Source organism: Hippopotamus amphibius, chromosome 2 (genome assembly GCF_030028045.1).
Source record: "Hippopotamus amphibius kiboko isolate mHipAmp2 chromosome 2, mHipAmp2.hap2, whole genome shotgun sequence".
Classification (NCBI taxonomy): Eukaryota; Metazoa; Chordata; class Mammalia; order Artiodactyla; family Hippopotamidae; genus Hippopotamus; species Hippopotamus amphibius.
Window position 1 is genome coordinate 53,104,562 of NC_080187.1, and position 143,298 is coordinate 53,247,859.

General features: G+C 43.8%; 3 protein-coding genes across 10 annotated transcripts; 2 read left to right on the plus strand and 1 right to left on the minus strand.

The window, feature by feature from the left end:
• The first annotated feature begins 362 nt into the window (after window positions 1-362).
• PINX1 (PIN2 (TERF1) interacting telomerase inhibitor 1) lies at window positions 363-82,518 on the plus strand. Its single transcript, XM_057720029.1, has 7 exons — window positions 363-494; window positions 5,111-5,220; window positions 6,938-7,030; window positions 8,735-8,813; window positions 18,214-18,306; window positions 24,327-24,403; window positions 80,128-82,518. Exons 1-7 carry the CDS (start codon window positions 476-478, stop codon window positions 80,599-80,601), a joined length of 945 nt encoding a protein of 314 aa, XP_057576012.1. The 5' UTR covers window positions 363-475; the 3' UTR covers window positions 80,602-82,518.
• Window positions 82,519-82,655: 137 nt separating this feature from the next.
• LOC130844049 (uncharacterized) lies at window positions 82,656-109,066 on the minus strand. Of its 4 annotated transcripts, XM_057720030.1 has the most exons (4): window positions 108,192-109,066; window positions 105,050-105,229; window positions 103,648-103,713; window positions 82,656-83,538 (listed from the first exon to the last, which is right to left on the minus strand). In XM_057720030.1, the coding sequence occupies exons 1-4, from the start codon at window positions 108,687-108,689 to the stop codon at window positions 83,392-83,394; spliced, it is 891 nt and encodes a 296-aa protein (XP_057576013.1). In that variant the 5' UTR covers window positions 108,690-109,066; the 3' UTR covers window positions 82,656-83,391. The 4 variants fall into 4 exon arrangements, with proteins under 4 accessions (XP_057576013.1, XP_057576014.1, XP_057576015.1 ...); XM_057720031.1 differs by lacking the exon at window positions 103,648-103,713 and having other exon boundaries at window positions 82,660-83,538; XM_057720032.1 differs by lacking the exons at window positions 82,656-83,538; window positions 103,648-103,713 and adding an exon at window positions 103,762-104,251.
• SOX7 (SRY-box transcription factor 7) lies at window positions 107,049-119,206 on the plus strand. 5 transcript variants are annotated; one of them, XR_009051157.1, is made up of 4 exons: window positions 108,177-109,538; window positions 113,067-114,076; window positions 117,588-117,688; window positions 118,898-119,206. XR_009051157.1 is itself a non-coding variant. In XM_057720028.1 (3 exons), exons 2-3 carry the CDS (start codon window positions 109,301-109,303, stop codon window positions 113,993-113,995), a joined length of 1,167 nt encoding a protein of 388 aa, XP_057576011.1. In that variant the 5' UTR covers window positions 107,049-107,072; window positions 108,807-109,300; the 3' UTR covers window positions 113,996-115,807. The 5 variants fall into 5 exon arrangements, 2 of the variants coding, with proteins under 2 accessions (XP_057576011.1, XP_057576010.1); XR_009051155.1 differs by having other exon boundaries at window positions 108,178-109,538; window positions 113,067-114,384; XR_009051156.1 differs by having other exon boundaries at window positions 108,178-109,538; window positions 113,067-114,384; window positions 118,913-119,206.
• The last annotated feature ends 24,092 nt before the right edge of the window (window positions 119,207-143,298 follow it).

A 143,298-nucleotide genomic window follows, 5' to 3' on the forward strand; every position in this document is an offset into this window, starting at 1 on the left:
GCACATTAAAGTTTGAGAAGCCCTGCTCCATGCGGGTCTGCCATGAGACTGAAGATTAAGATGGAATGTCTTACATTGAATCACCTCCTTATTAAAAGTGCAGTATCTATAATTTAAAAATACCAAGATTCTGTAATTTAAAAAAACTCCAAACTTAATAACAGTTCTTTTTAGCGGATTATCCTCATAGACATTTCATAGACACACGAAATGCCGGAGTTGGAACAAACCTTAGAAACTGCTAGTCTACCCAGCATCCACCCAAATGCAGAGTCCCAGGCTGCCCGCGTCCCGCCCACTCGCCGCCGCGCGGTCCAGGAGCGAGTCGCGCCTCACTGACGTCAGCAGCGCGCGCCCTGGCCGCCGCAATTCGCCGGGCGTGCGAGCCTCGCGGTTCTAGCGGCCCCGCGAGTCCGCTGCCGTGTAGCCGCCGTTGCTCAGTTCCCGAGGCCCGCGGCGTCACAGGCTCGGCGACATGTCGATGCTGGCTGAGCGTGAGTGTTGGGTGCTGAGACCCGACCGGGCGCGCGGGTGACGGTTCCGGGTGACGCGGCGGCCGAAACCTGTGGCCGGGGACAGCGGTCGCCGGCGCGCGGTGGGTCGGGGGGGAAGGGGCCGGGTCCCGGGAGCCCGGCTCGGCCCGCCCTGGCTGCCGCGGAGAGTGCCCAGCCCTGCCTTCCCCGAGAGTTAGCTGCGGTCCGCTGGTGAGGGACGGCGCGTGTCCCCTTGCGACGCTTGTCCTCACGCTCAGACCCGAGCTCGCGAGTGGGGGCTTCGAATGAGGGGCAGGGCGCCGGCTGTGGGAACCCGGACCGGCTCTTTCCCTTCCTGGGGCTTCAACTTTCTCTGGTTAAAAAGAGGCGGTTGGGCCAGCAGAATCGCTTCAGGCCGTGAGATCCTGTCCTCGAAGATGTAATTGAATCAAGAAAAAGGAAAACGAAGGGGTTAGAAGCATCAAACACAGGAGGTTAGCGGGAGGCAGGGCTAATGAGTGATTCTAAGTAAGACAGTGGCGGTTTTTGACTTTGGTGGTTGGAGTTACTAGCACTCTTCTGTGGAAGGGCTGTTGGCCGCAGCGCCCCACCCTGCCTCAGTTTGCCTTCGGCGTTGACCACCACTTGGTGAGGTTTGTTGATTCCCTCCTGGAGAGCCTGTTTGACTTCTGAGCGGTACTTGTAGCTAAGGCTGCCAACCGCCAGATGGCAGTCGTGCTGTGGTCCTGAAAAGCCGGCGGGTAACTTTGAAAGTGTCTAGTGAGCGAGGAGCAGAAACAGCTTATCTAACAGACCAGCAGCAACCGCACAGCGATTCCATGAAATAAATGCTGTCGCATCCTCTCATCTAAGGGGGTGGAGGAATGGGAGCACAAAGCGAGATGGGTAAGGCACCATTCAGATTTTACAGGGGGCAGAAACTGAGGGTCAGAGGAAAATAATTCACCCCAAGCTCATTGAGGTAGAGGGTGACAAAATTGATCTAGTTACCCCTGTATCTTTACGTTCTTGTCAATGGGGTCAGCAGATTTCGATTGTTTTTTAAATAGAGACTTACAGAAAGGAGTATGTTTTACAGTGTGACCCCGTGGGCTCTGTTTCTTCATCTGTATAACCAGCGTGGCTAAGATCTCTTCTGGTTTTAATATTATTAGATGTAAGCTTAGTTGAGCATGCACTTGGGAACATTGGCCCTGGCTCTGCTATTCATTTGTTTCTTTCCATGATCAGTTTTTCTGGGGCTGTTAAAAACTTCTTTGATTATGTTCGTTACTAGGTTGGCTTAAAAAATCGGGCTTCCTAGGTGGTTCAGTGGTTGAGAATCTGCCTGCCAATGCAGGGGACACAGATTCTGTCCCTGCTCCAGGAAGATCCCACATGCCGCAGAGCAGCTAAGCCCGTGAGCCACAACTATTGAGCCTGTGCTTTAGAGCCCTTGAGCCACAACTGTTGAGCCCATGTGCTGCAACTACTGAAGCCCACACGCCCAGAGCCTGCGTTCCACAACAAGAGAAACCAAGGCAATGAGGAGCCCGAGCACCACAACGAAGAATAGCCCCCACTCACCGCAACTAAAGAAAGCCTGCGCACAGCAAAAAAAGACCCAACACAGCCAATAAAATAAATAAATAAATTTAATTAAAAAAAAATCAATGAGATGGTGAACGTGAACATAGTTCAAAGTATGAAGTGATGTACATACTTTGTGAAGTGCTGTCTGTGGAATCATCACTTCCACAATCAAATTGCATGATTTCATGAGAATATTTCCTGCTCTCTCCCCACCAGGACTCCAAATTTTCAAATCTTAGACATAATAATATATAGTATTTTGTGTTGTCTTTTAAAATAATTTACTCAGTTAATGTCTATGGCATCCCTTGTTATTAGATACTTGGGTCTGGTGTTCTTATTTTAAAAATGAGAAAATAGAAATATAGAAAAGTCCCAGTCTGCCATTTCACTACCTAGCAGTTATTTTCTCTGATAGTTTATAAAATGGGGATAATTCTGTAGGTACAGTTTTGTAACCTACTTTTCCCCCCAATTAACCTTAGTGAACATTTTCACTTCAATAAGTATGCTAATTTCCTTTGTTTTCCCTTGCCATGTGGACTATTTTTGTTTTCTTTCATCTTCTGCACAGGTGCTTATCCCATTTTAAAAATCTAGTAGTTTTCTTTGTGTTTCTCAAAAACATTTTTTATCCTACATTTCTTTAGTTATCAAATATTTTATTGGTTCTCTCCTATGTAAAGTAAGAAAGCTGGCTTACATAAACAGAAGAATTTCATTTCTCACTCTCACTTCTCAGTCCTTATTTAATTCAGAGTCTTAGACCCATATTTTATCAAGATACTACTTTTTTTCATAGACTCTTTCCTTTTCAAGACCAGTTTTTGACACTTAAAATTATTACATTTTCTAATCAAATGACAACACGATTGTTAATGGATTTTAATGGTCATTGCATTAAGATTTTGTGCTTGAATATCTGAAAGTGTCTTTGGGGAAAGAAAAATAAAAGACAAAACTTCTGCCCCTGGCTCTTGGGACTCATCACACTTTTCAAAGTAAATGGCATAAACCTTACAGTATTAGGTGTGGAGTGATTAAGCCTGGCAGCTGTTGTGTGCAGGGTTGTTTATTAGGGTTACCCTGGCAGTATCGTGTTAGATCTCCGTGTAGGAGGAGTCCCTACCAGAGGATGGTTACCCCGGTCATGGGGTCATGCCGAAGAGTGACTGTGCAGACTCAGGGCACTCTACCCTGAGCTCCTCCCGGCACTTAACATCCTCGTTTGGGAACTCTGCCCACTCCGTTGGTTGAGGCTACCTGCCATTTTCCTGGGGAAGAGGAGCTGACCTCACTGGCTCTCCAGTCTCTTGTGTCAGCATTATAGCCCAGTGTATGCACGTTTGTAACAAACTCTATGCCGTCTTTATTGCAGAGGGTGGGCGCAGTCACTCTCAAAAATGTCTCCTCCATACAAGTCCCAGTCAGAGATCCCTGGCAGACACTACTGTAGAGACATGAACTGTGACACACACCAGGAAGCAGCCTTACAGAGAGAGCCCTGGTTAACAAGGCACATCTCGTATGCTGTTCATTAGCTGAGTATTTACTAAGATAAGTAAAGTGGTACCTTAGTCACATGTAGCATTTTGAGGTCACTTCTTCCTGCAAAGCACTATAAATTTGAGCCTAGCTCGTTTTTCTTTGTAAGTAGTCTTTTTCTGCCTGTGTACTTGTAGAGGTTTACTGATTTTTGCTAGGGTGTGGATAGTTAGGGATCTCTTTGTTGGTTTTACATGCAGTACACTGAGCTTCTCTGACTGGAGGTTGTGTGTTAACTTTTTATTTGTTAGGAGACTGCTCAGGCATGAGCTGCTGTTGACAGTGAGATACTCTGCTTCCATTGGTGCAGTAGGTGAATGATGGTGACCCTTGACCTCCAGATTCCCCACTTGGCCACAGTTTACTTTTGGATTTCATGTGCTTGTTTAATAAACTTTTGGAGTTCTTTCTCTCTACCATAATTTTCCTTAAAACTATAGCAATAAACTTGAGTTTCTAATGGTCAGTTATTTATATGCATTAAAAAAAAAACTTGTAGGGACTCAAAGCAGTTACCTCAATTCAGTTATCTTTTTTTTTTCTCTCCTCTTTTCTTGTCTCCTTTCTTAGCCTTCCCTCCTTTTTTCTTTCTCAATCATTCGTACATTCATTCACGCTTTTCCTGAATGCCTGCTATGGGCAGAGTGTTTTTCACTTCTTGCAGTGAAGCATAAGAGAGAATAAGACATGGATGTCAGCCTTAAGGAGATTATGGTGTAATAGCAAACGTAAGAGATGGATATAAACAGCCATAATACAGAAGAATGCTAATTAGATGTCAAAAAAAGCAGCAGGTAATTTATTGTGTGAGTTCAGAGAAGGAGTCATATGGCTTTAGGGCGTTTCTTTGAGAAGGGATGATTAGTATCTGTAGGGTGAATGGAGGGTGACTCTCCCCAAGATCATGATTTGTATGCTGTGGGTTAAGAATATAAGCTTTGGAGTCAGCAGGACCTTGGTTTGTATAAAGGCTCTGGTTTTTGCTTGGGGCATTAGGCACATTCTTTCTGTAGGCCTCAGATTTTCTTATTTGAAAAGTGGAGATAAGACTATCTCTCCTCATTGGGTTACTGTGAAAATTGAACCTGAGAATATAGGATGGCATTTGGCACTTAATGAGTGTCTGTAATGACTGCTGCTGGTGATGGTGACACTGGTGTCACAGGTGCCTTAGGTTGCTGCCGATCGCTGAATTGGAAGGCCCAGCTGATGGTACATCACGTATTTCAGTTTGTCACATTTGGGTGGAACATTTTTATTTTAATCTTATAAGGTCAATTTGTATGTTCAGAATATACAGTTATTGGGGAAACCAGGATAAATGAGCCAAGCTGATAACTATCCCATTGAATGCTGGATCTGGTATCTGTATCTAATAAGACATAAGGTATGTTGTATTTACCCAAGTATTGTGTGTATGTGTTAGGTATGTGTGTATTTGTGAGGTGTTCTCCAGGTTCGAAAGATGAGTTGCTGATGAGGTACTTTGTGATTTACAGGTCGGCGGAAGCAGAAGTGGGCTGTGGATCCAAGAAACACTGCATGGAGTAATGATGATTCCAAGTTTGGCCAGAGGATGCTAGAGAAGATGGGGTGGTCTAAAGGAAAGGTATCTTGGAGAAGAGCAAAGAAATTGGAGCCATGCAGAGAGATTAAAGATCAGGGGAATACATCTTCCTTAGGAGATCTGGGAGAAATTTATTTTGGATTGATAAGTGATTTTGGAGAAATAACTAAATTGTAATGACCTTGTGATGATAAAGTTAAAATTGAACATAAATGTCAGCTATCTCTGTTTATTGTTTAATGTGCTGTGATTTTCATAGATGGTGCCTTTTAATTAGTTGCATTTGGAATCATACTTAACCATCAGAGTTTTATATTGCTTGGAGTAAGATTTTATTCACCCTTATAGCTAGACTACACATTTTCTCCTTTTCCTCACATTCTATTTATTCCTGACTCAAATAGGACTTCTGCTGATATCTCTACACTTAAATGGTTCTTGTCATGGTCTTTAAAGATCTTTGCCATATCCAGTGGACCCTTTCTTGTTCTCACATTACTGTATCCCTTAGCAGCATTGGATGTAATTGACCACTGCTCCTTGAAATGCCACTGTCTTGGCTCCCACAATATTGCCCTCTCTTGATTTTTCCTTCTGCCTTACCAGCCTCTACTACGTTTGTTGCTGGCTCTTCCTCCTCTAGACCTTTGAGCTTTGGAATTCCTTGGGGTTCGGCCCTGGGCCCTTTTCTGTCCTCTGCTCCAGTGAGCTCATTCATTCCCTACCATGCTTTGAATTATCTAAATTCTGAGAACTGTCACTTTTCTGTATCCAGTTCAGATCCAGGTCTGTCCTCTGAGCTCCGAAGTTATAAATTCATCAGCATGCTTGGCATTTCTACTTGAGTTAGCATCTCAAGTTGATCATTTTTATTATAAAACTATTGATCCCCCCAAATCTTTTTCTTCTCGTTTCCCCTGTTTTTGAAAATGGCACCCTATCAGCTTACTTAAGGCAGAAACCTGGGGAGTCGTGCTTGATTCCTCGACCTCTCTCACTTCCTGAGTCCCCAGTCATCATTCTTCTCTATCCGGGGCCCCATTCTGGACCAGCCACCACCATTTCTTGCCCTGATCAACTCAGTAGCCTCTCAGCTGCCTCCCTGACTCCCTTCTTTTCCTCCTCTGGACCATTTGCCATACAGCAGCCATAATGAGCTTTTAAAATAAATTAGACCATGTCATTCCTTTGCTTAAAAGTTTGGTGGTTTCTCATTGTTTTAAAAAATAATATCCAGACTCTTCCTATAACTTCACTTAAGGTCTGGCCTTTTAAATCATCGTATTTTTTCTCCATCCACTCTGCTGGAGCCACCTTGGGTGCCTTTTAGTACACCAGGTGCTCTGGGACTCCTTACAGATGAGTGTTAATGATGCAGGGACTTGGAGTCTCTTTCCTCAGTGTTATTTTGTAAAATTATTTAATGGAAAGTGCCATAGACTTGTGATGCCTCTGGTGGGCTTCTGTTAGTTTGATAGTGGCACTCTGCTTTTGAGCATCAGAGAAAGGCGTGTTCTCCTTAGTGTGTCCATAATCCTTGAAGTGGGTCTCGGGTTGAAGAATTGGCATTCATTATTGTAAGTGCATCCTTGGTATTACAGACATGTCTTGTAAGAATCCATTAGCTATGCCCTCTTTGAGGGCAAAGATAGTGCCTCCAAGATGTTTAATGATTAATCAAACAGTTAATGAAGGAAGAGAGAGATCATCTCTTTTTGTACCTGATAAAAATGCTAACTCTCTGTGTTAATCTCCACAGGGTTTAGGGGCTCAGGAGCAAGGAGCCACAGATCATATTAAAGTTCAAGTTAAAAATAACCACCTGGGACTAGGAGCTACGATCAATAACGAAGTGAGCAACAGCGTGTCTGCTGGGGGTTTTCCTTGCATAATTGATATTTTTGTCAGTGTAAAAAATTTAACCCAATCAAATTGACTGATCAGTTTTAAGCCATTCAAGCGTGTATCATCCATGTTTTGAGTAAGTAAGGAGCCCGTAACTAAGCTGCTGGGCACCATGTAGTGTGCTGTTGTTTTGCCTCATTGCCCTATAGGATTCTTTACTTATGCATAAGAGAGCCAAAGTAGCTTTATTGCCAAACTTTGCATAAAGTATTCTTTTTAGAGAAATATTCATTTCAGGACAGAGAGGAATTTTCATCTTTACCCGTGTTGTAATATTAGCTTATATTGTTAACATTGGTGGCATTTTGTTTCAGAAATACCGCAAGAAAGTGATATGCTTTTCCTGTCCCGTTGTCTGTTTCTGACTGTTGGTGTGTAGCAGTTGAATTTATTCACATTTCCTCTTAAACACTGACAGTTTGAAAACACGACCCTGTAATTAAAGGTCATGGCTTACCCTGCCTTTCATCTTCAGTATCATTGCTCATTTTAGAAAGGATCTAAGCTGAAAGCTTTGTTCTTACGTTTTTGCAGCCAACAGAATCTGGTAGGAAATCTGGGGAATTACTTTAGATAAACTGGGTTACTTTGCTTAGTTCAGTAGTTCTGAGTAGTGGACTGGAGTAGCTAAAATTGTTTGGGATAACAGCTAAAATCTTAAACCACTGAAGAAGGGTTTTAACATATACACGTTGTGTTGTACATCTAAAACTAATACAATGTTATATGTCAATTATATTTCAGTAAAACTGGAAAGGGGGGGGTGGGGAATGCTGTAACTATTTCTGATGACAAAATCCAAGACCAATACTTCAAAATGTTTGGAATGTCACACACTTACTAGAAGGAATGTTTAGTGATATCTTCTGTATTTTCATCAATTAATAAACACACCTTGGACAATTTTAAAAAAGAGGTGATTTTGAAGGTAGTTTTTGAGAGGTGGGTATACAAATATAGGTAATTTTTTAGGACAAGCATTGCCCAGTAAACCTATTCAATATGCCTTAACCTTAAGCATTCTTTAAAAAGTGCGCATGAGGCAAATTCCTAAAGTGAAACCCTACTTCCCACAGGTATATACTGCTTTGAAGATGTTCAGTCTCTTTTAAAGCCAGATTCTCTTTGTTATGGTGAACTTATTAACTTATAAGTGGGTGCTGATTGATTCAGGGAACTTGGATTCCCTCCTCCTCCCTTCCCCAGTGATGTTTTCTAAAATTGGGGTGGATGCAAGCAAATAGAATTGGGCAAAATATTTTGAGCTCAAACAAGCAAAGAGAGCCCTCAAATCTATCACTGCTTTTTTCCTTTGACCTACATAATTTTCCTTTAGTGAGAAAAAATTTTTTTATTTTGCTTTATTTTAACATTTAGCACACATGTTGCCTGTTGATTATTTGACTATAAGTTAATACGTTATCTACAGTTGAAATCAGGGATTAAGCTTCCAAGATCCTTGTTTTTAGTACTAATGTAGATAAATTACATTTTAAATTTATACTATTTCTTCTTCATTCAAATTTATAAAATAATATTTTGGTGAAACATTTAAAACTTCACATTAGCGACCAGATATCCTTGATTTCAATATATATCTTAGCCTAGGTAATGACAGGCTTGCCTCTAATTGGTTTTTTGGTATTTTCAGGACAACTGGATTGCTCATCAAGATGATTTTAACCAGCTTCTGGCTGAACTGAACACTTGCCATGGGCAGGAAACAGCAGGTAGGGAAACCTTTGCTTTTTATCCATTAGATTTAGAGAAGACATAATCTCAATCTAAGATATTTTCATCAAGTCTTTTTGCTGTAAGCATCCAATAGCTGAAAGTTAATTGATTGCAGCTGTCATGAATAGTCATTTCTGTAGCCATTATCTATTCACAGATAGTCATTTCAGAATAGATATTCTGACTATCACAATAGTCATTATATTTTAGGGGTACTCTCATTGAATTAACCTTAGTCATCAGCAATGCTTTTTGCCCCATTAAGAGTTTGAGAATGACAAGATAAATCTTTTATTCAGTTTATGTTTCTCTGTTGCGATTCTCTTATCTAAGCCTTACAGTGTCTGGGGTCCTGCATTTCAGGCCTTGGCCCTCTCTCATCTTTCATCTGCACTGACTCTCTTACTATACCATCCGGTCTCCTGGGGGGATGTGTGGTGATCACTGCCACACTTCTCTCTACTGCTTTACCCTCTCTCCTGAACCCCCTGCTCAATATCTTCATTCAGGGTGTCATCAACTTCTGGACCCTAACAGGTCCAGACTCCAGTTCTGCACTTTCCCCACCCCCATCCCCACCCCCACCCTGCAAACTGTTTGACCCCCATACCCTACTACCTGTTTTCCCATTTCAATCGATGTCAACGTCATCCTTCCAGTTGTTCCAGCCAAAGAACTGTGTCCACTAGGAAATGTTGTTTGTTCTCTCTGTAAAGTATATTCAGACCCTGACTGCTTCATGTCACCTGCACTGTAGCCAGTGTGGTCTGAGCAGCTGCTGTTTCTTGCGTGGATTATTGTAAGAGCCTCTAAAGCCTTTCGCAGCCATGGCGCTGCTGATGTTTCGGGCTGGACAGTTCTTTGCTGTGAGACATGTCCTGTGCATTTTAGGATGATTAGCAGCACCCCTGACCTCGACCCGCTAGATGCCACTGCACCCCCTCCCCCTAGTTGTGGCAACCAAAAATCTCTCCAGATAGTGCCAGATGCCCCCTGGGCACAGCGCCCTGACAGGGAGCCACTGCTCTACATTGCTCTTCCTCTGTCCACCTGGGGGCTCCTTCAGTGTGTTCTCAGCCTAATAGCCAGAGTGACTCTGCTAAAGTGTTAGGTCTGTTTGCACTGCTCCTGCTCAGGACCATCGTTGGTTCCTCTTTTTCGTTCAGGATAAAAGCCGAAGCCCCTGCAGTGGACTCGCAGCCTTACACCACGTGCACCCTCTCCCTTTCTGACTTGGTCTCCTACCCCTCCCCTTCTTTCCAGTTCCATCCTGACCGCACTGGCTCCTGTGCGGGTTCGTGAATACACCAAGCATGCTCCTGCCTTCGGGTTTTGCACTAGCTCCTCCCTCTCTCTAGAATATTCTTCCCCCAGATAGCGTCTGTGCACCTTCTCAACAAGGTCCACACTCAGTTGCCAATTTAAAACTGCATCCTGTTCCTCAGTTCTGTTTTTAGAAGTCAGTTGAAAATTGGTAAGAAATAGCAACGTAAAGATATTATTTGGAAATATGGAGTAAGAAAAACCCAGAAGAACCAGCTAAGAGTCAGGGTTGGGGGTGGAGGGGTGTTGGGGGAGGAAGTTGCTGGATTTTTTTAACAGCTTTGTTGACCTGCAATTCACATACCATACAGTTCACCCATTTATAGTGTACAATTCAGTGGCTTTTAGTTTATTTAGAGTTGTCACCAGAACCAATTTTAAAACATTTCATCACCCGCAAAAGAAACTCTGTACCCGGTAGCATTCATTCCCCACTTCCCCCATCCACCCTAGGCAACCACTGATTTGCTTTCTGTCTCTAAAGATTTGCCTGTTCTGGATATTTCATGTAGATGGAATCACGCAACCTGTGGTCTTTTGTGACTGGCTTCTTTCACTTAGCATAATGTTTTCAAAGTTCATCCTTGCTGTAGCATGTATCAGTCCTTCATTCCTTTTTATTGCCAAATAATTTTCCACTCTATGGATATTCTACAGTTTATTCATCATTTGATGGACGTGGGGTTGTTTCCACTTTTTGTCTGTTTTGAATACTGAAGCTTTGAACATTAACATACAGGGTTTTGTGTGGACATATATTTTAATTTCTCTTGGGTATATACTTAGAATGGAATTGCTGGGTGATACCAGCAGCGTATGTGGGTTTTAATGTCTCTGCATCTCAGCCAACACTTTCTGTTATCTTCTTTTTGATTATAGTCATGCTAGTGGGTGTGAGTGGTATCTAATTGTGGTTTAGATTTGTGTTTCCATAGTGGCTAATCATGTTGAGCATCTTTTCACATGGTTATTTTCCATTTATGTGTCTTCTTTGGAAGAATATCTGTTCAGGTTTTTTGTCCATTTTTTAATTGTGTTATGTGTCTTTATTGTTGACTTGTAAGAATTTTTAATATAGTCCAAGTACAAGTCTTTTATTTTCTCCAGTTCTATGGGTTGTCTTTTCACTTTCTTGATGGTATCATTTGAAGACTAAGGATACAAGAGAAAGATATGAATACCGAAATAACTGGATCCCCCAATTTTTGCAGTTCCTGAATAGTTGAGAGTAGCAAAGATTCGAGGGATTTATTTGAAAATTTACCTAAATCTCTTTGTTTCCTAAGGTTTTTCTTTCCCATCAGGTATTTATAAGTTTGCATTATTGGTGACTTTAGTTGGCTTCAACATACACAGGTTTGGATACTGAATGTGCTATTGGATTTAATAACAGCTAAAGAAAGTATAGAAAGTAGATTAGAAGAAGATAGTATATGTAATGCAGGTGTGAAAAAGGAAAAGACAAAATATGTAATAGAAGTTTAGATGGAGGATAAAGTGAGAAAATCTAATATCTAATAAAAGTTCAGCAGCACAAGAAGAGAGAATGGAACAGGCAATATTTAAGGAGATAAGGGCTGAAGACTGCCTAGAACTGGTGATGAAGCAAATCCACAGATTCAGAAGACTGAGAGAATCCATGCAGATTACATTAAAAGTCTTCACTTGGAAATGTAATAACAGATGTGACAACATAGCATCATAGTAGAACAGTGCGCACACACACACGCGCGAGAGAGAAGATTCTTAATGCAGCCGGAGACAGTATACTTATTATCTTCAAAGAAGCAACAGTAATAAATGAAAGCAGAGTTCTTAACAATGGGAGCTAAAGACATTGGAGTAATATATTGGGGGAAATATAACTGAGAACCTAGACTTTTATATTCAGCAAATACACCTTTCAAGAATAAATCTTCAGACAAAAAGTTTACCACCAGTAGGCCCCAAATAAAGGAAATTTTCAAGGATGTAAATACTTCAGTCAGAGGGAAAGAATACTTAAAACACTATCTGCAGTATCCCCAAGCTGGCGATAACCCAGATGTCTGCCAGCAGTAGAATGGGAAAGTAGACGGCCATGATTGTAAATGCAAGGAAATGAAGAGTAAAGTACAGTTACACGTGAGAGTATAGGGCAGGGGTCTGCAGACTCTCCGCAAAGGGCCAGGTAGAAATATTTTGCAGACCGACTGTAGTGTCTCTGTCACAACTACTCAACTCAGCTGTTGGAGTGTGACAGCAACAAGAGACGATATATAAACAAATGGATGTAGCCATTTTCCCATAGAACTTTATTTACAAAAGCAGGTGGTGGGCTGCATTTGGCCCATAGACTATAGTTTGCTTCTGGTGTAGAAGAATCTCATTACCTCAGTGTAGACTGAAAGAAGTGGGACACATAACAGGCATTATGATTCCACTTACATAGAACTTCAAATGGCAGGCAAAAGGCTGATATTTAGGTGTCAGACTTGGGGTAAAATTACTTTAAACCCCAAGGAAGTGAGTACTCTATTATGAAAGTCATAATAGTGATGGGGAGGGGGAGGGGTTTGGGATCGAGAAGGGGCTCATGGGGAACTTCTGGGCTGATATTCATGCTCTGTTTCTTGACCTGGTTGGTAAGTTACACAGGTATTGGTGTACATTGTGCTTTATGCACTTTCTATGGCTATTACCCCCTCTGCCTCCAAAATGGTTAAAACCAGAACAAAAAGCAAGGGGAAGGGTGGTTATCCCCAAAATTAGGGTAATGGTTACTGTTAGGACAATGGTTTTCAACGGGGGGTGATTTTGCCGCCCCCCCACCCTCAGGGTATTTCACGATATCTGTGGACATTTTTGGTGATCACAAGTCAGGGATGTGATTGCCATCTAGTGGTACAGGCCAGAGATGTAGCTAAACATCCTACAATGCATAGCACAGCTGTGCCTCTCCTCCTTGCCCCTAACAGATAATTATTCAGCCCAAAAGGCAACAGTTCAGAGGTTGAGAAGCCCTGTTAGAGAAGGAAGGAGCACAACTGTGCCAGATGCTTCTAGATGAGGTAGTGTTCTGTTGTCTAATCCTGGAGGTGATTACAGGGGGTTTGCTGTGTAACTGATTGTACCGACTTCAGGTACTCCTACGTATGATGATATTTGTGACAAAAGATTTCTGAAAATTGCATGGGCTCCTTTCTGGTGGACTTGAGGTAAGACATGGCAAGTGTAATTTATGTCATGTTAAACCTGTAGTGAAGGTTAACTAAAGAGCAGCAGATGCCAGTCATTTGAGTATCAGGAATTAATGTCTACCTTAGTGAATATCTGGTGTTGTATAAATGGCCATCACTTTTCCTAAACAGAGTCAGTGACGTGATTAAGGTGTCAGACTTGAGGTGGCCTTTACCATGACCACAGTCATGAAGGCAGAAACTTTTGAGTCTGGGTTATTTTACTTAGCGGCATCCACAGGTTCGTTCATTCGTTCGTTTATTTATTTATGGCTGCGTTGGGTCTTCATTGTTGCACAGGGCTTTCTCTTGTTGTGACGAGTGGGGGCTACTCTTCATTGTGATGTGGTGGCTTCTCTGTGCTCAGGCTTCAGTAGTTGTGGCGTGTGGGCTCAGTAGTTGTAGCATGAGGGTTCAAGAGCACATGGGCTTCAGTAGTTGTGGCACACAGGCTTAGTAGTTGTGACTTGTGGGCTTAGAGCACAGGTTCAGTAGTTGTGGCGCATGGGCTTAGTTGCTCCCCGGCATGTGGGATCTTCCTGGACTGGGGATTGAACCTGTGTCCCCTGCATTAACAGGCAGATTCTTAACCACTGTGCCACCAGGTAAGTCCCCACAGGTTCATTCTTGAACAGGGAAAATTCTCACCTTGTTTGGTATCATAACTTTCTCGTTTGATGTATACTGAGTTAGAGAATACTTTGTAACTTTTCAGGTGATAGGGAGACCTAGAAAATATCAGCTCTGGAATTCTGTAAAGGAAGGAGCTATGAGGTTCATTTTTAGAGCTATGGAAAAGAGAAAACAAATTTTTGAGCAGTTTGCTTTTGAGATTTGACAGTTAGCTGGAAAGTTACTTTTTTCCAGTTTGATGGTATCGTGATTACTGTTTTCTAACTGAGAAATGCCACTGTAGCAGCCATGAAAACTCTGGTTTGGGGCAGGTCCCTTTGTTCTGATTGCCCAGGTTGAGCACAGTCACTGTAGCAGGGCCTTCCTGATGGATTCCCGAAAGCATGATCAGGGGTGTTGAAAGTGACTCGGGGAAGCCTGTGTTATTGTCAGGAAGGTGGTAAGTGCATAACAGACTTCAGGTGGTGGTGCCTGTCTGTGTGCAGCCCCGTCCACAGGTTCATCTGTGCAGGCTGAGTCTTTCATTCTCTGCATAAGACAGAGAAGTGTGGTAAAACATTAACAGAGGGTTACTAATCTATAGGTTAACTTCCACCTCAAGACCACTAGAGGGTGCTGCATCCCTGCCATAGGACCGTGCTGTTAGCTCTGCCTACTGTCTAGCTCAGTATACTTTAACCAGGCCTTTAAGGGAAAACCTGGCCAGGGAATGGACGTGCAGAGCTGAGATTATTTTTCTGCCAGGTCATCTTTGGTAAATACAGTACCTGCATCCAAATGTATTTTTGGTCATATTACTTGAATTAAAGCTGACAAGTAGATGACACAATAACCTAGTAACAAATTCTTCTGCTATAATAATATTTTTAGTTCCTTAAGATTGCTTACCGTGTTAATATAGTTTGCCTTTCAGTGAAACAGAAATTCCATACTATTTTCTTCATAGAATCTTGCAAAGATTCTAGAAAGCCCTTAATTCCCTTGTGGGATACAAAAATCTCTATATTTAAAATTTCATTTTTAAAAATTATCCTGTCTCAGTTAGTTACTCCCAGACTCAATTCAGCTTTTTGGTGGACTTATATCATGGTTTTAAGAAATGCTTTTTACTTCTGTCAGGTTATTTTGTCCCTTGTGATTTTAGATATTTTTGGAAATAAACTGGGCTGCTGATAACCTGTCATCCACAAAGGTGTGGTTTAGAACAGGATCTCCAATTTTTTTTGTTTTCAGAGCCCCTAAGGGAATTTCGAAAAACAATATACCCTATCGCACAGTTTTAGATCAACATCTATAATGTTTTTAATCACAGCTTTAAATAGTTACAAAGAATATAGTATCTGGCCTATTGGGAAATATTGGCATGTTAAAACAAAAGCATTCCATCAGTCCCAAATGTATCCAGTGGATGTTAAATACCAGAGCAATGTGATACCCATGGTCATCTACATAGAAATGGGAAAATAAGTCCTTTCATATTCAAAAATATTATATTTCCTAGTTTCTTTTCCTCGGAAATATCTCCATTGTATATATCCTATAATATGTTAACGTATCTTTTTGCTTGAAAATTCATTACCCTGTCATATTTCTCAGCTACAAAACAAATACATACAATTTTTTGGTTTGCTTGTAGTAGCCCCACGGCCTAAGTGTAAATAGTTTTCCTTTGGATTAAGTTGTCATTATAAATTAGTAGATTATAATTAACAAAACCAGGAAATATGAATTTTGATAAATAATTATCAGAACAGTAAAACTCTTTTGGAAGTGCTGGGTTCTTGGCTTTGATTAAAGGATGCCTCCCTGATACCAGTGCTGCAGCTTATTCCTTATTGATCCTGGTGAGAGGAGAACTGTGCTCCTCTTGTGTAAAGTGGGAGGAGGACTTGGGGAGAAGCGAAGAAGGAGGTCCAGATTGATGCATCCACACAGAACAGAGCAGCTTTAGGAAAGTATGCATGTGGACAGTCAGGCAGAAACTGTTTCCCTAAGACTTGTCTGGGCTTGGGTTTGCTCTGGGAAGGCTGTGCGCTCAGAAGGTGGCGAAGCTCCCAGGAGGTTCTCACATCCCCTGAAGTGTGATTGCAGCTCCGTGGGGACACAGTGCAGAGGTTAAGGAGGTGTGCTCTCACGCAAATCTGCCTGGGTTCCAGTTCCATCATAGTCACCTCCTCGATGGGCCTATTTTACCTCTCTTGCTTCAGTGTCCTGTGAATTTGGTTTAATAATCATAACAGCTACCTTCCAGGGTGGTCATGAGATGAAATACAGGAATGCATAGAAAGCTTAGCCTGGCGCCTAGTGCTTAATAAGCCCTCAATTGATAAAAGCTACTTCAAGCTGATACTGTGCTTGGTGATTTGTGTTTGGAACATCAAAATTGAGAATGTTATGTGCTATATGAAGATTTTGCCTGCAAAAAGAGCAAAAAAAATTTACTGGTAGGATTCTTTGAAAAAAGTCCCAAGCTGTTCTCGGGAAGTGACCATGGAGGAGAATGTTTCCGGTTGTTGATGTGATTAAGCTGTGCTGGGCATTGTCTGAAGCATCTACCTTTACACTGTTCAGAGCCTTACTATGTAATTTACACTTTGCTTTTGAAATGACTAAGTTCTTGGGAGGGATTACAGTTAGTGTGTTTAATGGGCACGTGCTTATTTTGCTTCAGTATTTATATTTCCTTATGACATAACTTGAGGAAAATTCAGTCCCTTTTCTACCTATGATGTTCTCTTTCTGCTACCTGAACTTGACGAATAAAGATGAGGGAATACAGGCAGCTACTGAGAATCCTGTCATTGACTCTCACTACAGATATCTTGCGTTGATATTTCAGGCAAGTGACTACTTTCTGGCTCACGTTTTCCTCTTTTGTCAAAGGCATAACCACATGAGTTTGTTCCTCAATGATTTGTTTTTGTTGTTGTTGTTGCCCTGAAAGGTGAGCCTCCAGTGAAATGTGTGTTTGAGGTAGTCGCTCAGTGCCAGCTCTGCTCTTTCACACTGTGCCTGATTATCATCTCTGATCTGTTGTTTTTGGGGGGTTTTTTGTAGATTTTTTTTTTTTAATGTGGACCATTTTTAAAGTCTTTATTGAATTTGTTACAATATTGCTTCTGTTTTATGTTTTGGTTTTTTTGGCTGTGAGGCATGTGGGATCTTAGCTCCCCAAGCAGGGATCGAACCCACACCCCCTGCATTGGAAGGTGAAGTCGTAACCACTGGACTGCCAAGGAAGTCCCTCTAATCTGTTTTTTGAAGATCATTAATCTGGTTTACCTTTATTCACTTTTTAAAAGAACTTTTTATTTTGAAACAATTATAGACTCACAGGAAATTGCAAAAACAGTAGTAGAAAGAGCCCTGAATACCATTCACCCAGTTTCTCCAATGGTGACATCTAATATAGCCGTAGCATAATCTCAAAACTAGGAAATTGACACTGGTGTTGACTGTTAACTAGACCACAGACCTTATTTAGTTTTCACCTTGTTTTTTAGCCTTAATTTGAGTGTGTGTGTGTATAATTCTGTGCAGTTTTATCACGTGTATAGATTCATGTAGCCACCACCACAGTCAAGATACAGAATTGCTTCATCACCACAAAAGAGGTGCCTCATACTGCCTTTTTGTATTCACACCCACCTTCCACCCCTCGCAACCTCCAAACCCCACTTTCATCTTTATCCCCTAGAAACCTTTTTTCTGTTCTCCATCTCTGTAGTTTTATCATTTCAAGACTGTTATAGTCTAAGTGAATCATATAGTATGTAGGTTGATCTTTTTCACTTAAGCATAACGCTCTTGAAGTCCATCCAGCTTGTTGCACAGTATCAGTAGCTCCTTCCTCTTTATCGTGGGGTAGTGTTCCAGTATAAGGGAGTACCAGAATTTGCTCAGCCATCAGCCATTGAAGGAATTTTGGGTTATTTCCAGTATTTTGCTATCACAGATAAGTCTATCATGAACATTCATGTGGAGGTTTTTGTGTGAAAACAAGTTTTTATTTCTCTTCCTCCAGGATGTTATAAAACGTCTGGAAATAGCCTTGCCTGATCCATAGTACACAGTTTAAGACTATTTCTAATCATTTGATTAGAGTTCAGTAATAAATGATAGGGCTTGTAAAGATTTTATTTGAATAAGACCACGTCACTGTAAGAGAATGAGAATGGAATGCAGAAAGTTTAATGTAATGCTTTTCATCCTTTTTTTAAAGACTCCTCAGACAATAAGGAAAAGAAATCTTTCAGCCTTGAAGAGAAGTCCAAAATCTCCAAAAACCGTGTTCATTATATGAAATTCACAAAAGGTAAAATTAAGCATTTCTTTATTTCTTTGAAATCTCTGTGTTCACGCTGGGTTTCTTAAGGCATTTCTAGCTCTTCACCAGCATCGCTTGTTTTATGTACTGAAGCTGACTGGATTGACCTAAAGCAGTGCTGATGTTTCAGCTCTTGTTGTGAGTCATCGGAGGTCTTGTTGGGATGCGGGTACAGACTCCTTTGCATTAAGGTGGGCCCCAGATTCAGCTTTAGACTATGTACAAGTCCTTTTGCAAAGCTGAGTGTGGAAGTTAACTTGCTGTTTAGAGGAGAAAAGGGACTTTATGTGGCTAGATCAGAAAATTTTAATTTATCACTCAACATTCTAAGTTACATTTTCCTGTTTTTCAGAGCTTAGTATTGGTGTTGAACAGCCCCTAAAATGTGCCAGTTTAGAGTTATGCTCTGTATTGAGATCTCCACTATGAGAGATCTCACTCCCTTATTGACTCTTCTATTATTCCACACCGTTTCTCTGTTTCATGGAGTGTTAACTTAGCGTTCCATGGTCATTGCAAAGGTGGTGTTAGAAAGCTTGTCTTCCTCCATCACATCCCAGTGCTGTACTTGGTCAGTCGTGGGTGTAGGTGTCCTCTTTAACCACTAGGTGGCAGTCTTGCATAGGAAAGAAACCCTTTAACTTGAATTCCTCAGCTCCCCAGATGTTTTCCCATGGAACAGTATAGCATACTTTCCAGGCACAAAACCTTATTTGTTACATTAATATATGTAAAGTATAAGTATGATGATACTTATGTTATCTAGTCACCATTCGATGGTTCCTGTATGGGAGATTGGATGTGTTTCCACCTCTGTATGCCAGGAAAATCACGTCTTTGCTTTAGTCTTGTCATGGTTGGGAATTCCCTGACTCCTAGAACCCCCTGAATAGCAGTGGGAGCTGGAATTGCCACTACTCTAAACTGTTAATGGTGGTTCTCATTTGGAGCCAGCACCCCAGAAGGTAGACTGGGCTTGGTTTGAGGGAGGGCTCATGGCAGAGCTGAAGGGAGGCGAGAGCTGATTAGCTTCAGGGACATGTGCAGGGAGACTGGGGCTTGCCTTCCCTCTCCCGGCAGGTATGGTTGTCTGGCCTGTCATGTTAGCCCCTCTTCTTTCTGTCAGGATAGAACGTTCTTTGTCGTTCTCCTGTAGGGCTTCTGAGCAGGGGTTCTCTCCACCCCTGACCTGCTGCAGGACAGAAAACAATCCTTGTTGGCCCCTGAGTCCTTTTCAGGAGCGGCTAAATGGTCACTTCATACCCAACCCCTTAAATATCCCTCCTTCTCATTAGACCCTATAGGAAAAAAAAAATAGATACAGCAGGAAGGGTGCTGAGCAAACTAATGAAGTTAAAAGTGCCCTGTGACTTATGGCAGCCTTTTAAGATTTCACTTTTGCAAATAGAATCTTCTCCTTTTCCTTTAGTACCTGCCTCCACACATGATTGCATCTGAAGTGTTTGCCGAAGCCAGGACAAACCTCTTTAGTCTGCTTTAGTATAATGGGTGCCAGGAGTATCTCCTTTCTATTTCTAGTTAAGCCACCCCCTTGCCAGGTGACCCTGTCAGCTGCTCAGTGAGTTGTGCCTTCCTTTTCTCTCTTTTAAAATGAGCTTTGCTTGTTTGTTAGCCTTGTCTGGGGAGAAGGGGGCATTAGTATGCAAGGAAGATAATTCAGGATATATTGTCACAAAGGTAGCAGAGAAGATGGAGTGGGAGAATAGAGGAAATGTAGATTGGGAATAAGTAGAAAAGATAGGAGAAGGAGGCAGAAATCCAGGTAGTGAGGAAAATAATCATTTACCCTCCATCTGAACAATCCGCAGTGAAAGTTTATTTATTTATTTATTTGGCCACACCGCCAAGCATGTGGGATCTTAGCTCCCCGACCAGGGATCGGACCTGTGCCCCTTGCAGGGGAAGCTCGGAGTCTTAACCACTGGACCACCAGGGAAGTCCCCCAAAAGTTTTTTAATTTACTGAAAGAAATCTTTCCTTGTAGAGCAGCTGTTGTCACTGGATGTGAATGATAAACTCTCAGTGTCGTCCTAGGTGGACTGTCTTAGGCCGCAGGAAGCTGGGTTCTGCCTGTGACTGTCTCAGACAAATCACTTAACCTCTTCCCTTCTTTCAGCCACACTTTCCTTTTTTGTGAAATGAAAGATTTTTAAGTCATTGTTGAGTTCTAAGATAGGTTCTGATTTAGAAATGATCAGAAGAGGTGCCCCTCTGTGGGGGTGGGGTTGTGCAGTGTGATGGGTGGTGAGGATTTTAGCGCATGGGTGTGACCACAGCTGCAGGCACTCGCTCACTGATTTGATGTGGACGATGCACACTGTAACTCCATCCATGGTCCAGGAAACCAAAACCTGAGTTGATGGCATTTCATTTAGCTTTGTGTGAAGAGCGAAGAAAAAAACTCACTTCAGAGAGATTACAGTAGCAGATAACATCGTAACGTGTGTTACTGCCTGAACATTGGCTGTAGCATTTTAGTTCTGATGCATAGTTATTCCTTTCTCTAGTCCCACGTTTTTAAATTTGACATAATTTATTACATAATTTCAAAGTGTTGATTTCATCCATATTTGTTTAAAAGCCTCACTTCAACAGTGGTTTCTTTTAATTTGAAAAATGTTTGGTGAGGCCATATCTGCAAAGAAAAAAAGGTAGGGAAAATATCAATTTTTCTGAAGCCATTTTTTGAGACTTTTAGTATTACACAGTGAGCAGTTGTCCAGAAAGCATGGCTTTTTGCTCCCAGTCATGCAGTGTGTGTGTGGAAGGTGTCTACACTGTACTTGTGCAGTTTCATTGTGGTAATTTATTCAGACTTCTTATTCCTGTGGCAATTTGTGATGCTTCACTCCTTAAATAAGGAAACGACACTGACAGTGTGTGTCCCTGTGGTCAGTGCTGGTCTGGACGCGGACTGTAGTGTCCTGGCAAGCCTGGCTCCCCACAGTCGGACTCAAGTGATGGGTGTTCCATTTCCTCCTCTGGCTCTGGCTCTTTTGACATTTAAGTGTGAAGTTGTACCGTTGCAGGCTTTTAAAAAATTCCAGCTGTCTTATTATTGGTTGTGAGGGTCTCGTGTATTTCACCCCCTGCTCTGATTCTTTCAGGTTTCCTGATTTTCTCACATTATTACCCTTTCAGTGAAGTTTCCGTAATCTTATGTCCTAGGTTTATTATCAGTCCTATGTGTTTTCATTAAAAAACAAAATCAAAATATAGCATCGGTTGTTTTATCCTTCTCGATTCAGGAACGCAAATAGATTTTCTAAGCAAGTGAAGCTACCTACATAACGTTTCAGTGTTTTTTTATTTAACAAACATATTTCTCAGACTGGCATTTCCTTACCCTTGCCCCTCTACTCTGAATAGAAAAACTCAGGTTTTTGAGCCCTGGTTATAATATAGTGCTATCATGCAGTTTTCTCCTTAGCGCTTGTTGGGCTCTTTATGACTTTTGCCCTTAAACTAAGAGGCTCCAAATTTCCATGATTCTTAAGTTCTTACGTTTATTTTCTGTAGTTGTATTTGCTTCCCATGTGGACTTCTCAGTGTTGTAAGTGTGTCTGGCTGTAATGGTCATATTCCTCTCTTCTAGTTTGCTACACTGATAGACAGGAACACCTGATAATCCTCATTATTAGAAAAACAGCTAAAATTATCATAAATAAAGTGCTGTTCTCTGAAAGTATCCGATCATCCTTTCATGGACTTTGTTACATCGGCTTGGCTACTGGAACCTTTTTTCCTTGGTTCTTAAAATATTACAGCCAGTTGAAGACTGGTAGGTAAATAAACCAAATCCAGGCAGCTAACATATATTTCCTATTCTGTTCAATTTTTTGGTTGTCATTTTCTCTAAGAGAGAAGTTTATCAACAGTATTTGCTGTGATTTGACCATCATTCACAACTGAGACCAATAACTTTCAAACCCATTTTTAATATGTATATTTTATTCAAAAGTGGCCATAATTTTGTAACATTTATAAACTATTCAACCAACCAAGAGCATTAAGTAATAACTGTTTCAATATCATTTCCATCTTCACAGTTTTATCTACCTTGAAGTTCCTTTCTATTGGTCTCTGACTCTTAATTCTTCTCTGTGTTTTGTTTTCCAGATCAAATCCAGAGCAAGGCCTGTAACAAGCCTGGTTTCTACATTTACTTAAGGGAACTTTGCTAAAGGATAAACATTTCTGATACAAGAACCCATCACTAAAACTTTAGAAACACTTGCACCTTCATTGGTACATTTTCTACCAGCTTGACAGCTTCCCCTCTGATTCATTCTAGATTTGTTTTTCATCTCTGCGTGTTCTGTGGTTTGACATCCTGTTTTAGAATTGTGATCTTGCATGTACCCTCCCTTCCTTAGTCCCTCCAGCATTCTTTTCAGTTCAGTTGTCATTTGCATTTCTTTTAGGGTATCAGTCCCATTTCAGGAGCTTGCTTAGGGATGGGTGGCCGCTACGTATTTTGAACTCAGTACAACTCCTTTTTCTGAACTAGAAACTGCCGCCCTGAACTTGCTCTGCAGTGCAGAATGAGTTATGCTGAGGACAAAGCTTGGAGTAGATCTCACACCTCCTAAGGGTTCTCTACTTCTCCCCACCGTGGCCAGTTTTATTCCTTGCTTTTCTGGTTCATTTTCTGAGTTCCCATCTGGGATAGGCTTCATTTTGCTCTCAAGCAGCTTTCCTTTGGTGGGGCGGGGCGGTCTTCTGTCTGGGTTCTATGTAATAACCAGGTAGAACCAGGAAGCTTCATTTATTCCCAGCTCAGGAAGAGGGGTGAGAGCAGTGCAGAGCCAAGCAGGAGCCTGCCGTCCTGGCAGGAACAGGTTGCACCAACTGGACCCATGAGTCTGGTACTGCAGCCTGGTAAACTGGTTTTGGCACCTGGTTTTGCATTAAATCAAAGGGTGTTTGTTTTTTTTAATTTCATGGAGTCACTGAGCAATATCATATTTGAATGCCCCAGTGATAGTCAGTGAACTGGAACCCTTCTGGGTCACGATGGTACTTTCCCAGGTCAATTATGCTGCAGGAAATGAAGAAGATAAGTGAGTCCGTCACAGTGGAACTCAGGTTTCCAACTGAAAACAAAGATTCCTGTGTCTAATCCAGAGCCTCACTCCCCCAGAGCCTCAAGGCTTTATATGTAGTAGTTATGTTTTAAATACATTTACCATGAAGTTGACAAATGGGAATAGATTTGGTCTGCTGCTCACAGAGTATTATTGGTAGAAGTGGAAATTCCATAGAAGTGAATTGTAAATTAGTTGGTTTGTGTGTTTGAAGTTAAGTTACAGAGTTTAGTGTTCTTAATAAGAATCATGGATCCTTTGGACACCGTTTTTGCCAGAAGCCATTTAATGTCCTATTCTTGTTATGTATCCTTTTATTTAAAAATGATATAGCTATTACATAAAAATTTTTTTTAAAAAGAAAAATCTGAAACCATTTCACCCTCATACAACAATTTTTATTTGCATTTATAAAAAATTTCATTCATTCAATTAATTATTGAGCTTCTATTTGTCAAATACAGTATGTTCTCGTTCTTGTGCACGTGTGGGGTTTTGGAGCTACCCCCAAAACCTCACAGCAGCATTTTTAGCAGCATTTTTTTATTCTGCATTTCATAATCCCAAGTTAAGTAGCTTATGTCTCCTTGAAGTAAAGGGATCTGTTTTATAGGAGGGGAACCCAGAGGCCCAGAAATCCTCCCTGGAAGGCATACCAGTAGTAGAGCTAGCTTTAGAATTCAGTTGTTCTCTGGATCTCCGTGCTCAGGGTTGTTTCTGCCATTAAGAGAAAGTCGAGGGTTCTGGTTCATTTATTTGATTTTTAAGTGATTTTTAAATTTAATTAATTGTATTTATTAATTAAATAGTTGCAGTCTATGAAGGGGAAACGGAAAGTCAGTAGTTTTGAACTCCTCATTTTAGAAAGAACGTATTACTCAAGGCGTCATGCTTTTCTAGGGAAGGATCTCTCATCTCGGAGCAAAACAGATCTGGACTGCATTTTTGGGAAAAGACAGAAGACGGCGACTCCCCAGGTATTAAACCACATACAATTGATATGTTTTGTTTCAACACTGATTTTAAGCTGTGTTTAGAACTACTTATATTTATACTGATAGTACTTTCCAGACAGAATTACCAAAAACCCTTTTAGAGGCTTTGTACAAAGGCTAAATGTGGTCCTCTTAGTAGTGATACTTGACAGATGATACGTATTATAAGGAACCTTAAAAAGAATGTGTTATCTGGTTTTTTTTTTCCCCTCCTGCTGGGAGTACTAGACTAACCTGGGGAAGAATGCCTGTTGCTGATAGATTCAAAGGGGCCAGTCTCTCTCCCGTCTCGCGAGAGAGGGAGGTTGCAGGCAGCGATTTTGTTTGCTTCGCTCAGACTGCATAGCTCTATCTGGAGTGTGGCTGCAGGGAAGACTGTCAGGCACATGCTCAGTCCTGGCTCTTCCACTGAAAAGTATTTTGAGACAGTGTTGGGTTGGCATGGAGAAATCTGGAGGGGATTTAGATGTAGGATTTCCTCCGTTGTACAATATTGTTTGTTTCAAAGCTGGAAGACTAAGAATCGAGTGGCTGAACTGCACCCTGAATGGTGTGGATCCATAATTCATGACCCTAACTATTACATTGGGCTCTGTGGTACAGCGCAGAGTTCCCTGTGCCATTTCCAATTGTAAGAGACAGCCGGGGGTGCAGTTTGGGTATCAAAATATTAGCAATTTTGGAATATGGATTTCTGGAGATAATGAGATAAAAATATTTTAAATTGATCTGATTGATATCTGTGAAAATCTGGAATATATGATTGCCACAACTATCACTCAGTTAAGCTGGTGTGTCATACTCACTTTCCTTTATTGGTTCCTTGTCAAGGCCCTGATGACTATAGAGCAAAAAAGACTTCTTTCCTTTTTTTCTGACATTTCTCCAGACTGTCAGAAATTTTTCCAGGATGGTTAATAATATTTTCAAAGACTTTAGAATTACCAGTTATTGGAAATTTTGTTTGGTGACTTCTGTTGTGGGTTGGGACAAAACTCCTAGTCTTTTAGCACTCTTTTAGCAGCGAGCGCAGAAGAGGCAGGCCTGAGAAAGGAGACCTGGACGCCAGGCCTTGCTGAGGGGCAGTGTCTGCAGCTCTTCTGAGTCATGTCAAGGCAGGCGGGTCATTAGGGATGGGGTGTCCCAACTTCAGGCCATACTGGGTGCTTCATTCACCAGAGGCTGTTGGAAAGAGCCAGGGTCATCAGACAACCCTGCTCCTGGTCACACCTCTGCTCTGCCCCTCTGCGGTTACTGCATGACATGGATTAGGCCCTCTGCCTTGTTCATCAAGGACTTTGCATCTGGCTTATCTCAGTCTTCCTCTCCTTTGAGCATCCTCAGTATCATCAGGGATGCTCTCTCACCTCTGCTCTGCCCTAACAGCTGCCACATGGTCACGCTCTGTGGCCTTGACCTCAGCCCTGAGTCCCTCCGTGGACCCCTGACAATGATCTTTCTGTTCCAGCTCTCCTGGTCTTGCATTCCCACTACACCAGCTTTTCCAAATCCTTGCCTTCTTGGATTACTTGATTCTCCTTGCTGCCAATGTTCATTGCCCCCAACCCCTTGTCCTCTCTCTCCAGCACCCTCTTTGATATTGTACAGTTGAAGAGATCAGGGAAGGAAATATTTATGGGCTACTGGTAGAACTTTAAAAGAATTTATGTGGTAAGCAGAGGAAAGCTTTTCGATATAGGAAATTAGAGGTCTGACCCTTCAGCCGACATCTATTTGAGGGCTTACTGGTATTAGGTGTCATGAGGTTTTTCAGCACTGCGGTATTTGACTTTTGGGCGTCATAGTCATTTATGAACATATTAAAGTCAGCCGTTCCCCTATATTTGAGGAGTTCCAGAAACAGTTCCCTAGTACTAGCCCAGGGAAAATCTATTTTGGTACACTTGGTGTGGAGAAGACCAACCTTGATATAATCCTGTGTTTTGTGCAAGAATTATATCCAGGCAAATCTTAATCTCTTATTCTGCTGATGCGTGTAAGACCCTGCTTGGTGGTGGGGCTGTATTCTGTCAAGGTGCAGCTCCTGCTCTAGAGCAGTGCTTTTCAACACCTGTTACATGTAAGTGGCCTGAGGAGCTTTAAAAAAATGCTCTTGTCAGGGTCCTACCCCAAATCAATGAAATCCAAAGTTTGGGTTAGGGTCTGGGCATCGCTATGTAAAAAAAAGAGAATTTTTTATTTAATTAGAAGAAAAAAAGAAGCCTACCCAGATGATTCAGGTGTTTCTTCTACTGTATAATGAGGAGTAAGGATTGAGAACCACTGGTAGAAGCCCTGACATGTAACTTTGCAGGCAGAGCCTTTTTCTGTAGTGTCAGGAATATTGCCTGGAGCAGGGCTTCTTGGTCCTCATGTGTATACAAATCCTCTGGGAATTCTGTTAAGCTGTGGGTTCTGTTTCACGAGGCTTGGGTGGGGCCTGAGATTCTGCATTTCTGAGGAGCTCCCGGGTGATGCTGCTGCCACTGGTCACACTGTGCTGCACAAACCACACTGAGTGTGTAGGGCCTCTGCAGTATTTTACAGTTGACACATACCTGCATGTGTGTGTGTACTTAAATCTAATCACATTTTTTAGACACCAAATAAAACGCCTTTCTGTAAAGCAGTCACTTTTAAATGTATCTTTTACACACATGGATTTTCACATATTGAGTTTTCTTTTACTGAGGCACACATGTACCTTACCTGTTGCTAAGTAAACTGTTGCTAAGAAACCTTACCGTGTTGCAACAGCCCTTATAGCCGAGGTCAGGAATCTTTTGATCAGATTTGTTTGAAAACACAGCCTCTCTTGGCTCCTGTGTTCAGTTGGAAGGAATATTGCTTTGTTTTACTCCCTTGACCTCCACAACAACACTGGCCTCAAGTTATATTTGGCATGGCCAAGGCCAGCGTGCTGCTGGAGGTCAGATTCTGAAGAGTCTCAGGAACCATGGTGGTATGAACTATTAAAGCGGTAGTGCCTTGCTGGCTGCTCTGGATCAGGTGCTGACACTGATCTTGTCTGCATCTAGGTTTTAGGAACCCCGGTGTTGTCCACATTGGGCTTGGGGAGCATCTTACCTCTCTCATGAAGCCCGGCCCGCTGATTTCTACAACCCCTGGCTGTTATGATAATAGAAATTACAGCTTTATTAAGCATCTGTGTGCAAGACACTGTGCTGGACACATGATATTCTCTGTATAATCCTCATAACAATCCAATGAAGTAGGCATCATTATCAGCCTTTTTAGCAGAGAGGAAGCTGAGGCTCAGAAGACGTTTGTTACCAAGCTCCGAAATGGCACAGATGGGATTTAAATGGTCCCTCTGACTCCAAAGTCATGTTCTTTCCTCTATACCACACTACTGCCAATGTTAAACTTTTTCTGTGTTTAAAAAATATTTATACATTTAAATGATCTAGTTATGATGTAGAAGTTTTATTTGAGATTTTGTTAGAGACATAAGTAGTTAATACTTTATCAGAACTTTGTGGGAAAATGATTCTCATTTTGCTGAAAATAAAGTTTAAGTTTGAAAACTTCACTACTTTGCCTTCAGTCAGAGTTGAACTGTTAAGGGTTCAGAAGCATATCACCAAATGCCTGGGCCAGCTTTGGGAACAATTTACTTTCTCATTGGAACTGTACGCAGGCTGAATTAAGAACAAGCTAGCTTGAGTTCCTGGAGCATAGATGCCATGGAAATGATCTCCCTGAAACATTAGCAGTCCTTGATTAATACCAGTCATGAGGGTTTTTTGCTTTTTGGTTTTTTTTTTTAATTTAATTTTGAAATAATTATAGATTCACAGGAAGTTGAAAAAATAGTACAGAGGGGTTACATCTTATTAACTATCGTACAAGGTGAAAACTAGGAAACTGATGGTGTGATCTGTGTTTCTGTATCACTTGATCACGTTTGTGGGTCATGTAACCACTGTCTGAATGCAGAGACAGAACTGTTCCCTCACCACCACCATCTCCCTCATGCTGCCCCCAGTTGTAGTCACACTCACACAGTTCTTCCCCACAGCAATCACTGCTGGTAATTGAATTGTCTGATCTGAAATGGAATATCACGTATATGGACCATTGGATCTCCCGCAGTCTGATGCCGAATCTGCTTATACTGGTAATGATCAGTACCCAGGTTTTTAAGACCTGATTGTAGCTTCCATGACCTGCTTCTTGCACTTACCCATGCTAGATTTTGTCTTCTATCTCATGAGTCTTTAGAGAACGCCTTGTAGAAATCAGATCATTTGATGTCTCTAAAGTCCAAGGCTATCAGTTAAGTCATTTACTTTAGTAATTTTGGAAGTATATCAAACTGTAAAGTGACGTATAAATACAGGTGTTATAATGTGACAGACTTGCCATCGTACTGTGCCAGTATAGGAGAGCTTGGGCAGTGTCTCAGGGTACACTTATTATGGGGAGGTTGGTAAACTCTTAAATTGCATGCAGAATTTGTGTGTGGGCCTGTGTGCATGTGTGTATGGATATATGAAGTCCAGTGCTTTACAGATTTTCACAGGAGTCCTTGAACCAAAAAGAAGCTTTAAATCCAGGACTATATGCTAAAAAAAAGAAAGAAAGGGAGGGAGGGAGGAAGGAAGGAAGGAAATTCTTCCCAATCCAAAAAAAGAAAAAAAAAATCACTTAAAATGGAAATTTTCTTTGCGAGGTTAGTAGGAGTTGCTTATGATATGTAGAAATAAAAAGAAATTCACATCAAAACAAAACAATAACCCAAACTAAATCCAAGATATCTAGAACATGTATATGAAGTTTAAATTATGCCTTCTGTCCTCTCTCTGACTTTTATACATTTAATGAAGAAATTGATCCGCTGTATTTTTACATGTGGACTTTGTCGTCTGTCACATACACTGGTCAGTGACCTACTTAAAGAGAGAGAACTTGTGCTGTACTTATTTCTGGGTCTCCAGAAATCAGTTCAGTGTGATCAGTTCAGTGCTTGGCACATGGTAGGGATTCAGTGAAATCTCATGGTACTTCTGTTTTTAAAAAATGGACTTAACTGTTACTCACCTTAAAAATCATGGCTTGTATAGCTTCAAGGTTGATAGTTGAAGTATGTTTTTTCCTTTCTAAATGTTTTGATCAGTAAATAACTCTCTCTTCTCTGAGAACATGAAAATTCCATCAATTAATTTCCAATCCAGTGCCAAGCATAATCCACTAGTGTCCATAGTAGATTTTTGAGAAAGGATTATTGAATGAATGTTTGTTTATGCCATTTTATGTTTTTAAAACTCAATCCCGTTTGCCAGAAATTGGTTTTCTGACATTGCATTTCACTCTGGGATAGTTTTTCACAGACTTGACTGTTTTTCATTGCGGTAGAAGTTAAAGTCTTCCTGTCCAGGGACTGCTCTCTAACTTTATCTGCCCATAGTGTTCCCTCAAGCTGCACAGCCCTTCTAAAGGCCAACTGTTTCCCTGCCTGAATCTGGCTCTTCAGAGCTGCTTGCTTAAACAATGAAAGATCATCACAAACTATCAATTGCTCGGAAAACTTTTAATAAACTGTTCTGTGCGGGAGTGGTTGGTTGTACGTTTCTGATTTCCAAGCCCTTCCCTTTCCCCACAATCTTTGTACTATATTCAAGGGAAGACGGTAACTCTGGACTGGAGTACACCTAAATTGGAGATGTATGCACTTTCTATGGAGACAAAGAAATGATCGAATATATTGAATTGAAATTACTAGGGCCCCTTGAGACCTGCAGCAGGTATTTGTGCTGGCTAGTGCCTGCCAGGAGTCTGAACTACGAGAGAGAGACAGAGAGAGAGAGACAGAGAGAGAGAGAGAGAGTGTGTGTGTGTGTGTGTGTGTGTGTGTGTGTGTGTTTTCTCACTTGGTTGAAAGTTGGAGTTAGAGACACTGGAAAATAAATTCCATTAGTTCCTATCTGGTGGAACTTCCTGATTCTTTTTTTTTTTTTTTTTTTTCCTTCTCTCATTTTTTCCCTCCCCTGCCTTCCCAGTTTCCTTCCTCTGTCCAGCTTGTTTCCTGATTCAGCCTTATCACTAGAGAAAATATTCCTAAACCATATCGAGGACTGAGAGTGTGTTACCAGCATTCCTACTTTGTTTCTCCAAACAATGTGCTTCTGGCATAGGCTTTTGGCCAAATAATCGTCAATTTCTTCACCTTTATAACTTGATTGAATTAGAAACCTTGTGAGCATTTCTTATGTTCTCTCAGGATATCCAGCTAGTGATCACTTGCCTTGCACCTCTGATAGCTTTTGCTTTTTGAACCAAAGTATGATTTCTTTATTTTGTCCCTTTCTCATCAATTATCACGAATCGCCTTTCCCATTTTTTGCTGATTGTCAAATCTGAAAACTAACTTCCAAGCAGGCTCTTCTCTTTTGGTTGATTGAATTCATGGGGTATTTTAGACCATTCTTTCTTCTAGTCTGTTAACTACCCTAAGTACCTCATAGGGAAGATCATTGGGAAAAGAAGAGTCCCCCTTTAAAAAAATTTTTTTTTAATTTTTTTACTTGAAACATCTTTGAATTGAATTAGTTCTGAATTTTCATGTTAATAACCTGTATTTTGAATTGGGTTGAGTTTCGTAAATGAATTATTGTATGTGGACTCTTGAATTTGAATCTCCCTGCTTCCTGCAAACCTCTGTAACTCTGCCTCCCCCTCCTCACTCCAGATCTGGCATCACCATTCAAAATTTGGGCCTAGGATTTGCTAATGTAATCTTACAATGAAGAACCTTTTAGTTAGAGATAAATTTAAACTAAGCACACAAACAAGCTAAATAATACATTTAAGGTCTATATTTTTTGCCAGCAATGATGACTTCAGTAATTTTTGTCAGTGTTTTGACCATCGATAACAGAATCAAGGTTCAAAATAATCTCTCTAAGCTGGGAACATTTGGCCAAAACTAAATAGGTTAAATTTTGTGAAGATATGTTAAGTCTCATTTAATCCTTGGAAGGAACTAATCTGGTAGCAGTTGAATGAGAATTAACTTAGAGGCTGGGACATGTAACCTGACCACAAGTTTAACCTAAGCCAGAAATGCAGTATGGCAACTATCCTAAATGCAAGCTTGGGCTGCTTTAGAAGCAGCTAAAAGCAACAAGTGTTTTGGGTGTTTTCTGCGCTGGTGACTGTATTTGAACTGCTCTGTTCAGGCCTGAGTGCCGTATTTTATAAGAATGTGTTCAGAGAGTGGCATTAGGGACAAGGGTATCTGGAAAGCATTTTACGCACAGGGATTAACAGATGAACAGTTAGGAAGTTTTGCCTGGACTACAGAGAGATCCTGACTTTGAACATTTGAGTGAGTTCAGTGGTCATCTAGGAAAAGAACAGATTTGTTTGGCGAACTTCAGAGGAAGAACTAGTACTGATGGATGAAATTAATAGAAAGATTTCTACTCAGAGAAGGGAAGCAGCATGGGCTGGCAGAGCTGACCAGCTGTGTAGGATGTACCTCATGGTTAGTTTCCTGGAGGGATTCTTGTAATAGGTGAGAGTCTGATCTACGTCCATGTGAGCACTTCCAAGTCTCAGGTTCTCTGATTCTGGAGAAAAGAGAACACATGAAGTACTCACATTTGAAATGGTACTTGACTTGACAGTTTACATCCTAGACTACAAAGGAAAGAATATTACTTGATTACTCTTCTTTATTCTCATGTACTTGGGCAATTTTGACTTTATCTACTTGTGTTCTTTATCCAGGAGGTGAATGTAAGAAGTGTTTGATGTGTTCAAATAAGAAATTAAATAATATTAAGGTAAAATAGCAAGTTGTCCTAGTTGTTGTGGGTATCCCTGTTTTATCTGGAAATTTAATGTTCTTATTTTATAAAATAATGTTGAATTATATGTTCTTGTAGTAGATTCTGTTTTCCAAAGATGGCCTCAGTGATACCTCCCATTCCACATACTCTGCTAGATTGACCTTTGCCAGTCTCTCATCAGGAGATGGAGCCCAGTCCCCTCCCCTTCCATGTGGGCAGGCTTGTGACTTGCTTGTAGCAGTGGGGATGCTGTGTGACCTCTGAGGCCTCGTTAGCTAAAATACTTGCTCTTGAAGCCTTCAGGCTTCATGTAAGCAGTCCAGCTGCCCTGAGCCCCCAAACTGTCTGAAAGCCCAGAGCCCAAACTAGCCTACGTGGAGAGACCGTGACATGGAGAGTGAGGCAGGTGCCCCAAGACTACATGAAGAGCAAGAGGTGCCTGACTGCCCCCTGTTATGCCAGCTCTGTTCACTTTTTGACAACAGCCACAGTAGAGACCCTGAGCAGACCCACCCAGCCAGGCTTTTCCTTGAATTGCTGACCCAGAGAAAATAGTGTGTGATATTGAAATGATTGTTCTTGTTTTAAGCCGTTCCTTGGGGGAGGAAGGGGGGTTGTTACCTAGATAACTGAAATGGCTTTCCAAGGACCCTCATTCTATAGTTCAGTGATTATCCATTGATGGTAAACCTGGTAGAACCATCTTAACCAGGAAAAGGAGGAAATGATGCCATCTAATGAAATGTACTCTTTCTCTGGTTACTTCTAAAGGAAGGCTTATTAAGTGGGATATAGTATTGGGAGTAGACACTTTAGAGTTTCATAAACCTGCATTTGATCCCGTGAGTAGTTTGAAGACTGTGATTTGGGGCAAGTTATTTAACCTCTCTGAGTCTCAGCTTCTTCCTTCATGAAATGGGCATAATGTATCTAGCAAGGATGAAATAATAAGCCATGTGAAGCCCTTAGCAAAGTCTGTAGCATATAGTGAGTGCCCAGTGCATCTGAGTTGCTGCTGTTAAGAGCACTATCATCATTGTAGTTAACACACACAAAGTTATGATGGTGAGTAATAACCGCCACTGAAAGTTAGAAATGAGACAATTTTAATCCAGTGTCCATAGTCACATGCCAACTGGTATTGAATATAAATGTACTGACTAAACCCACTCATTGCCAATAAGTCCTCCCTTAAATTTCTCTAGCAGAGAGGCTTTTGTTGTCATTTTGCCATTACAGGCATTATAGAGGGCTTCTTAGCAAATGTTCTGTTTTAATTAATATTTAAACTAGGTAATGACTAAGGAGGTGATCTTCCTTCCAATGTAATGTCCTGCACAATTTGGGGGTGAGGTATAGGCATTTGTTCAGAGTGTAAAGAACTCGTTACTTTTAAAAAATGGAATAAAACTAAAATAGAAGCTTTTTATTGGCATCATTTATTGAGTATGCATGGAGGTGATGGTACTGAAGGTAATAAAATTTTCAAAGTGGATTTGATGCTATCCCTATTCCCAAAAGATTTACTGTGTTTTAGTACCTTTAGAGTCTGTTTGTTTATGTAAAGATAATGGATCCCAAGGACAGAAAGACCCTTAGGATCATCTAGTTTATGCCCTTGTACCAAACAGGACTATTTCTGTCATCATTCTGGCAGTCAGTCTGATTCCATTAACAGAAAGGGAAAACATTTTTAATGTTAATTTCAGAGATTGAGATATAAAAAATGTTCCCATTTAAGGAAGGTGTGGACAGTACAGATTATCTAGAGAGGTCCTAGAAAATTTAACTTTTGGAGACATTTACCAGTAGAATCAAATGCCTAAGAGAATTGAGGGGCCATCCATTTAAGAGGGTGACCATTATCCTACCCTTTCTTCTCACTGAAATTCACCTAAGCAACATAAATAACATCCTTGGAGATATGAAACTAAGACAAAATAGTAAATAGTTTACCAAGAAGAATAAGTTTTGAACCAAGATGATTCTTTGCACCCAGTATGACCTTCATTTCTATTAATATTCTGGAAGCCAGACACAAAAGATATTCTCTTACAAGTTATGTGTAGTTCTGTTTTCTTCTTGTCCATAGAAGGTATAGTTTTTTGGTACTTATTAATGGAAAAGCAGGGATAACTTCAAAGTTATAAAAATTTAACCATTCTGTAATTATTTATTGAGTACTAGTGTGTCCCAGTCAGTACTCTAATTGCTGAGGCTACAGGACAATAGGACTTGGCCCGTTCGCAGAATTCCTGGTCCTCTGCTAGAGGAGATGGTCTTATAAACGTCTTGACCATGATGTAAAAAGTTATCTGTGAGAATCTAATGCGTAGAATCTTTTCTACAGAGTATTTTTCCCAGAGCAGCTTGAGTGGTCTGTTGAAAATGGGATTGAGGTCATGGCACTAGTTTGTTCAGAACCCTCCCCCCGAGTGTCCCTGTCACACTCAGAGTAAAAGGCTAGTCCTCACAGTGGCCTAAAGTCCTGTGGGACTGCACCCCCCACCCGCCCAGCTCTCACATACACTCCCACAGTCACTGCCATACTCATCTTCCGGTCTGCTCTGGTCACTGGCTTCCTCCCTGTTCCTCCAGTACTTCAGGAGTGCTCCTGCCTTAAGTTTCAATACTCAGTGGCTCCTCTGTGTGGCATGCTTGCCCCCTTCCTCCACATATTTGTGCAAACGTCACCTCAGTTGGCCTTCCTCGGTTACCCTATTTATAGCTGAAATCACAAACAATAACAACAGAAAACCCTGACACTGTAGTTCACTTGTACTCTGTCGTCACTTAGTAGACTGGAACCTCCATGAGGGCAGGGATTTTTGTACTCCTTAGTGTCTAGAACCAGTCCCAGCATGTAGTAAGTTCTCACTGAAGTTTCTGTTGAATTGAATTCAGTTGTTGAAGTATGCTTTAATCATCATGGGAACAGACCAGGCGCCATTACTGCTTACTGGAGAAATCAGGAAAAGCTACAGAGAGAACTGATGATTGACCTATACCCAGAGGGCAGGAGTCTCTGAATGGACAAGGCACAGAAAAGAAGATGTAACATAAATAACAACTTTTCCCAGGTCTCAAACTCAAATGCCAGTGGGGTTCAGGCATGTGACTGTAAATGTGTTAAGTAGTCTGACTTTAAAATGGCAGGGAATCAGGGGAGCTGATAGCCTGTCTGAAAGTATCCAGGATTCACAAAATAATAATTATGATGGTGGTGGTGGTGGTAAATCCTCTTCAGGACAAATGAGACATGTTTGTGATCTCATCTGACACAGGCTACTAGTTTGTAATCGTTCACTTACTTGAAAGCAAGAAAGCTGGGCAATTTTATGTGCCCAAGAGTGGAATTGCATAGCAAAGACTATCTGCTTAGACCTGTCTTGTTGAGTGTGCTCAGCAGTGTACTAAGCATGTTTAAGATGTGCTTCCTGTGTCCTGGATATGTGAATACTCACATCTATCCCCTGTAGGAGCTTGTGTTCCTCTGACGTTTGAACTTTGCTTCTCCATGCTCTGGTGCCTGTCAAGGGCATGGAGATGGGTAATAAGCTTAGAGGACTTGTAACACAGTGGGCAAGCTGCCTGACTGCAGTAAGGTCAGTATATAAATAGTGTCTTTGATCAGGTTCCTCACTGGCCTCGAGTAATTCAGAGTGCAGGTGAAGTCATTCCAAGTGAGGAAGAAACATTGCAGAGCTAGGTTTTCTATTGAGCACAGCTTTTGATAAAAGCAAGAAGAGCTAGATATTGACTTTCTGGTGCCTGTTCTATCAGTGGTCTGTTAATCAACAGAGGATAAATTATTGCTCTGCAGAAACAGGAAAGGATCCCCCTTGGCTTGAAGGCGTTTCCACCTTTCTTTTCTTTGTTTTTTTCTCTTTATTGGTAGAGGATCTTTCCTCCAGCCGTTTGCTCCTTGGGGGTTTGGTTAAGGACTGAAGGGAAACTGAAGGGAGCTCTTTTGATTTATCTTCTATCCTTTCCTTTTGGTCACTCCACGGGGCTAAAATAGCCGAGTTGGCTTTAATATGTTGCCATTAGAGACCAAACATTAGCTGGAATAAACCATCATGCCTCACAATGAAAAATGTCCCCTGATTGGCTAATTAATCAGTCAAAGGGGAATGACATGGCTCTCGGCTTGAGGGACTCTGCTGGAGAGAAACAGGCTGTTGATAAATGGTTTTCCAACAAATTCATATATCAAGGAAACTTAGTCATTTTTTAACTGTAGTTTGTGTGACTGCAGTTTTTTCCAACTTTTCCTTTTCTGCTGCTCTTGCTGTTTAGGCTGCGTTTTTTTGTGGTTGTTGATAGAAAGATATAGGGTTTTGAATATGAGAAAATAAATGCTTTCTCCTTACTTGTGTCTGTTAGTCTGATTGGTTTTGATTGTCTAGGTTTACCAGTAGGTGAAAGAATATCAGATAGCTTTTTCCAAAATTATTTATGGATTATAAATTTTCCTGGCTTCCTTCTTCAGATTTTGGTCCACACTGTCTGAATTTGAATACTGGTTCTATCAGTTGCTAGCCGTGAGACACTGGGCAAATTACTTAACCTCTCTGTGCTCTAATTTCCCCCATCTTTAAAACGGGGATTATACAGTATCACCTAATAGGATTGTTGTGAAAATTAAGTGATATCATCTATAAAACATTTGGAACAGCTCCAGCACAGAGTGATTACTCATTAAATATTTACTGTTATTTTTTAATCAAAGTAATACATGCACATAGATTTAAAAAATTAAGCTGCACTAAATATCACGAAAAGCAGCTTTCCTCAGTTGTACCCCCTCGCCTCTTTATCTCCTAAGCCTGCTTCCTACAGCACCTTCATTTTCTAGATGGTATCTTATATGGCATTTATATGGTAATTATCTTACGGTATTTATCTTCATATTTAAAGCACACATCTTGCATTGACTTTCTTGATGTGTTAGTTTCTAATATTATCTGGACTTTTGGTAGGTTAGGATTTAGGCCTTTTACCACTCACAATACTAATGTATTATTACTTATTAGTTATTTTAGTGTTTGGTATTTGTATTTTTATGACTATATAAATACTGTTCCCTGCTAAGCCAAGTAGTGTACCATAACTATGTTTCCTTTTACAATTTTGTGTTGTTTTCTAGGGGGGAGCAAAAGGTGTAACCGTGTAATTTTCCCCATACCCTGTACTAGCCATGTCACATAAAACTTTCTGCAGTATCACAGACGTCTGATACTCTATTGGTTCAGTCTTTTCCCCAAGAGAACACCCTCCTTGGACCCTCTCTGGCCTGGCTGTTGGGTTTGCTCTGCCCCGTCCTAGACGTCCCCCTCCGCCTCACTCCTGTTACCTCCTCTGTCCTGCATCGTGTGTCTGTCTCCTCACCTATTTTCCAGCAACTTTCTGGAAAGGCATGCAGTTCTGAAAATCTCTATCATAATGTCATGGCAGATTGTGTGGGTATAGAATTCTGGACTGAAAATCATTTTCTCTCAGAATTTTGAAGGTATTGTCTGCCGATACCCATTGGTGCTGTTCTTATTTCTATCCATGACACATATCTGGTTTCTCAGTCTTGTCTTCAGGAGTTTTTAGGATCTTCTTATCCTGGGATTTCTAAAATCTTATGGAAATGTGAATTGTTGGGTATTTTTATTCACTGGACACTTGATAGGCCCCTCAGTGTGAAGATTCATGTTCTTCTCTCTGTTCTGGAAAATTACCTTTTATTCATTCTTTGATAATTTTTTTCCCCTTTGTTTTCTCTGGAATCATTAGTTAAGTGGTGAACACTTGGGTTATTCCTCAGATTTTTCTTGTCTTTTATCTCCTGTTTTTCTATATTTTTGTTCTACTTTTGGAGAGATTTTCTTGATTGTATCTTCTAACGTTTCTATTAAAATTTTGTTTTGTTCTCATATTTTTAATTTCCCAGAGCTGTTTTTCATTATCTGATTGTCCCTTTATTTTTAAGTAGCATTTTGTTCTTGTTTCATGGATACAATATATTCCCTTGTCTCTGAATGCATTATGTTATGAGATTTACAGGTCGTTTTCCTGTCTTTTTCCCCTGAGCTCCTTTCTCTTTTGGTTTTGGTTTGTTTCTTTCGTGTTGGAGAGTTTCCCCACAATCTGATGTTCATTTGCTATCTGCTGTGATTGAAGAGTCTGTCAGTGAGCAGCTGTGGGGAGCTCTGTATCATAGGCAGCACTGCTCAGCTGGTGAGTTATGTGGCGGAGTGGTCATGGTGACTTAGCGTTTTCCTTGGGGAGCCCCCAGATGTCAGAATTTTTGCAGGTGTTTTCTTCAGTGGGTTCATTTTCTCTAGAAAGGCACTCTTGCTTGGGGAACACGGGGTGGAGGTCATTGCACACATGTTCTGGCCTCTCTCAGGTGGCCGTCTCACCCTCTAGCTGCAGCCTAGCGGAGCTTCTACGAGGCAGAGTCTCTCCAGTTCAGTCTTACCAAAGATTAAACCTTTTGTCTTCTCACACATTTTTGTTTTAGAGGGAAAAATGTCTATTCCCCATTCTGTAAGCGGATAGGGATATTCAGCTAATAGTTACTAAAGGAAAGAAGGTTAGAAACACTAAGAGCAAATCCTTTCACAGCAAAAGAAAAGTTTGTTTAAAATTTAACAACCCTTTTTCTCATCCTTAAGTTCCAAATTGTAAACTGTTTTATCTCAAAAGACTTGGGCAATTGTAAACTGTTTTATCTCAAAAGACTTGTTTTCAAATCCTGGCCCTAGTGTCATTCCAATTTTAAAACAAAAAACAAAAGCTTACTACTCAGATTTACTTCCTTATATAAAGTGTCTTTAAACAGGCTTGGTCTAGAAATAATTTAAATTTTAAATTATTCCTGCCCTCTCCTGTGGATTTCCTCTTCCTCCTCCTCATGAGTGTCTCCTACTGAAACCTTTACAACATGAGCCTGATGAAACTGAAAAAGCCCCCACTTTGAAGTGAAGGAGGTTGTGTATTTGTCGTTAAGCTTCTTTCCCTCAGCTCTAATATTCGTTCTTCCTGTGAATTTTTGTGCATGTCATTTGCTGAGCGCTGCAGCTGTCTACAGTGTGTCATGGAAACATGCAGTTTGTAATTCAGCCCATAGAAATGTGTGAATGGGTTGCAGAAAGTACTCTGAGTGACCAGAAGTGCATTGTTGTTGCTGTGAGCCTGACATGGAAGCCTTTAGGGCTGATTCCTGTAGCCAGCCAGCTGCATCTTGTGTGTGTTCTCCACGTACACCTTGCAGGAGGCCATGGGTCACATGTCTGCCCCTGGCTCCCATTTTCCTCTCCCACAGAAAGAATGCAAGGTGTTCTGCCGGGAGAGAGGGGCCTTACCTGCTGCAGGTGTGCCTTTCTTAGAATTACAATTGCTCTATTGGGAAAGATGAGTGGAAACTAATAATGATGTTGAAGTGGAAAGTCATGAACTGAATGACAGGAGTATCTCCTCTTTAGTCTTAGATCTCTCAGCAGTTGCCCTTGTGACCCTGAACCAAGCCTTTAACTTCTCTGGTCCTGAGTTTTAGATGGAGGCATCTGTGGGGTCACTCCAGGTGAGAATGACGATGGTGGATGAAACACATTCCTGAGGCTGTAGGGGAAAATGTAAGCAGGAGAAGCATTTTTTTCATCATTGTGTATCTTATTTACTTTGCATAGTTGGATAGTGAACTTGAGTATGATATTTGATTTCTTTCTTTCCTTTGACCTTCAAATCCCATCAGACCATCACCAACTCCTGTTGATTTTGTATGTTTAACATACCTATTGCATTCATCCTGCTTTTCCATGTTTACCAATGTCCTGATCATTATTACCCCGAATTTCTCTCGGAACCAGTCTCCTTGACCCCAGTTTTCCCTTTTTTCAGGATGTCCTATTATCATCTGTCTTCTCAGAATCTCTCTCTTGCAGTGTTACTGTCCTGCTCAGTCATCGCCAACATCCAGCAAACACACACACCCTTGCACCAGTGCCGCAGACCCTCCAGTACCTCGTCCTGCCCTCTGTTCTCAGTGTTAACGCCTGCTGTCCCCATGCTGCAGATATCCCCCAGGTGTGTCACAGCCCGCCCCAGGCAGCCTTTGTCCTCTCACATCTTTGTTTTCCCACATCACTGCCTCCAACTTCCATTGCCCTCACCTGGTCCACTCTGCCTGTCCGAATCCTTCCAGTGCAGCTCAAGTCCTGCTTCCCACCACTGAGGAAGGAAGAAGAGGCACGCTTAGTTGTTCCATTGAGCGAGCACTGGAATTGAAGTCCTGGCTTGTACGCGGCTTCAGCAGATTTTTACTAAATGCCTCTGTGCTAGGCGCTATTCTCGGCTCTAGTGATGAAGCACTTAGCGTAGCAGATGGGAGTCCCTGCCCTCGGAGCCTGCATTGTAGTTACACCCTTCAAGAAAAGGCTCCTCCCTGCGGCTTCTCCCTTCACCCACCTTTGCATTCATTTGAATCTGCTCTCCCTGTGTGCTGCCTTTGAGTACTACCTCTTCATTTTCCTTCTCATAGTTGTCTGTCTTACTCTTCTACCCACTAGACGGCGGTCGTGACTTGTGTCCATTCACAGGCCCTCGCCCAGCGTCTTTAATAGTTGCTCACTAGGAAACTTGCTAACTGTGAGTTAGTTGGTATAATTAAATGGTTAGATAGATTGAACATTTTTAATACTCATGGAAATCCAAGTGTATTGTTTTGATTGAATGTTAATTTTCCTGCTTCTTAATTGACATCAGTGTATATTAGAATTGTTAAGTTTCTGTTTACTGCTTTAAAATTACATTAGCTAAGGAGAAAGGAATGATGTAATGATGTGGCTAAGCCTTGTTAGTTGTTGACAGGATTAGTGGGAGTTCAATTTTGTATATATCTGAAAGTTTTCATAATACACAATTTGTTGAAGGACCTACTAATTATAATATTCTTTAACATTTATTTAACTCTTTTCAAAGAATGGTTTAATTATTTTGTGTGGTAGGTTCACAATGTCATGGTCATTCTTCAAGTGCAGAGTTGTTAGTGTCCAGTTTATTTTTGTCATATAAAGTGTCCTAGTTTGCTCCTCCCTTAAAGCCTCTCAATAAGTCTTCTTGTCATCTATGTTAATATTAATGGAAATCAAGGATGGAAGCCAGCAGAGAGAGGAAATAAAAGTGGATGAAAGGTGCTTGCCACAAGAGAATAGATATTTTGATTCTTTTACAGAAAGTAATTTCCCTGTTCTGTGAGCACTTCTACCTCCCATACCTAGAGGTCTGCCATGTTCCTTGCTTATGGTTCATCATCCTGACTGTGTGGGATGGAGATGAGGTGTAGAAACAGTAGAGTCCTTGTTTCCTCCTGGGTCCACTGTCCTCTGTCTACTCATGCCTGCTTGGGGAATCTAGATCTGGGAGTAGTAAGCAGGAAGGAAGATTTAGGAAGGTAGGGTAACTCAGAGGTTTTTGTCATCATTTGGGTTCTGGCAAACAGATTGCATTCCCAGAAAGGGAGCAAGTTCAAAAAATGGTGGTTTTATCCTGGGACTTAGAGTGGAATGCAAAGCTCTTCCAAGCCTGGAATATCCAAATTTGATTAGTGTTCCACGAGTGAAAGTTGTTTGCAGAGTGAAGTTTACCCTTGTATGTGGAGCTGGAAGTGCTGAGGGAATTGTCTTTGGTGCATGAGGGACTCACTGTGTGAAGTCTCAGAGGTTTGTGTCACCAGCACAGGTGGTCCAGGCATTGTCAACTCCCTGAGCTTATTCCATAAGTTGTTCCATGTGCTCTGGTGAGGGAGTTCCTTGGTTGCACATGTGCTGGGATTTATGACTTCTACATCTTTTACTTCCCTCTCACGTTGGTGGGACAGTGCTATAAGTTGGCTACATTTCACTGGCTCCCTTGCATGGTATGATGTTTTCTTTACTACTTTCTGTCTGTGACCAGCAGAGTCTCTCATGGGGCTATGGTAAAATCCATGGTCAATGATAGAAGTGCTTTTATCTTTTAGGCAGACTTGCTTGGCTAGTAGTTAGGATTCTTGAGACACTGATCACAAGGTCAAAATATCCAGGATCAGGTTGGAATGATAACAGATGTTCTGTTTATTTGAAGGGGCTTGGCTTAGTTCAGTGAGTATTGATTGTTTTAAAAGCCAGAAAACTTAGATGCAAGTCCCAGTTTTGTCACTTAACCCTTAATGTGACTTTGAGCAAGTTGTGGGGTTTTAGAACCGGAAGGGACTGCCTAGTTCCTCCTTTGATTTGAGGTCCGCAGAGGTTGAGCGCAACCACAAGTTGGGTGAGAGGATTCTGTTCTTCATTTCTGGTTGAGGGACCGCACTGCTATCTGGCCACCTCACTGCTCTGTGTTTCTGCTTCCTCATCTGGACAGTATGGATGAAATAGTGTGTGTGAGAAAGCATTTCTGAGACTCATTAAGACGTAAAGTAAATGTAAAGAGTGTCATTACCTTTGAAATGATAAGAAGTAAGTACAAGCAAATAACCTGGATCGTATTCATTTTCTCCTGCTTTCGTGTATGAGAAATTGAGTTTGAGGTGCAGTTTTGTTAAGTGTTCAATAGAAATCCATCCCATTTCTTTTTTTTTAATTAGTTAATTAATTGGCTGCTTTGGGTCTTTGTTGCTGCGTGTGGGTTTCTAGTTGCGGCGAGCAGGGGTCTGCTTGGGCTTCTCATTGCAGTGGCTTCTCTTGTTGCAGAGCATGGGCTCTAGGCATGTGGGCTTCAGTAGTTGCAGCACTTGGGCTCAGTAGTTGTGGCTCTTGGGCTCTAGAGCGCAGGCTCAGTAGTTGTGGCGCACAAGCTTAGTTGCTTCCCAGCATGTGGGATCTTCCCGGACCAGGGGTAGAACCCGTGTCCCCTGCATTGGCAGGTGGATTCCTAACCACTGTGCCAGCAGGGAAGTCCCGCCATCCCATTTCTTTATTTATTCCCACCTTCTCTCTCGGTAGGATGGGGCAGGATTAATCTGTGATATTAGGAAGAATTCACTTAAGTTTTTATGTGTTCTAGCATTCCATTTTTAGTAGCAGTGTAGTAGTACATAAAATGTATTCATCTCTATTTTGCTGAGCTTGTGATAATAAAATGTAGAGCCAAAAAGACCTGCCTGCGCCAAGGATCCAGCAAGGTGGCAACTACCTAAAGTTAGGGTTTGCCGCGCAAGAAGGAGAGTCAGGCACATTTATTGTCCACATGCTTAGTCACGTGGGTCCTGCTGAGCGAGTGCCTTGGAAAGTGCTGTGGGGAGGCAAGGCAAGAAGTGGTGGCCTTTTCTTTTGAGGCTTATGTAACCTGAAGAATTTGTGCTTTATTCTCAACTAGCTTATGAAGATAAACTCGATTGTATTGTTTTAGTTAACCATGACCAAGAGAAACTCAATTTACTCATAACAGCACTTGCAGTAAAAGAACCACAAAATAATTATCATTGACATTGTGTAGAACCCTGCAGTGACATCCAGTTGCATCCGTGTAGTGTAGCAACAGGGTCACCCCTAAATTGGCTGGTGTGTTCATACATTTGCAGTGTCAAAGCAGTCATGAAACCCCAAGGCTCTTACTGAATAACAGACTCTTCCTAGGTAATGTCTCTGTGCCCAGGGTCTTACTTTGTGGAAGTGACACTGTAGATAGAAAAATGTAATTTAAACCAAAACTTAAGAAGAACAAAAATCTTAAAGAAGTAACAAACGGGAAAACGGCGTAGGGTAGTGGGCAGAGTGCAGGCTTGCTGCAGACCTGCGTCTCAGTCTTGACTTGGCCCTGTGAGTTCTCTGACCTTAGACAGGAGTTTTACCAGCTTTCCAGGAGTCAGGTGGTGACAAATAGCCCAGCAAAGTTTATCTAGACTCTAGTTTGGAGCAAGTTCCCTGTTCAGCTTTGTTGGAAGTCACCCTAACTTGGAAAAAAGCCTACTTTTCCCAATAAAATTTCTAAGATCCATGTTCAGATCCATAATCCTTAAACATTGTCCTCTGACCCCCGTCAGCTGACTTCTTGTCTCGTGGCCCCTGGGTGCTTGCTCAGAAGGCAGGCCCCTTCACTCAGATGCATGCAGACACCTTCTTCTGTCCATTGCATCCAAACTGAGAGTGGCAGTGGGTAATGTTAGATAGCTGTGGGCTTCTTGCCCATTAGCCTTTGGCCCAAGTATCTGTGCCTTTCCCTGCATACTTCCTCTGGTTTAGGCCATGCACCTGTGCATTTCAGACCCTATCAGTGATGGACTTTCATAAGCAGATGTGGTGGGAATGAACTAGAATCTTTTATGGAAGCTATAGAACACACAGTAAGGTGAATAGCCGAGCCAGACTGGAGAAAAATGAGACAAGAGCAGACAGGTCCGTTCATCTCCCCAGCAACTCTCAGGCCTTGGGGGCCTGAAGGGGACTGTTCATCCTGTAACATAAAAGCAACAACACCAGAATGCTTCAGGCATGAATACACATTTTGAAGTCTTGTCAGTTTTACTGAGACTATCTTACATTGATAATATATTCAAATACAGTTAATAATATAAAACATAAGTGCAGGTCTATCACACATTTAACTGGGCATACCATTTTCTGTAGTTTTTTTCTTCTGTCCAAATAGTAGACTAGATTCCAAATGCACTGAAATTAAAAAGTGGGCAACAATAGAAAATCTTTCTCTAAATATTGTAGTGTATTCAAATATATTTTAAATATCATGCTGCGCTTATTCTTCTAAGAAAACAAGAAGAATTCTCACCCCTAATTTTTGGTAGAAGTGTGTTTAGGTACAATCTCTCACTTTCTTACAATTCGTATGGTGGTAGGAGCAACTTTTCTTAGAGAGAGAGAGCAGAAAGTGATGTGCAGGCAAAGTGTGTACCTCAGGCATCGTAGATAATCCCTAACCAAATTAACAGGCAAGAAGAGGGGAAGTTCTTTCCCATTAGGGCAAGCTTTTTTCTGGCCACTGGTATTGAAGATTTGGGTGATGATTGCTGTTCTTATATCAAATAATTGCTTCTTGTGCACAATTTGGGAAAAGCAAGTATTTTCTGAAAAGCTGACACTAGGAGGCGCTACGAAGCAGTGATTTATTCACTGCCTCCCATTCTCAGCTCCAGGTCTTAGCAGGCAGAAGAGTCACCTGGTGAGCTTGTTAAAAATGCATATTGTACATTCGCTGGCCCCTGGGTATTTTTAACAGGCCCCTAGATAACTGCAATTTCAGAAACACTGACTAGGTCATTAGACTTGAAAGAATTCACCTTTCTTAATTTAGGGTGGTTTTCCCCCTTTGAGAGAGTTGCAAAAGCAATTGATGAGGATATGGAAGGATTTCAGTTTCCAGTAGCTTGCTGCCAAAGGAATTTTCCTAAATACCGACCAGTACAGCTTTTGAATTGCCTGGTTGACTTTTCATAATCAGGAGTTTTACCTGCAAGCTTGAGTGATACCAAGAAATTGTATTTTTTCTCTTTTTTTTAGTAATTTCCATTTTATGTTTTCTTTTATGTAAACATCAATTGAAAGTATACCTTCATATTGACTTTTCCTTTTTTAACCACGCACTAGTTAAAAACTGGTAAAAAAAAAAAAAAAAAGAATAGTATGTAGCTTCGTTACCCCATTCACCAGTTATGTTTAGGGCATACGAATGTGGGAGGGCATGGGAGTCAACTTTAAATAACTCCGTGGAGCTGACCCTTGTGCTTTTCTCAGAATTTCAGTCGTACACATGCGCACACACTTTAGTGGGCGTTGAAACCTTTACCCAGATCACATGTGCTCTAGGAGAAGTTAAGTTTTCCAAAAGTTTCGCTGACCCATGTGTTCAAAGAAAGCCTACCTATGTCTTAGAGTCATCTCAGAAGCACATCTATTGGCAAGACAAATCCAGAGTGAACTCTGTCTCACCATCTAGCCTTCATTTTTAGTATAGCTTTTACTCATGAGAAATCAAGGTAAATACTTCATATTCTGTCTACTAAAAAATACTTGCTTTGGGTTCTGAATCAAGATGGCAAGTTGGGAGATCCTGAGCTCACCTCCTCCCATGGGCACACCAATACTACAACTACATATAGAACAACTTTCTCTGAGAACAACCTGAAGACTAGCAGAACAGATCTTCTGCAACTAATTACATAAAGAAAAGGCCATATTGAGGTGGGTAGGAGGGACAGAGATGTGGTCTAGTCAGAATCCACCCTCCTCATGTGACAACACAGAGCTGAAGGGATATTATAACTGTGGAGGTTCCCCATGAGGAGCAAGGGCTCTGAGCCCCGCATAGGGCTCCCCAGCCTGGGAAGACGAACCCCCATAACATATGGCTATGAAAATCAGTGGGGATAATGTTCAGGAGAGCTGGAGGGCTGTAGGAAACCGAGACTCTGCTCTTAAAGGGCTCATGTATGATCCACTTACTCTGAATCCCAGTGCAGAGGCAGTAGATTGAAAAGTGCCTGGCTCATTGAAAAGTGCTCATACAAGATTGAGATTCATTGATAATTTTAGCTGTGCTAGAGGGGCAGGGGTCTGGTGGAACTTCCTCCAGGGACAGAAGTGCTAGTGCCTTTTTTTTTTAAAACTCTTCTTCCACCTAGCTGGGCTAGCACTGGTGGGTGCCATTTCTGTCACTCTCCATCAGCCTAAGCCCTGTGTGGGCTTAACACAGTATGCCCTACTCCAGCATTCCCTTGAGGACCCACTCCAGCTAGCCCCTCCAAAGCGGTTGCTGCCCTGCCTCACTTGGCAGGTCACCTCGGCTAGCACTGGCACCCCTCCAACGCAGCTCCCACTCTTCAGGGAAGCCTCGCACACCAGTACACCCACAGCAGTCCGCAGCCAGGCTTCTCAGATAGCCAGGCTGGGGGCCAGCCCCACCGAGCGGTATGCCCATAGCAATTGTGGCCCAGCTGCAGCAGGAGGATGCATGCAGCTCACATGGCATATACCCCTGGAGCACCTAGCTGTAGTGACCAGGAGCATTGTGCCACTGGGCCCCAAAAGACACATACATAAAGCCACTCTTTCAGGACTGGGAGACATGGCCGATATACCCAATACATAGAAAACAGCACAGAGAGTTAGAGAAAATGAGGAGGCTAAACAAAACAACAAGGCAAAACCTCAAAAAGAACTTAACGAAATGGAGATACAAAATTTACCACATAGTTCGGAGTAATAGCCGTAAAGATGCTCTCAGAACTCAGGAGAAGAATGGATGAACTCAGTGAGAACTTCAACAAAGAGATAAAAAATATAAAAAAAAGAATCAATTGGATCTGAAGAATACAATGACTGAAATGACAACACACTAGCAAGAATCAACAGCAGATCAGAGGGTGCAGACGAATGGACCAGCATTCTGGAAGACAGGGTAGTGGGAGTCATCTAATAGGAACAGCAAAAAGAAAAGAGAATTTTACAAACTGAGGATAGTTTAAGGGACAACATCAGGCATACTAACATTTGTATTATAGGAGTCCCAGAAGGAGAAGGAAGGGACAGAAAACCTATATGAAGAGATAATGGTTGAGAACTTTCCTAACCTGGCTAAGGAAATAGACATCCAAGTCCAGGAAGCACAGAGTTCCCAAAATTAGATGAGCTCAGAGAGACCCACACTAAGACACATTGTAATTAAAATGTCAAAAGTTAGAGAGATTCTTATAAGCAGCAAGAGGAAAACAACCAGACATACAAGGGAACCCCCCATAAGACTGTCATCTGATTTTGCAGCAAAAACTTGACAGGCCGGAAGGGACTGGCATGATATATTCAAAGTGCTGAAGGAAAAAAGCTTACAACCAAGAATACTCTACCCAGCAAGGTTATTATTCAGAATTGAAGGGGAAATAAAGTTTCCCAGACAAGCAAAAGCTTAACTTTAGCTTTTAAACTCCTTTAGTTCATCACCACTAAACTGGTCTTGCAAGAAATGTTAAAGGGATTTCTTTAAATGAAAAAGAAAAAGTCATAACTAGAAACAAGAAAATTATGAAAGAAAAAGATCTCACTAATAAAGGCAAACATATAGTACAGGTAGCAGATCAACCACCTGTAAAGCTAGTATGAAGGTTAAAAGACAGCAAAATCATCTATATCTAAAATAAGTGGTTAAGTGATACACAAAATAAAAAGAGGTAAAATATGACATCAGAAACATAAAACATGGGGGAGGGGAGTGAAAATATAGTGCTTTTAGAATGTGCTTGAAATTAAGCAACCATCAATTTAAAATAGACTGCTGTATACATAGATTTTTATATGTGAACATCATGATAATCCCAAATCAAAAACCTATAACACATACACACCCACAAAATAGAGAAAGGAATACAAACATAACACTAAAAATAGTTGTCAAATCACAAGGGAAGAAGAGAAGAAAGGAATAAGAACTACAGAAGCAAACAGAAAACAAGGAACAAAATAGCAATAACTACATACCAATCAGTAACTACTTTAAATGGACTAAATGCTTCACTCAAAAGACATAGGGTGGCTGAATGGATTAAAAAAAAAATAGACCCATATATATGCTGCCTACAACAGACTCACTTTAGATGTAAAGACACACAGGCTGAAAGTGAGGGGATGGAAAAAAGATACTCCATGCAAATGGAATATATCACACAAAATAGATTTTAAAACAAAGACTGTAATGAGAGACAAAAGCATTATATGATGATAAAAGGATCAATCCAACCAGAGGATATAACACTTAAATAGCTACATACACTCAACATAGGGGCAGTTAAATACATAAAGCAAATATTTACAAACAAAGGGAGAAATTGACAACACAGTAAGAGTAGGGACTTTAACACACCACTCACATCAGTGGATAGATCATCCAGACAGGAAATTCATAAGGAAACACTGACCTTAAACAGCACATTAGACCAGATGGACTTTATATATGGGGGGGTGGGGAGAGGGAGGGAGGGAACCGTCCATCTGAAAGCAGCAGAATACGCATTCTTTTCAAGTGTACATGGAATATTCTCCAGGAAAAATCATGTTAGGTCACAAAACAAGTCTCAGTAAATTTAAGAAGATTGAAATAATATCAGGTATCTTTTTTGACCACAGTGGTATGAAACTAGAAACCAGTTACAAGGGGGGGAAACAAATACATGGAGTTTAAGCAACATGCTTCTAAATAACCAGTGCCTCAGTGAAGACATTGAAGAGGAAATTTAAAAATACCTTGAGACAAATAAAAATGGAAACACAACATTCCAAAATCTATGGGATGCAGCAAAAGCAATCCTAACTGGGATGTTTCAAGTGATATAGGGCTACCTTGGGGAACAAGAGAAATCTTGAATGAACAACCTAAACTTGCATTTAAAGGAACTAGAAATAGAAGACAAGCAAAGCCCAGAGTTAGTAGAAGGAAGGACATAATAAAGATCACAGTGAACATAAATGAAATAGAGACTTAAAAAATAATAGAAAAAATCAATGAAACTAAAAAAGTGAATCAGTAATCAGAAGACTCCCAACAGACAAAAGTCTAGGACCAGACAGCCTCACAGGTGAATTCTACCAAACATTTTAAAGAAGAGTTAAAACCTATTCCTCTCAAACTATCCCAAAAAATTGAAGAGGAGGAAACTTTTCCAAGCGCACTCTATGAGGCCAGCATCACCCTGATATCAAAACCAGATAAAGACATTACAAAAAGCATAGTGATGAACATAGATGCAAAAAAATCCTCAACAAAATATTAACAAACATTAATTAAAGGATTCATACACCATGATCAAGTGAGACTTATCCCACAAACGCAAGGATGATTCAGTATCTGCAGGTCAATCAATGTGATACACCACATTAATGCAATGAAGGATAAAATCATATGATCATCTCATTAATGCAGAAAAGTTATTTGATAAAATTCGACATCCATTTATGATAAAACTTCAACAAAGTGGGTATAGAGGGAACATACCTCAACATAAAAAAGGCCATGTATGACATACCCACAGCTAACGTAATACTCGCTGGTGAAAAGCTAAAAGCTTTTCCTCTAAGATCAGGAATAAGACAAGGATGCCCACTATCACTCACTAGTTTTATTCAACATAATACTGGAAGTCCTAACCACAGCAATTAGGCAAGAAAAAGAAACAAAAGGCATCTAGATTGGAAGGGAAGAAGTAAAACTGTCACTATTTGCAGATGACATGATACTATATATAGAACACCCTAATGACTCCACCAAAAACTATTAGAATTAATAAATTCAATAAAGTTGCAGGATACAAAATCAGTGTACAGAAACCTGTTGCATTTTTATACACTAATAATGAACTTTGAAAAAGAGAAATTAAGAAAATAGTCCCATTTATAATTGCACCAATAAGAATAAAATACCTAGGAATAAATTTAACCAAGGAGGTGAAAGACCTATAGTCTAAAAACTATAAAATACTGATGCAAGAAATTGAGACAACACAAATAAATGGAAAGATAACCTGTGCTCATGGATTGGAAAATTGATATTGTTAGAGTGTTCACACCACCCAAAGCATTACATATGTTGAATGCAATCCCTATCAAAATACTAGTGGCATTTTCCACAGAACTGTAACTTAGTAATCAATCCTAAAATTTCTGTGTAACTACAAAAGACCCCGAATGGCTAAAATAATCTTAAGAAAGAAGACCAAAGCTGAAGGTATCATTCTCCCTGATTTCAGCCATACTACAAAACTATAGTACTACAGTAATCAAAACCAGTATGGTACTTGTACAAACATAGACATATGGATCAATGGAACAGAGTAGAGATCCCAGAAACAGACCCATGTTTATATGGTCAACTAATTTATGACAAAGGAGCCAAGATTATACATTGAGGAAAAGACAGTCTCTTCAATAAATAGTGTTGGGAAAAATGGACAGCTGCATGCAAAAGAATCAAGCTGGACTACTTTCTCCCACCAGATACAAAAATGTGCTCAAAATGGATTAAAGACTTAAATGTAAGATCTAAAATCATAAAACTTCTGGAATGGGACTTCCTAGGTGGCGCAGTGGTTAAGAATCTGCCTGCCAATGCAGGGGACATGGGTTTGATTCCTGCTTTAGGAAGATCCCACATGCTGTGGAGCAACTAAGCCCGTGTGCCACAACTACTGAGCCTGCACTCTAGAGCCCATGATCCACAGCTGTTGAACCCATGTGCTGCAACTACTGAAGCCCACATGCCTAGAGCCTGTGCTCCACAACAAGGGAAGCCACCGTAATGAAACGCCCGTGCACCGCAATGAAGAGTAGCCCCTGCTCTCCACAGCTAGAGAAAGCCTGTGCACAGCAACGAAGATGCAATGCAGCCAATAAATAAAAATTAATTAATTAATTAAAAAAATAAAATAAAACTTCTGGAAGAAAATATAGGCAGTATGCTCTTTGGCATCAGTCTTAGCAACATTTTTTGGGGTATGTCTCCTCAGGCAAGGGAAACACAAACATAAACTATATCAAACAAACGCTTTTGCATAGTGAAGGAAACTATCAACAAAACAAAAAGGCTGCCTGCTGAATTGGTGAAGACATTTGCAAATGATATATCCAATAAGGGATCCATATCCCATATATATAAAGAACTCATACAACTCAACATAAACAAGCAAACAAACAAATAAACAACCCAGTTTAAAAATAGGGGGCTTCCATGGCACAGTGGTTAAGAATCTGCCTGCCAATGCAGGGGGCACAGGTTTGAGCTCTGGTCCAGAAAGATCCCACATGCAGTGGAGCAGCTAAGCCCATGCACCACAACTACTGAGCCTGTGCTCTAGAGCCCTCGAGCCACAGCTACTGAGCCCACGTGCCACAACTACTGAAGCCTGCACGCCTAGAGTCCGTGCTCTGCAACAAGAGAAGCCACTGCAATAAGAAGCCTGCACACTGAAATGAAGAGTAGCCCTGCTCTCTGCAGCTACAGAAAGCCTGCGTGCAGCAACGGAGGCCCAACACAGCCAATAAAAATAATTAAAAAAACACAGCAAAGAAACAAAATTTTAAAAAAATAAATAAAATAAGTCCTTTGTCTTTCTCATGAGTATTTAAAAATAAATTAAATAAATAAAGGAACAAACAAGCAAAATAAAAATGGGCAGAGGACCTGAATAGACATTTTTCCAAAGAAGACATACCGAAGGCCAACAGGCACATGAAAAGATGCTCAACATCCCTAATCATCAGGGAAGTGCAAATCAAAACCACACTGAGATATTACCTCACATCTGTCAGAATAGCTATTATCAAAAAGACAACAAATAACAAGCGTCTGTGAGGATGTAGAGAAAAGGGAACCTTTGTGCACTGTTGGTGGGAATGTAAATTGGTGCACCCACTGTGGAAAACAGTATGAAGATTCCTCAAAAAAAAATTGAAAATAGAGGTACGATACAACCCAGCACTTCCACTCCCAGGTATTTATCTGAAGAAAACAAAAACACTAATTTGAAAAGATATATTCACCCCTATCTTCACTTCAGCATTATTAACAATAACCAAGATATGGAAGCAACCTAAGTGCCCATCGACGACAGATGAAAGGATGAAGAAGATGTGGTATGTATTCACTATAGAATACTACTCAGCCATAAAAAAAGACTGAAATCTTGCCATTTGCAACAACATTGAGGGTATTATGCTAGGTGGAATAAGTCAGACACAGACAAATACCATATGATTTCACTTATACGTGGAATCCAAAAAGTGAAAAATAAGTGAACAAACAAAACAGAAACAGACTCACAGATACAGAGAACAAACTGGTTGTCGCTAGAGAGGAAAGTTTTGGGGGATTGGGTGAAGTGGGTAAGGGAGATTAAGAGGTACAAACTTCCAGTTATAGAATAAGTCACAGCATACAGAATATGGTCAATAATATTGTAATAACTTTATATAGTGACAGAGTGTTCTTAGACTTATAGTGATTAATTGGAAATATATATAAATGTTGAATCACTATGTTGTAAACCTGAAATGATTATAATATTGAATATCTGCTCTCCTTCAATAAAAAAAATTACTAGCTTTTATTTCTGATTAAGTAGAGTAGCAGTTGTTTTGGCTTAATTCATCATTTAGGACTTTAACACATTTTAGGATGACAGATTTTTCTGACATTGATGAATTGATGCAGATTTTTCTCCATCAGAAGCTGAAAGGACATTAGTTGCTATTATACCATTTTGTAATTACCAAATATTTAAAGACACTTATGAATTTCTTTGTGACTGGAAGTATGCTATTTGTTTACTTTTTCTTCAGGTTACTAGAAATTACCAAAAGATGGCTTTGGAGCTTTTTGTCATGATGATGAAGCACTAGGAATAAAAGTGAAATTCAGATGTCTCTGGTCCCAGGCATCTATGCTTAGGTTTTTTTCTACATCTGTGATTCAGAGGTTCTGTTTTTATTTTGAATAAAATAATTGTGTATAATACTCCCAGACTGCAGTAATCTACATGACTCAGACTCTGTTTGTCTTTAGAAAGTTTTTTGTTGTTGTCGTGGGGGTTTTGTTGCTATTGTTGTTGCTGTTGTTTGGATAACAACTATATTACCTCCTATAACCATGTGTTGGAAACTTGCATTGAGGTCAGTGGAACCACTGTTGACCAGTTCAAGCTCTCTGGCAGGTTTGAGCTAAATGCAGAAGGTCCATGCTGTTAAGTTGAAGCCTTTTTATTAGACAGAGAGTCGTTCAAAAACAGCAATAATAAATAATGCCTTATTTTTTATGGAGCTTTTGGTTTAGAGAGTACAGTCTCAAGGTTGTTTCATTCTATGTTAGCTGCCAGCCCTGAGAGGTAGGCAAGGCAGGTGTTAAATATGAGGAAGATTCAGAGGTTCAATTACTTGGTTGAGGATTCAAACTTGTGTCAGGACCTGTGCTGTAAAGCAGGTGTTTCGATTTCAACTCAGCCGCATCCTTGCTGTAGTTCTGCTGTCCGGTGCTGCAGATTGATGTAGGGGAGCTGTGCTGAGGTCAGGGGAGACAGAGACTGGAGCAGCTTCTGTTCAAGCCTTGGTACTGTTTCTTATGGTTGGTTCTTACTGTCAGCATTGCTGTAGGGCAGGGTTTCCCAAAAGGTATTCCCTGCAACACTAGATGGTGTTAATAGGTGGGGCGGGGGGGGGGGGGATGATTGTCATGTCACATGTTTGAATACATTTGGGAAACACCTGATGAAACACATAATTATATAAGCAGTTTTTTGTTTTGTTTTGTGTTTACCGCATCCTTCTTTATGTGGTAATGGACATGGTATATTTTCGAAGCTTCTGTTACATATTTGACTGTGGACCCTGCCTTTTGAAAAACCATTTATTTATGCCTCTTAGAAAAGCTGAGGAACACTGCTCTAGTAGGTAGAGTAACAAATTTTTATAATCTATCTGAAGTTAACAAGTTAGTTTTCTAGGACTTCCTATGTCCTAAATATTTTGTTTTAAGGAAAATATATTACCACAATACAACTAAACGAATAGGATAGCAGTGTACAAGGCATGCCTCACTAGCTGGGTCTTCAGTATAACAGAGAATTATTGTCCTTTCTTTTTCCATTCTTTTCTCTGGAATGTGATTTGATGGCCAAGTGAGTATTAGGATGAAGGCTGGCATGTAAGGTAGAAAAGTTCTGACTCATCAGATTCTTACAGATTATCTCCACTCTGGTTGCAGTTAACCAAATCAAAATTCCTGTCAGCGGCACTTGGCCCAGGGGACACTCCCTCACCTGCCTGCCTGAGGTGTCTGACTTTGGATGGGCGCTCTCCTCCCCAGGCTGCCCTCTACCTGGTTTTTGCACATAGTTGCACAGAAGCCTTTCTTACCAGAGCAAACAGGCTACTTCATGCGTTCAGTGGTTATTGGATGTGCTTTTCTCACCATCGCTGTCTGCAGCCCTCAAAACCTTCCATCTCATTCTTACTTGAGCCTACTATTTCTCCATGTCTCTGAGCACTTTCACCACTTGGCATCCAAAGTCGTCAGCGAATTCCCTTCATGAAGTACCTTTACCTTTCTTCTGTGGGGATAATAGTTTTGCATAAACCACACCAGGCAATTAAAGGAATCGCCTCATTTTATTCACCCGTACAAATTCTGTGTTCAGTTGAAAGGGAAGGACGCTCAGACAGCATGAAAAGGATTCAAATGATATTTGTGGATAGGGGCCTTTTGGTTGTTTTTTAGTGACTATCATAATATTTGGAATTCCCTATCGTAGATTTTAATTTTAAAAAATGTGAGATCACTAACTTTATCTGTTTAGGTCATATAGTATACTTTGAGAGTCTTGGATTTCTTTTTAAAAGTAGTCACTATAAAGTATGTCATGAGGTTGCAAGGTAAAGACTGTCTTTTACTTAAGGCCACATTGATTGTTGAAAATTCTTGTTGGTGCCTTTAGAAAGGACCCTTTCTGTCTCATTGATTATAGCAGCTAAGAAAGACAGCAGGGGGGTGAGCCCAGTCCTAGTCTGTAACCAGGTCATGAATTCTTGTGAACTTGCTTGGCTGAGGTGGAGGTTTGATAACCTTAGCCATGTAGCTCTGGTGATTTTTCTTTCTTTGATATTATCACTTTACCCCAGTCCAAGTGATTTTTGCTGTTGTTGTTGTTGAGTGAATTAATCTTAGAATTTTTCACTTTTAAAATCAAGAAACTTTTGAATTTTCTGATTCTCTAAATGAACACCCACTTTCTAAGGGGGCATAACACTAACCCTCTTTAATCATTTGGAAGTGTGTGATGTGCTTAGTTCTGACTTCCACTTCTTTATCACTGTTTGTCTTCTTCAGTAATGTTAAATTTCCCATTCCAACATGGACAAGGAAGCTTGTCCTGAGTAAATACACTAAATAAATGGTCTTTCTCTTCCTGGCAAGAATTCAGAGCACTATGTTTTTGGATGTCACACACCAAAAAATGCCATCTTAAAAATATTGGTGCACTTGAATTTTAAATTCTAAAAGTCTAATTTGAAGGCATGTATTATTTTCCTGTTCATTTAAAAGTAATAATAGGCAAAAGGTTTGATGCTTTTTACTTTGCAGTATTGTTTCAGCCTTAAGCAAATATATAACAAAGCTGCTTCTTGTGAGGAAACAAAAGTTCCTTTTCTTCTTGGTTAAAGGAGGTGTTTATGTGAATGTTTGCAGAATCTGTATATTTTTAAATATATTTGTCATTACAAATTTTAGTTGGTGATAAACTACCAATAGTGAGCATTGGCAACTTTGGTTCTTATCGGTCCATTCCTAGAAATACCCCCCCGTTGCCCTCCCATAGCATTCTCATTTTTGAAGAGAAAAATCAATGAAGAGAGGTGTTATATTAAGTGACAAATAACTGCTAGGCAACTAGCAAACCCATTTTTTAACAGTTTACATTTGTTCAAATTCATGTTTGTTCAGATTCCTAAATCTTTGAATGTAGTTTTCTTATATGAAAGCTATGCTGTATAGCTGTCACACACCCCGTTTGAATTATTTTGCTTCTTGTTTGAATCTGTTAATAGATATCCATTGCCATAATATATGTTTGGAGTTTATCTTAAGTGAAATCTCCACAGGTAATCAGGAATACACTAAAATGCTCTGGAGTGACTCATGTTACCATGATTTGTTATAACAACATTCATTAATTTATACTCATGTTTCTGCTTTGACAGAGAACCCTGAGGCTAAATGACTTGTAAACTCACTCTACTTTTATTGTTGGAAATAGCCTCCTTTTTGTTTGGTTATTGAAGTTAATGACCTCTCATAATAAAAATTAAAACAAGTGCCTACGTCCCACTAGACCTGTGTGTTCTTCCTGTAGCATTACCCCATTAGAAGCTTTCAAGTGGGAAAATAGCACAAGACATTTGAACAAACCAGGCTCAGGAACATAAGTCTTGGCTCAGAAAACTCTTGGGTCATAAATAGTAATTTGGTTTGAAATTCTTTGTAGACCAGCTAATAGAGGATTATATAGACAGTATGCTTATTAAAATCATTTAGGGAGTGCAAACACTAGTGGGTACATATTTGAGGGCAGGAACTACCTCAAGCTTATGGTTCTAGAAGTTCCTCAAGGCAGATCTCCACCCCTTGCAAAGTCCTGGCAGGTAGTAGGCACTCAACCTATGTTATGAAGGTTGGAGGAGTGAGTGCACTGAGAGCCACAGCCAGGGGAGCGTGATTTGGGAAGAAGACAGTGTGGAATGGGGCTGGGAGTGTGTGTGGAGGGTCAGTGTCCACACTGGCGTGGGAGATGCCTACCTGGGGAAGAGGTTGACCGGTGACCTGGGATAGACTGGAAGATGGGCGTCTCCAGTAAAAAATGGTTTATTTTGTTTAATTGTACATATTATATTACAACTATATGTAATACATGTTATGATAAAAGTAATATCACAGGTGGTAACTATATCATATGTGTGTGTGATATGTATACACACATGCACACACAATATAGAATGCCGTTTGTTGCCAGTCATATACACGATGGGCCGTATACCTCATGTTAAAGCAACCCTATCCTTTCCCTTAATTAGTGCTTTCTTTCTTGTTACATTCACCTGTAAATAAACAGTTAGTCTGAAGATCCTAGAAACATCATTAAACCTACATGAATCCTTCATCTGCACATAGCATGCCATTTGCAAATCCCTCATAAATTTAGTCACTAAGATTATTTTACTGTGAATCTGCTTTACTTCCTTCATTAATCATGAACAATTCTAGAGTGTGTGCTGTGTGCCAGGCGCTCTTCAACGCAGTGGGCTGCGGAGACGAGGCATCCTAGAGAGCCCTGTGCATACATGTGCCAAGAACTTAGGCTGTAGTCTTTGCATGCATTTGGGAGCAACTGAGGGATCTGAAGCCTAGAAGGGGAGTGATTATTTTTGCAATTTAGAAAGATCTTTTGGCTGCAGGAGATATGGAACTAAGAATGAAGGCAGGAAGAGGCAAGAAATAGGCAATTCAGTGAAGAGGCTGTTGTTCCAGAGAGGCGTGGAAAGCCTGAGCCAAGGTTGTGGCAGAGAGCTGGAGGACAGGAACAGATTAGAGTGATGCCGGGCGTGGGGTGGATGCCCCAGGACTTAGGGTCTGACTCGCTTGGCTTGGCTTTAGGCAGCTGCACGAGTGGATGGAGTGTGGTTCCCTGGGCTGAGGAATGCCGAGGGAGGAGCAAATCTGTGGGTACTAATCGTTTCAGCAGTGAAGTACTAGCCCGCAAGACCTGTGTGTCATCTTGGTCCTTCCCTGCAGTTACACTTTTTAACTTTGTTCCCACTCCCTGTACATTTAGTTGCCTCTCATTTCATTGCTGTTGCTATTCATTGGTTTTTTTCATGTTTCTGATGCCATGAGGTCCTGTTTTTGTGGACCCACCCACATCTGCCAAAGCCTTTCTTCCCTGGAGCCATGGCTTCTTGATAAGCCTCCTTCATTGTCATTTGGCTACTTTCCCCTGTTACTTCATGTGATTGAAGGCGTTTTCCTTTGGGTCTCTTTAGAATCCCTGTAGACACAAGCTGGTGGGTTTGGTGGGGAGGACGCTTGAGAGAGGCACAGGGACCATCTGGAGGTGAAAGGGGTGAAGGAAGGAGCTAGGTGAGTGGCAGAGGGAACTCAGAAAGTGCCTCCTGGGATTAGTTCAGAGTCAAGGGCCACACCTGCCACTTGGGACTATAGCACTCTATTCTAAGTGTGATTATCCTGGAGGAAAGAGCACTCTGTCCTAAGCCTCTGGGGTTTTTCTCTGTTTGCATGTGTATATGTGTAAATTTCAAATGATTTTTTTTTTTATTATAAAAGCAGTAAAGATTCACTATAGAAAAACTATTGCCTATAGGTACGCATTAAGAAGAAGAAAAAAGCCATGATCCAAGCACCCAGAGAGAACCATAATTAAACCTTGGAGTGTGGAGCAGCGTGTGTGTGAGCTGGAGATGGTGTGCGCCACTTCCTGGCCGTCCCAAAAGCAGGATCACAGTGTACATACTGTGATACAACCTTTTAGAAATTTGCACATTTTTTCTCTTTAGGAGCTTGTATTTTTAACTCTGCACTCATCCTGAGAAGCATGCTGCTTTCGGGCCAAGAGCTTCCTGGCCACGTGCCTGAAGGTGCCTTGCTGGACCACTGCTGTCTCTACAGTGAAAGGGGGTTTGTCTGGTCTGCCTCCGCCATCATTGGCCCACTGCTCTTCTCTTTACCTAGGGTCCCCTCAGTTCTGCTTGTTAGCTGTGTAGAAGATAGACTTTTTCACTCCCCCATCACGTTTTCATGGCCTAAAAGTTGCCTGGTAATCGAGGGAAAGAAGGAACTGGCTGGAAGGGGTGAGGCTGGCAGGAAGCTGCCCTGGGCTGGGCCCCTTTAACGAGCCCAGGAGCAGTTTCCATTCCCCGCCTCCACCTTCATCCTGTGCTCTTCTCTACCCCTCATCCTGCTTTTCCCAGTCTCCTCAGTTCCCTGCTATTACATAATATTCCTGTTAGGATCAGTTCCTGTTTTGCTAGCGAGAAGAATTGTGACTCTTTCAGGGAAAAACCCTGTTCTAACATTAGTAGTGGCTGTTGGTGGCCAATCCATGATCTCATATGGGAAACACATCGCTTTGCTGGCTTCTGTGTTCCCATCTGAGTCAGCGCACAGATGGGATTACCTTTCTGCCTCGGTTGGGTTCCCCTCTGCCTCGTTTCTTCTGTGGGAGTCTGAAGTGATTTCTCTTAGGATAATGGAACTGCCAGCTTCAGTTCGGCCAGTTAGTGCTCACTTTCACTCACGAGTTGGTGCCTGGGGTTACTTACTACACTTCGGGGACAACCCTCCTAATATACTGGCAGACGTACATTCACTTTTTAAAACATTTATTATGGAAAACTTAAAATGCAAGAAAAGTAGAACAGTAAGCCTTCCCACCTACCTGTTCCGTGCTCAGCAATAATTAGTTCAATGGCCAATTGTGTCAGCTATACTCCACCTACTTTTTCTCCGATAGTTGAAGCAATTCCTAGATATCATATCATGTTATCTTGTTATCTGATTTTAGCATTTCATTATATAGCTCTAAAAGATAAGGACTCTTAAACACACTATCCCAGTGCTGGGATCACACCTAAAGAATGAACCACAATTCCTGAATGTCATCAGATCCAGTCAGTGTTCAAATTTTCCCAGTTGGCTTGTAATTTTTTAGTTTGTGTGTATGTTTGAATCAGGATCCTAACAAGACTTGTATATTGCAATTAATTGATAAAATATTTTAGACTCTTTTAACCTATAGGTTCCAATTCCTTCTCTCCTTTTTCCTTGCAATTTATTGTTGAAGAAACCTTGAGTTCCTTATCTTATAGGATTTTCCATACTCTGGATTTTGTTGATTTAATTTTCATACATCCTTTAATACATTCAATACATTCAATTTTTAAACCCTACAATGAATCGTTTTATGACATCAATTACCATCCCTGCTGAGACCCCTTTTTTATTATTAAAGAACCCCTCGTCTGGCTCTTTAACAGGTAAATCGTTCCTGCCTTCATGTAACTCAGTGTATTCTGAAAGACAGTAGTTAATATTGTAAACTCTTCTGAAGTACTAATGTCCAGTAATAAATATTATAAAGCATAATGTCAAATATAGGCATCTCTGTTATAACACAACATATGTGTTCTTAAAAAATGTTACATTTTGCAAAATTCTATGTTAAAAATAATAGAGCTTGTGGGGAACATCAGGTAAGAGGTAAACTGCTAAAATCTGCAGTTTTATAACCAAAACCACACACATTGCCTGCCTCCCCACACCACCTCTTTCTCTCTCTTACACACACACACACACCACGCACACACGCACGCACGCACGCACGCACTCACACAGTTGCTTCATGAGATAATTCATTCAGACAAAGGAAACTACATAGGGGGATCTTTAAAATGCTTTAAAACAGTAGGATGGACACAGCTTGTAGGTGCTGAGTTATTACTAAGGACAGAAGTGGAGCTCTGAGCTGTGGGGACACCATTAGGAATGGTTCCCCAGGAAGCAGACTCTCAAATGGACATTAATTAGCATGAAGGAAATGTATTGGGAGGTGCTGTCTGGAGTCTTAGCTGGGAGGGGGTGCCCAGGGGGCTGGGCCTTCATGGCCCTGCACTGACCAGTCACTGGGGCCAGGCCCCTGTCCCTCAGGAATGGGAGTGTGACCTTAGGCCAGGTGGCTGCTCCCAGAGAGGACTCACCCAGGAGCAAACCCTTCCGTCCTGAAGGGCGGATCTGGGGACGCAGCACAGCCGTTGCTGCCAGAGCTGATTTTAATTTTCTGAAAACAGAGCCAAAAGGGTCCTGCCTGAACAGCAACTAAGCTGAGAGGTTTGGGGGTTTCTTCCTTTTCTTCAGGGAGTGTGTTTCTACCCACACTGCCCTGGCTTCCCTGGCCTAGGAAAAATCATACAACTTCCATGTTTTGCTGTGACTATTCCCCTGTTTACCTGTGACAAATGACCTGCTTGGTGTTACAGAACCAGATGTTGTCACACTACAAACTGTTCAAAAGAAGAGTCAAGGAATAATACCAGGGCCTCTTCACTTTCTCATTGACTTCAGAAAGTGTCGCTATTCAGACTTGGCCTTGGCGGTTAATTATCAGGCTTAATGGCCCTGAGAAATTCACCTAAAATGTAGGGCTTTTGCCATAGTGGCACATGATAAATTGTACCTAACTTAGGCATCTCCCACCAGATGTCACATCGCAGACTTACACGGTTAGTTACTACAAAACAGCAGAGGAACTTAGAAGTAGTCCTTTTTCTGGCCATAAGAACACTCAGCTGGCTAATTCCTTTCAGGGACTCTTCAAATACACTGACAAGGAAACCAGTGATGAAGGATAGTTCTATAGCATTACAAGATGTGAAAAAATGACTAGGTCTTGAATTCTAAATAGCTTTGTAACAAGTGCTTAGACTTATTTTATGTCTTCGACTTCAGTAACCTAGATTTGGTGAGGTTTCTGTTTCTATAAACAGGGAAGCTGCTTTACCTAAGTACAGTCTGAACATTTCACGTTCCATGGAATCTGTGCACCTTCGGTGATAAAATGGATGGCCTCATCCCGCTGCTCACCATGTCCTAGTTCTGCCATGTTAGCCATACAAAATCCCTTCATCTCCTAGCATTAGACCCAGCCCAGAATCTTTTAGGTAACCAGTCCTACCATCTTTAATTTGATTTCCCTGGCAACAAATTGGAACACTTGTCTAGCTAAGGAGGAAAGAGCTATTCACAGTACACTGCTCTGTTCTTTTTAGGATGCATTACTCCATCTTCATATGGGGAGTGTGTACCCACATATATGGAGGGATGTAGAGAGACCTATACCACAGCATGCATTCATAAACTGGGTACTTAATAATTGATCTTTCAACACCGATTTGTTCAGTGTTGTGAAAAGTATTTGCGTTTAAGATTTTCTTTCATTTCTTATTTATGTTTGGGGTTTAAGAAGCTTCGTTCCACAGGGAAAAAAAAAAACAGCTTCAACCTCAGCTTATTGTTTAAACTGTTCCAATGGGATTGCTTTGATAAGAACAAATTGTAATTGTAACAGCAAATATTTTTAAATGAGCATTCCTAAATTGCTCAAAGCCACCTGAAAGCATTTCTTTTAAGAAATTTAAGTAAGTATTTCTCTTAGCCTTAGGAGTTCTTTGTAATTCGTACTATTTTGTAATGAAGTCATTTGGATAATTTGTCATTGAAACACTATTGGACAGGGCTTAAGAATCTTGTCTTTTGTAGACTTTGGTTGTGAAGTATAAAGGAGGATTCTGGTTTGTTAATTTGCTAGGCCATAGAGATAATGTGAGGAGCTTAAACCCAGCCCTAAATTAGTAGGATTTCACTAGTAGCTGTGAGTGTAGTTTAATATAATTTTCGATGCTTATCAGTCATTAAATTGTAATCCTAAGTAATTCCACTGGATCCACTTTATAACAGCCAAAAGATTCTGTTTAAAACTCAATCTTTAACCTAAAGCTTTATGGGAATTTTCCAGATAATTTTTTTTCTTCCATAAGATTTGAATGATAAATTCTCAGTGTTTATTGGGAGTCAGAGTTCTGGTAGGTCTTTCTGTTGGTCAGGGTTCCGTTACTTCTTATCTGAAGCCCAGCGAACCGCTAGGAAGTTAACTCAGAGTTTTATTTCTTCAAACAGCACTCATTCTCTGCGAACAGCACAAGGCCAAAGTGGTTGGGTTTTGTTTTTTTATCTGTTGTCATTTGACAGGTTTATCTTTTCTGCGTCAGAAAGAGTCATTTTAAGCAATGTAGTAGCAGTAGTGACAGTCAGCCTGCTGTCACTTGTGTCCCCTGACATTTGTTTGTCCAGGACTCCTTTTGTAATTCTTATTCCAACTCTTAAAAATCATATGGAGGATCTCAGTTTTACTTGACTGGTTTTGAAGCATTTTGTAGCCCTGAACTTTAAATAGCTTTTAACAAGTGCTTACATTTATTTTATGTCTGGATTTCATAATGTAACCTAGATTGGTGGGGTTTCAAACAGAAATGTAACCTAGATTTGGTGGGGTTTCAAACAGAAAAGCTGACCCGAGGAAGCTACTTTACCTAAGTGCAATCTGAACATTTAGGTCAGTGCCCTTTCTAAAAGGAAGGTAGCTTTTATAGGAAATTGTTGAATAGACTCTGGAAATCAGTATGGTTAATTTATTCCTATGTATCACTGAAACCTGTAAACAGACTGTCAGTTTTAGATATTCATCTAATTCTTACTCCAAAGTTGTTACAGTTTCAGACTGGAAATTTGTTTACCTGCTTACTTTGTGATCCTAAGAAAATCTTTAAAAAAAAAATGTATGATGTACCTTGTAAGCAATGACATTATTCATTTAATTAAATCAATTATTTAATTTTAGATTATTGCCCACATGCCCATCCCATCCCTTCCACCATGTTAAGATGATAAATACATTTTTAGGGGGGCAAAAGCATAGCATTCATATTATTCTGTTTTTTAGTGGACCCCAGTTACTTGGAATTAGATTAATCTTGATGCATGACACATTATCATTGGTCATGGTTTACTTTAGACTCTCTTATAGGGGTCCTCATAAGGATCGAGAAATATTAGGCTGATACCTTGGGGGCACCGTCTTAAAATTAATAGATAAAACCTGCTGTCTTTGAGTTGAAGTTCAGAGCCTGCTTTCTAGTCATCTAGGCTCAGCTTAGATCCTATAGTTTAGGCTATATAACAGGCTATGTAACTGTATAACAGGCGATGTATAAAGAGGCTCGAGGCTTGGTCATAACTCCCTGCAGTGTAATCTATTATTATTTCATCATTCATCTTCTAAGTAATATTATTTTAATTGCTGTTTTCACTTCTGTTTCCCCTTATCCAGACCCTTCCAATTCCTTTTTCTTCTTAACTCAGATGTTTCCTTGCTATCCAAGAGCATTGTTGAACGACAAATGATTAAATGAATAAGACACAACCCTTTTTCACAATCTAGTTGGGAAGTCAGAGATGCGCAAAGTCAACAGGAGCAAAGGCCTCGAGTGCTGGGCCAGAGATCTGGGGACATACATGATGCAGTGATGAATTCAGCTCTCAGAGATTAAAGAAGGTTACACGTATGTGATGTCTTAAAGGAGCAGCAATTGCCAGGTTGAAAGGCCTTGTAAGGAGAATAGAAAACCAGACCCGTAAAGAACACATCCTTGAAAAAGCAAAGGGCCTTTGGGGAGCAGCAAGTATACTGATAGGGCTAGACTGTGAAGGTGGGTAGAGAGGGGCAAGCAGCTCATACACTTCTCCCCCATGTAACTGTAAATAAATCCCAGAAATCATAATGTTTCACCCACAAATACTTCAGAACATATCTCTAAAAGTTAAAGGACTTTTTAAAAAAATGTACAACTCCAAGACTGTTGTTATACTCTATAAAAAGTGGTAACAATTGCATACTATCATTAGTAAGTGTTCAGAGTTTCAATTTTCATAAGTGTTATCAATTTTAGTTTTCTTTACAGTTTCTTTATTTGAATCAGGATCTAAATAAGGTTCACATAATGATTAGTTGTTGTATCTCTTTACGTTTCTTTCAATCTGTAAATTCCCTCTCCATGTCTCTTTCTTTTCCTCACTCATTTTTAGAATGAAATTTAGAATAGAAATTTTCATGTATCTACTCTTTGCCTAAAAGAAATAAATAATAAACATTTTGTTTATTTCCTTTATTTATCAGTTTTCAAATAGAGGAGCTTCTCTAGCATTTTCTGAAAGGGACCAGTGAGTCTCCTTTTCTGTATCACTCATGTATTGAAATATATTTATGTTTCAGTATGTTGCATTTATCATCTTTATTGATCAAATTTTCCATTGCCCAGTGGGAACCTCTTCAGCTTGGTTCCTGAATTCTTTTGATGTGACCCTAAATGGTATTTGATCACTCCTCCTACCTGGGTATATGATTTTTCAGGCCCATCTTGTACATTTGCTGCCCCAGATTCAGAGTCATCCATTACTCCCTGGTTCCTTTTGGTAGTAAATGATATTTAGAGACAAAATCTAGGCAGTAGGTTTGCTCACTGCTGCTAGGTTGGTCTTTGTTCCTGGGCCTTAGAATATCGATAGAACCGTAGGTTTTTTTTAATGATAAAGTATATTATGAGTCTATATTCATATTCCTTATTCAAATTCAGGACCCCAAGACTTAATCTCATTAATCTCTTATCTTCATTTTCCACAGTAAGAATTCTTGGAATCTATCAACTCTAGAAATAAAAAGCATTAAAATACCATATTACTCATTTGCTTATTTCCCATTGTATATATAGTAGGCACAGAATAACATCAATAACTTGGCCAGTTCTTTTTGTCCTTAGAGTATATACCACATTAGGTTATTATGTACAGTCAGACTGCAGTGTTTTAAAGTCATGTGGAATTTTGTTCTGTGAAAGGATTCAACTGGCTGATTGCAAAATCAGGTTCATTTCATTTTACTTTTAGAAATTGCTTTCATAAATTTTAATTTTGTTATATGTCCATTGATTCCTGATTATGTTCTCCATTTTTATTCTCTTGATTATATTACAAATTATTCACTTCTGTAATTTGAACTTTGCACAGACTTTTACATGAAACCCTATTCCAAGATCTTTGTTCTTTATCTGGTTATCCCACTGGTCAGACTGTGCAGCTCTTACTGCTTGCACATAATCCCAAAAGGAAAATATGTTTAGGTTGTAGGCGGTCTTTAAACTCGATACATACATACTCAGCATGATTTAGGGCATGTTATTTCTCTGCCGCCTTCTATTCCAAGATGGAAGAGTGGTTTTTCTGACTAAGCCTGGGAACAGAAATTCCCATTTCAATAATGGGATAGCTAGAGAAGAGCTAGCCTTTTCTCCCAAAGTCACCTAGCAGACTGGTTGTTCATAACGGAATGCTTGCCTGGTCCTCTTTTCACCTCCCTACCAGGTATCTGCCATTTTTGGTAAAAGGTCACTCCCTTAGACAGGCCAAGGGAAATTAAAGATTTAGAATAACTACTCATTTTATCCAGATCGTGGCAATATCTGTGTGAACAGACCATCTCAAAGTAGGTTCAGGATGACACTAATTCCATGGGATGGCCTTGAATGTTATACCCAGAAGGGTTCCAAAATGAAATAAGTTTGAGAAATCCTAAAGCTTACCAACTACCGATCTTTCAGATGATGGTGTGCATTATGAATCGAAGGGAGGAATAGCACAGGTTTGTTTCCTAGGCTCACTTAATCCATCCCTGTTTTTCATAAAGTGATATGCTGTGCTGGAAAATAAGCCTGCTTCTAGATTTCCCTTTACAGGACGTATGCGGGACAGAGGAACATGTCAACCCATGCCACAGGGATCCATTCAACTGAATTCAGATTCTGAGAGAATTCTATGGGACACACGGCTTGGTTCCATCAGCGAGAAATTGAAAAAACAAGAAAGACGGGATGGGAACCTATAGTCTGAAAGAGACAGCAGATATACCAACCAATCACAATATATGAACCTTATTAGGAAACAGATTCAAATAAATTATAATAAGAAATAATTTAAAAGACAATAAAGTCAGTGTGAACCAGACTAGATATTCAGTGATGTTAAGGAATTTTTGTTAATTTTTTTATGTGATAATAGTAATATAGCTGTGGATTTTTCTTAGAGCTGTTATCTTTTCTCTAAAAGAAATACTGAAATACTTATAAAGTATTGTAAGATGTAATGGAAAAATCCAAATGAACTATTTGGCCAACCCAATATATGATATTTTTGATCTGCTTTGACTTAATAAGAGTAGAGTTGGTTGTACTGGTGATAGTTGGTTATAGTGGTGATAAATGTTGAAGCTGGGTAATGGGTATGTTGGGTTCATTATACTATTTTATCTGCTTTTCTATATGTTTGAAATTTTACATGATAAAAACATTTGAAAAAGAAGGCTGCCAAATCTGTATCACTTTCACATGAGTTCCTTAGAAATAACTGAGGCCATAACTGATTTAAATTTCTTTGCTCAGTTTAGTTCAGTTTTGCTGCTCCAGCAGCTTTGTTCCCCAATGAGGTCATCAGTGACATCCTTCTATAATTGGAGGAGTATCTCAAAGCCTTGCTTGTTTCTTTGCAATATGGAAACGGAGTTGTGAGTGGGCTCAGAAAACACTGGTTGTCTAAGTGGAGACACGTGTGCCTGCATCTCTCTGCAGCCTCTGGTTTATAGGCCCCCAAATTGGACTTGTGCTACGTGCCCAGGAGCCAGTAGCACAAAGCAGTTAGGGGCAGGGCTCAAAGCAAGGAAGGTGGTGGTGCATTCCAACCAGAAAGGAAGTTCTTGTAAAAACGCCTGTCCCTGTTGCTGCAGTCAAAATGAGATGTAAAACATGTGTGTGTGTGTGTGTGTGTGTGTGTTTAAGACAGTTTTATTTGGGCCAAACCATTTTAAGATATATAAAAACCTCACCTCTTTTCTTCATGCTACACCTGTTCCTACCTCACTCCCTCCAATCCCTAAGCTGCTCACCACCCAGCCCCCCTTAGGCTAGTGTGTTGCCAGTCAGGGTGCTGTCCGCTCTGGAAAGTAGCAGGAAGAGCTGATAAGGTGCTGAGGACAGAAATCTCTGGTCTTATCTCTCTCCAGCACACGGTGTCGAGAGTGCATCCTTTTCCTGTCCTCAGACAAGAGACATAAACCGACCAACTCTTGACAGCAAGGACTTCAAACAGGGCTTGGGGGGCCTGCCTCTACTTTCTGTAAGGCCAGAACAGAGAAAGTGGGTTGTTGCTTTTTTGAAGGTTGTTTTAGTACCAGTAAAAATGTATGTTGTCTTTTAGATCAACAAACATAACTTCATAGTAAGACATGAATTAAAAAAGCAGAAGAAAAGAAAAAGCTAGAGCTGAGGGGAAGGGCTACCAAAACAACCAGAGCTGTAAGTCACCGAGCTGTTTTGTTTGGTTAGACTTTTGTCAGGACATAGGTTTGGCCTGAAAGGATTAGACTTGGCTTTTTGTTTGTTGACAGATCAAGCAAATGATTTTGTGAGCTTTCGTGATTATAAGAAATTGACAAATAGATGACCCAGTGTTGGAGGAGAAGAGTGAAATATTGGCTCATTTTCCCTTCTATCCCTCTGTCCTGGCAGGAAAGCAGAAGTAACATTCTTTCCCAGATTTTCATCCTGTGATGTAATGAAAATAGGATGAAGAGGAGCCTTCCTTTGGGTGAGAGCGCAGCTAGTGGCTGGTGAGGTGACGCTTTGCTTCTTATGCTATAGTCTAAAGTGACTGTGGTGGTGACTCCAGTGACACGGGTGTAGGTGTTACCATCTCCCCTCTGGGTCCTCTTTGGAGCCTCACCAGGTAGACCCAGAGGAGTCAGTCAACCTTAACTTCATCCTCAATCGTCTGGATCCTCATAAAAAATCCAGTTTGCAGCTTAGGACTTTATAGTATAGAAGAGAGCAGGCTTGATACTTTGTTACCATTTTTGGAAGACATTGGTCACTCACTGGCCAGTGCTCACAAACAGCCAGTTGTTGGAATTACAAAAGTTAGTGACACCTTAAGAATTGTGCTTATATAGTAGTAAAGGTCCAGTTTTATTCTTGAAAGCTTCTTAGTCTCCTGTTATTGAGTGCTGTGAAATGATCTAGGCTACAGTGAATGTTAGAATTATAATGGACCTTTAACAGCATAGCTGTTGCTTTTCAAACTGTATTCCATAGAGCCCTGACAGTTCATCAAAGGTGCTTCAGGAGCCTTACAAGGGGAGAGGAGGATCAGGGCATGAGCTTTGGGTTCCCCCAACCCCACCTCGACCACAGTTCCCCTGATGTGTTACACATTGGCCTTCTGTTTAAGATTTCATTTGGAGAAAAGCACGTACTGCTAAACCATGTTTGAAAAAAGTCACTGAGTAGCCACCCTTCCTTGTTTTGCAGACGATTCGCTTGGAGGCCCAGAAATTACAGTGACTTGTCCAAAGTCACACATTCTCTCAGATGTGAGTCAGATTTCTGGACACCCAGGTCAGGACCACTTCTACACTGAATTCAGCACCTTTCTTTCTTTCCTCTGAGTATTTTATACCAATGCCACTCAAATTATGGTCCACAGGCCAGCCCATGACATGACAGAAATTGGGAGTAAGCATTTAGAAACTTTTATAGTAGTGTGATAATAATTTTTAGAAATTGGAACTTGTGTTTTATAGCTTTTAAAAATTTTGTTTTCCTAGTAATTTTTAATTTAATTTTATTTTTTAACAAAAATCTTGGCCCACAGTGGATTGGAGATTTTAAAAAGAAAAACAGTTGGCCCTTCACCCTTGGTAGTTTGGGAAACACTGTGATGTTGGGGTTTGAATCTCCACAGAGGGTGAGCCACTTAGGGGCTGCAAACAAGAGGCAGGTCTTGCTTTAAGGAACTTTTTTAGATTCTGAGCAAGTAGGGAGGCAATATCACTTGTTCTTTTTCCTTAATATCTTTCTTGCTTATAAAATAAAATTATAGATTGCATGAAACTAAGAGATTATATATTTAAATATATATGACAATAATATATGAGAAGAGTTGTATATTTAATAGCAATAATAATGTTTATTTTTTATGAACTCTTTGGAATTGTGATCTCAGATTAATTGGTTAGAGGTTTTGTTGAATGGAGTTGTATTGTAGTTGGTTTTCTTGTTTAGTTTCTGTCTATTCTAAAAAATAGATTCTCCTGATGTAATTTTTTCTTTTAATTTTTTATTTTGGTAAGAACACTTACATGAGATGTGCCCAGACCATTTTTCCTTTTTTTTTTCTTTTTGAAACCGTGTCTTTCCCCCGGGTGGGAGCTCCTTTCCGGGCCCTGGCCCTGGTCGGTAGACAGTAGCTGCTCAGGGGATGTTAATGAAGGACTGCATGGCCACATCTGTGGGCCTTAGCCTCCTCAAGACTGAATTGTTTTTGGTATACTTTACTTTTATTGCATGACTCAATGATTTCAGAATTTTATCTAATTTACTCTTACTAACTTAAATGTCCTTTAAACATAGAATTATTTTGCCCAACCAAGTTTACTCCTAGAAGTATTTTTAAAATACTGCTATTTACTACTTTAACTTCTGGTCAATTAAAAAGTCTATATAACAATTAATCTTATATAGTATACAGGAACTAAGGGAGAAGACTTTATTAATAACTTCACCTAAATTCATTTATCTTTCTCTTCTTAGTAATCTTGACTATTCCAAATAACTATTCATACTCTATTCCTTGTTTCAAAATACGAGGTTCTCTAAAATCATTAAAAGATGCTATGCTTCCTATAATAAGGAGCCTAAATTTGAGTTATTATGATTCTTAAGCAATTTTCAAGTCAGTGGAATAAAGATGGAAGAGACAGACCCTTTGTCAGCCTCTGCTTCTGCTTTTTGAGGTTCAGGTACTAGCCTTCAACTACTTTAGCCTTCAACTACTTATAAAAGCTTTTTGTCCTGCCTCCAGAGAGCAGGGAACAGAATCAGTTTGACCTAGAATTATAAAATATAGTCAATTTGGATTATTTTTAGACTTCATTCAAAGAAGTTGGTACCTATGTCACATTGATCATTTCTGGCTTTGGAGGAGTCTCGTTTATCTTGTAACGGCCAGTGTGTTGTGAAATGTCACATGGATCACTGCAGCTTTCCAATCCTTAAGACCTTTCAGGGAGGCAGGAAACCTGCTCCTTTTGTTTTCTCATCTCTTTCCCCAGAGGCTGTATGACTGTTGTCAAGTAACTCTGATGTCAGTTACTTGAGACAAGTTGTTGCCATTAGAGAACCATCCTTTTAAAACATGTTTATATTGGCTTTTCTTAATGAGTGGTAATTTGAGCAGCTGATGAGGCAAGTGGAAAAAAAATAATGAACAGCTTTGTTAGCGTTGGCCTTCCTATGAGGAATTTGGCATTATTTGTATTTCTCTGCTGTTGTCCAGGGAAAAGCAAGATCTCTCCATTCCAGTTCTCCATTACCTTCTCTGGGATGTCCAGTTCATTTATCTGAATCTGTAAATTCCAGGCAAAGTTCCTATGTCTAACATTAGAGAGGTATCTGCCTGCTTACAGGGGGTTTCGAATTCTCTTTGATGTCAGATCACTTTGTAACCAGACTTCATCTTTGTCTGCCAGCAATTATATGGCACATAGGTAGCAGGAGACTGAGATTGAGAACGTCATCAGAACCCAGAGCCCGAGACTGAGAACGTCATCAGAACCCAGAGCCCTCCAGCTCCGTGTGTGTGTGTGTGTGTGTGTGTGTTTGTGTGTGTGTACTTCATATGCATGTAACATTTCCAAAAAGCAGATTATATTTCATAAGAAATTTATTCATTTAGCAAAAACTTAGCACCTATTGTTTACTTATATACTAGAGAGAAAATGAATTCCCACAAATTTTTTTTACTGATGAAATCAAAATTCAAAACTTTATTTATGAACACTGATATTTGAAATTCACGTAATTTTCACGTCAGGAAATAGTTGTCCTTTGATTTTTTTCCCCCAAACCATTTAAAATATAAAAACTCACCTCAGCTTATGAGGTGTATGAAGCGCGGCAGCAGCCAGGTTTGGCCTCAGGCCATACTTTGTCAGCCACGTTCTAGAGAGAGCCCTCCTAGAACCCTTGCACAGGCCCTGAGCTCCTAGAACCTGTTTGTATGAGCAGACACGCGCTGCACGCACGCACACACACACACACACGCACTCACAGGAAGTTGAGTTGCTGCATAATTCTAGTTCTGTTGTATTTTTCATTTTTAACCCCTCCTCAAATCAAAACTCCCCTTCAGTCAGTAGAGTCCTATGTTTGTTTTTAACTCTTATGATGCTTGCTAATCCTGAAAGTGATTGTGTTCCCCAGGCAGATTCCGTGAGGCTGGTTATTTCTGAGACTTTTGTGTGTTTAGCCTAACTCCAGATGTGAGTGAATGATATCTTGGAAAAAACACAGGATTTCACAGTTGAGGAAACTTCTTGTGAGTGCAAAAATAGCTCTTTGTCAGTAAACCACTGAATGTTTTCAATCATGTGGAAACCATGTAGCACAGAAAGCAGAAGTGCTGACATAGTCGCACCATCCCTGGTTTCTAACCAACGTGTTGATCTCTCCTGAGCTTAACCTTTGGAGGCAGACCATTTTTGATGACTCCCTAGAATCAGCAGCTTCCCAGGTTGTGTCATCAGCTCAAGATAACATGTAGGATGCACCTTAACAACCTGCTTCTGGGGGCTTTTCGTGAAACTTGATCCAACGGTTCGTCCTCTCAGAATGGTCTCCTGCCTTGGCCTCTGTTGTACCCTAGAACTCTCTTGCTTTCCAGCCTCTTTTGATGGCAAGAACAGTTACCCCATGCAGGTTATGTTATCGCTCGTGTTCAGCCTGCCCCACATCATGCATGTGACAGTTCCCATACAACACAGCACCTCGTTTTTCCTATTTACCTAATCATCCGGAAGGTGACACGATAACATATGGAATAATACGCCAGAGGAGACATGTATGGATCCTTTGACTGAGCTGTGCATCACTCAGAGCCACAGGGAGTGATCAGCGGATCACACTAAAAGGCGCTCAGATGTACCTGCAGTAGTCAGTGAAGCGATTTGCACCATGAGGCAAGGTGGCATCTGATTAGAAGGGTGTGGTTTCATCCGGGTGGGAAGAATATCTACCACAAAACGCTGGCTCTCTCTTTCCTTCCCACACTTCCAAGCCCCTTCTAGTCATTAGCCCTGCCTGGCATGCAGAAGAATATTTGCCAACAAATACAAAGCTTCTGGCTCAGCCGTGGGTGGTAGGAGTGCTTCCCAGCCTTGATCTGCCTGGGGTTGGTGTCTTCTGTGCTTTCCTGGAGGATTCACCATGCGTTTGTTCTTCATTAGAGGCTGTGCTGAATACAAATGAAATAGGAATGGTTTCTGCCCTCAAGTAACTTAAAAATTCCTTGGGAAGATGCTTAGGAAGCAAATTATACAAAACCAGAAAGTAGAAGTAACTAATTGCTAGTGACTGCAGCAGTACCTGCTGCCCCTCTCGGTTGGTGAAGGGTTTGGTGCTCACACGGTCCAGCACCACCCTCACCCCAGCACTGCCCTCATCTTGGCGGGTCATGAAATCACTTCATACCTGAGTTCATCGCTGTCCTAAGTGGATGGCTGTAATTTCTATCTCCCAGGATGACATCAAGACATAATTTGTGTTTGTCAGAATTTTCCTGCTGGAAAGTTTAGAAAAGATGCAAGTGTTCTTTCAAACTGCTCACTTGCCAAGCTTTCTTAACTCTTCACAGACTGATCCAGCAGAAGCTGATGGCAGACAGGCCGGTGGGAGTGAGCGTTTGCTTATCACAAGCAGCAGCTCTCAGAGCTAATGACCCCATTGCTAAGTCCGTTATCCTGGAGCTCTGCGTGTCTGCTTTTTCTTTCGATGAGAAAAGTTCATTGAGGGATTACTGTTGCAGCCTGATCTCTGTGTCTCAGTGTGGAAATCAAAAGGCTTCAATCATCTTGTCAGCTTAAGGTCAGCAGTGACATATTAGAAAGGCTGGTGAGCTAAAAAGCTGTGCCTTTGGAACCTCATCCTGGACTGTATGCTTATCGTAACTGGTAAGATTTTATGTTTATGGTGTATCTGCCCCAAATACTTCTCTAAATTCTCTATGCAAACTGCTGTTTCCCTGCCCCGAAAGTTACTAACAACATTCTGAGAATAATCAAGAGAATCCTCTTTATTTGGGCATTTCACTGTTTCCATCTCAGTAGACATGTTTGAATGACACAGAGGGCTGGGAACCCAGAAAAGTTTGAGCAGATAGCTCACTGAACTGCAGAGCCTCTAGACAGAGTACCTAAAAGGAGCAAAGAACAAATGCATTGCATTCTGTAGACATTTGAGAAAAGGCAACATGGATCTTTCAGGCACCTGAGATGATTGTGGGATATGATAGCTAATTTCTTAAAGGTCTCTCTCTGCAAGGCCTTATGTCCTTTGCAACCACTCTTGGCCCCACCCCCTACCCCACTGGTAATTCAGAATCGTCAGAGATAGGCTTAGGCCTTAAGATTCTCCAGCTCTGATCATAGTGCACAGTATATGCAGTCATGAACCGCTAGAGAAAACTGAGACAGGACTGCCTGCCACACCAAGTAATCACTGTCTGTAATGGAAGTTCCCGGGGGAGGTTGCCTGACGTCTGTCCAGGGGGGAGTTTTGCCTTAGGTGGAAGGTTGGACTTGTGTTTTACTTCCTGTTTACTTCCTGTTTAAAACACTCACACTTTGCCAAATTAATTTACATGCAAATTTGACAAATTATAAAACTCTTGGGACCTCCCTGGTGATCCAGTGGTTAAGACTCTGTGCTCCCAATACAGCTGGCCCGGGTTCAATCCCTGGTCAGGGAACTAGATCCCACATGCCGCGACTGAGAGCCCGCATGCCACAACTAAAGATCCTGCATGCCGCAATTAAGACCTGGCACAGCCTAAATAAATAAATAAATAAATATTTTAAAAAATAAATAAATAGCACTCTTAAGCCTGGTTTCAGGCTATTTTTTTTATATGAATCGCAAACTAAATAATAGAGGAATTGTTTGTTTTTTCTGTTTCGAAACTAATGTCCATTTCTTGTGGCATTTTTTTTGACATGAAGTTTTAGCATCAGTTAACTGCTGTCTCATAAAGTTGAGCATGGACCAATCATCCCAGTGTTGGGATGATTTCTGAAGAAAGAGAAACAGTGATGAGTGAGTCTGTGTGAGGCGGGCCAGAAGTCTGGGTGCCGTCGTGGAGGGAGGACAGGCTCTGCACCTGGCAGCCTTGGGCCAAACCCCACTTCTGCCAGTTCACAACATCAGGCCTTCTGCGTATTAAGTGCTTTGAGGCTCAGTTTCTATCCCTGTAAAGGTAAGGTGACATATGATAGTAAGTGACTGCCACGTTGAAGGCATCTGAGAAATGATAGCCGCTTTCTTCAGTGCACCGGACCATGGGTGCTCTGGGTCAGGTTTCCATATGTGATGGAGGGAGCAGTCCCGCCCGACTCTTCTGGCTTAAAATCGCTGAGGTTCTGTGAGATGGGGAATAGTCCTCCTGGGTTCTGACCCACATAGTGTTTATCGGTTGGGAAGAAATTAAGGCCCTTGCTGTCGTTTGGGAAAATCCATCATCAGATGTTGAACACATGCTGTACACTCATACGTTCTGAAAGAAATGAGAACACTGGGGTTTTCTGAAACAGCCAAGATTAACCCATGAAACAATGTTTTAGAACAACAGAGACTATTTCATTTTATATTTTTAAAAGGATAGCTTCTAAAATATATGGAAACTATTTCAAGATTCTCAGTGTACCTTTGGATCTTCTTTTTAATTAATAAAAAGGGAGGTAGAATAGTGGCTAAATTACAAATTTAGGGAGGGATCTTTTAAACTGTTTTGTTAACGCCCTTACCATTTCCCCTCATCTACTGAACTGTGTCTTTGGAAAGCTTCTTCATCTCAGGCGCACTGCGTGGCCTTGGATATGCACAGCTACATGCAACATGGCCCTGCCCCAGCTGAGTGAGGAGACCTGTGAACTGACGGGACCTCACGTTGAACGGAAAGGCTGGGGTTCCATGGAGAGACTCCTGCCTAGCTCCTAGTATAGAGATTCTATCCCTCACTGTCCCCAGGGGCAAGCTTGACTTTGTCCTTGCATATGCCGTGACTAGTCCACCTCTTGGCATTCGAGCAGGACTTAAGGAACCTCAGACTGTGGAGGCATAAAGCTGAGGGAGAGATTGCCAGGTCATTCATTCCAGAAACTCACCACATTGCCACTTCCAGCCAGATAGCTTCATTGGTATTTTCCCCGTGCTCTGCCTCTTAAGAACACAAATTTAGGGTATGTAAAGGATCAGTGGAGACTTTCAAGCCAAGGTATATAAGAAGAGAATCTTCAAAACCTTAAGTACAAAATGGGACTTTATTATCATTTTTAAAGTTCCAGCTTCTTTCCACCTTTCTTAGAAATATTGGAATGATTTCTAGGACTTAGGTTTAAAATAGATTCATATTCCAGTTAATAGTCACCCCAGTTTTTTGCTTTTTTGCTTTTAGTTTCTAATATATAGTATTGTTTCTTTTAAATGAATTCTTACAAATTATTCAGTGCAAAATAGTATTTGGCCCCCTTTGCTCTCCTAAGTGTTACTAGTAGATCTGCTTTCTGGCCGTATACTTTCTTACAAGTGGTGCAAAATATTCTTCTGTGGGTGGACTTGTAGGTGCATTGCTGTCACTCCGCATCTTGGCCTGACAGTTGGCGTGATAGTTGTCTGTGAGCCAGGCTCATCTGTTGCCTGCTTATACAACCTCACTACCCCTCCTCTGCTCTCCGGTGTCACAGAGGAATGGCCAGCCCAAATGGCGTTTCAGAATTCAGTGAACTTTAGACTTTCAAGTCTAATTTAATCTACTTATTTGACTTGATTAGTAACTGAGACCCAGAGAGGTTATGGGATTTATCTAAGGTTCTCCATTAGTTAATAGGAGGAATTAGAATTTTAAAAGAAAGAGGTTTCCTAGATCACTAAGCTTAAATCAAATGTTTGGTAAGATCATTAATTAACCATACCTCCCTTGCTAGTATTTTGTATGGAACAGGAAGTTTTCAAGTTATTTGTGAATTTATTTCACTAGTTTATAGAACACTGTTAGCAGATTGGGATTCTCAAAGTTTATGAAGTAGTGAAAGTCACATTTGGTATGTGACTTTTTTTTTTTTTTCTGAGGTTGCATTACGTGTTTAGTGGAAATGTGGGAAGAAGCAAGTTGTTGCTATTTCAGAATACCAAAAAGTCACCGGTGCTTTTCTCAGTACTTGTTCACTTTGAAGAAGAGACAAGATATGAAAAGTATGTTTTCTTGAAAAGGTGTGCATTTTTCACATTCACGACTGAGCTTATAGAAACAGGGATTGTAATCACTGTAGTGAACCTGGGTTTATGATTTATAAAATCGTAAAATATGAGACCTGGGCCTTGCTCCTACAGCAGTCAGATTTGCAACCTACTCCTCCTTCGTTTCCATGGTTTTTAAAACAGTTGCATTCCTGGAACGTGGGAGGCTGCCCTTGGCATTCACCGGCTCTGCCCCGTAGGTCATTGTTTTTGCCTGCTCTTCTCTTGGGATAAGTGGGATTTGGGTGTGGGCACCTCTCTGGCTTGTCTCCATACCCTGCTGAGCGCAGTGTGCAGGGCCCTGGCTACTAAACTCCTTCTGGCCAGAGGAGTGGACAATGAGTAGAGTTATTTTCTGGGATGAGAGAGGCCTACCAACTTCAATAGGTGACTCAAAGATGATCTTGTGTTTTCTGGTGATTAAGAGTGTGATTAATACCAGTAATTAGTTCCTGTGGTTTAACTGTTAAAAGCAGGAATTCAGAAGGCAATAAACAGGTGAACAAGGTAAGGAGCTGTAGGATATGACTTGAATTTGAGTTCCTGAGACACAGATACACTCCAGAGGAGTTGACCCACGTAAGACAGACTCCTTTAATACTGTGTACCTAAGTGAGGGCTATTTTATATACACAGGCCACCTTCACAGAGACTTGCTGTATGTGGCTCTGAGCCCATACTTAATGGAAGGCAAGACCTTCCTTGTCCATGAGACTGGGATTGGCTGGGATCAAGACAGCCTTGAGAAGATTTTTCATCCTGCTATGCAAAATTTCTGCTCTTTTCCAACATTTGAGGAACAAAAAGACTAAATGACCTTGTTTTTGGCTCCTGTGGCAGCTGTTTTTAAATTTTTCTCAAAATTACCTCATGGGATTCCAGCCAAAACTGAATATTGATAGATAACATTTAAAAAGCTCAGGTGGTTTATTCCACATGTCCTGTATTCTACGTATTGAAATTTAAAAGGCTGATGACATGATTTTGTGTTTTTAGCCCTGAGTAAAATAAAGTTTGTGTTGATTGGGTAAGTTGTGATGTTGGTAAGAGCTCTCTGGAGCAATGGCCATTTGAAGCCCAGTTGCCCATTGATAAAATGTTGATTTGGCCAAAGTTTCAGACAGGAGGCTACTTTGATTCCACTGAGCTGGGTTTTGAGTGCTGCTGTAACCAGAAAATTCGTGGTGCAGTTATATGTGTTGCTTGTAATAAAGTTAGCTGCACAAGCAGAGCTTTGCCTGCCGAGTTCAGAATAATTTGTAGACTCCTAATTTGAAAACGGATTTATTCAGAAAACTGTCTTCCCACCCCATGAAAGAGTTGGACAACTGGTCTCTTCCTGGGCGAATAAGTGAATATGAAGGAAGAAGCCAGGTGATTATGAAGACCTAAGTTTAGCGTAGTTGTTTAATGGTTTATTTTAAAAGACTGTGGGCAGAATTATTCCAGACACTGACTTGACTTAAAGCACAGTCCTTATATTCTTCCATTTGAAGGTGCTTCCTTTTTCACACACATGTTTTCCTCAGCTTACTGCCAGCCAGCCACAACCTATATGGTGTGATACCAGCATTTCATTTTTTTATCCCAACCAATTAAGTTAGGATTTTTTTCTCTTCTCAAGCCTTACAGCTGAGTGTATTTATTTAAAATTAAAATGTAAACCGCACTCAATCCCAGTAGTTCCTTCATTTAGAAACAGGACGACACAGCCATGAGTGTCTAGTTCATGGCAGAGTTGGGAGGGGGCATCTCCCATCTCCCAGCCCTGGTGCCTCCTCCCCTGAGCAGTTGCCAGAGGTGGGGGAAAGAAAGTGCTGTCGACACACCAGGGTCCAGGCTGGCACGTGGCCTGGTACAGGAGGGGTTCACATATGCGCATGGCGGCTGAGCTTGTGGGTCAGAGTGCAAAGACCTGTGTATCCACAGTGAGCCGATGTGGGTGTCTAGCGACACCACAAAGCTCCGGGCTTTTGCGGTCCTTGTTTCTGACGGAGACTCTAGGAACTTCGTCGCCCTTTATAACGTTGTTGCCAAGGAGCTGTTCACACATAATTCCGTCCGGGTGACTCTACATCTACCCTGTGAGGTTAGCGTCTGTCTCTCCGGCCTCCCAACCTGTACAGCCCTCAGCCGGTGTGTGCGGCCACCTCATTCCACACTGTGCAGCTCAGCTCTGCCCAATGGCGAAGAGGAGGCGAGGGGAAGCCGGCTCCCAGCCTGGTCTCGGGGCTGCCAAGGGCTCCGGGCGGTGAGGAATAATTCGCTGGTGCATAACTGGTTTTCACTCTTCTCCCCACCTCAGGACCACCCCAGCCCTGCTGCCACAGATGGGATGGACGCCTCCCCGACGACCACCAGTGCCTTCACCATCCACGAGTACTTTGCCAGGCGCATGGCGGAGCGCAGGAGCAAGGCACAGGGCACGGCTGCAGGGGCGGAGCCTTCAGAGACCGCAGTGGAAAGGAAAGCGGGGAAGAAAAGAAAGAAAGAGGCGAAAGATAAAAATGTGGAAAATCACACCCAACCCAAGGCCAAGAAGGAGAGAGACCAAGTTGAGTGGCAGCTGAGAGACCTCCGTTGGGACGAGAATTCTGATGCTTCTGCTGAGGATGGAGAGGGTTGTGTGGGGCCAGTCGATGACCAGGACTCTCCCCCGAAGCCCAAAAAACGGAAAGAAAAGGAAAAGGGACAAAAGCAAGTTGAGACAGCAGAGGATGGTACACTAGATAAAACACCAGTGAAAAAGAAGGAAAAAAAGAAGAAAGGTTCCAAATAAATTCTCTGGTGCCAGGGCCTCCCAGCTCATCAGCTGTCAGGGCGCTGCCAGGGAAAACTCCCTGGCCCCACGTCAGAGCTGGGTTCACCCCAGGAGCCTTGCACAGCCCCCGACATGCCCGGCCTCTGCCACGTCTCGCCCTCACCACAGTTCCCAAATCATATTCCCACAGCTTTTTAGTGTTCTGCATCATGGCTCTCAGAAACAAATAAATTTCTTTTTAGACTCCCAGTCCTTCACTGTATTTATTCACCTTCACGTGAATACATGGTTATTCGTACGTGTGTGTAGGTCTCTCACAGTCTATATTTGCTCTTGATTTCCTCCAGTAACAATGAACTGTGCTTCCTTCTGAAGGACTTAGTCTAATTAAAGGATTAAGAGGCAATAGTTTGCATTCAGATAGTTCCTTTTGTTCTATAGCCAACCATACGTTTTTGCCAAGTCAGTTTTATATGATTACATTCCCAAATCAGAGAGCTGTTTTGGTCTGGTTTGGTTTGGTTTGGTTTTGATGGGGAAATTGTTATTAGTGGCAGCCATGTATTTTGAGGTCTTCTCCCCAAGACTACAAAGTTTAAGGAGTGAGCTGATGGTGGGGACAGTTTAACTTGCCAGCTTTCACGGGAGGTGTCTTGCAGTTCCTCAGCGAGAGTTGGTGGTCAGATACATTTCCATTTGGTGTCCATGAGGACAGATCTGCTAGAGAGGGCTCCTCCTTATCTATAATCATTGGGCGATCCTCAGGAGGTTAAAAAAAAACTGAGATGCTAAGGTTACGAAATTAATTTCATCTAGATTGGGACTGTGTTGTGAAAGTTCTTAAAAGTATAAATATTATATAAAGAGTAAACGATACTTTCAGTCTTGCTTACACCAAATGGTGTCACCTCCTGTGTTTATACTGCCTCTGCCACACCCTGTCGTATCTCCCTGTGTGCTGCTTAAACTCTCCCTGTGCGGGTTTCCCCAGAAAACTACAGACACCTTCACACCCTCTTTGGGACACAGAATGAAAAAGAAAGTGCATGTTTAAGATCTAGAGGCCTCGCACTGTGGTCTCCTCTCTACTGCTTTCTTTGTTCTCTTGACCTGTCCCTTCTTTTCTTTTTCATCCTTTTACCCTTTTACTCCCTCTTCCTTGTTCCCTGCTTATTTTCAGTTCCCAGTTTTCTCTTACCTCTTGCCGGTTGTCTGCTCATGGTCCTACAGACCTGTGGGGAGCTGAGGGGGTGTGGCACGAGAGGAGGCCATGCACTGCCCGCCACCTGATTTATAGATGCTCCTGGATAACAGTAACGAAAGCTCACCACAACCCGATGCGCTTTCAGCCTTGATTTTAAACCTCAGGCTCACACATTAGATATGAAGCATGGCCCTGAGGTTCTTAAAACTGAGAAAACATGAAGAATGTTTAATTTTAGTCTCCTAAAAATTCCGAATGGTGCTAATTGTTTAAAAGGATAGACACACACACACACACACACACACACATACACACACCCCATAGATCCTGGGGTGTAGTTTCTGAGTTTATCGTGGCCCTCAGAGTTGAGAATCCCAGGCAAGGTCCAGTCTAATAAAGCACCACAGATTTTTTAAGTCACTTTTCTTCACAGAGGGCACATGCCCAAATTATCTGTGCTTGTCCTATCTTGTATATGGAACCAGAGTTTCAGAATGGAATGGGCGGGCTTCCCTGGTAGCACAATGGTTAAGAATCCTCCTGCCAATGCAGTGGACACGGGTTTGAGCCCTGGTCTGGGAAGATCCCACATGCTGCGGAGCAGCTAAGCCCGTGCACCACAACTACTAAGCCTGTGCTCTAGAGCCTGTGAGCCACAACTAATGAGCCCATGCTCCACAACTACTGAAGCCTGCATGCCTAGAGCCCGTACTCTGCAACAAGAGAAGCCACCAACAATGAGAAGCCTGCGCACCGCAATGAAGAGTAGCCCCCGCTCTCCACAACTACAGAAAGTCCAGGTGCAGCAATGAAGACCCAACGCAGCCAATAAATAAAAATAAATTTATTTAAAAAAACTTTCTGTAATAACCTATAAGGGAAAAGAATCTAAAAAAGAATAAATATATGTATATGTACAACCTAATCACTATGCTGTGCATGTGAAACTAACACAACATTGTAAGTTAACTATAGTCAAATACAATTTTAGGGAAAAAAGGAGTGGGCATGTATGAAACTTTAAGAGAATTATCTACATATATATGTAGACTGGGCTGGGGTGGGTTTTTTTGTTTGTTTTTTTGCCTTTTATTTACTTTAACTTCCTTTACCAATAAAAATGAGCGGAGAATATGCTGAATTATGTGCAGGAGGAGGAAGCAAATGGGCATGTAGCGAGCAGGGGCCGGTGAGAAGAGAGAGGGAGGTGCCGAGGGGAGCTCTCGGAGCTGGGAGCCCAAGGCAGTCACAGTGAGACTAAGTGCGGCGACTCCCGTGGAGAGCACCTGTAGACTGTGGTGATGATTATTTTAATGGGCCACAGAAAGAACTGAGCGATTTTAATAATCGAGTGGGTAGCCTGAGAAAAAGGCACATGCTCAGCAGAGAGCAGACAGCATGACCATTTGCTTTGAATAACACAATCTTTATTTTCTCTAGAAATGCTCAGCTTTCGTTATTCCCAAGTATCTCTTTGTCAGGCCACTTAGTTTTCTGGATCTAAGTGGAATTTAGAACAATGAAACACATGCTGTCTGGACACTTGCATTTCATAGGCATGGTATTTTAAAAATTAACATGTGAGCCGTATTTTTTGCCTAAAGTTATCTCATTCGGTGAAAATATATTCTGTAGTCATCAGTGCTTTTCTTGGCATCCTTCAGTTTTAGGAAGGAAAGTAGGTTCTCAGGAAAAGATTTATCCCATGAAGAGGTTCTTAAATGTTGTCTTGTAGTGCCCTTCTTTCCTATCTGTTAATTGTAATAGAAAACAATTATTACTATATGTGGTCTTATGGGCCCAGCTCTGTTCCAAGCACTTTAAATAAATCAACTTGTTGAGTCTTCAAACAGTCCAGTAAGATAACCATTATTGTTTATCCCCTTTTACTGATAAACTCTGTTATATGAAAGGACCCCTTTCGATTTTTATCACTAGGTTTATGCTGCTCCTAGGGAACCAGTGGTGCTCTAGTCCCCTCTGCCCTGGCCACACACATGCACTTTTTTATTTAGTCCTCGCCTGGCAACATCCCCTGTTTTTAGCAAGATTTTCTATGGCTGATGCTCTCACGTGCCATTGTGACTTTTATTTTTTATTATTGTTTTTTAATAAATAAATATTTATTTATTTATTGGCTGCCTTGGCTCTTCATTGCTGCACGAGGGCTTTCTCTTAGTGCAGTGAGCGGGGGCCGCTCTTCATTGCAGCGCGTGGGCTTCTCGTTGTGGTGGCTTCTCCTGTTGTGGAGCACAGGCTCTAGGCGTGCGGGCTTCAGTAGTTGTGTCACTCGAGCTCAATAGTTGTGGCTCTTGGGCTCTAGATCGCAGGCTCAGTTGTTGTGGCTCACGGGCTTAGTTGCTCCTCTGGATGTGGGCTCTTCCTGGACCAGGGATTGAACCCGTGTCCCCTGCATTGGCAGGTGGATTCTTAACCACTGCATCACCAGGGAAGTCCTGCCACTGTTACTTTTAAATGGAAATATATTTGGAAGCAGCTGGCAAACTGTGAAGAGTTTCACAGTTGAATTAGTATTATTTATATGAACTATCGAAAATGCTTTCAGGTACACTGCATGTTAGAAATTTTCAATGGGTTTTCCTTTGCAATGTGGTCAAGAGTTGCTGAGAAATTGTGTAAGTAGCTTCATAAGACCTGTTTGCCAGTCTATGAAACAAAGACAGAATTTCTTGCAATTTGTAGAAAATACTGATGCTTCTGAAAGATGAAACCAAAACGAGCATTTATAGTGCATATCTCTGCCTCTTTCCTCACCTGCTGGCTGACCCTGGCAGGAGCAAGCCAGGACCTGTTTTGTTTTTTTTAAGGAACAACATCAGAGAAGCATTTCAGCACCGTCTGCCCTAGTGATCTCAGCCTCTGGACCAGCGAGCAGCAAGAACTCCCCCACTGTCATCCTGTTTATCTTGAGGGTTCTGCAGCCACTGCAGTTTGCAGCCTGTTGCACTGGCTTGTGGGGCTGGGGAGGTCAGATTGGTACTCAGATATCTGATTTTATAGTGCTCAGTTATTAGTGAGCAAATTAGTATCATGTCCTAATAAAGAGGATGACTAGACTCCATGCATGAAATTACACTCTCCAGTTAGGAGATACTGAGTACACTCAGATGACATGCACAAAGCCCGTGGGAACAGTCAACGGCGGAGGATGCAGAGAGAGGCAGCATGTAGGGAAGGGTAAGTGGGAATGGGCATGTTTGGCTTGCCGGGGCAACGTGGCTGTCTGCAGGGCGTGGGCTCATGCACACGTGCCCACCAGGCACCTTCCTCCCACCTGAGCTGAAATTTTGTGTGAATGTTAGCAGTCAGCTTTTAAGGAAAACTGCAGTGAATTATTTGACCAAAGGAAGAATTTTGTAATTGGTTACATCTTACATTTTCTGTTGGTATTTCCTATATTGTGTTTCCTTAGAGCAAATTACATGGTTGCTGAAAGACATTTATTTGTTCTAAAAACATTTACTGAGCCCCAACTTCAGGCTGAGCCCAGGCCAATTCAGCACGGACAAACAAATCCCCTACAGGGTCTACCCACCCTTAGGTCCTACCAACTCGTGCCATTGAGAATGGGCTGCTGTGCCCTGGGATGCTCTCTGAGGGACATGCCTGGGACCTGGCCGCGTCCACATGGGCCAGGTGGTGTTGCATCTCCAGCTTTCACGTGGGTGTGATGAAGCTGGGTGGTAAGACGGAGCAACTGAGCCCGTACCTCACAGCTACAGAGCCTGCAGACCACAACTACTGAAGCCCACACGCCTAGAGCCTGTGCTCAGCAACCAGAGAAGCCGCCACAAGGAGAAGCCCTTGCACGGTAACGAAGGGTAGCCCCCGCTCGCCGCAACTAGAGAAAGCCCATGTGCAGCAACAGAGACGCAAGGCAGCCAATAAATAAATAAATAAATTAATTAATTAAAAAAAAAAATCTCGGGTGGTAAGCTGTGAGAAATTCTTTGCTAACTCATTTGACTTGAACCTGAGTGACTGTCTCCTAAAATTTCCCTTATTAGCAACATTTATAACTCTGTGATAAATAAGCAGAGTTGTGTGCACATTCCTCCATATAGAGTAAACTAAAAATGTGTTTTGCGTAAGTGGAGAGTGTGAGAAAGACCCCAGCTTCTCTCTCAAGCCCCCTCCCCCCTCGTCCCTCCTGCCACCAGCACATCAGCTGAGAGAACCAGGGATGGAAGGACTAGGAGGGGTGGCCTTCAGGTAGCCTCACGTCACCTAGCAACCAGGACACCCTTTGAACATAGAAGGAACAAAAACCTATTGACAGACATTTGTTAAGGAAATGGAAAACGGCTGAAGGCAAACCCCAACTCCAGCCTTCAGAACTTGGGGAAGTGAGGGTGTGAGAACTCCGGGGGTGATTCCCAGCACCTTAGCATCCCCTTCTCCCTCGTCCTCGTGGCTTCCCCTGGTGAGGGGCTTCATTGCAGGCTGTCTCTGCCTTCTGCCTTCTCCTAGACTCCCTAGAATGCCCTTCCTGAGTGTCCTTTCCTGAATACCCCTTGGCTCTTCCTCTTCCTGTGTCAGCTAAGCATGAGAAGGAGCCAGGAAGTCCTCGAAGTTTTCGGAGTCCTGGGTTTTGGCCTCTGTTCTCTCTCACTCTCTCTCTCTCCGTTCTCTGTATGTACATATTCATGGCTGACATTTCTGCTTATTTCTGGACAAGTCAGCTCTGTGTCTCTGTCCCTCACTGGTCAGCCTCAAGCCGGATGATGCTTTCATCTGGAAGGAACTCTGCCTCACCCTTCCCAGGCCACCGGGTACCCCCATGCTCTTAATCCTCTGGCTTTAGCATCTAGGGTTGTTTGCAATAGTTCAACCTGATTAAGTGACTGCCATCGGTGTCCTAGGTAAGTCATTGCCCCACAGGGCTCACAGCTTAGCACTCCCTCCTTCCTGCTCTCTTGGCCTGGCTTGTGGCCTGGCCCTCCTTTCCATTCATCCAATTCCCTCTGTAATACTCCCTCCCCAGACCCTTGCACCCACTGCCTTGAGGGTCCCCCTGCCCCTCGACGCTGGTTTGCAGTCTCTTGCTGTCGTCCATGACTGGCTCTTCTGTATCACCGCCCCCCTCTCTCCTGCTGGCCTGTGTTCATAACCTACTGCCTTTAAGGCCTGCCTTTCATGTCATCAACAGCTTCTCCAGCCTTTTCTCATCAGCCCCCAGAAGCAATCTCTCCTTTTTCTGAGTTTTCATAGCACTTTCTGACTCATCAAAGTCTACCCTGTATTAGAACTTTGGGATGTATCATTTTCCCCATTCAGGTCGGGGGCCTCTGGTGGTGAAGTTAATCTCTGTACACCTGGAGCACGCAGGACAATGCCTTGCACACAGCAGGTACAAACAGGGTGACCCTTAAATGAAGAAGCAAATGAACTGAAGGCCTGGAGTGTACCCCAAGATGAAGATGCCTCATCAGGGCTGCACGGCTGTGGCCCCAGCCCCACGTGGAGTTCCTTCTGATTCTCAACACGAGACCCTGTATGTATGAGACCTCCTCACCCAGCCTGAGGGCTCGATCATGAGTTCCTCCCCGCTCCGCCCCTAGGCCTTCCCTGTGACTGTTACCTTGCCACTGGGAGCTCAAATGACTCCCTCCCAGGGCCCCATTCTCAACATTCCCTTCCTGGAGTTGTGGCTGTAGGATTAAATGAAAAAAGTACCCATCAAAACACCTGACAGAAGGCCCTCAATGCATTTCCTGTCCTCCTGCAAGCACAAGAGAAGAAATGAGAGTAAGTGCTGCCTACACAAAGTGGGAACCCCAGTGATGGGAAGGCGCTGGCATCCCCTCAGTGGAGGAAGCACTGGCGGCAGAGCCCTCCCAGCACTCCCTGTCTCCAGGGCTTCCGAGCCACTTCTTCCGTGCTTGTGGCCGACCAGCTCCAGGGTGCAATGCAGGAAGGTGTGGCCAGGTCATCCTGAAGACACCAGAGTCCCAGGAGGACTTAGGGCTCCCCGCTGGGAGGTGAGCTGCGAGCCAGGCCCTGGGCCAGGCCGGGTGTGGTCACACTGACTCAGACTTCTCAGGTGACAGGCTCTGGGACCCTGCCCTCCCTGGGACTCCTTGGTGGCCCGAGTCAAGCAAGTTGTTGCAATTTTGCCTGGAGGGATTACAAAATCCTGCCGTGATGGGAAGGCACTGCCCATCTAAGATGAACAAATGATGTTAGCTGCACGGACAAAAGGGAGACAAATATACTTGGGCTTCCAAACCAGAGGATCCTTCCAAATGTTTGTCCCTGAGGTCAGCGATCCTGCTCCCCTCAACCCCGTAAGGGCTGCAGTGTTATGTTCCTCGTCTTGGCTCAGTCTCTAAGTACATTGACCAAGGTCGCCAGTTCATAAAGTGGCAGATGGAACGGTGTCTCCCCAGCCCCAACCCTTTTTTCTTCTTTTTTCTTTTTTCCTTTTTTTTTTTTGGCTGCATTGGGTCTTCGTTGCTATGTGCGGGCTTCCTCTAGTTGTGGCAACCTTGTGGTGAGAGGGCTTCTCATTGCGGTGGCGTCCCATGTTGCCAAGCACGGGCTCAAGGTGAGCAGGCTTCAGTAGCTGCAGCATTTGGGCTCAGTAGTTGTGGTGTGTGGGCTCTAGAGCGCAGGCTCAGTCGTTGTGGTGCACGGGCTTAGTTGTTCCACAGCATGTGGGATCTTCCCGGACCAGGGCTCGGACCCGTGTACCCTGCACTGGCAGGCGGATTCTTAACCACTGCGCCACCAGGGAAGTCCCCCAACCCTTTTTTGATCCTGGAAAGGTTATAGATACTAGGTTTGATTTTTGTTTTGAATAGTTGAATTTATTCTGCTCAAGGCATGATTTAGTCCATTTGGGGATGGAAGGTGCCTCCCTAGCCACTGCAGGATGATTCACCAGTAAGGGGAGCGCTTACTCTGAGGCAGAGCTCTGTCAGATGTGCCCGCTTCATGTTCCCACAAACCTGAAGCAGTGGGGGCTGTGTGCCAGGGGCTGGGAATGCAGGTATGACAAAGACATGGTCCCAGCCCTCAGGAAGCTCATCCTTTAGTGAACTGTGTCATGAAAGTTGGAAAAACTAAGCCACATGCTTTCTTTGGATAGTCACAATTTTATGTATCCAAATACAGAAGGAAATTTTCAAAAAATTTTGCGAGCCAAGGAATGCTCATTGCTGCACACGGGCAGCAAGACCCCCGTGTACGAAGGCATGAGTGTGGCAGTTCAGAGTGAAAGGAGCTAGTGCCAGCGTACTTAGAGGACGGCCATGGGTGAGGTCCTGGAAATCCCTTTGCTGGGATTTTGTGTTTTGAATTTTGCTTCATGGATCGTGGAGTTTTAGAACTGGAAGGAACCTTAGAAATTTCACTAGGAAGATGCAAGTCAGAGCAGTGATTTGGTGCAGAACCACCCCAGGCAGAAGGGCAGGGACTGCGTGACTTCCTGTGTCCTCTGCCGGTCCCTGGGCCAGGGCCTTCCCCTGGCTGCCTCCTGAGAGGACACTCCACCCCAACTCCACCAGTCACGACACTTTGCCAACTTTGACTCTCAGGGGTCCCAGTCCCCTCTTTCCTTATCCTCCTGTTTGGACAGGATGGTAGAAAGAGGTTTATGGTAATGAGGGAGAATGACTGATATGTGTACCTCATTATCAGTTATTAATGACATCCTTTATTAAGGATGCTTTGTGATTATTTTATCATTTATTCTCAGAACAACCTATAGGTAATTATGATTACCCTGATTCTGGGTGTGGAAAAAGTAAGATTCTGCTTGATTGACATTTTGCAAGGTCCTATAGCTAGTCAGCACCCAGACCAGTACTGGAGCCCACATCTTCCCAGCTAGAAAGCCCCACTCTTTCCTCTACACTACAGAGCCTCCTAGCTTTCCCTGAGGATCATTATGTGAACATATTTGGGAAGAAACACAACATATTCATGATTTAACATTTAGCTCAGGACTTCCTAGGTGGCACAGTGGTTAAGAATCCACCTGCCTGAAGACCTAAACAGGCATTTCTCCAAAGAAGACGTACGGATGGCCAGAGGCACGTGAAAAGCTGCTCAACATCACTAATTATTAGAGAAATGCAAATCAAAACTACAATGAGGTATCACCTCACACCAGTGAGAATGGGCATCATCAGAAAATCTACAAACAGTAAATGCTGGAGAGGGTGTGGAGAAAAGGGAACGCTCTTGCACTGCTGGTGGGAATGTAAATTGATACAACCACTATGGAGAACAGTATGGAGGTTCCTTGCAAAACTAAAAACAGAACTACCATATGACCCAGCAATCCCACTCTTGGGCATATACCCAGAGAACACCATAATTCAAAAAGACACATGCACTCCAATGTTCATTGCAGCACTATTTACAATAGCCAGGACATGGAAGCAACCTGAATGTCCATCAACAGACAAATGGATACAAAAGATGTGGTACATATATATAATGGAATATTACTCAGCTGTAAAAAGCAATGAAACTGGGACATTTGTAGAGACATGGATGGACCTAGAGACTATCATACAGAGTAAAGTGAGCCAGAAAGAGAAAAACAAATATCATATATTAACACATATATGTGGACTATAGAAAAATGGTACAGATCAACCGGTTTGCAAGGCAGAAATAGAGACACAGATGTAGAGAACAAACATATGGACACCAAGTGGGGAAAGTGGGGAGGGTTGGTGGGGAATGAATTGGGAGATTGGGATACCAAATTGTACACTCTAAATATATGCAGTTTTTTGTAAAAAAAAATGCATTCCATAAATGTGTATAAAAGGATGTAAAATCATTGAATGATGGAATAAACTTCCCAAAGCCTGAAAAAAACAAAATCCACCTGCCAATGCAGGGGACAAGGGTTTGATCCCTGCTCCAGGAAGATCCCACATGCCATGGAGCAACTAAGCCTGTGCACCACAACTACTGAGCCTGTGCTCTAGAGCCCGTGAGCCACAACTATTGAGCCCGTGTGCCGCACCTACTGAAGCCCGGGTGCCTAGACCTGTGCTCCACAACCAGAGAAGCCACCGCAATGAGAAGCCCGCACACCACAACAAAGAGTAGCCCAGCTCTCCGCAACTAGAGAAAGCCTGCATGCAGCAACAAAGACCCAAGGCAGCCAATAAATAAATAAATAAATAAATAAATTTATTAAAAAAAAAAGAAAAGATTTAGCTCAGCAGCCACCTGAGTCCCTGACGACTCTCGGTCTGGGCTACATGTCCCTCTCCTGTGCTCCTTTGGAGCCGAATATGTGGCTTTTCCTAAACTTGTCACAGGAGAAGCTTTGTCCCACTGTATCCCCAACACCTAACACTGTGCCTCTCCCATAACACATGTTTAAGAAACATTTTTGAATAAATAATAGTGGAATTAATGAGTAAATGAAATCATTTCCTCTTATTCCACATTTCTCTGTATTTTGGGGCAGTGGACACCTGTAGCCCAAAGAAATCTGCCTAGCCCTCAATATTGTATTTTTAAAGTCAGACTGATTCAAACGTAATTTACAAACAATCAATTCACCAATTTTAAGTGTGCAATTTGATGAGCTTTGAGAAGTGGATGCAGTGTGTCATCATGACAACTGTTGTGATTAGCACATTTCCATCAGCCAGTAAGTTTCCTCGTGCACTTATGCAATGTTTCCTCTCCCCACGTCCTGGCCCCCTGCTTTCTATCATTATGGCTGTATTTTTTCTAGAATTTCATGTAAGTGAAATCATTTCAACTTAGCATAATGCTTTTGAAATTCAACAACATTATTTTAATATTTGTCGGTAGTCCATTTTTATTGCTAAAGAAGTTACATTTTGTGGATAGACCATGGTTTATCCATTCATCAGATGAACATTTGTTTTTTTTTTGCAGTCATATACTTTTGTACGTAAAGCTGCTGTGAACATTCAAATAGAAGTTCCTATTTGGATATATGCTTTCATTTGTCAAAGAGAAATATCTAGGAGTGGCTTGGCCAGGGCATATGATAAAAGGTTGTTTAACTTAGAAACTGCCAAACAGTTTTCCAAAGGCTACCACTTGACATTCTCACTAGCAGTTTATGAGAGTTCCGTGTCCCACATCCTCACCAATACTTAGTATCCTCAATCTTTTAAAATTTAGCCATTCTAATAGATGTACAAGTTTATCTCATTATGGCTTTAACTTGCATAGTCCCCTGATAACTAACAATGTTGAACATCTTTTCATGTGCTTATTGGCCATTCTTATACCCTCTTTTGTAAGGTGTCCAAATTCTTTGCCTGCTCTTTCATTTCATTTTACTCAATATTGAGTTGTAAAATGATTGTCCACATAGAAAACCCCTAGGAGTCTACCCCCCCAAATCTCCTTGAACTGATAAGTGAGTTTAACAAGCTCACAGGATACAAAGGCAACACACAATTATATTTTTTATACTTTAATGAACTATTGCAAATAGAAATTAAAAACACAATACCATGTTCAATCACTCAGAATTAAATACTGGGGACATCAGCGAGGTGACAGACGAGGAAGATCCAGGCCCTAGTTCTCCCACAAAAACATCAAACAACTATATGCTAACTAAAATAACATTTAGAGGCTCTGGAAACCAGCAAAGATCTACAGAAACCAAATGAACACCCAGTCAAGAAAAAGCTTCACTCAAAATGGTAGGAAATTTTGTGATGTTTTTACTTGCCTTCACTCACCCCCACAATGAAGTCAAGAGGAAGTGGCCCAATCTTCATTTCTGTCCCCTGGGCCAGAAAGAGTCCAGTAGACATTGTTAACATCCTAGCTTATCTGTGGGCTTCCCAAGAGATTGGTATCTTTCTTCCTGACTCAGAACTCAGGGAATAGAAGCAAAGTTTGGATCTTAGGCTGGAAGCCATGGAAGGAAGTGGTGGGCACCTTCGCATGTGAAACTAAAGGGGAACCACAGATCCATAGATGCCTGGGGGCAAGAGATTGTGGGCAGAAGAATACAACAGGACATCTAAGACCCTGAGCTGAAGCTGGAGTGAGACTCTTTGGGAAATTAAGACATTTAGAAGCAGCAAGGGGAAAAGGGGGTGAGAGTGGGGGTGGGGGGAGAATGGATAGCATAAACACACAGGCCCAGACAGGATATATGCTCAGAAAAGACCTTAGCAGCTCTTGGGCCTTCACCCTGTGCTGATCTCCAGGCTCAGGGACCTGCTAATTAGTAAAGGTCTCCCATGCCAGTCTGCAAAGGCTGGTAGGGTAGCTGTTTTTTCAAATGCCTGGTTTTCAGCAAAAGATCACCATGCAAAAAGAAAGAAATAGGGAAACTTGGCCCATTCAAAGGAACAAAATAAATCTCCAGAAACAGTCTCTGAAGAAATACACACAGTGGACATGAGAGGCCAAAAAAGCTATAAGCATACAAATGCTTTACAACTGTCTTACATATGCTCAGAGAAAGAAAGGAAAACACAAAGAACTAAAGGAGAACAGGAAAACTACATGTGAACAAAATGACAATATAAAAATGAACCAAACAGAAAATTCTGGGCTGAAAAGTACAGTAACGCAACTTTCACTAGAGGGGTTCAATAGCACATTCAAATAAGCAGAAAAAAGAATCAGTGAACTTGGAAAGTGGACATTTGAAATTATCAAGTCTGAGGAGGAAAAAAAAAAAAAGAATGAAGAAAAATGAGCAGAGCCTAAGATACTTGTGGGACATGAACAGCAGACCAGTATAAGAATTATGGGAGTTCCAGAAGAAGAAAGGGAGAAAGGGGCAAAGAGAATATTTAAAGAAATAATTGCTGAAAACATATCAAATTAGGGAAATATATGGATATAAATTCAATAAGCTTAACAAACTCCAAGTGGGATAAACCCAAGAGACTAACACCAAGACACATTATAATCAAGCTGTTGAAAGCCAAAGATAGAGAATCTTAAAAGCAGCGAGAGAAAAATGCCATCACATAAAAATGGTCCCCAATAAGACTATATCAGTAGATTTCTCAGCAGAAACCTTGCAGGCCAGAAGGCAATAGTATGATGTATTTTAAATGCTGGGGGAAAAAAACTTCAAGTTGAAATATAAGGACACTAGATAATATGTCTATACTCTCACATGAAAATAAATGGTTTTCTAGTAAAGGTAAATACATAGACAAATATGAAAAAAAGTATAGTAGTTTTGGTTTGTAACTCCAATTTTTGTTTTCTGTAGTATCTTTTAAGACAAATTAATTAAAAATATAAATCTATTAATAGGTATTCAATATATAATGATGTAAGTTGTGACATCAATAGCATAGCGTGAGGAGAGTGGAGCTTTAAAGGAATAGAGGTTTTGTATGTGGTTGAAATTAAGTTGGTATCAATTAAAGGTAGATTGTCATGACTTTAGGATAGTATATGTTATTCCCATGATAACACAAAGAAAATATCTATAGAATATACAAAAAGAAAATGAGAGGAGAATAAAAATGTGTCACTACAAAAAGTCAACTGAACACAAAGGAAAGCAGTAATGGAGGAAATGGGGGACAAAAAAGCTATAAGCACACAGAAAATAAACGGTAAAAAAGTTTCCATATCGGCAATTAGTTGAAAGTAAATGGGTTAAACTTCTCAATCAAAAGACATAGGATGGGAAAATAGGCCAAAAAAAAATTGTATCCAACTGTAAGAGACACTAGATCTTTTAGGATCATAGGCTGAAAGTGAAAGGATGGAAATATATACTAGAAAGAAACTACCTCAACATACTAAAAGCCATATATGAAACACCCATACCCAACATCATACCCAATGGAAAAGACTGAAAGCTTTTCCTCTAAGATCAGGAACAATTCAGTGATGTCCACTCTCACCATTTCTATTCAATGTAAGACTGGAAGTTATAGCCAGAGCTATCTTGGGCAAGAAAAAAAAAAAAAAAAAAAGAAAGAAAAAAAATTAATAAAAGGTATCCAAATTCCAAAGAAATAAGTAAAACTACCTCTGTTCCCAGATGATATCATCTTATATAGAGAAAACCATAAAGATTACACACATACCAAAAAAAAAAAACCCAAAACAAAAAAACTGTTAGAACTAATAAATTCAGAAAAGTTGAAAAATCAACATGCAAAAATCAGTTGCATTTCTATATACTAACAGTGAACAGTCCAAAGAGGAAATTAAGGAAAAATTCTCATTTAAAATAGCACCAAAAAGAATAAAATAGGAATAAACTGAACCCATGAGGCTAAAGACTTGTACACTGAAAACTACAAAATATTGCTGAAAGAAATTAAAGAAGACAAATAACTGAAAAGACATCCTATGTTTATGAATTGGAAGACAATATTTTAAAGATGTTAACAACTACCCAAAATGATCTACAGATTCAATGAAATCTTGATCAAAATCCAAGTGACAGATTTTTGCAGCAATAGAAAACTACATCCTAAAATTCATATGGAACCTTAAAGAACTTCAAATAGTCAAAACAATCTTGAAAGAAAGTCTCACATTTCCTGATTTCAAAACTTACTACAAAGTTATGGTAACCAAAATAGCATGGTATTGGCATAAGACAGGCATATAAACCAATGGAAGAAATATAGAGCATAGAAATAAGTCCTCAGGTATATGAGCAGATGATTTTCAACAAGGGTGCCCAGAACATTAAATGGGGAAAGGACAGTCCTTTCAACAAATGGTGTTGGAAAAACTGATGTCCACATGCAAAACAAAAAAGTTGGACCATTGCCTTACAGCATATACAAAAATAAACAAAAGAGATCAAAGACCTAAATGTAGTGGCTAAAACTATAAAACTCTTAGAAGACAACACAGGGGCAAAACTGGATTTGACATTTAATTTGACAATTATTTCTTGGATTTGACATCATAAGCATAGGCAACAAAGCAGAAAATAGATAAGTTGCACTTCATCAAAATTAAAAATTTTCGTTATGTCAAGGAACATTATAAACAGTGAAATGCAACCCACAGAATGGGAGAAAGTACTTGCAAATCATATATGTAATGAGATTGATATCGAGAATATGTAAAGAATTACAACTCAATAGCAAAACACAACTCTATTTAAAAATGCTCAAAGGACCTGAATGTACATTTCTCCAAAAAAGATATACATGGCCAATAACCACATGAAAAGACACTCAACATCACTAGTCATTAGGGAAATTCCAATTATACACGAGATATCATTGCACACCTACTGCGATGGCTGTTATTAAAAAAGAAAGCAAAAACAAACCAACAACAGCAATAGCAATAACCATAAAGATACAAGTGTTGCAAGGATGTGCAGGAACCAGACAGTTCATTCCACTCTCTCCTTGTTTGGATAATTTCTGAAGAGAAGCCCAATGTAATTCTTATTCTTGCTCCTCTACTGGTAGGACAGTTTTTCCTCTGGCTTGTATCAGGATTTTTTCTTTGTCTTTGATTTTCTGCGGTTTGAATATGATGTGCCTTGGTGTAGTTTTTTGGCATTTTCCTACCTAGTGTTCTCTGAATTTACTGAATATGTGGTTTGGGAATTATTATTATTGCTTTAAATATTTCTTCTGTTCTTTTCTCTCTCCCTTCTCCTTCTGGTACATGGGAACATGCGTAATTTCCATTACATATATGCTACACGTTTTATAGTTGTTCCACCATTCTTGAATATACTGTTTCGATTTTTTTGTCTTTTTTCCTCTTTGCTCTTCAGTTTGGGATGTTTCTACTGACATATCCCCAAGCTCACTGACTCTTTGCTCAGCTGCGTGCAGTATACTGGCATTCTTCACTTCTGTGACAGTGCTTTTGATTTTCAGCATTTCTTGTTTATATTTTCTTAGAATTCCCATCTCTCTGCTTAAATTACCCATCTGTTCTTGCATGTTGTCCAGTTTTTCTACTAGAGCCCTTAGCATATTAATCATAGATTTTTTTTTTTTTTTTTTTTTTTTGCCATGGCATGTGGCTTGCGAGGATCTTTGTTCCCCAACCAGGGATTGAACCCATGCGCCCTACAGTGGAAGCACAGAGCCCTAACCACTGGACCTCCAGGGAAGTCCTGATCATAGTTATTCTAAATTCCCAGTCTGATAATTGCAACATCCCTGACATATCTGAATTTGGTTCTGACGCTTGCTTTTTCTTTTCAAACTGTGTTTTTTGCCATTTAGTATAATTTGTAAATTTTTTGTCAAAAGCCAGACATGAGGGACTTCCCTGGTGGCGCAGTGGTTTAGAGTCTGCCAGCCAATGCAGGGGACATGGGTTCGATCCCTGGTCCAGGAAGATCCCACATACCGCAGAGCAACTAAGCCCATGCACCACAACTACTGAGCCTGCGCTCTAGAGCCCACGAGCCACAACTACTGAGTCTGGGTGCCTAGAGCCTGTGCTCCACAATAAGAGAAGCCACCGCACTGAGAAGCCCACACACCTCAACGAAGCGTAGCCCCTCTCACTGCAACTACAGAAAGCCCGTGTGTAGCAATGAAGACCCATGCAGCCAAAAAAATAAATAAGTAAATAAATAATAATAACAACAATAAAAAAGAAAGCCAGATATGATGTACTGGGTAAAAAGGAACCTGCTTCCTGTGAAGGTTTCTCTTCACGGGTTTCTGCTCTGGTTAGTTGTGATTCTCTGTATCCATCTATTTGTCTCTCCAATCTTGGGATCCGCAGTTTGCCCCATGTTTTGACAAAACCTCAGTTTTTCTCCTTCTGAATAGGGAAAAAATCCAGTTCTTTCCTATTGTGTGTTTCTTCCCTATGAATCTCCTTTACTACTCACACAAAATACTTCATTTCTGATTATGAAATGTGTGCGGGTTTTTCACCAAGCAATTTTCTGCAGTACCACCAGGGTGTCCTACAATTTAACTCAGTTCTGACACTATCTATGTGGAGATAGCATTGGATCTCACAGGTTAAGGACTCAGTCCCACAAGACTGCCCCCCACCCTCGCCCCACACGCAGACATTTCAGACAGCAGTTGCAAGCCCATCACCTGTGCTCTGACCAACAAATGACAGATCAGACGGTCCAACAACCCCCTCCTTGGGTTTGATTAAATTGTTGGAGCAGTTCACAGAACTCAGGGAAACTCTTACTTATGTTTACCAGTTCATTGAAGGATATGATAAAGGATACAGATGAACCGCCAGATGAAGAGATACATAGGTGTGGTCTGGGAGGGTCCCAAGTGCAGGAACTTCTGTGTGCATGAAGCTGGGGTGCATTCCCCTCCTGGTGTGGATGTGTTTACCCACACGAAGGCTCTCTGAACACTGTGCTTTGGGGATTTTATGGAGCTTCCTCATGTAGACATGAACAACTAATAACTCTATTTTCAGCCCCTTTCCCTTCTCTAGAGGATGGAGGGTGGGGCTGAAAATTCCAAGCTTCTAATTATGGTTTAGTCTTTCTGGTGACCAGTGCCCATCCAGATGCCCACCCAGAGTCACCTCAATAGAACAAAAGATGCCCCTAGTGCTCTTAGCACTTAGGAATTTACAAGGGCTTGCAGAACTCTGTGGCAGGAACCAGAGGCAGAGACCAATATATATTTTCTATTATCTCACATCCTGTGACCTAATTCTCTGATGGATCTAAGAAGAGTTGTTGGTTTTCAGTTTGTTCATCTCTTTTCTTGCTGTTAGAATGTGACTGATAACTTCTAAGCCCCTTGCCTGACAAACTAGAAACCAGAATTCCCATTCTTTTACTTTTAACTTATCTGTGTCTTTGTGTTTAAAGTGGATTTCTTACAGTCACCATATAGTTGAGTCTTACTTTTTTTATCCAATCTGACAATCTCTGCCTTTTAAATGGAGTAGTTAGGCCATAAGTGCTTAATGTGATCATTGATATGGTTGGGTTTTAATCTAACATCTTAATATTTGTTTTCTATTTGTCCCATCTGTTTTTTGTTTCTTTTTTCCTCTTTTCCTGTCTTGGATAAATTGGATTAACTGATTTTTTTATGATACAATATTATCTACATTAATAGTCTACTAACTCATTTTTTAAAAATTGGTTGCTCTAGGGTTTACAATATGTATCTTTAATTGATCAAAGTCTACCATTAAATAATGTAATATCACTTCACATATGGAACAAGAACCTTACAAGTATATTTTCATTTCTTCCCTCATGGTCTTTGTGCTATTTTATCATAACATTTTATTTCTATATATGTTATAAATTCCATAATATATTGTTATTGTTTTTGCTTTAAACAATTATCTTTCAAAGAGGTTTTAAAAATAGAAAAAAAAGTCTTTTCTGTTTACCCATGTGTTACCATTTCTTTATGTGGATCTAAATTTCCATCTAGTATCACTTTCCTTTGCCTGAAGGACTTCCTTCAGCATTTTTCGTAGTGCTGGTCTACTGATAATGACTTCACTAAGCTTTTGCATTTTTGAAAAGTTTTTATTTTACCTTAATATTAAAAGATATTTTGGCTGGGTATAGAATTCTAGGTTGAGAGTTTAAATTTTTTCTTTTAGTGTTTTTAAAAATGTTATTCCATTGTCTTCTGGATTGCATGGTTTCAAGCACAAAGTCTACTGTAATTCTTATCTTTGTTCCTCTGTATATAATGTGTCCTTTTTCCTCTGGTTGATTTTTAGATTTTCAGAAATTTGATTATCATGTGCCTTTATGTGGTTTTCTTATGTTCTGGTTAGGGATTGTTGAGATTTTTGAATCAGTGGGCTTATAGTTTCCATTAACTTTGGAAATTATTCAGCCATTATATGTTCAAATATATATATTTGAATCCCTCCTTTTCTTCTGGAATTTCAATTACTTTTATGATAAGCCACTTAATACTGTCTCACAGGTTGTTGCTTCTCTATTTTCTTTTAGATTTTTTAATTATTTGTTTGTTTGTTTGTTTATTTATTTATTTATTTATTCTCTTGTTGTGGAGCACTGGCTCCAGGCATGCTGGCTTCAGTAGTTGTGGTGCATGGACTCAGTAGTTGTGGCATGTAGGCTCTAGCACACAGGCTCAGTAGTTGTGGCACATGGGCTTAATTGCTCCTCAGCATGTGGGATCTTCCCTGACCAGGGCCCGAACCTGTGTCCCCTGCTTTGGCAGGAAGATTCTTAACCACTACACCACCAGAGAAGCCCTCTATTTTCTTTTTTCTCTCTGCTTTTCATTGTGAATATTTGTCTCATGTTCGCTAACATTTTCTTCTGTAATGTCTAGTCTGATGTTAATCTTAGCTAGTGTATTTTACATTACAAATATTATACATTTCACCTTTAAAATTTTGATTTGGGTTTTTCCTAAGATCTTTTCATGCTTTCCCCATCATGTTTTTGTTTTTCTTTACCTTCTTGAACATATGGAGTATATTTATAACAGCTCTTTTAATATCCTTATCTGCTAGTTCCATTATCATTTCTGGTTCTATTTCTATTGACTGTTTTTTTTTTTCATCCTGGTTATGAGTTATATTTTTCTGTGTTTTTTTTTCCCCCAAAAGCCAATACTCTCCTGAGGACACTACCTGATGCACCATGTATTAGGATGTTTTTCCACCCTGGCTGGTAGTAACAGAAACTCTTTCTGGCCCAATTGTTTCCAGTGTTTTTTCCACAGTTTTGGTTTGTTTGTTTGTTTGTTTTCAAACACATGTGCAGATGAGTACTCAGCCAAAGCATCAAGGAGACCCTTCCACAAATCTCTGAGGCTCTCCCTCTGTGCAGTCCCCTCTTCTTTGCTTTGCCCTCCCTGAACTCAGAACACTGTCTCCTCAACACAGAAGGACCACTGGTCTCTGTTTCAGTTTCTCTTTTGTGTGCTGTGACCTGAAAACTTTGTCCAGACAGTGAGCAGGGGAACTTATTGGGTTCTCCTTGTTTGTTTCTCTTTTCCCAGATTATTGTTCTACATTGTGTACAATATCTGAAAACTTTTGGTTCATATATTTTATCTAGTTTTAGATTGGTTTAAGGTGGGAAGAGAAATCTGATCCCTGTTTCTCCATCATGGGCAGAAGTAGAAGTTTCTATAATTTAAAAGGTGACACTGTTAAGTGATATTGTTTGTTTGGATCCATCCTCATTTCATTGAAGCCCTACATCTTGTGGAGAATTCAGCAATGAATGAGCTTTGAAAGAGCTTTGGAATGAATCATTTTACCTGTTCTGCCACTCACTAGTCATTTCATTTCTGTGGGCCTTAGTTCCTCACCTACAAAACTGGGCAAGAATGAAATTACTACTACCCTACTTCTATTATTTTCTTTGGGGGGGCTTTGAAAAACATTTTGACAGAATGGCATTGTGTAATGTAGGTGGGAGGAAGGCATGAAGATGGGGGTGACACACTTCTTTGTCTTGACATTGGCCTTGGGGTGGGAAGGAATATTGTTATGAGTTACTTTGTTACTTGTCAGTTTTGAACCTCTGATATTCTCATCACCACCATCTTACACATACACACACCTCATGGTGGTGTGAAGACATGGCCACAATTCTTTGATACTCCCTATACTGAGAATTGGGGAGCTATATTTCCTCCCCTTAAATCTGGCCAGGCTTCTGACTGCTTTGACCACTAGAGTATTGGTGATGATAGAGTAGAGGTGACGCCATGTGATTTTTGAGCCTAAGTCATAAAATACCATGCAGCTTTTGCCTTATTTGTGGAACACTCATTCTCGGAGCTAAGCTAACATGGAAGAAATCAACCTCCTCTGAGGCCACCATGCTAAGAGGAAGCCAAAACAATATGGAAAAGCCATGGATAGACACTCCAGTTAATAGTCCCAGCTTAACCCAGCCTTTGAGTCATCCCAGTCTTGGTGTCAGACATATGAGTGAAAGAGCTTCCAGATGGTTCCAGCTCCTGACCATTCAAGTTACTTTGAGCCATTCATGTTTTTCCAGCTGACACTTCAGACATCATGAAGCAGACACCCTGCTAAGGGTGTACAGTAGTACGCTGTCAAATTCCTGCCCACAGAGTCACTGAACATAATAACTGGTTGCTTGGGGTGGTTTGTCACACAGCCATAGATAACTAGAGCACGTCTCCTCCCCAATCCCTGTCAGATGCTAGCATACATGTGGGGTGAATGGTTCAAGGACCAATTTAAACAGGTAGCCTAAGAGGATGTTGAATGAGGGGCATGTTTCCCAGTGAAGGCTTCATAAAGGGATGTCTAACATTGCTGAGACATCCCAACTTTCTGAATATACGAAGGTGAGTCAAAAAGTATCTGCACTCTAGTTATATTAAAACTTTTGTTGGCTGCACTGTCTTATCAGTGCTTTCCATTCAAGGCTACTGTCTCTCCAGTCACTGCGGTGCAGGTATGAACGTGTTACATCAGTTCATTTGTAACTGCAGTGTGAGCAAAAATGGATGCCCCACTTGTGATGTGCACAAAAGAAGAGCAGTGTGCAGTGATTCATTTTTTGTGGTCTGAGGGTGTACCTGGTGCTGTTATTTATTAAAGACTTTGTGCACAGTATGGAGAAAATGCTTTGTCGTGAAGAAATGTGTATGAATGGATAGAGATGCTTATTGAAGAGCTGAAGCCTAAACTTCGGATTAAATGCAGAGGACTGCTATCCAAAGGTGTTGCGATCTTGCATGACAATGCATGTCTGCACACTTCTGCCCACAGTCTCAATGCTGCAAAAACTTGGTTTTGAGGTGTTAAAGCATCCTCCCTATAGTCCTGATCTTGCTCTGTTGGACTTTCACCTGTTTGGTCCCCTAAAAGCAGCCCTACAAAGGTGAAGATTCATTTCTGATGAAGTGAAGACAGCGGTGCATTCATGGCTCGCAGCTCAGCCTAAAACATGAAGGAACATGAAATCTTGTTGACAGATGGACAAAGCATATTGAAAAGCAAGGAGATTATGTCCAAAAATGATGTATCTATCTTTTCTAAAAGTTAATTAAAATAAATTCTACAGCCAGAGTGCAGATAATTTTTGACTCACCCTCCTAAGTCCAGGAGCTCTGAAATGGAGTCTCCACGTGAGCTGCTGTGGGCAACTCCCTTTGGTGCTTGTGGGGAGCAAGGCTATTAAAGTCAGCCCCCGTGTTGCCCAACTAGCCAGCCTGCTGTGCACTGTTTCCCTTCTGCCCTCCCTCCCTTCTTTTTGCCTTCCATCCTCTTTCATTGAGTGCCCATTAAGTGCCACACATTATTTTAGGTTCTGAAGTGTCAAAGCTGCATGTATATTAACCATATCTCTTGTCTGTGTGCTGATGCTTTGACACCTGGGGCCTTGCTCACTCTGGAGGGACCATCCCTCCCAGGGCCAGCTAATTCCTAAAGCAGTAAACAACTTACTGGCTAATGCACTTCTCAAGGACAAACCCACACCCCCAATCACCTCCTTTACAGAGCTCGCACACTCTGGGCCACTAGCCAGCTGCCCTGATCACCCCAAGGCCAGTTACCAGACAACGAGGAGCAGCCCCTATACCCCAGAGGCCACCCAAAGTATCCAGCCTAGCCAATCCTAAGTCTGCTTTTCCTCCCTCACTCATTCCTTCCTAAGAAAACCATAATAAAGCTCTTGCCCAGTCTCGCCCCTCCCAGTGATTCCCCAAGTGGTCCCCATAGTGTGGTGTGCCCTGCTTGGGAGCTGAGTAACTAGCTTTTCAGTGGGAATCCACTCCTGGTCTATTGGCCTTACTATACCTCAAATTTTCTATTCACATACTACATTTTAAGACAGAATGACACCCAGTCCCTGCCCTACAGGAACTTAAAAGTTCGTAGTGGTGGAAGCCTGAGCCCAGTAGGGCTGGCAGCGTTCTGCTTCGTGATGTGTGCACTGCTTATGCAGGTGTGGTCACCTGTGAGATCTCCGCCAGCACACGTCTGTGCACTTCTCTGTGGGCACACTGTACCTCAATGAACATCTGAATAAAAAAACAAAACATAAAATAATGGTAGCTTGAAATCCACCCTTTAAAGCAATCTCATAAGCCAAACAAATAAGAAGTATCATTGGTTTCTCACACCAGAATTGTTGGCTGATGACAGAGTGCTCCGTGATGATCTCGCTATCAGTCCTGCCTTATGTCACTCATTATCCTGACACGTGTACACGTGGGCTCAGAAAAGACTTACTTTCCATTTTGTACTATTTAGAGGCACTTTCTAGTCAGTTTCTCTTCTTCCTCTTAGGCATTTGGAAAGAAGAGGCAATACGACTGAAGAGACAGAACATACCTCCTTACACCAACTCTTAGCTTCTCTTGTCATCTGTTGGTTTTTCCATTTAAATTTGTCTGAGAGTTTAGCTTCTCACCAATTAAATAAAGATCATTTTAGTACAGTAATCCTGCACACATGCTCCCATACAGAAGGAAATCTGATCATTGTTCAGAGTGGAGCGGGAGAAAATTAGTGTAGCAAAGGTTTGTTCTTGGCTTGGAAGTCTCCTGGCCCTCAGTGCTAGGAGGAAGCAGAAACAAATCCCAGGATGGGCATAGCTTACCTCGGCGCTATCCTCGGCGTGCACACAGCACAGGCAAGCCCATCATCGGTTCACTGGACTCTGAGGCTCTCCACCCTGTGCACTGGCTAAGAGCCTTGCTCAGATGTGCTCAACCAGTAGTGGCAAATGGGACCAGACTTATGTCTTCTGGCTCTAAGTCAGGGTTTGGGGCCATCCACCATTTACGGGGAGACATGACTACTCAGAGACGAGCACACACATGTAGCGAGGGTGTTCTGTAGTAACCGGAAAGTCTGATCTGGGAAACCCAAAGGAAACTTGGGATTCTCTACCCCAGTGTTTTGTTACTATCAAATCCCACTTACAAAAGCGTTTCATGTTGCCAGGGGATCTGCACTACCCACACTCAGGAGCAATGTCATCTGAAAACCCTATTCCTTTCCTCCTAGTCCCCTGTAGGAAAGCTGTTAAACCCAAGATGCTGTGACACTCTGTCCAGGTGTCCTTGTGTCCACTCAGGTAAGCCTCCAGATATATCTGAAATCTCTGCTGTGTGGTTGCATCCCCCTGAATTATCCTAAATCAGAGACCTGGATGAATTTCTCCTAAATGACTATGAAGAGATTTCTGTTGGTTGAAAGAGAGGAACTCTGCTTGTTGGAGGGAAGTCAGGCCTGGGGTGGGGGTGGGGGAGGGGTAGAGGGCAGTCAGCAGGCCTGGACCAGGTCTCCTGGCTCTCCAGCATGCACCTTACCCGTAGCCAACAGGGTTTACCCATTTGCTTTTCACCTTACCTTGAACTTCAAGTGCCCTTTGGAAAAGAAAAGGTCCAGTGGAACTTGAGTGATGGGTCTGGAGAGGGCACACAAGCAGGGGGAGACACAGCAGCTGGTCAGAAGTCCTTCTGTCTGGCGTGGGGCTCTGATTTGAGCTGAAAGGTGACCAGGGTAGCCACAGAATGAGGGAGCAGAGACCTGAGAACGAGAGATATGTGTTCAGGTCTCTGTTCTGCCACCTGCCTCATCTGGGAATTGGCTTAATACTACAACCTGGCTGCCCAATTCACAGAGGGTTGTATGGAGGCAAGGATGAGCTGGAAATGACTTTTGCAAAGACTGTCAGTTGAGTACAGATAAATTGGTGTGAGCAAAGTTGATCATGGTGGTGATGATTTTGACCCCCAGTCTGGTGTAAGGGGCAAAAAGCACCAGCAAAACACATGCAAAAAAATCACTGCAGAGAGGAGGGCTGGGAGTACCAGCCCCAGCCCCAGCCGGGTGCAGCCGTCCAGCACTTGGTCCTGCGCAGAGCTCCAGTGCCAGTGGCCAGGCTGCCGGGTCGTGGCAGGAATGTGTGCCCTACTCCCTTTCTTTTCCTTCCCTTAGAGTTTGGGGCCATCCACCATTCTTCAGCTTAGAATAGAACAAGGAAAGCTCTTCAGGGGGAAAGTTTTGTGGGCTCGACCCTATCAATTTTATACTTAAAATTCCATCCATTCATTATTTTACAACATTTCACAGTTGTTTAAAGTGTATGGAGTTCTTTCACAAACACCATATCAGTAATTATCCCCATTTCAATGGTGAAGAAACTGAGGCTGAGATCAGATGAATGAAGTAACATCACACCACTAGTCACTTGAAGCAACCGGTTTCTGACTTCAAGTCCTGTATTCCTGTAAACCCTCTTCAGCAGAACTGCAGACCTAAAGGAAGATGGGAGGGAGGGGAGGGGGTGGAAAGGAGGAGAAGGGAAGATTAGAAAGGGAAGGAGAGAGGAGGGAAGGAGGGGAGCAGGGATGGAGAAAAGGAAAAAGAAAAGGAAGGAAAGAAAAGGTATTTTGAGAAAGAGCAGAGTTCACACAATACACACCGCAAGAGTAAGGCTCAGTCGGTGGGCAGACAGGTCCACTGTGCCCCTGAATCATCACACGCGGACGCGCCGCTCTACTATCCGTGTCTGTGGGAACCCCCATTCCATCCCGCCGCGGGTGCAAACACCCGCAGGACCGGGCAGCGCAACCCCGTACGTCTCCACCATTGTTGGCACGGTTGCTCTCGAAGCCACCGCGCTGTGTCCACCGATGAGCCTCTGCCAACAACTGGCCGCGGTCCTGGGCCCAGCGCTGGCCAGACAGGTGTCGGGGGTGCCTCGGAGGACGCCAGTCCTGGCCTTCTCGCTCAGCCCTCTGAGCCCCGGGCTTTGGGGACGATTGAGGTCTATGCGGAGCTCGGGGGGCTGAAGGTCGCAGTGATCCGAGAGGCAGTGGGGTTACAGCGACCCAGCATTCCTGAGCGCCGCCCGCACCAGGGCACGTTTGCATAAAGTTGCTCAGGTGAATCAATGCGTGGATGAGAATGCATGAAGAAATAAAGGAATGGAGCGAGCGAGAAAGCCCGGGTGCCCTCGTGCACACAGCTCACACGCTCCGGGCGGAGCCCGTGATGGGGATGGCATTTAACGCCCAGGTCCTGTACAACCGAGGCTCTCGCGCGCTCTCCGGACGAAATGCAAGAAATTATTATTGGAGACAAGAATCACAACATGTATTCTCTCTGTCCCCGGCTCCGCTGTTTTCTCCATCTTTGCTGTCGGACTTGGGAATCCACCTGGACTGCCCTGCGCTCCCTGGCGCCCGCGCATCTTGCAAACCTGGTGCCTGGGCGCGGCCCCACGGCGTGCGCGCTCTGCTCCGTAACCGAGCACAGAGAGCGCCAGAGGAGGCAAGACCGGAAGGCGACGCCGGCGGCCGGCAAGGGGGCGCTATCCCCTAGAGGCCTCTGACCCTGCGGAGCATCGGCCCGCCCTAGAGCGGCGGTGAGATTAGAAAGGGTAGCAGTCGAGTCCTTCCAGAGTCCCTAGGCTGCCGCGCAAATACCTCTGCGGGGATCCCTCCTCTCCCCCCACAACGAGCTGCGCCCCCGGCCGGGCGCGGCTCTAGGTCCCCGCGGTTCCCGGAGCATTCTGATCGAGGGATGTTTCCTGAGGAATTTCTGGCAGAGGGGTTCAACACGGGAAACGGCCTAGCTTCCCAAAGTAGGGAAGTCTGCCTAGACAGCGGACACATTCTCTCCGCAAATCACCCCCTTCCCGTCCGGTCCCCGGTGCCAGCCAGCTCTGCCGGCTCCACCGCGGGTTCCAAGATGCTCCCCCAGCTCCCAGCGCCCACTTGCCAGCCAGCCAGCCAGCGAGCCAGCGCTGCGCCACGCCCGGCCCCCTTCGATCGTCAACCCGGGCCCGCGAGAGCGGCGGGTGGAGGGCCCGGGCCTAGAGACCTACTAGGTCCTGGCTGGGAGGGAGAGGAAAACTACTCAATCTATTATATGTGTAAAGCCCGGGGCTCTAGAGGTTGAAAGTGGGACTTAAAAACGGAGAAGTTGCTCTTCTCCATCCACTTGCCGGGTCTTAGCCGTGGGGCCCGTCAGGGAGGGCATATTGCACACGCGGTGTCTATGAACTCAGTCACTGCACGCCAGACCCTGAAATCCGGACTTAGAAGTTGTATGGGCGTTATGTGAACAGTTATATCAACATCAACTATCATGGTGATGTGGGTATAGAGTTTGAGCTTTCACACACAGCCCTGTGAGGTCAGTCTTATCCTCCTCAGTTTAGGATTCGGAGAGGAGGTCTGAGTCAGGGGTTAAGTAACCCAACACTAAGACAGGTCCTGACTCCAAACCCCACGGTCCTCTCCCACTGCTACCTCCTTCCAGGGTCACCTCTGTGGAGCCCTGCACGGGGGTGGCGCTCAGTAAACATTTGTGGATAGGATTCCAGGATCTGGTCAAGCCTCATGACTGCCCTTGTTAATACAGTGGGGTGTGTCTAAGCCATATCTGCTCACTCATTTATCCATTCACTTATTCTGCATTTCCTGAGTGCCTACTGTGGGCCCTCACTGAAGTGAGAGCCAGGGGAAGGAGACCTACTCACCGAAGCAGCAGACACGGAGCTGTCCTCTGAGCAGGGGGTCCGCATCCGCGAGGGGCCCTGAGCTCCCAGCCCGCAGCCTTTCGAGTTGAGAGAGTTGAGCGCAGGCCCAGAACCTGCAGCCCCGTCTGTATACCCGTCGGTGTCAGGAGGAGGGATGCGGGAGGGGAGGAGGAGCAGGACTGCTGGTCGGAGGAGAAGAGAAAAAATACGGAGAAGGGAATTTTGAGAGAGAAGGGCTAGAGGCGAGGGAGCTGGAGGCTGGGACACCGGAGTCCAGGGTGGGGTGGGGGTAGGCGTGTAAGAAGAGAGAAAACAGACGGCAGGGTGAATAAGGGCGAAGTGAGGACGCAGACGTGCCCTCCGAGAGCCAAGGAACAGCGGGGCGTCGAGGGGGCCCTCGGGTGGGCACGGCGGAGAACCGGCCGCTGGATCCAGCCCTTGCAAGCCTCTCCGGCCGCCCAAGTTGGCAGGGGGCGAGGCCGTCGCCGCCCAGGTCATTTTAGAAAAGCAGTAGATGTGTTCTATCAAGACCAGGTCACAGGCCGGGATTCACGGTCAAAGTCACTCGTGCCGGGCCATTCCCAGCGAAACCTGTTTGGCTTCTGTTCTCCGTAGCATGCCACGCGCGGGAGGACCTGGCGGAGCCTGGCCGGGGGAGGCCGCTGCCAGTCGGACAGGGGGCTGGAGTCCGGCTCCCGCTCCCGGGCCAGGTAACCACGGGCGGCGCCCGCCTCCAGGCCAGCGGCACCTGCACCGGGAGCGGGCGGGCCGAGAGGCGGCCCCGGGGCGGCGGAGCGCGGATTCCGAGAGGGACCTGGGAGACGGAGGGGCGGGCCGGGGGCGGGCGCGGGGAAGCAGCGCTCCCTCCCGCCTCCCCTGCCGGCAGGTCGGAGCGAGGACGCGGCGGCCGGGGACGCAGGGAGGGGACCCGCGCCGAGAAGGAGGGAGGGGCCGCGCCGCCTTCAAGAGTCATTGGAGGACGCGGCCACCCGAAGCTGATAAATAAGGGGCCGGGCCGCGGCTGCCGGCCAAGTTGGACGCCCCGACCGGTGCGAGGGCCAGGTCAGCGCCGGCCCGACGACGCGAAGCGAGGCGACCCCCGCGCGGCCATGGCCTCGCTCCTGGGAGCTTACCCGTGGCCCGAGGGGCTCGAGTGTCCGGCCCTGGACGCCGAGCTGTCCGACGGGCTGTCGCCGCCGGCCGCCCCCCGCCCGCCAGGGGACAAGGGCTCCGAGAGCCGTATCCGGCGGCCCATGAACGCCTTCATGGTGTGGGCCAAGGACGAGAGGAAACGTCTGGCGGTGCAGAACCCGGACCTGCACAACGCCGAGCTCAGCAAGATGCTGGGTGAGTGAGCGGGCGGGGCGCGGCCGGAGGTCGGCCGGCGGGGGGCTGGCGGCTGGAGGCCCAGCCGGGGCTGTGCGGGCGCGCTGGGCGGGCGTGGGATAGACCCGGCGTGGGGTACGCGCGGGGGCTCGGGCGCGCGCCGTGCCCGCGACGTTGGGCATCTGGGAGAGCGCGGCTGTGCGCGCGGGGGCCGGGATTCCGAGCCGGGACGCCTGGACGAGGCCCAAAGGGAACCCGCGCGGCCCGCCGGGGTGGCCAGGGAGGCCCACTTGCGGGGACGGGAGCCGAGTCAGGGGCCCCGGGGCACAGGCCGGGCTGGGCAGCGGCCCGGCCCGGGGGGCCCGGCGACGAGAACCAGCGCGCATGGACGGGCCGGGTCGGAAACGCCGAGGCCGGGTGGACCCGGCGTTTGCTAGGAATACCGGAGCGGGAAAACCCTTCGTTCCCTTAACTTCATCACAGGCACAACCGTAGAGGGTGGTCGCAACTCTCATTAACGAATATTCGTGAAGAGAGATCTTGCGGGAACGCATTCCTGCTTTAACTTAATTATTAAACCAACAGCAAAATGGACTTGATTCGAGCCTCTGTTTCTCAGTCTCAGGAGTGTAGAAAATTCAGTTCGAATGCTTAGCGCGGCCAGTGCGGGTCTGTCCTGTAGTTCGGCCGCTGCCCGCGGGCTTCTGTGCAGTCACAGCCCAGGCGGCGAGACTGGATACAGGGACAAGCTAGGCCAGGCCGAGGAGCCTAGAGGGAGGATGTTCTCGTGGGTTTCTTCTCTCTCCCTTGTCTGGAGCTGAGCACTTATCAACTGCGCCCAACTCCTAACCTCTGCCCTTCGACGTGGTTTTTATTCATTTTGACAGGTGGCAAACTTTCAAAGCATTTTGTGTGCCAAGTGGGCACCAGGCCTTGTGAGAAGGAACAGTGTGTGGTCATCCGAGGCTGGCCCTGCCATGTGCAACCCCACCCGGCTCAGACTGGAGCCTTTTTCCATTGGAGTTCCAGGCTCCTTCCCCAGATCCGTGGAGTAAGGGCTGACACCTACCTTTGTGCTGGCTAAAGCCACAGGCCCTCTGCAGAAAGGATCTACCTGCAGTTAGGTGCTCTTTCAAAGCAGCTTATAGAGTGCAGGTTTCAAAGAGCCTCCTATCCCAGCCCAGCCCCCTGGCTAGCTGTGCCCAGGAAAAATTAGTGGGCCAGTGTCTTAGTGAACCCCTTCCCCCATAAAATAATTTAAATCATACTTATACTGTGTTGGCATAAAGACAAATATATATTAATATATACAATAATTAAACATTTTCTTCAACAAAACGTTTATATTTTTCCTCAGATTTCTAAAGGATGAAAACACCGTTTTTGTGGGCCCCTAAAAGTTTTTTGGTGTGCCCCAGGTGCCGTGCCTGTTGCCCAAGCGCAGCTCTTGTAATCAGGATAGAGCAGGCCCAGGCGAGGGATGGGAGAACTCTGGTTGCGGAGCCTTGCTGGATTGGGGCTGCCTGCTCCCAGGGAAAGGACAGGCAAAGGGACTGGGTGGCAATCACCTCCTGTGAGTTGATCTCTGCTGGCAGTTGGCACTTAAGCTTCCAGAGGTTGCAGTGCATTTTGCAGGAAAGATACTGATTCCTTCCTGCTTAACCACACAGCTCCTGGCATTAGGCAAAGGAAACCAACATGATGTTGCTTTGAAAAATATGGACTTTCTACACCTGCTAATAGGGGAGCAGCAGGATGATCTATTTCCACCCCAAGCCCATGATCTGGCCCAGCCCTTTCCTTTCTGACTTAGGAAAGGGAAAGGGCTGAATGTGAGAGCCCAAACTTTTTTTTGACTATTAGCTCTCCAATCTTTAACATTAAAAACTTCACCCAGCAGCACTGGTCTTTTTAGTATGTTATGAATGAGAAAGCACGTAAAGACAGTTATACATTTGGTGGTTTTAAACATGAACCTATATTTTATGAAAACTACACTATCCAGGTACACTTAGAAACTAGAGTCACATTTTATATTCAGTCCACAGTCAGGATGTGGGTGCATCTGGATCTTGGGCCTCTTGCTACAACTTTGTGGCCCAGCCACACACTGGAAACTAATAGCCAACCCCAAAATCTGGAGTTCCTGACACTTTTCAAGTTGCTTTTTAAGTGAGAGCTAATTGTATGAATTGACGGAATAGTTATAAACTTTCATCCCAATGGTAGATCGCCTTGAATAATCACCCTCCTCCAGCCCCCTCTGCAGACCTGGCACACACAGCCAGCCAGTACACAGTTCTGAACTTGGCCATGTGCAGAGTGCTCTGAGTGGCAGATGTGGCCCTTCCTTCCACGGCTTGGGGTGGGGGAGGGGCTGCTCTCTGGGCTAGTTTCTCTTAAACTTCAGGATACAATAGAGTCATGGAGGAACTTGTCAAGTTGTAGAATCCCAAGCCTACCCTAGGAGGTAACAATCTAAGAGGTCCAGAAGTGACCTTCAGAAAACCTGCAGCGGGAGGGATGTGCAATGTGCTTTGATAGAGAAAGAGATTTAATAATAAATCTATTCACAAAACAACACAGCAGCGAATAAGGATGAATATAAAATACATGTAAAACCAGCATTTTCACGCCATTGGGATATAAGTGTGGGATGCTTCTTCAGGAGAGAGTCTTGAGTTGGGTAACATCGCAATATATTTTTTATAGTGAGGAAAACAGAGACCCAGGGAAGATAAGGGATTTGCTCCTGTATGGAGAGTCAGTGGCTGAGCTGGTGCCCAATGCCATAGTCAGAGTGTCCTAAGTAGACAACTGGAAGCCATAGCTTGTGTGTGCAGGCGCGTGTGTGCGTGTATATGTTGCATGCAGTAGGGTCCTATTTGACCTTCAGAGGTAAGGGATAATCCTCTGTTGCCCTAAATGAGATCTTGTAATTTATGTCCATCTGTGAAACTATTGACTGAGACTGAGTTCCCTTACAAGAAGTCTTGTAAGATTTATGCCACAAGTAAATAATATAGTATCACTTCCTGAGGGGCAGCAGTGATGGAGGAAGGCAGAGTTTTCATTAAAATGCACAAATGATTAGCACTGACCCTCCAAGGGTAAATAAAGGCAGCCCAACTCATTATTGTAGTCATTACAAGTTTTTGTCCTGTCGGTGGGTAACATTGGGTCAGGTGGGCCTTTCACTGAGAATCCCACACTGTTTATATGTTCGCATTATCTGGTGGCTTTGATAGGAGACGTGCCAGTGACTGTGTGTGTAATTGGCACTAGTGCCTTGGGGCGTGCAAGCGGCAGAGGTTGGTTTGGCCTCACTGTGCGTGCAGGATGTGGGATGGGGAGAGGATGCGAGGAGCGCGGTGTGTCCTGTGTGGAGGTGGGGGGGGGGGGGGACAGCGCGGGGGGAGGGGCGGGGACAGGGGACCGAGGCGGCCAGGCGTGCGCCTGATGCTCCGAAGCCGGTGTCGGAGACAGGTGCACGGGCCGCCCCGAGCCGCGCAGAGGCTGAACGTGGTCTCGTCTGACTTGTGTGAGCAGGAAAGTCGTGGAAGGCGCTGACGCTGTCCCAGAAGAGGCCCTACGTGGACGAGGCAGAGCGGCTGCGCCTGCAGCACATGCAGGACTACCCCAACTACAAGTACCGGCCTCGCAGGAAGAAGCAGGCCAAGCGCCTGTGCAAGCGCGTGGACCCCGGCTTCCTGCTCAGCTCGCTCTCCCGCGACCAGAACACGCTGCCGGAGAAGCGGGGCGGCGGCCGGGGGGCGCCGGGGGAGAAGGAGGACAGGGGTGAGTACTCCCCGGGCGCCGCGCTGCCCGGCCTGCGGGGCTGCTTCCACAAGGGCCCGGCCGGCGGCGGCGGCGGCAGCACCCCGGGCAGCGTGGACGCCTATCCTTACGGGCTGCCCACCCCGCCGGAGATGTCGCCCCTTGACGTGCTGGAGCCGGAGCAGACCTTCTTCTCCTCCCCCTGCCAGGAGGAGCATGCGCACTCCCGCTGCATCCCCCACCTTCCCGGGCCCCCCTACTCCCCGGAGTACGCCCCCAGCCCCCTCCACTGCGGCCACCCCCTGGGCTCCTTGGCCCTCGGCCAGTCCTCGGGCGTCTCTATGATGTCCACCGTGCCTGGCTGTCCCCCGTCTCCTGCGTATTACTCCCCTGCCGCCTACCCTCCTCTCCACTCCAACCTCCACGCCCACCTGGGCCAGCTCTCCCCGCCTCCCGAGCACCCTGGCTTCGACGCCCTGGATCAGCTGAGCCAGGTGGAACTACTGGGGGACATGGATCGCAATGAGTTCGACCAGTACTTGAACACTCCTGGCCACCCAGACTCTGCCGCCGGGACCGGGGCCCTCAGCGGACAGGGCCCGGTCTCTCAGGTGACACCGACGGGCCCCACGGAGACCAGTCTCATCTCCGTGCTGGCTGATGCCACGGCCACGTACTACAACAGCTACAGCGTGTCATAGAGTCCGGGGCAGCCCGGCCGGCCGGCCTCGCCGCCGCCTCTCCTTCCCTTGCCGAGCGGAGCAGATGCGCAGCGCCCCGGGGTGAGCAGATCTGCACTGCCGACCCGCTCTGCAGATCCAGGGCCCCTCCGCCCGCCCCCTTACCCCCCGCCCCGCCCCCTGCAGCCTGCGTTTTGAGTATATTCCTTCAAATGAGTTTTCACTGGCTACACCCTGGGAATCAGGCCGGGTCGTTGCTGAAAGACAGTGTTTTCCGATAGAATTTTCATTGACCTCTCCTCCCAGTCCTCATCCCGGAAACAAATTCGGGAAAAGCCCAGCAGCATTCGCACCTCCCCTGCTTCTGACACGGCCGCAGGGGTACAGCCTTCCTGACTTTGGTCGTCCAGGTAAGGAGGGCCCTGGGGCCAAGGTTTAGGGCACCCGGCATCCAAACCCAATTCTGCCTCAGGGGTCTGGTGAAACCAAACTCCCCTCCCCTCATCTTCCAGCCCATCTCCCCATCTGTAGAGTGAGGGACAGACTCTGCACCTAAGGTCCCCTCTGCTCCAGGGTTTTCTGATTTAGGATTCTCTCCAGGCTAACAAAGGAAGATGAAGTGGCCTTCCTGATCTCATTCACGTGCAAGCTGGTGCTGATTCCGTGCACAGCCCAAGGATACCAGGCTGCTGCACTTGGTCACAGTCTCCCAATATGATCATAGTCTTCCAAAAGGATGCTTTGAGAAAAAACACTCATCTTGATTTGGGAAATTAATTCCTGGGGTTAACTGCATCACTGAAAATGAGATTGAATTCAAGCTGGGTTTTTTTTAACTTTTTTTTTAAAAGACAAGTTCTTTTTTATTAACACACATTTCAAGAGAATATACACAGCCTGAATATATACAGTGTGAGACACACACAACACACACATCTCCATGCACAGCGTAAATCAGATACTCTTTGCTGACCTTGGCAACTTCTCGTCAACCCTCTGTTCCTAACGACCCAAAAAGCAGGGAACCCAGAAAAGAATTTCAGCACAGTAGTATCACTTTCTTCCGATCTGAATGTGTTGATTTCTTGAGCAAAATTTCACCACTCCCTCCCCTCCGCAGATGCAGAGGGATCTTCCTTCCCGATGGAATTTCCTTTTTCTCTTTTCTGCTCTTTCTCCACCCCTGAATTGGCCACTAATTCAAAGAGCTCTTGTTCTAAAAATCCCAGACCTGATTCCTATGGCAGAAATGGGAATTTGTTCTCACCAGCCAGCTGATTCTTCAGGTAACATCTTCAGCCAACACATCAAAGCAACTTCCCTTTATTATACTTACTTCCTAAAGAACAGAAGTGCACTGTGATTCAGAAAATATTTCTGAGCCCTGACCCCATCCCAAAAACATTTCCATCATTCTCCCAAGCCTCCTTTGAAGGAACATACCATCAGTGAGCTAAAAGACTATTGTTTGTCTTTTGATTTCAACATATTATTGCCTGTATGAAATATGTGTTTTATATATTCTCTTATTATTTTCACCTTATATTTTGTATTGTTGAAAGATCCTTTTTTTTCCTTCCAAGGAGTCCTCTTGTAAAATCACTTAAGATATGATTAATCTTTATGCTATTACTGTATATGACATTTGGTAATAAATAGTAAATCATGGACAATATGATTGGTGCAGTCCAGAATGTATATTAATAATCTTATAAAACATTATCACAGACATTAAGCTAAACTGTTCCATTTTCTGTAAGAGCTACACATGCTTTGGAATGGTTGTAGATATTGATTTGTCTAAAATATTTAATTTAAATAAACGTTTTTGTACCGTGACCATTCTATCGTTTGAAATACAGTTTTGCAAAAAGAAAAAGTTTTCAAGCGAAGTGTAGATATTATGCCCAGTGTTCCTTCCAGCATTGGTCAAAATGTTTTCTCCATCGGCTTTTTTATTTTTAAAAGTTATCTTGTAGGAGTGGTCGGGTTTATTTTACGAGTTATGGTAAAGAGATAAAGCCTAATTTTACACATTAGAAACAGTGTTGTTCCCATGGATATTGAAAGAAAAGACGTATTCATAGCCTACTTGCAAAACAATTTTCTCCTCGGGAGGGATGACTTCACACTTGTAAAGTGGAATGAGGTGGTTGTCAGGCTGTCTCAACATGGGAAGTGGTGCCCAGTTATTTGCTTCCTTAAGGCTACCACATTTTCCCCTTCTTTTTGAAATCATCTTTTGAAGAATATTTAGATTGCCTTCTTTACTATGCACTTATAGATGTGGTATTACAAAAATCCTGTGCTCTCAAAGCTCTGTGGAATGTTGTAAGAGAAGACAGAGGAGCAGGAGGGTGGGTAATTAAAGGATGTAACCTCTTGTGAAGTTTAGGATGAAAATCCCTGTCAAAAAGTGCCTGGGAAAAACTGATGATTCCTCAGTCCCCAGGCAGGTCACCGCATCTGGCTCCTCCCTGCGGGGAAGCCGTTGTAACTTGTTTATGTCAATAGTAGCCTTGTGTTATTCCAGGGCCTCTGGGCCAAGGAGTGGGTCTTGGGAGGGTCCGAATGGGCAGACATTCATCCTGCAAATTTGATCATAATCTCTCGTCATTGCTTTAATAGCACTTTATAGATGTAGGGAGTTTTACAGCAAGTTTTATGGTCTGTTTCTCATCCTCAGCCCTAGGTGGGGCCGCCACCCCATTGCACAGCCAGGAACACTGAGGCCCAGGGTGGGAGGTGGCACCCTGGAGTCACTCTACCAGTGAAGACTGGGGTTTCAGCACTTTGTCAGATACATTTGCTGGCGGTGGAAGAGTCTCCCAGCTAGAGGCTCCAGCCTTTTAGGGTGCTTCACCCGGCATGGAATTACATGCAGCCCATTCACACCCCTCACAGCCCAGGGAAAGAGGATGGACAAAGAGGAAGTGGCGGGGCCAGCATTAGGTGACCGCTGAATTCTTTGCTGTCCAGGCCCACCATGGTGGCTGGCTGACAGTGGCCGTGTGTGGGGTCATCAGCTGACGGTGTCCTGCGCTGGCCGTGTCTGTGTGTCAGTGTCCGGCCCTGGACGCTGCCAGATGGGCGTGTTTCATTCCAGGCCATACTGTGGGGGTGGGGGAGGTGTCCCTGCCTCTGGGAGGGCAGGAAACTGGCAGGCGACAGAGTGCTCGCTCACTTTTGCTCAGCTATGAGTGAAACAGTCATGCCCGGAAGCTGGGGGTATTTTAGAGGTTTAGCTGCCCATCCCGGGGACCTAACTCCCTTCCCCGCCCTTCCCTCTCCCCCCTTGACAAGAGCACTTTTGGCTTCAGCTGATGGGAATTGATGGGTGTGCACAGTTATGAGTTGTTTTTCTAAAACATAGATGTTACCATGTCACACTTTTCCTTAAGACCCTTCAGCGCCTGTGTGTCGCCTACGGCACACAGGGTGAGTGAGAGGTGGGTCCACAGGGAGCCAGTGAGGTTCCTGGGTCCTGGAAGGGGCCCTGGTACTATGTTCACATGGCCAGCCCCTGCCCCTCCCCCACAGTGTACCTACTGCAAGGAAAGCCTATTGTTCTCTGAAAATACTCACTTTTTCCATGCTTCTGTGCTTTTCTCAGTGCTGTTCCCCAACCAGGGAGAACCTCATTCCCATCACCTGTCTGATGACATCCCACCCACTGTCCAAATCCAGCTCAGATGTCGCCACCCATGCCGGCAGGTAGGCGGGTCACTGTCCTCCCTGAGCTCAGGCAGGACTTGAGCTGATCTGACACTTAGAGCTGGCATTGCTGTCATCTACCCGTGTGCATCTCCCCAGCAGGGCAGACCCATGGTAGCTGCTCAACAAATAAGTGAATGCATAAATGTATAAGGTAAACATCTGATAGGTCCTGTAGGTGTTCTGGTTAGTCTTGGTGCTAAAGATCTGATATCTTCTGGGTCCCTAATTTTCTCACTCATCTATCTGGAAACCCAGACTCTGGAGCCCTTGTCTGTGTGGTTCTCAGGGCTCTGAGACTGGATGTGATGCAGCCATGGTTGTTGACCCTCCCCTGCTACAGTGTAGCCTGGAGTAAACAGGTCAGGAGGTGGACACAGAGAACCGGAGTAGCTCCTCTCCCGTCCCATCTTAGAGTGGCAGAATAGTGCTGAGGGTGGATGATTTGTAGTGTTTGTAACTGCCTACCTTTCCTTCTGAAAAGGCTGTGCTGTTGATTTCATCCCAGGGAAAGGGATTTGGAAGGAAGGAAGAAAGGAAGAAAGGAGGGAAGGAAAGGAAAGACATCATCTCTCTCTCTCTCTCTCTATCATCTATCGATATTTTAATTCTCAAAAGAGACATAGTTTAGGAAAAAATAACATCATAGAGAAAAAAAGTCATCTATTCGTCAACAACGTAGAGACATTACTGGTAATTTTTTTACGCATATCCACCCAGTCTTTTTTTATTTGTTTGTCTAGTGCTACGTAGACACGTCTTTTTTTTTTTTTTTTGCATAACAAGTTTATTTTTAAAAGGCATATAGACAATAAACAAAGTAAACATTACAACAGATCTTAACTTCTGCTAAGTACTATCTGTCCTAGAATTGCTCCACTAAGGCTCAGCCTCTGACATCTTAAACTCAGTAATCGTCATCTTCATCAGAGTCCATCACTTTTCTTCTGTTGAATTTAACTGTTGTTTTCTTTTCTGTACGTACTTTTTCAAGGATTTCTATTAAACCTTGTTCTGATACCTTCCCACTTAGTTGTCCATATCGGGCCATCTGTATAAGGTAATTCTCTACTGCTTTAGTTTTCTCAGGCTTTACAAGTGCTAAGTTACTTAATGGGGCCCGGGCTGACTGATCCAGAACTTGGGCTAAGATACTGTTTCTCATTTATGCTTCCCTGTGCTTTGCTTCCTGTTGTGCTGCATCGCCAGGATCCTGGCGCACAGCAGACCCTTGGGTCGCAACGACTAAATTCTAGAAGACATTCGGCTGGAAGAGAAGGCGAAGCAGGCCAGATCCACAAGCTTAGGGCACCGAGGGACCAGAGGGGCTGAGCGTTCCGCTGGGGGCCAAAGCCGGCCCGGACGAGGATGACTGCCCGCCCAGGAGAGGCCCGCGCCCGACCCGCCCGCGACGGCACTTGGTCCGCCGGCCGCCCGAGACCCCACGCGGCAGGGAGAGGGGCTGTCTTTTATAATAGACATTTTTATTCGTTAATATTATAAATTTATTTATTTATTCATTTATTTATTTATTTATTGGCTGAGTTGAGTCTTCGTTGCTGCATGTGGGCTTTCTCTAGTTGTGGAGAGCGGGGCCTACTCTTTGCTGTGGTGCACGGGCGTCTCATTGTGGTGGCTTCTCTTGTGGAGCACGGGCTCTAGGCTCGCCCTTCAGTAGTTGTGGCACATGGGCTCAATAGTTGTGGCTCATGGGCTCTAGAGCATAGGCTCAGTAGTTATGGCCCAGGAGCTTAGTTGCTCCGTGGCATGTGGGATCTTCCTGGACCAGGGATCAAACCATGTCCCCTGCATTGGCAGGCAAATTCTTAACCACTGCATCACCAGGGAAGTCCCTATTCATTAATATTAAACTTTTTGCTATGTCCTTAAGCTTTTCTTTTCTGCAAAGGGTGTTTTCTTTGTGGTTGAAAAATCAATATAAAAAATTTTAGAGAAAAAAAAATTACCCACTCCATGACCTTGTTGTAACTATTTTCTTTTTTTTAATTAAAAAAAAATTGTTTTTGGCCGTGACGTGAGGCTTGCAGATTCTTCATTCCCCAACCAGGGATTGAAACTGCTCCCCTCGGCGGTGAAAGCAAGGAGTCCTAACCACTGGACCACCAGGGAATTCCCAACATAACTATTTTCAACATACTCATTTCTGTATGTTGAACTCCCTAGTCCTGTATTCATGCGTTCAAAATTCAGATACCATTGGTATTTGGCTTTATCCTTTCAACAGCCTATTATAGAAGTTTGTCACATTGATATCTGTCTTCACATTTATCATTTTTGATGACAGAACAGTACTTCAGTGCATTAGTGTGGTTTAATTTACTTGACCACCCCCTTGCTCTCAGATAACTAAGTTGTTCCATTTTCATTTTTGCCACTATAAATAGCACTGCAGTGAACATTTACTTGTTTCTGTCCTTGGCTAGATTCCCAGTGGGGTATCAAAGGTCTAAGCTATGAACAAGTTTACAGCTTTTGATCAGACTGCTCGTGTGTTGGTTCTCCCAGCACATCTCAGCTGGCCTTTGAGGCACAAAATGACTCCATACAATTCCAAGAATGAATTTTTCAGGAAGAAGGAAAACTCCTGAAGACTGTTTATAACCAGCTCCAAATTGACCATTCTCAGTGGGCTTTCCCCTGACGTGGTGGCTCATCTTCCTGAGGACAGTAACATGCTTGCCAGTGGCTTCACTGGCACATTGGAGGTGTTCCTTTCCTCCAGCTTTGCAGTAGATGACACACCCTTCCTGGAGCATCAGCTTAGTATATGGGGGAAAGGCGTCCTCTATCAGTCAGCACGGGAAACGGATTGGTCCCTAGGTTCCCCCCGGAGCGCAGAGCAACTGGCTGCCTTCACAGGGCGCTCAGAGCTCCAGGTGGTGGGAGAGCATCTGGAAACAGCTGGGACTTGGGGAAGCGGTGTGACCTCACCCCATCACTGGACTTTGGACTGTGGATAAATCTCTGGACCTGTTCTCTCATCCAGGACGAGTAGTTCATGAATTTGTGGGCGCTTGAGGAATTGTAAGGCTTTATACACAAGTACAGAATAGCTATTGTCTATTTCAGATCTCTTTAAACAATTTAGATTTCTTTTAGGCCTAGAGGCTGGTACTAGTTTAAAAATCCTGGAGCTGTGTGTTCAGCAGTTATCACACTGAGACTGATTGTGCAGGAGAAATAAGGGAATGGACTTCACGATGTGCAAGAGGGGCTTGTAGAGGAGCCCTCCATTTCCTTGATTGGCACTAAGCTGGGGTTGATAGAGACCGTTTGGGTTCTCGAGTCCACTCCCCTGGCTCTACTGAGGACTGCCGTGCTCGGCAGATGCATTTCTATTTGATCTGAGTCCTCTAGAGAAAGGGGTTTTTCTCTCTGTAAGATGGTCTGACGAATTCCATCATCAGAAAGTTCTTGCTTGAACCTCACCTAAATCCCTCCTGCTCAGTCTAAATCTATGTCTGCTTGACATCATCTGAGGAGATTTATGCGATTTGTCCCCAGGTGGTCCTCCCCTGAAGGCTGACAGTCATGCTCCTTCCCTCCTTGTTACGGGACCATGTTGAGGCCCCAGTGCGGGTTGGGTTTTCCTGCAGAACCCCTCTCAGGGCTGCTTTCTCCCGAGACAGAGGCTGAAGCTTGTAGGGACATGGGAGGGGGAGGGACGAGGAAGGTCCCATTACACAAACTGTGACTGAGGAAGGCAGGGGATCACCCAGAACCGGGAGAACAGACTCTGTGGGCACTTCTGGAATATTCTGCATGTAGGTGTGGGGTGTAGTCATCTTTCAGAAGGTCACACCTGGACCAAAAGGTGGGTCCCCTAGCTCTGCTTACTGAGCTTTCACTGGTCACTCACCTTCCACCCATCCGAGGGGCCGAGGGGAGGCACAGGTCTGGGACAAGTGAGGGAACCTTAAAACAAGAAAAATATTCCACTGATTCTGGGAAAAATCAGTGGATTCTGATGACTGAAATGCCTTTGCAGCCTCTAAGGCCCTCAGGGAGCTGGCCATTGTGTCTTAGAGGTTCTGATGATGGGACCTGAGAGGTGCGGCCAACTTGCACAGGTGGGGGTCCTGCCACCAGGGCAGGTGCCCAAAGGCGTCCACATGCTCCACCTGTGTCTCCATGTGCTGTTTGTCCTCATCATGTTAGAGAGTCCAAGAGAGCTTTGTAGCTCCTCTGTTCCAATTTTGACAAGTCTTATAACTTTCTCTTTCTTTATTCCCTTCCCTGAAAAATAGAAGCACCAGCTCCCACGTCTCAGGGTGCTGTGAAGGTCCGGGAAAGCATGTAACATCCTTAAAATCTGCAAGACAGGGTATAAGATGAAGCGGTTTGTTCCAATGAGGACCAGCAATCGATCAAGGTGCAGTTACATTTTTACTGGAAAGAATTCTCATCCCAGCTCTGTGACCTTGAAAAAAATCACAGAGGTCAGAGCTGGAAGGAATTGTTGTTATTGTGTTGTGACTCCCCAGATCTGATGAAAAAGAAACTGGAGGCCCAGAGAAGTCAGGGGATTCGCTTGAGAGGGAGCAGCTCAGAGCAGAAGCTGGTGAAGGGCCTTGAGTGCAGAGCTGAGAGGGGGAGGGGCCGGGTGAAACCCCTCCTCACAGGACCCGGCCGGTCAGTCATCCTCAGCAGCGCTGGCCAAGGAGGGCGGCTGGCCAAGGACAGGGCTGGGGGAGAGCCCCCCCTCCCATGGCCCTCTCTGCTAGATCGGGGTCTCAGCAATGGGCAGGGGCTAGTGGCACAAGTACGGGGATGCGGGTGATGGGAAGAAGGGTTTCTGGGGATGCAGATGGGAGGGGACACAGGAGCCCGTGGGTGCCCATGCCTCCAGGACGCTTCCCAAGAGGTTTCTTCCTGGATTCCTGTAGCCTGGCTGGTTTGGATGGTGCTGACCCAGGAGTGGGAGGCTGGGGATGAGTGTCCCAGGCATGGAGAGCCCCAGGGAGCTCTGGTGGGGAGCAGACATGTGGCCATAGGGTGCCAGACACTTCTGGGAACAGGGCTGGCACAGAGGGACCTGGACATCCCTGAGAGCCAGTGCCCCTTTGTCGTGTTTGTGCCATCCCCGTCTGCCCCCCTCCCCGGGCTGCAGGTGCCCAGAAAGGCAGCAGATGGCCCGGGGGCGGCAGAGGGGCTGGGAGGCCAGGGCTGCTGGGCAGAACTCCAAGGTGGCCGCCACAGCCCGCCACACTCTGCCTCCCCGGTCGCTGGGGGACGAAGAGGAGGGCAAAGGCCTGCAGGAGGGGCCCAGAGAGGGCGGAGGAGCAGCCTGGCCGCCGAGCGTTTTCCTGCCCTTGGGAGCTGCTGTGACCAGGAGGAGGAGGATGTGGCCTGAGCCCAGTGTTTCCTGCCTGATAAGCTGGCCCCTCCCTGGGAGCCCTGGCCAAGCTACCTTCGCGCCCAGAGCCCCGACCAGGGAGGGGCTGGCTGAGGAGGAAAATCACTTCTCCAGATTAGCTCGCCCAGGCCAAGCCTTCCTCCCCCACCCCATCCCGCAGCAGCCACAGGAAACGGGGCTGGGGCCCAGCACGCCCAGAGGTCCCCCCCTTCAGAGCACTCAGGCTCCAGGCCCAGGGACTCCGGCCTGTCTTGGGGTCTCAGCGGCCAAGTCCCCCGAGAACAGAAGCCCTCCTGCTCCAAAGTTAGGCATCTCCAAGGAGGGCAGTGACTGCAGACTTTTTATGTGTTTGTCAGATCTCTGCAGTTCGGGCCTGAAAGCTGGTCAGTTTCTTCACAGTCAGTCCAGGCACCAGCTCCCTCCCACCTGGCCATTGTCCGAGGACAGAGGGTGGAGAGTGGTGGGCTTGGGATGCAAGGTGCCAGGCTGGCACAAAGGGAGGGGCAGGGGCTGGCCAGGGACCCAGCTGCTGCCCTGCTTTGCCCTGCTGGACTGTGTGGCCAGGGTGTGTCCCTGACTCTTTCTGAGCCTTGCTCCCCGTCTAATTGGACGGGCGAGCCACTTAGACAGGAGCTGAGGGCCTTCCTCCCAGGAGTCCTGATAGATGGAGGACTCGGAGAGCTTCAGAGGCAGTGGCCTCCCTGGAGGAGGGCCGGCACGCTGAGGGCAGCCCATCCCCACCACGGGAGGGAGGGAGGGCCTGGAGGGACAGCACCTATTCATCAATGTCACGGTGAGCTGACCCGGTCCAGGCTTCACTCTCCTCTCTCTGGTTTCCCTCCCACCATCCTGCCCGCTGGGAAACAGGATGCCTGGGACTGCAGGTTGGGGGCGAGGATTGTGCATAGGACCCCAAGGCAGGGGAGATGGACTCCTCAGAGAAATAATTCACAGAGAGGGTAGAGGGGCTGCTCAGACACACAGTCGTCAATGGGGGCCCCACCAGGACTGCTGGTCACCGACATCCAGGTGCACCCCCGACCCCCCACAACAGCCGGTTCTCCCGCAGGCCCCCTGCCCTGGGCACTCTGCCCCCAAACCGTGGGTGTACCTCCTTACTCACGCCCAGACCTGCTTCCCTGGTAAAAGCACCCCTCTATCCTCATCAGGAAGCTGATTCTCGGTGAATACAAGCGCACCAAGGGAGCGTTTCATGCCCACCACAAGTGAACATGCACTCGTCTTGGAGAAAACATGTGCGTAGGTGTTGACAGATCCCCAAGTGGGCACAGGCACGAGGAGGTGCAGGCAGCACTCTGTCCTCTGCATGTGGGGGCACCATTGTTTACAAAGCGCTTCTGCATTTGGTGTTTCACGTGACCATCGCAGCCATCCCGGTGTAGGTATGATTATGCCCTTTCACAGCTGAAGCTGACACTCAGGTGGGGCAAAGAGGGGCTGAGGAAGGTCCTGTCGCTGGTAAGCAGAGATGGGGATCCCGCTGAGGGGGAGCAGGAGACAAACTTGCCCTCCCTGGTTTCCTGCCCAGGAGGATCGGCTGTGTCTTGGTTGCACCTGGGGTGAGCATCCACTCACTACAGCTGAGCCTGAACAGCTGGTGGGTGACAGAGATGAAGGTGGGGAATTCCCTGGGCAAAGTGACTGCATGCAGCCTCCCTAAGGGCACAGGGCCACCTGAGCTGCCTGGGCTGTGCTGTCCTCTGATCTGGGGCTGCCTGGTCGTGGGAGGCCTGTAGATAGGAGAGGTGGGTGAAGGAAGGAGGATTGGGGTCTAGGCCTTTCCATTTTATGCTCTGCAGGGCTGGCCCAGTCACTTGTCTGCTGTGTGACCTTGGGCAAGTCACTCTCCCTCTCTGGGCCTCTGTAAATTAGGAGTCCCAGACTTGAGAGTTTCTAGGGGCTAGAATACCCTGGCTCTCTGAGCCTGTGAAAAGGAGCAAGGAAAAGAGGAGAGCTTCCCTCCTCTCTGCTCCTGGCTTTAGCATGGGAGTGGTCTCTAGGGAGGTGGCAGTGGTGGGGGGTCCCCGGGTGGGGGTCCCCCTGAGCTGCACACATCTGTGCTGGGGGTGTGGCTCCCACATCCAGGCCCTGAACATGTCCCTCTTCATCATCTCTTCTTGCCTCGGCTGCCCTGGGCTGTCGCCTTGCCTTGTCACCATGCCACGGCATAAGGCCCGCACACACCTGGACCGGCCCCATTTCCATGTGTCACCAGGCCCTGGCCCCACCTCCTTGGAACCCTGCCTGACCTTGCCCACATCACCCGATCTCGCTACCTCTCCACACAGGGTGTTGGGCCCAACAGAATGAGGCAAGAGGCCTCTGTTGTCTGAGCCCAGCCTGGCAGGTCCTCACGTAACCCTGACACCCAGGAGCACCCCTCCCGTCAGGCAGGATCCAGTGTGAAGGCTGCAGCTGGTCTCCTGAGGGAGGCTGGGCCCTCCATGGCCAGGGGGACTCCTGGACTTCGACCTCCCAACCCCACAACTACTGTCCACTCCCAGGCCCCCTCACCACAGTCACTTGGCTATCGCCTTGAGCCTCTCCCCCTCCAGGTCAGCTGGAGGGCCCATAAGGTCTGCACATATCACCTTTGGAGCAAGCTGCTGCCTGCCCAGTACTGCGAGCAAGGCGAAGCTCGGGCTTCTCAGAGGGACATTCAGGCCCCAACACAGTGGGCAGCCTCCTCTCCCCTGACTCACTCCGCACAGCACACCCTGTGTTCTGGGCACAGCAGATTTCCCACTAGGATTTGTTTCCTCATCCCCAAGTGTCTTTGCATAGGCTGCTCCCTTGGGCTGGAATGCCCTTCCCTGCATCTTCGCTCTGTGAACTCCTACGGGACCCAGATTGAAAGTTCCCCCTCTCAGAAAGCCTCTTCCACACACCCTCCACCCATCCGACTCACCTTCCCCCAGTACGTGTGTGCATATTCCCACAACTCTCTCACATAGCACTGCGGCTGTGATGATGCAGTCTCTGTTTTCAAGCCTCTATTCTCCCACTTGTCTGGGAACAATTTTATCTGGAAAAGGCATCTTATTCATCTTTGATTCCATGGGGCCCACTTTGTGCCAGGCACATAGTAGGTGCTCCGTCAGTATCTGCTGGATGACAGAAGCTACTCAGGGCTCAAACACTTCCTGGTCCGCCCTCTGCTCCATGGTTGATCTTAGACTCAGTTTTTCTACCTGTAAATTGGTACTAGCTTATGTCAAGAGTTTTCCGATTATGGCAATAAATAGAAACTCAGGAGATGATCAATGGTGAGGTATAAAGTCCTGATGCAATCGCCTTTTTATGATCACTGGAAAAATTTAACTCTCCACTGGCTGTCTGCCACCTTTTATCCTGTGTCCATACCCCACCCTTGGCCATCTGTCAGGAATGAAAACTATTTGTAATATTGTCCCAACCAGAGCAGGTCAGGAAGAAAATTGGTGCTGCATGTGGGGAGATGATTGATACACACACACATTACATACACATATTACACAAGTATATATCACACACACACACACATTACACACACACATATATCACATACACACATTACACACATGTACATACATATATTTCACACACTCACAGGTACACAAATACATATTACACTACACACATACACACACACACACGTCATGACTTTCCAAGGCCTGATAGAGAAGTCTTTGGGATAGCTTGTCTTCCCGCCCCAAGTGGACGGATCCAGGGGGCTGACACTAGTGGTCAGTGTTAGGATTTATCAAAATAAGGAGTGAGCTGCTAATTCTACAGCAACAAGGATGCTGAGTTCTCTTTGGAAGTAAATTTAGCCCTTTGGTAAGTTAACTTTTCCAGGTCTAATTAAAAAACCTTTTATTATTTCTTGTTGTATTCCTTCTAGACTTTTTTCTCAAGGTTTATGTATGTGCTCACACACATATTTTTAAACTTTATTTTAGAATATTGGGATTACATCATTTTGTCAACTCGTTTTCTTAAAAAGTGAAAATGTAGCCTGAATACATTTTCGCAGCAGTGCATGCCTCCGAACGGGCAATGAGCCCTGTTGTGGGCACTTCTAGAAGCCACTTTTCTGGGCCCCATGTTATTGGACCCCATGAACGCCCCGTGGTTTGCTGAGGAAGCCTGTGTTGCCCTAAATGAGGACCCAGCTCCTTGACTGGAGAGCAGTTCACCTGCTCGTCACACTGAGGAACGAGGTGTGCAAACCTCACCTTTGGGGTGCCTTGGCTCTCAGCTGGACCCCATTTTCAGAAGCCCCGCCACCCCAGGGCTCTCGCCCGGGCATGTTCCCATCGCCCAAGAGTGTGTGGGGATTTCTTGCCACAAAGATCAGGAGGCATATGTTCACTTTCTACACGTGGGTTCTATTTGCCACTGAATATCAGTTCTCAAACGACGTGTTCCCTGCTCCCCTGTGTCATCTGACCCCTCCCTGCCCGACCAGCTGCCAGCTGGCTCTGGTGGGAAGGCCCCTGGGGCCCAGGTGGGGACCACAAGGATGCCCACTTGCGATGCCAGGCCGGGCGCCCAGGGGGGAAGTGACTTGTCCAAGGCTGCGTGGTGAGTCAGCAGCTTGGCCCGGCTGCTCTGAGTGCTGGGAACCAGCCCAGACCCAGGGCTGCTGCCCGGCCTCTGACATGCACCATCTTGCTCAGGGCGGAAACCTCTCTTCCTAGGAAGGAGGGCAAAGGCCCAGGGGTGCCCTGGGCCTGGGGTGCCTCCTCTGCTAAAAACAGCCCAGCGGCTTTGGGGTGGCCTTTTCCTATGTGTGTCCCCTCAGTCCAGCCTTACTGTGACTGTGCAGGACATTGTCTTCCTGTCCCCTGCTGCCTGGGGGGTAGAGATTGTGCACAGAGGGCAAGGCCTTGGGCGGCTCTCGGCTCCCCCACTTGCTGCCTGTGGCTCCCAGGGTGAGTCACTCCACTTCCTTGAACCTCAGTTTCCTTAGCTGGAAGAATGGGAATCCTGAGACCCCCTCACAAGGTGGATGGGTGGATTGAAATTCCAGGCTGTCATCAAGTGACTCAAAGGCAGCGCTTAATAACACGCACTTTTCTTTTGGCTCCATCCTGTCACTGCCCATCTGGGAATCACGGTGGTTCCCTCCTGGGGACACGGCTCAAAAGTCCCAGCCTCACACCAAGGGCTCTTTTCCATAGTCCCCTCCCAACCCTGGACTTGGTGGAAGGCGCCTCAGTGCCCAAGCAATTGAAAAGCAATAGGGTCGCTGTGTAAACACAGCTTTAAGACAGACTCCCTGGGTCGCCTTTGAACTTGGAGTCCAGGAGCACTCCAGGTCTCCCCTCCTAACACACAGAGACATTCCAAGCCCCGGATTCCACCAGCCAGACTGTCCTCCGGCACCGCCACCCACTCTAACCATCACCCTCCTCCCAGCAGGAGCCCTGGCTCAGGAGCCTTCTGTCCCTGAGGCCTACCCTCCAGTGCCCTCCGGGGTCCCGAGGTCCCTCCTGTCTGAGTCCTGTCTCTTCTGTGACCTGCATGCCTGTGGGCCGCTGCCTTTGGTCACACAGCGCCCTATGGACTGGGTACCAGCTGCTTGGGTCTCACCTCTGGATGCAATCTCCTAGAGGGAAGGGTCATATTGGTGTGATGGCTGATTTAGGGAGAACGGTGGATGCGCAGGCTTAGGTGTGAGGGGCTTGGGTTTGAACCCCAGCAGGTTACTTATTAGCTCAGGAACAGTAGCTAAGTTCTCTGACCCCTCTGAACCTCGGCGCCCTCACCTGTAAAATCATGATAATGAAATAAGGGGGCTGGCACCTGGTAGGTGCTCAGTATGAAGTTAGAGAGGACCTTCATTGTGTTATTTTTGCAGTGTCCTCTGTGTCTTGCCCATTCCAGGGGTTCCACAAATGCTCCTGAAGTGGGGCAGCAGCGGGCGTGCTTGGCTGGGCTGTGTGGCCATGACGGGTGCCAACATGGAGCGGGCAAAGCTGAACCTGGAGGCCTTATCGGGTCCAGTCTGAGCTCCTCCTCCATGTTGACATCCTCAGTCCTTTCACAGGCTTGCTCCTATGCTCAGTTTTTGAAGAGTTTTCAGTAGCTGCTCACAGTAGATCAGAGTGGCATTTCCGGGGACAAAGCCTCAAAGGCAGGGAGAAGGCAGGCTTTCCTGCACCCTTCCACCCAGCACTCTGCTGTGGTGGGAAGGTCTGGGCTGGAAACTTGAGCCCTGGAGTGTTGTCATCACCAATGACCATGATGGTGACCTTGGGCAAATCCCTTTTTCTCCCTGGGACTCACTTTCCTCAGCTGCACTGTGAGCTGTACTGTGACTACCCCTAGGATCCCTTCAGCTCTGCTGCTCTATAACTCTGAGTTCAAAAGTCCTCAGAGTCAAATAAATAAAGGTAACATTTTACTCTCACATTTCAGATAGAGTGACCGTGGCTATATGGGTGGAGGGGGAATTACTGTTAGTAGTGGCTGGTAGCATTAATTAATGAATTTGCTCCTGTAATTAACCATTTTTTTAACTCTTCATTTGTCTAGTGTTCCGTGCCAATGTGGCAGGTCAATGTTGGTTAAGAATGCTTTCTCACTCCTTGCCCTGAAAGGCATGCCTATTTTCCCACTCCCTTGATTTTGAGCTGGCTCTCACACTGCTTTGATCAATAGAATATGGTGGAAGTGATGCCCTGCTTTAAGAAGACTGTCACCTTCCACTTCCTCCCACTTGGAACCCAGCTGCCATGTTGTGAGGAAGCCTAAGCAGCCACATGCAGGGGCCCCTGTGGGGGAGGATCAGGCCTCCGAGTCAACAGTCTCTGCTGAGCTCCCAGCCAACAACCGGCACCAACCTGCCAGCCGTGGAGGTCAAGCGTCTTGGAAGTGGCTCCTTCAGCCCCAGTTGAGCTGTTCTAGCGGATGCCGTGTGGAGCAGGGACAAGCAAGCGGTCCACACGAACCCTGCCCAAAGAGCCAAGCCCTGATTGTTATCATTTTAAGCCACCACGTTTGGGGATAGTTTCTTACACAGCAGTAGTCACTGAAACTTCAGAGCTAGTGCTGGTCTATGGGAATCCAAAGATAAAGACGTGTCTTAGCCTATGTTCCTCTCAAAATCAGAACCTAAGACAAAGGTTTGCTTGTGGTATATAGTTTCTTTGAGAAGTGACTTCAGAGAGCAGAAATGAAGACCAAAGGGGGAAGACAGAGGAGGGAAAACCAACATTTAGGTGTGTCTCTAGTTGTCCACCACTGTGGGTGACTAGTGCTTGATCCCACTGGGACCTTCTGCGGAGCCCCAGAGATTGTGTCTCAGAATCGTCTGCCCGAGGGGTGAAAGGGAGAAGCATTTAGCCATGGACTCCTCCCCGCACCCGCGCCGCCCCGTTGGCTGGAGGGTTCCATGGGATGTTAAGCCCCCACACTTCCAGGATGGGCATGTATGAATGCCACTCTGCTTCCTGATAGTGCCTCAGGCTGTGACATGAGTGAAGTCATCCCTGGGCAGGAAGCAGGGGACATTCGGCATATGCTGGAGTAAGGTATTGCCCTCATGAAGTGGACAAAATCTCCATGGAATGGTTGCTGTAGCCTTGGCTGGAATCAGAGGTGAGGCCATGAGAATTGGAGGTGGCCCACAAGAGGTGTCCAGGGAGATGCAGCCCTTTGAGAAGCTGACCGTCTAGTGCCCTTCTCAGTGCATGGGCAGTGGCTACTCCACGAAGCCATCAGGCTCTCTCAGCTGCACCTGAAGGCAGGGCTAATTCTGGGCTTTGAGTCCCAATAGCCAGCAATCTCCTGGTTCAGAGTTTGAAAGTGAGCCTCCTCCAGACACGAAGATGTCCAGCTGGCGTTGTCCTGGAGACAGTAGTCACTGGTCCGGGTTGGTGATTTTTGCAAAGAATCTTGAGCAGCGCTGCCCACCTTTCACCAACAGCTCTATCCTTTTGCTAGAAAAGTTCTGAAGCCTTTGTCCACCTGTCTGGCCTACACTATTCACAAAAACTTTAGAGGTACTTGGAGTCCTCCAGAAGAAAACACCTAAGGCCGGTTTACAGGAAAGGCTCTTTCTAGCTGTGCCACTTTCTCTGCTTGGAGGTCATAGAGGTGGCATTTCCAGATTCTGCTGGAAAGCTGAAACCCATAGGAAGGAGAGCCTCCTGAGAAACTCTTCTGGGATGATGGGGCCTGGAGAATACAGTCTTATTGTAGCAGGTTCAGAAAACTATGTCCCTGCTCTCACTCAGGCCCAGGTGCCTTGGAACCTAGTCTGGGAACCACGTTGCCATGTTCTCAGAAGGCTGGAGTAGACAGGGGCCTCAGAAAAGTTACAAGGGTTACCTTGTCCCTCATTTAAAAAATGTGGGCACTGGAAATGGCCTCTGTTTTCTCAAGCTTTGGAGTAGGTGTAAAAGAACTTTACAGAAAATATCAGAAAGCCCTTTGGGTTCTTTGGAGGACATTTTAAAAGTACCACTGTAAGGAGTTATAATAATGAAACATGAATGGTTGACCGAAGTCTGGACTTAATGCATTTTGTGGCCGAGACCCTACTGAATGAGTAGGGTATGACATTGCTGTTGGGGTGGATGTTTTCTGAAGACAGAGTAATAATGATGGGTAAATTTTGTTCAGCATTGCTCAAATTCTCCACTTGACTTTAAGAGTCCAAGTTCCCACAGAAGAGGTTCTGTCTGCTAGACCCTGAATAGTCTTCCATCTAAGAGTAGATACTGTGGTCTGCCTCAGAATCCAGAGCAAAATAGGTGTCTTATACCCAGGAGCCATTACACATGCAGGTGGTCTTGGCTACAGGCACCCTGCCTTTTGAGGCAGCAGATGGGACAAAAGCTGTCATCTAGAGGTTGGAGCTCTGGTTGCATCTGTCATGGCTTTACCCCTGTTAGTCAACTGACCTTGAGTAATCATTTCACCTGTGTGAACTTCATTTTCCTCATCTGTCATGAGAGAAGCATCCCCTGCCTTGCATGCTTGCTGACCTCAGTCAGGTAATGGGTGTGTGCACATTGGCTCAAACCACTGATGGGGTGGAGCTGCCTCCAGTGTGATCGGATTAAGGAGCAATCTCTCAATCAATCTCTCCTCTTTCTCTTCTGCTTCCTTTTGCATGCTGTCTTCTCTCATCCTGGAATCTTAGCTACTAGAATATCAGTCTCCAGGATCCTGAAAGCCTCACACCAAGATGGAGGGAAACTTGCCAGCTCTAGGAAGAGAAACATCTGAATCAATCACCATGGCTAGGGGTGTGGTAGATGGGGTGACTATGGAGCATTTTGATTGGTCTAGCTTGGGTCACGTGCCCATGCCTGACCCAATCACTGTGGCCAAGGGCAATGGAGTACTAGGATTGGTCCACTTGTGGAATGTGCTCATCCTTTGGCCAGGGAGGGAGGCACTATGGCTGGGACCCTCCATCAGAACCACCTGGTTGATGCAGGAGGTGGAGAACAATTTTTCAAAGAAGAAGCTGTTGATCTGGGCAGTCAAAATTGTAAATATCCAGTGAGGTGCAGGGCAACTTTGTAAGCCTATAGATGCCAGGTGCCTGTAAGGTGATGTCAATATTTCTGTTGTTAGCCCTGTACCTGAGTTTCCATGAGGAGGACCAGGCACTGGGAGCCTGTTCCACTCTGAGTATGCTGGCCAAGAAGGATGGGGACTTGATTTCTCACCTATTAATGAAAATTCCAATGTCTTATCAATAAAACAGTTCTCCCCTTTAAAACAGAGAACACAGCATGAGTGCCCTTAAAGTGCTTCTCCCATCATGGTTCTCCTTTTCTACTCCATCCATGCAGCCACTCTTTGCTGAACAGATAGTCTTTGGCAATGCTCTCAGGTCTATACACATGCAATGTACCCAACACTGTGTGAAGGTCTAAGAAGACACAACAGAGGTACAATGGTTCCTGGCTCTCAAAGAAGTTGTAGGCTTGCACACAGGACAGCTGGCAAACAATCACCAGCAGTGCAAAGGGTTGTGTGCTCAGGAGCTACTGGGGTGGAGGAGAGAGGAGGGAGGCAGAGGGGCTCTGGATGCCTGGTCTGGGGAGAGGAAGGCTCTGCTTGTGGACTTCTCCCCACCCTCTGCCATTGTCAGGCCACCAATCCATGAAAGGCAGTGAAATTGGAAGTTAAAGATTATGAGCTCTGTCTGGACTGCCTGGTATTATTTAACTCTTGCCCATCAATTTTCTCATCTGTAAAATGGTGATGATAATAATAGCACCCACTTCAAAGGACTGTCATGAAAATAAAATGTTACTACACATCAAGTGCTTGCAAGAGTGCCTGGCACACAGCATGTGTTCAACTTGTATAACTTGTCACCATGTGTTACATCAAATATTTGCTTCTTAATTCTTTGACTTTCTCTCTTCCCACTGGATTATAAACTTCATGAGCAGGGACTTTTTTTACTGTTTCATGCAGTATTCTCAAGGCTCAGAATAGTCCCCAGCACACAGTAGGTGCTTACTAAATATTTGTGTACTGCATACATGATAGTTAATATTATACTTGGCTTGAATTATTTTAATAGCCTCCCTCCTGGTCTCCCTTCTTCCAGCCTCTTTATCCCTTTTGCTCGTACTCAAGAGGTCATTGTTTTATTTTATTAAAGCCTTAAACTGATTGGATGAGGCCCACCCACATTAGGGAAGGTAATCTGTTTTACAAAGTCTATGGATTCAAATGTTAATCTCATCTAAAACACTGTCACAGAACCATGAAGAATAATGTTGGACCAGGATCTTAAACAGTCTTTTTAAAGATAATGCTGACCTTTGAGTTAGATACTGATGATTCTGGAATGGATTCGTGTCTCGCTTCCAGTAACACCACTGTGGTTCTCAGGATAGATGGTAAATGCAGGGCACCATTTGTATGTGTTACCATTTCATCATTAACTTTCTTGAAAAAGTCAAGCTCCTTACATTTTCATTACTCATGCACTTGCCCTTTTCGTCAAACTCATTGCTACTAAGGGTTTATTGAAAAATGACAAGGCAATTGCAAACACTAAGATAAATAGTTGTAGTTTTACACCGTCCAGTAAGTGGCAAAGTTTTGGCAGCAAGGCTGCTCCCACTACTGCCTGTGAGCCCTTCAGCAAGTCTCCTGCCTTTCAGGTCCTGCGTTGTCACGAATATACCCCTCGCCTGTCACTCCCACTTCCCTACTGGCCCTCCAGTGGCCTGGTGGCCTCATGCCTCTTGCAGGCCACAGCACCACCGGCTGGAGCAGCAACACCGACTCCGTCCTTTGCACCACCGCAGAGTGGGGAGTCAGCTCTCCTGAATTGCTTGCGTCTGCAAGAATTAAGCATCCCCAGGGAGAGCCACACGCTGTCCTTGGGAGGGTTCCCCTGAGGCAGGAAAGGCCTAGGAAGGAGAGGCAGGTCAGCTCTCGTCATCTTCCGGATTTAGCCTCAAGTTTACTGAAAACTCGCTCACTGTACATGTGACTCACACAGCAAGAAGCTGGCAGGAGTGGAGGTCCAAGTGGAGGAGTCCCAATCACATCCTGGCTTCTTTTAGAGCAATTCTTAATAACACTCTATTAAACAATGACAAACCAGGCAGGACTCCAGCACAGTGCCAGACAAACCAGAGCATATGGTCACCTCACCAAAGGGGCACTTTGTCCTTGGGCTCTAGGGGATGCTCCAACCTCACCCGGGAGTTAGGAATGGTGTGCGCATCCAGGCCTTGCAAGAGCGTGGGACACAGGTGGGAACAGCAGATGTGGGGTCCTCCAGGGGGCTGCTCAGTGCTGCTTCTTCAGGGGGTGAGAGGGAGGGTTTTCCCAATGGGACCACCCATTCTGTGGCCTTACCTTGATGCAGAAAGCCTGGCTTTAGCTCCCAGGGTGCGTGGGGACTGAGTCTCTACTCCTGTCCTCGAGGAGGCCTTGGAATCCACTCATCGTGATTTTCCTCCTCATCTCTGGTCCCTTCTGACCTCTCTGTCCTCACTTCCTGCATAAATGTAACTCATCTACACATGAAATAGATATTTAACAAATACTGTATCCAGGACTTCTACATGTTTGAGTAGGAGTTGGAGGGGGGCGGCTTCTCAAGCCTGCTAGGGACTCCGTGCCTGAAATTCAGCATTTTCAGAGGCACTTAGTCTGTCCTTGGGTTGGAAGGGCCTTGGGGTTCTGTGGGGTGTCTCTCTCTCAGATGCCCAGCCCCCAGCCTCCTCTGCTTGTCCTTGAGCAGATGACACCAAATGACTGCGGAAGTCAGCCGGGTATGGGGCGTTTCTCCCTCTTGCTAAGTGGGGCAATCTTCTCAACAGTAGAGTCTTCCAGCACAGGGCCAAGCTGAGCCCCTGGAGGCTTCCACAGGGAAGGGCAGGGTGAGAGAGTCTCCCTCTTCCATCACCCAGTAGAGCCTGCGCCTCTGCTCTAGGCCCTGGCAGGAGGGAGGGTGCTTCACACCTGAGAAGTCTGATAAGCTTCCCAATACCCCTGTGGGCAGAGGAGGGAGGCACCAGGGTTTTCTTAAGTTTTTTATTTATTCACCCTTCCCTCCTTCCTTCCTTCCTTCCTTCCTTCCTTCCTTCCTTCCTTCCTTCCTTCCTTCCTTCCTCTCTTTCTTTTCTTTCTTTCTCACTCCCCCGAACACTTTTTTTTTAAGCTCTTTATTGGAATATAATTGCTTTACACTCTTGTACCAGCTTATGAGGTACACCAAAGTGAATCAGCTGTATCTATACACATATTCCCATCTCCCCTCCCTCCTGTGACTCCCCCCCACCCTCCCCATCCCGGCCCTCCAAGGCATCATCCATCATCGAGGTGATCTCCCTTTGTTATACAGCAACTTCCCACTGGCCCTCTGTTTTACAGTTGGTAGTATATATATGTCTATGCTACTCTCTCACTTCATCCCAGCTTCCCCTTCACCCCCTGCCCCCCCAACCTCATGTCCTCCAGTCCATTCTCTGCATCTGCATCCTTATTCTTGTCCTGTCACTGGGTTCATCAGTACCATTTTTTTTTTTTTAGATTCCATATATATAAGTTAGCATACAATATTTGTTTTTCTCTTTCTGACTTACTTCACTCTGTATGACAGACTCTAGGTCTATCCACCTCATTACATATAACTCCATCTCATTCCTTTTTATAGCTGAGTAATATTCCATTGTATATATATGCCACATCTTCTTTATCCATTCATTTGTTGATGGGCATTTTGGTTGCTTCCATGTCCTGGCTATTGTAAATAGTGCTGCAATAAACATTATGGTACATGTTTCTTTTTAGATTATGGTTTTCTCTGGGTATATGCCCAGTAGTGGGATTACTGGATCATATGGTAGTTCTATTTTTAGTTTTTTAAGGAACCTCCAAACTGTTTTCCTTAGTGGCTGTACCAACTTACATTCCCACCAACAGTGCAGGAGAGTCCCCTTTTCTCCACACCCTCTCCAACATTCGTTGTTTCTAGATTTTTTGATGATGGCCATTCTGATTGGTGTGAGGTGATACCTCATTGTGGCTTTGACTTGCATTTCTCTGATGATGAGTGATGTTGAGCATCTTTTCCTGTGTTTGTTGACCATCTGTATGTCTTCTTTGGAGAAATGTCTGTTTGGGTCTTCTGCCCATTTGTGGATTGGGTTATTTGCTTTTTTGGTATGAAGCTGCATGAGCTGCTTGTATATTTTGGAGATTAATCCTTTGTCTGTTGCTTCGTTGGCAAGTATTTTCTCCCATTCTGAGGGTTGCCTTCTTGTCTTGTTTATGGTTTCTTTCACTGTGCAAAAGCTTTTAAGTTTCATGAGGTCCCATTTGTTTATTCTTGATTTTATTTCCATGATTCCAGGAGGTGGGTCAAAAAGGATGTTGCTTTGATGTATGTCATAGAGTGTTCTGCTTATGTTTTCCTCTAGGAGTTTTATAGTGTCTGGCCTTACATGTAGGTCTTTAATCCATTTGGAGTTTATTTTTGTGTATGGTGTTAGGAAGTGTTCTAATTTCATTCTTTGACATGTTGCTGTCCAATTTTCCCAGCACCACTTATTGAAGAGGCTGTCTTTTTTCCATTGTATGTTCTTGCCTCCTTTGTCAAAGATAAGTTGCCCATGTGTGCTTGGGTTTACCTCTGAGTTCTCTATTCTGTTCCATTGATCTTCCTTTCTATTTTTGTGCCAGTACCATACTGTCTTGATCACTGTGGCCCTGTAGTATAGTTTGAAGTCAGGAAGCCTAATTCCACTGACTCCATCTTTCCTTCTCAAGATTGCTTTGGCTTTTTGGGGTCTTTTGTGTTTCCATACAATTCGTAAGATTTCTTGCTCTAGTTCTGTGAAAAATGCCGTTGGTAATTTGATAGGGATCGCGTTGAAACTGTAAATTGCTTTGGGTAGGACAGTCATTTTCACAATGTTGATGCTTCCAATCCAAGAACGTGGTATGTCTCTCCATCGGTTTGTATCGTCTTTAATTTCTTTCATCAGTGTCTTATAGTTTTCTTCATATAGGTCTTTTGCCTCCTTAGGCAGTTTATTCCTAGGTATTTTATTCTTTTTGTTGCAATGGTAAATGGGAGAGTTTCCTTAATTTCTCTTTCTGCTTTTTCATTTTTAGTGTATAGGAATGCAAGAGATTTCTTTGCATTAATTTTTTATCCTGCTACTTTACTAAATTCATCAGTTAGTGCTAGCAGTTTTCTGGTAGAGTCTTTCGGGTTTTCTATGTATAATATCATGTCATCTGCAAAGAGTGACAATTTTGCTTCTTTTCCAATTTGGATTCCTTTTATTTCATTTTCTTCTCTGAGTGCTGTGGCTAAAACTTCCAAAACTATGTTGAATAATAATGGTGAGAGTGGACACTCTTGTCTTGTTCCTGTTCTTAGAGGGAATGCTTTCAGCTTTTCACCATTTAGAACGATGTTGGCTTTTGTTTTCTTATATATGGCTTTTATTATGTTGAGGTAATTTCCTTCTATGCCCACTTTCTGGAGAGTTTTGATCATAAATGGATGTTGAATTTTGTCAAAAGGCTTTTCTGCATCTATTGAGATTATCATATGGTTTTTATCCTTCAATTTGTTGATATGATGTATCACATTGATTGATTTGTGTATATTGAAGAATCCTTGCATCCCAGGGAGAAACCCCACTTGATCATGGTGTATGATTTTTTGAATGTGCTGTTGGATTCTGTTTGCTAGTATTTTATTGAGGATTTTTGCATCTATATTCATCCGTGTTATTGGCCTGTAATTTTCTTTTTTGTGACATCTTTGCCTGGTTTTGGTATCAGGGTGATGGTGGCCTTGTAGAATGAGTTTGGGAGTGTTCCTCCTTCTGCTATGTTTTGGAAGAGTTTGAGAAGGATAGGTGTTGGCTCTTCTCTAAATGTTTCATAGAATTCGCCTGTGAATCCATCTGGCCCTGGGCTTTTGTTTGTTGGGAGATTTTTAATCACAGCCTCAATTTCCATACTTGTGATTGGTCTGTTCATGGTTTCTATTTCTTTCTGGTTCAGTCTTGGAAGATTGTATTTTTCTAAGAATTTATCCATTTCTTCCAGGTTATCCAATTTATTGGCATACAGTTGCTTGTAATAGTCTCTCATGATCTTTTGTATTTCTGCACTGTATTTCTGCACTGTCGGTTGTTACTTCTCCTTTTTTCATTTCTAATTCTGTTGATTTGTGTCTTCTCCCTTTTTTTCCTGATGAGTCTGGCTAATGGTTTATCAATTTTGTTAATCTTCTCAAAGAACCAGCTTTTAGTTTCATTAATCTTTGCTATTGTTTCCTTCATTTCTTTTTCATTTATTTCTCATCTGATCTTTATGATTTCTTTCCTTCTGCTCACTTTGGGGTTTCTTTGTTCTTCTTTCTCTAATTGTTTTAGGTGTAAGGTTAGGTTGTTTATTTGATATTTTTCTTGTTTCTTAAGGTAGGACTGTATTGCTATAAACTTCCCTCTTAGAACTGCTTTTGCTGCGTCCCATAGGTTTTGGGTTGTTGTGTTTTCATTGTTATTTGTTTCTAGGTATTTTCTGATTTCCTCTTTGCTTTCTTTAGTGATTCCTTGGTTGTTTAAGAGTGAATTGTTTAGCCTCCATGTGTTTGTATTTTTTGCAGTTTTTTTCCTGTAATTGATATCTAGTCTCATGGCGTTGTGGTCAGAGAAGATGCTTGATATGATTTCAATTTTTTTGAATTTGCCAAGGTTTGATTTGTGACCCAAGATGTGATCTATCCTGGAAAATGTTCCGTGTGCACTTGAGAAGAAAGTGTATTCTGTTGTTTTTGGATGGAATGTCCTATAAATATCAATGAAGTTGAGATGGTCTATTGTGTCATTTAAAGCTTGTGTATCCTTATTTATTTTCTGTTTGGATGATCTGTACATTCATGTAAGTGGGGTGTTCAAGTCTCCCACTATTATTGTGCTACTGTTGATGTCCCCTTTTATGGCTGTTAGCATTTGCCTTATGTATTGAGGTACTCCTATGTTGGATGCATATATATTTATAATTGTTATATGTTCTTCTTGGATTGATCCCTTGATCATTATGTAGTGTCCTACCTTGTCTCTTGTAATAGTCTTTCAAGTCTAATTTGTCTGATATGAGTATTGCTACTCCAGCTTTCTTTTGACTTCCATTTGCATGGAATATCTTTTTCCAGTCCTTTACTTTCAGTCTATATGTGTCCCTTGGTCTGAAGTGGGTTTCTGGTAGGCAGCATATAGAAGGGTCTTGTTTTTGTATCCATTCAGCCAGTCTGTGTCTTTTGGTTGGAGCATTTAGTCCATTTACATTTAAGGTGATTATTGACATGTGTATTCCTATTACCATTTTCTTAATTGTTTTGGGTTTGTTTTTGTAGGTCTTTTCCTTCTCTTGTGTTTCCTACTTAGAAAAGTTCCTTTAGCAATCATAAGGCTGGTTTGGTGGTGCTGAATTCTCTTAACTTTTGCTTGTCTGGAAAGCTTTTGATTTCTCCCTCAAATCTGAATGAGATTCTTGCTGGGTAGAGTATTCTTGGCTGTAGGTTTCTCTCTTTCAGGACTTTCAGTATATCCTGCCATTCCCTTCTGGCCTGCAGAGTTTCTGCAGAAAGATCAGCTGTTATCCGTATGGGTTTTCCCTTATTTGTTATTTGTTCTTTTCTCTTGCTGCTTTTAATACTTTTTCTTTGTGTTTAATTTTTGTTAGTTTGATTAATATGTGCCTTGGTGTGTTTCTCCTTGGGTTTATTCTGTATGGCACTTTCTGTGCTTCTTGGACTTGATTAATTATTTCCTTTCCCATGTTGGGGAAGTTTTCCACTGTAACCTCTTCAAATACTTTCTCAGACCCTTTCTTTTTTTCTTCTTCTTCTGGGATGCCTATGATTCGAATGTTGATGTGCTTAATGTTGTCACCAAGGTCTCTGAGACTATCTTCCATTCTTTTTATTCTTTTTTCTTTTTCCTGCTCTGTGGCAGTTATTTCCCCCATTCTATCCTCCAACTCACTTATTCATTCTTCTGCCTCAGTTATTCTGCTGTTTGTACCATCTAGAGTGTTTTTAATTTTAGTTATTTTGTTGTCCATTACTGTTTGTTTGCTCTTTAATTCTTCTGAGTCCTTATTAACTATTCCTTGTATTTTCTGTATTTTGTTATCAAGATATTGTATCATTTTTACTATCATTACTCTGAATTCTTTTTCAGGCAATTTTCCTATTTCCTCTTCACTTGTTTGGTCTTGTGGGTTTTTTTCCTGCTCCTTTGCCTGCATGTTGTTTCTTTGTTTTCTCATAATAGTCCAAACTTCAGAGGTTGCTTGTCCCGGCAATAAAGAGGTTTAAAGAAGACTGTCCAAGCCCCAGACTAATGGCAGAGTGTTGAGCCAAACAAAGACTAAGTCAAGGAAACACATACATGTATAAGACACACAAATACTGAATCCAATAGAACATAAGGCACTAGAAAGACCTGACAGAAGAACCCCAGTATGCTATTAGACAATCAAAGAGAAAACCAACAGAAATTCAAAACCAAAACAGAACAAAACAAAAACAAAAACAAACAAACAAACAAAAATGCCATACACATACAAACACAAATCCAGGGAGATTTTCAAAGCTAGGATCAAATATAATAAAGAGCAAGAGTACCACCAGACAGACTGAAGATTCTCAGAATGAAATCAGACAATTATACTTAGAACTAAGATAAAGACAAAAGCTAATAATAAATACCAAAGCAGTGTGTCATCTGGAGAATAAAGCAAGCAAACAGAGCAGACCAATAATATTGCTTATAAATCTATTAAGATAAAAATAAAATAAAAAAGGATAGAAGACAGGGCAACAGAAGAGTGTAGTGTGACTGGAAATATGAAAAGAAAAAGAAAGAAATAGAAATGTATAAAAGATAGAGATGAAAAGAAGGTAGGAGAGATACAGTCAGCACCACAAAAAACTTAGCTAGAAATAGAAATCTATAGAAAGGCTAAAAATAAAAATAGAATAAAGAATAGAATAAAAAAAGTTATAAAACGTGTAGATCCCTTAGAACTAAGATTGTAATTAATAATAAAAAAAAATAGAAAAAACAAAACTAGAACTGATCCCAGAATGGACCAGATCATTAGAATTAATACTAATATTTATGTTTCCTTGGGGTCTCAGCTGTAAGTGTCCTTCTACCCACCTTGGGCTTTTTGTATTATTCTGTGACCAGCAGAGCTTCCTTTATTGTTCATCTGTAACTGCTGGTGTGTGGGAGATAGAGGGTACAATAGTGGCTCCTTCCCCTGGGAGTGAGTGAGCAGTGGTGCCCTGCCCAGGTCACAGTGTCTTGGGCAGCTCCGGCCAAGAGAGGGACTCCACCCACGACTCCTTCCCCCTGCTATGACTCTGCTGGGGTGCCCTGCCTGTGTCACAGCGGCTCAGTTGGCCATGGTGGTGCCTGTTGCAGAGGGACGCCAGTGGCTCAGGTGTACACAGAATGTCTCCAGAGCTGGGCCACTCTGCGGGCTTTTGGCTCTCAGCTGCAGGCACCCTAGGCCAGCCCCGCCCAGGGGCCTTTGTTATCCCTGCATGCATTAGCCAGGCCCACAGGTGTCCTTCCTTTGTCAGTCTCAGGCTCTGAGAGAGAGGCTACACCCATGGCTCCTCCCCCCCGCTTGTGAGTCAACAGTATACGGCTGCCACTATAGCCACCCAGCTTTCCGTGGTAGGCACTCTCCGCTGTGGGTTTCTTCCCTCCTGTCCTCTCAGTCCATCTCCCCACTGCCAACAATGTTTCTCACCCTGAACCAGTTCTCCAGTTCCCACGTTCCAGCTCCCAGACCCCCGGTTCAGCTGTGAATCCATGTCTCAGTCTGGGCACACTGAGCCGTGGTGTGGACCCTCCGTGTGTTTCTCCCTCTTTCCCTCTGCCACAGCTCAGCCGCTTCACCCTCTTTGAACAGTCCTAAATGCCTCCCTTCTGACCCAGGGAAATTCCCCATCGGAGAAGGGGTTTCCCTGTCAGATAAGGGACGTTTCCCAGAATTCAACAATCTCCCCTCTGTTTCAGATCTCCCCACCGTAGGGTGTGGGAACCTTTCCTTTCTCCTCCTCCTCTTTCTCCTTTTTTTCCTTTTCCCTCTGTCCTACCCAGTTATGTTGGGATCTTTGCAGTCCTTTCTGGTGTCTGAAGTCTTTTGCTGGTGTTCAGCTGGTTCTCTGTGGGAATTATTGCATCTTTTGGTGTATTCCTGATGCATCTGTGGAGAGGGATGCATTCCACGTCCTTCTACTTCACCACCATCTCCCCCCTGCCCCAAACACTTTTTAACCTTTGCACCTACTATGTGGCTGAAACCCTAACTCTGACCCCACCCAACCCTTCCAAGGGGAGGGGTCAGTGCCACCCCTGAGGGTGAAGGCAGGGTCCAGGGTGCAAGCGGTGTGGACACAAGGCTTCAGGAGCCCCCTTCCCCCTCTTAGCCCCTGCAGCACCCACCCCATTGCTGGTGGCTTGGCTGGTCCTAGCAGGATGATCCTGGCCAGGCAGGGGTTCCACAACAAGGTGGAAACCAGGGCTCCCATGGCAGGAGTCCTCCCAGGGAAGGTCCAGGTCCAGTGGGGAGGACAATGCCCCTAGTCCACTATCCACAGCTCAGGCTCTGAATGGCCTGAGTCTGAAGGTGCCCAGATCCTGGGGGTCCCCAAGGTCTCTCTGGGAACTGGCAGGGCAAG

Bases quoted from the DNA above. Each gene is read 5' to 3' on its own strand.
- SOX7 (XM_057720028.1), top strand. From the start codon at position 109,301: ATGGCCTCGCTCCTGGGAGCTTACCCGTGGCCCGAGGGGCTCGAGTGT. The intron at 109,539-113,066 runs GTGAGTGAGCGG...TTGTGTGAGCAG, and splicing joins CGAGCTCAGCAAGATGCTGG to GAAAGTCGTGGAAGGCGCTG.
- LOC130844049 (XM_057720030.1), bottom strand. From the start codon at position 108,689: ATGACCTGGGCGGCGACGGCCTCGCCCCCTGCCAACTTGGGCGGCCGG. The intron at 105,230-108,191 runs GTGAGTAGGTCT...TCTCGTTCTCAG, and splicing joins GCTCCGTGTCTGCTGCTTCG to GTCTCTGCTCCCTCATTCTG. The intron at 83,539-103,647 runs GTGACCACACCT...TACAATTAACAG, and splicing joins TGCTGGCGGAGATCTCACAG to ATAGGAAAGAAGGGCACTAC.
- PINX1 (XM_057720029.1), top strand. The intron at 7,031-8,734 runs GTGAGCAACAGC...TGGTATTTTCAG, and splicing joins GAGCTACGATCAATAACGAA to GACAACTGGATTGCTCATCA. The intron at 24,404-80,127 runs GTATTAAACCAC...TCCCCACCTCAG, and splicing joins AGAAGACGGCGACTCCCCAG to GACCACCCCAGCCCTGCTGC.